General features: G+C 45.2%; 1 protein-coding gene across 1 annotated transcript; it reads left to right on the top strand.

The window, feature by feature from the left end:
• Window positions 1–29,513: 29,513 nt before the first annotated feature.
• LOC143806932 (PRKC apoptosis WT1 regulator protein-like) lies at window positions 29,514–114,606 on the top strand. The gene is made up of 7 exons (XM_077287996.1): window positions 29,514–29,625; window positions 65,874–66,260; window positions 73,329–73,397; window positions 89,866–89,900; window positions 98,535–98,625; window positions 101,743–101,847; window positions 112,705–114,606. The coding sequence occupies exons 2-7, from the start codon at window positions 65,883–65,885 to the stop codon at window positions 112,789–112,791; spliced, it is 765 nt and encodes a 254-aa protein (XP_077144111.1). The 5' UTR covers window positions 29,514–29,625; window positions 65,874–65,882; the 3' UTR covers window positions 112,792–114,606.
• Window positions 114,607–144,179: the final 29,573 nt, after the last annotated feature.

Here is a 144,179-nt window from a genome sequence, read left to right as displayed (position 1 = left end):
GGCAAATGCACTTATATGTTATAACTCCACCAGAAGCACTAAAAAAACGCTTTGACAGAATGCTAGCAGCAGGGCAGGCCAGGACCTCCAAGGCATGGAGAGCCAGTTCATGCCACGTGTCCAGCTTGGATACCCAATAATAGAAAGGCACAGAGGAATCCCGGAGGATGTTTGTACGATCTGCAAGGTACTCCCTCAGCATCTTCCCAAACATTGCACTTCTTGTGACAGCACCCTTTGCCTCTGGCCAGGGATGATAGGAGGGTCTGAGAAAACTGTCCCAGAACTTTGCCATTGTTCCCCTGCCTGAGCTGGATTGTACTTCTGTCTCTCTCGCTTGGACTCCTTGGTTGTACATCAAACTCCTGACGTCTGCTGCCAGCGTTCTCACATGGGAATTTTCTAAGTAATTCCGCTACAAGGGCCCTCTGGTACTGCAACATTTTAGTACACCTCTCTGCCTCAGGTAGAAGAGATTGAAAGTTCTCCTTGTAGTGTGGGTCTAGAAGTGTCACCAACCAGTATGAGTGTCACCTAAAATTTTTATAATGCGAGGGTCACGTGAAACACAGTGCAACATAAAGTCAGCCATGCATGCCAGACTGCTAACAGGCAAGACTTCCGTGTCCTCACCAACAGGATGACTAACCCTGCTGTCCTCCTCCTCATCCTTATCCTCCTTCTCCCTGTCCTCAGGCCATCCCCGCTGAACAGACAGTATGACAGCTGTGTTTGTAGTACTATCTATAGCTCATGAAAGTAGCTCCTGGTCATGACATGAGGCTGGGCTGAGTGTAATCCCCCTGTATGGTTCCTTGCTCCATGTCCTCGTGGTCTGCCTGCAATGCATCCTCTTTAATTGTGAGCAGAGAGGTTTTCAGAATGCTGAGAAGTGGGATGGTGACGCTAATTATGGCGTCATCGCCGCTCACCATCTTGGTGCAGTCCTCAAAGTTTTGGAGGATGTTACATATGTCGGACATCCATGTCCAACTCCTGAGGTATTATGTGTGGAGTCTGAACTGAATATCGACGGCCTTGTTGATGTTGGTAGTCAACAGCTGCCCTCTTCTGCTCACAAATCCTTTCCAACATATGCAGCGTAGAGTCCCAGCACGCGGGGACTTCACACACCAGCCGGTGAGCTGGAAGCTGCAAACGCTGCTGAAGCACGGCAAGGGTGGCTAAAGCTGTAGCTGACATTCTAAAATGGGCAGACAGACGGCGTATTTTCACTAGAAGATCCAGATTCTCCGGGTAGCTTTTCAGAAAACGTTGAACCACGAGGATAAGCACATGGGCCACGCAAGATACGTGTGTGAGCTCACCTTGCCTCAGAGCCACCACCAGGTTACGGCCATTGTCACACATGACCATGACTGGCTGTAGGTTCAGTGGTGTCATACAAACATCTGACTGCTCTTTCAGTGCCATCCACAACTCTTCTGCATTGTGCAGTTTGTCACCTATGCAGATTAGCTTCAGCACAGCCTGTTGCCGCTTGGCTGAGGCAGTGCTGCAGTGCTTCCAGCTTCTGACTGATGTGTTGATTTCAGAGATGGAGGATGAAGAGGAGGAGGAGGTGCAGGAGCTGTAGACTGTGGGGGCAACCCTGATTGACCTAGGGCCAGCAATCCTCGGCGTGGGGAGGATGTGTTCCATCCCAAGGTCCGACTTTGTCCTGGCTTCCACTATGTTAACCTAGTGTGCCATCAGTGAGATGTACCGTCCCTGCCCACAAGCACTTGTCCATGTGTCCGTGGTTAGGTGGACTTTCCCTGTAACAGCATTTTTGAGGGCATGGGTAATGTTGTGGGACACATGCTGGTGTAATGCTGGTACGGCACACCGGGAGAAATAGTGATGACTGGGGACTGAGTACTTTGGGACGGCAGCTGCCATCAGGTTGCGGAAAGCTTCCGTCTCAACGAGCCTAAAAGGCAGCAATTCTAGCACAAGTAGAAGAGAAATATTAGAATTTAGGGCTGTGGCCTGTGGGGCGTTGGCTGGGTATTTCCGCTTACGTTCCAAAGACTGGGTTATAGACAACTGAAGGCTGTGCTGGGACAAGGATGTGGACGGGCTTGATGATGGTGCTGCTTGACTGTAGGCCGCAACAGGTGTAGGGCTAGAGGCATCTTCACATGCATGATGTACTGGGGATCCCCTAGAAAGTGGGACAGGAAGGTCGAGCGAAAATATGTGGATCCTTGTTGTTTCCCACTTTCACCTTGGCCACGGCCTCGTCCTCAACATGCATCATCAGCATCACGTCCACTTCCCCATCCCTTGCCACTTGCCTTGCCCATTTTAAATGGACTACAGCACTATTTCAAATGCTCAGCACAAATGTATTTATTTGTAGCGAAATAATATCTGATCAGCATGCCTGCAAATTTACGATTTTTCAAACCACCAGGCAGGCCTCAGCCTGACATAACAGACTGTATTCAATTTGGGGGGGCTTTTTTGTGAAGTTAATTTATGCAAAATAGTGCTGTATATAAGTAGAGTAACAGACAGCAAAAAAAGTGATTCACTGGTCTACAATGCCCAAACTTGGAGCAGGCAGATATATGAGGGCTGTCACGGAAATACCACACTGGCAAATATGTGGCCTTTTTATATTTTTTATGCTATATAGTGCTGTATATAATTAGAGTAACAGACAGCAAAAAAAAGTGGTACACCGACCTACAATGCCCAAACTTGGAGCACGCAGATATATGAGGGCTGTCACGGAAATACCACACTGGCACATATGTGGCCTTTTTATATTTTTTATGCTAAATAGTGCTGTATAAAATTAGAGTATCAGACAGCAAAAACAGTGCTACAGCGGCCTACAATGCCCAAACTTGGAGCATGCAGATATATGAGGGCTGTAACGGAAATACCACACTGGCAAATATGAGGCCTTTTTATATTTTTTATGCTGTATATAATTAGAGTAACAGCAAAAAAAGTGACCAGCAGCCTACAATGCCCAAACTTGGAGCACACAGACATATGAGTGCTGTCATGGAAATACCACACTGGCAAACATGTGGCCTTTTTATATTTGTGTATGCTAAATAGTGCTGTATACAATTAGAGTAACAGACAGCAAAAACAGTGGTACACCGAACTACAATGCCCAAACTTGGAGCACGCAGATATATGAGGAATGTCACGGAAATACCACACTGGCAAATATGTGGCCTTCTTATATTTTTTTAATGCTAAATAGTGCTGTATATAATTAGAATATCAGACAGCAAAAGCAGTGGTACACCGACCTACAATGCCCAAACTTGGAGCACGCAGATATATGAGGGCTGTCACGGAAATACCACACTGGCACATATGTGGCCTTTTTATATTTTTTATGCTAAATAGTGCTGTATATAATTGGAGTAACACACTGCAAAAAAGTGGTACACTGGCCTACAATGCCCAAACTTAGAGCATGCAGATATATGAGGGCTGTCACGGAAATACCACACTGGCAAATATGTGGCCTTCTTATATTTTTTTATGCTAAATAGTGCTGTATATAATTAGAGTATCAGACAGCATAAGCAGTGGTACATCGACCTTCAATGCCCAAACTTGGAGCATGCAGATATATGAGGGCTGTCACGGAAATACCACCACACTAGCAAATATGTGGCCTTTTTATAATTTTTATGCTAAATAGTGCTGTATATAATTAGAGTATCAGACAGCAAAAGCAGTGGCACACCGGCCTACAATGCCCAAACTTGGAGCACGCAGTTATACAGTATGAGGGCTGTCACTTGGAGCACATAGATATATGTGGGCTGTTACAGAAATACCACACTGGCAAATATGTGGCCTTTTTATATTTTTTATGCTAAATAGTGCTGTATAAAATTAGAGTAGCAGACAGCAAAAAAAGTGGTACACCTGCCTACAATGCCCAAACTTGAAGCATGCAGATACAGTGGGGCAAAAAAGTATTTAGTCATTCAGCAATAGTGCAAGTTCCACCACTTAAAAAGATGAGAGGCGTCTGTAATTTACATCATAGGTAGACCTCAACTATGGGAGACAAACTGAGAATAAAAAATCCAGAAAATCACATTGTCTGTTTTTTTATCATTTTATTTGCATATTATGGTGGAAAATAAGTATTTGGTCAGAAACAAACAATCAAGATTTCTGGCTCTCACAGACCTGTAACTTGTTCTTTAAGAGTCTCCTCTTTCCTCCACTCATTACCTGTAGTAATGGCACCTGTTTAAACTTGTTATCAGTATAAAAAGACACCTGTGCACACCCTCAAACAGTCTGACTCCAAACTCCACTATGGTGAAGACCAAAGAGCTGTCAAAGGACACCAGAAACAAAATTGTAGCCCTGCACCAGGCTGGGAAGACTGAATCTGCAATAGCCAACCAGCTTGGAGTGAAGAAATCAACAGTGGGAGCAATAATTAGAAAATGGAAGACATTCAAGACCACTGATAATCTCCCTCGATCTGGGGCTCCACGCAAAATCCCACCCCGTGGGGTCAGAATGATCACAAGAACGGTGAGCAAAAATCCCAGAACCACGCGGGGGGACCTAGTGAATGAACTGCAGAGAGCTGGGACCAATGTAACAAGGCCTACCATAAGTAACACACTACGCCACCATGGACTCAGATCCTGCAGTGCCAGACGTGTCCCACTGCTTAAGCCAGTACATGTCCAGGCCCGTCTGAAGTTTGCTAGAGAGCATTTGGATGATCCAGAGGAGTTTTGGGAGAATGTCATATGGTCTGATGAAACCAAACTGGAACTGTTTGGTAGAAACACAACTTGTCGTGTTTGGAGGAAAAAGAATACTGAGTTGCATCCATCAAACACCATACCTACTGTAAAGCATGGTGGTGGAAACATCATGCTTTGGGGCTGTTTCTCTGCAAAGGGGCCAGGACGACTGATCCGGGTACATGAAAGAATGAATGGGGCCATGTATCGTGAGATTTTGAGTGCAAACCTCCTTCCATCAGCAAGGGCATTGAAGATGAAACGTGGCTGGGTCTTTCAACATGACAATGATCCAAAGCACACCGCCAGGGCAACGAAGGAGTGGCTTCGTAAGAAGCATTTCAAGGTCCTGGAGTGGCCTAGCCAGTCTCCAGATCTCAACCCTATAGAAAACCTTTGGAGGGAGTTGAAATTCCGTGTTGCCAAGCGAAAAGCCAAAAACATCACTGCTCTAGAGGAGATCTGCATGGAGGAATGGGCCAACATACCAACAACAGTGTGTGGCAACCTTGTGAAGACTTACAGAAAACGTTTGACCTCTGTCATTGCCAACAAAGGATATATTACAAAGTATTGAGATGAAATTTTGTTTCTGACCAAATACTTATTTTCCACCATAATATGCAAATAAAATGATAAAAAAACAGACAATGTGATTTTCTGGATTTTTTTTCTCAGTTTGTCTCCCATAGTTGAGGTCTACCTATGATGTAAATTACAGACGCCTCTCATCTTTTTAAGTGGTGGAACTTGCACTATTGCTGACTGACTAAATACTTTTTTGCCCCACTGTATATGAGGGCTGTCACGGAAATACCACATTGGCAAATATGTGGCCTTTTTATATTTTTGCATGCTAAGTAGTGCTGTATATAATTAGAGTAACAGACAGCAAAAACAGTGGTACACCGGCCTACAATGCCCAAAAGTGGAGATATATGAGGGTTGTCACGGAAATACCACACTGGCAAATATGTGGCCTTTTTATATTTTTTAATGCTAAATAGTGCTGTATATAATTAGAGTATCAGACAGCAAAAAAAGTGGTACACCGGCCTACAATGCCCAAACTTGGAGCACGCAGATATATGAGGGCTGTCACGGAAATATCACCTTGGCAAATATGTGGCCTGTTTTTTTGTTAAATGCCAAATAGTGCTGTATATAATTAGAGTAACAGACAGCAAAAACAGTGGCAAAATGGCATAAAATGCCCAAACTTGGAGCACGCAGATATATGAGGCCTTTTTTGGTGAATTTAAAACACAAAAAAATAAATACAGTAGTAGAACAAGGCTAGCACACACAACTATGCTATGTATGCCTGAAAAACTATGATTTTTAAACAGGCCTCTGTCTGACAGAACAGACTGTATATTTTTTTTGGGGGGATTAATTTTTGGGAAAAAAAATAGCAACTAGGTATATAATAAAGAAGCTGCAGCAGCAGGCAGTTATGGAGCTTTGGGAAGGATGCAGTGGGACCAATGGACACACATACAGTGCCTGCAGGCCTTGCACTGATGTGGATATGCTGTGCCCTGCCTACCTAGCGCTGCAATATCGGGACCCACGAATTAGCCCTAAAAAGGACTGTTGGTTTCTCAGGAGTTATAGACTTAAGAGTTGCAGACCTACACTATCTATAAAAACCACGATTCTGACCCTATCTCGGCAGCAGCTCTCTCTACTCTCACGGAATCCGGAGATGAATGCGACGAGCAGGGCAGCGCCAGGTCTCTTATACTCGGGATGATGCTGTACGGCCCAGCCAATCACTGCACAACCACAACAAAGATGGCTGCGGTGTTTCATGGCCTGGCAGACATTCCCTGCAGCGTGATTGGGTCTCTAAAGTCCGCCAAAAATGCTGGGTGGAGACACCAGTTACGAGTACACTGATACTCGGGCAAGTAACGAGTAGTGGCGAGCACGTTCGCTCATCACTAGTCATCACCCCCCTGTGAGGGAGGCAATGCCACTGTGGAAACCAGACTCCTGGGGTGCCACAAAAGCACACAGGCCCATGGTGTCCATGCCTCCGAGCCCCAGATAAGAATGTCTATCACTAATATAACCTGGGGGAAATCAAGATTCAAGACTAACATTTCTAATAATGCCAATAATATCGCTATATAAGACTGAATAATAATGCTGCACCTAGAGTGACTGCAGACTTTTACTTCATTCCTGGAGAGCCTCTTTCACCAAAACCACAGTACTAAGACTGATATTACCACCATACTGTGACCTTATAATGGTAATATCAGTTTCCTGAGGACACCAATATTGTTAACTGTGTAGCACACAATGCAGTCCACAGTTGGACAGGCCCTCTGGCATTTTCCAGAAGTGCCAGATGGCCAGTCCAGGCCTGATCGGGTGTTAGAAAAGCACTAACCATCAGATGATTGCTGCAGTCCTAGCTTTCCTAGAAGGAATTGTCCAAATGAGACAAGTCTTTGTACCTATCCAGAAAGGATGCTAAAGTTTTAGCCACAGACATGTGTCATGAATCCCAATGGCTAGGGATAGCAAGGGACAAGCAAAGTAATACAAAATATCGGACGAGCTCTAGGGTGATGGAACCTGGGCTGACCGCTGCCCTACGCCTGACAAACGCAACTAGAGATAGCCAGGGAGCGTGCCTACGTTGGTTCTAGACGCCACGCACCAGCCTAAGAGCTAACTAGTACTGCAGAGAAAATAAAGACCTCACTTGCCTCCAGAGGAATGAACCCCAAAAGGTATAGTTGCCCCCCACATGTATTGACGGTGAAATGAGAGGAAGGCACACACATAGAGATGATATATATAGGTTCAGCAAATTGAGGCCCGCTGTAAACTAGAAAGCAGAACGATACAAAAGGGGTCTGAGCGGTCAGCAAAAAACCCTAATCAAAAAACCATCCTGAGATTACAAGAACCCATGTGCCAACTCATGGCACATGGGGAGAACCTCAGTCCACTAGAGCTACCAGCTAGCATAGAGACATAATAAGCAAGCTGGACAAAAAAACCAACAACTGAAAATCAGCACTTAGCTTATCCTGAAAGATCTGGGAGCAGGTAGGCAGGAACCAAACAGAGCACATCTGAATACATTGATAGCCGGCAAGGGAATGACAGAAAGGCCAGGTAAAATAGGAAACACACAGCCTCTGATGGACAGGTGGAAACCAAAGGCCGCAACCCACCAAAGTCACCCAGTACCAGCAGTAACCACCAGAGGGAGCCCACAAACAGAATCCACAACAGTACCCCCCCCTTGAGGAGGGGTCACCGAACCCTCACGAGAACCCCCAGGGCGATCAGGGTGAGCTCTATGGAAGGCGCGGACCAAATCAGTCGCATGAACATCGGAGGCGACCACCCAGGAATTATCCTCCTGACCATAACCCTTCCACTTAACCAAATACTGGAGTTTGCGTCTGGAAACACGAGAATCCAAGATCTTCTCAACATCATACTCCAATTCTCCCTCCACCAGCACCGGAGCAGGAGGCTCAACCGAAGGAACAACGGGCACCTCATACCTCCGCAACAACGACCGATGGAACACATTATGAATAGCAAACGATGCTGGGAGATCCAAACGAAAAGATACAGGGTTAAGAATCTCCGAGATCCTATAAGGACCGATGAACCGAGGCTTGAACTTAGGAGAAGAGACCTTCATAGGGACAAAACGAGAAGACAACCACACCAAATCCCCAACAAGAAGTCGGGGACCCACGCGGCGACGGCGATTAGCAAACTGCTGAGTCTTCTCCTGAGACAACTTCAAATTGTCCACCACCTGGTTCCAAATCTGATGCAGCCTGTCCACCACCACGTCCACTCCAGGACAATCCGAAGACTCCACCTGACCAGAGGAAAAACGAGGATGAAACCCCGAATTACAAAAAAAAGGAGAGACCAACGTGGCAGAACTAGCCCGATTATTAAGAGCAAATTCGGCCAGTGGCAAAAAAGCAACCCAGTCATCTTGATCAGCAGAAACAAAACACCTCAAATAAGTTTCCAAGGTCTGATTAGTTCGCTCCGTCTGGCCATTCGTCTGAGGATGGAATGCAGACGAGAAAGACAAATCAATGCCCATCTTGGCACAAAACGTCCGCCAAAATCTAGACACAAACTGGGATCCCCTGTCAGAAACGATGTTCTCCGGAATCCCATGCAAACGAACCACGTTCTGAAAAAATAAAGGGACCAACTCAGAGGAGGAAGGCAACTTAGGCAAGGGCACCAAATGAACCATCTTAGAAAAGCGGTCACACACAACCCAGATAACGGACATTTTCTGTGAAACCGGGAGATCAGAAATAAAATCCATGGAAATGTGCGTCCAAGGCCTCTTCGGGATGGGCAAGGATAACAACAACCCACTGGCCCGAGAACAGCAAGGCTTAGCTCGAGCACACACTTCACAAGACTGCACAAAGGTACGCACATCCCTAGACAAGGAAGGCCACCAAAAAGACCTGGCCACCAAGTCTCTAGTACCAAATATTCCAGGATGACCAGCCAACACAGAAGAATGGACCTCGGAGATGACTCTACTGGTCCAATCATCCGGAACAAACAGTCTTTCTGGTGGACAACGATCCAGTTTATCCACCTGAAACTCCTGCAATGCACGTCGCAAGTCTGGGGATACGGCGGACAATATTACCCCATCCCTAAGGATACCAGTAGGCCCAGAGTCTCCAGGAGAGTCAGGCACAAAACTCCTGGAAAGAGCATCTGCCTTCACATTCTTTGAACCTGGCAGGTATGAAACCACGAAATTGAAACGAGAAAAAAACAACGACCAACGAGCCTGTCTAGGATTCAAACGCCTGGCAGACTCAAGGTAAATGAGATTCTTGTGATCAGTCAAGACCACCACACGATGTTTAGCACCCTCAAGCCAATGACGCCACTCCTCAAATGCCCACTTCATGGCCAAAAGCTCCCGATTACCCACATCATAATTGCGCTCGGCGGGCGAGAATTTTCTAGAGAAGAATGCACATGGCTTCATCACCGAGCCATTAGAACTTCTCTGTGACAAAACCGCCCCCGCTCCAATCTCGGAAGCATCAACCTCAACCTGAAAAGGAAGTGAAACATCTGGTTGACACAACACAGGAGCAGAAGAAAACCGGCGCTTAAGTTCCTGAAAGGCCTCCACGGCCGCAGGAGACCAATCAGCAACATCAGCACCCTTTTTAGTCAAATCAGTCAAAGGTTTAACAATACTGGAAAAATTAGCAATGAACCGACGATAAAAATTAGCAAACCCCAAGAACTTCTGAAGGCTCTTAACAGATGTAGGTTGTGTCCAGTCACAAATCGCCTGAACCTTGACGGGATCCATCTCAATAGTAGAAGGAGAAAAAATGTACCCCAAAAAAGAAATCTTCTGGACTCCGAAGAGACACTTTGAGCCCTTCACAAACAGAGAATTGGCCCGCAGAACCTGAAACACCTTCCTGACCTGTAGAACATGAGACTCCCAGTCATCAGAAAACACCAAAATATCATCCAAATACACAATCATAAACTTTTCCAGATATTCACGGAAAATATTGTGCATAAAGGACTGAAAGACTGAAGGAGCATTGGAGAGTCCAAAAGGCATTACCAAATACTCAAAATGGCCCTCAGGCGTATTAAATGCGGTTTTCCACTCATCACCCTGTTTTATCCGCACCAGATTATACGCACCGCGAAGATCTATCTTAGTGAACCACCTAGCCCCCTTAATGCGAGCAAACAAATCAGTCAATAATGGCAATGGATACTGATACTTGACTGTAATCTTATTCAGAAGGCGATAATCTATACAAGGCCTCAGGGAACCATCTTTTTTTGCCACGAAAAAAAACCCTGCTCCCAGAGGGGACGAAGATGGATGAATATGTCCCTTTTCCAAGGACTCCTTAACATAATTCCGCATAGCAGTATGCTCTGGCAGTGACAGATTAAATAAACGACCCTTAGGGAACTTACTGCCAGGAATCAATTCTATAGCACAGTCACAATCCCTATGCGGAGGGAGCGAATTGAGCTTAGGCTCCTCAAAAACATCCCTATAGTCAGACAAAAACGCAGGGATCTCAGAAGGAGTAGATGAAGCGATTGAAATCGGAGGTGCATAATCATGAACCCCCTGACATCCCCAGCTTAACACAGACATTGTTTTCCAGTCCAGGACAGGATTATGAGTTTGTAACCATGGCAGACCAAGCACTAGTATATCATGTAAATTATACAGTACAAGGAAGCGAATCACCTCCTGATGAACGGGAGTCATGCGCATGGTCACTTGTGTCCAATACTGCGGTTTATTCATAGCCAATGGTGTAGAGTCAATTCCCTTCAGAGGAATAGGAACTTCCAGAGGTTCCAGACTAAAACCGCAGCGTTTAGCAAATGACCAATCCATAAGACTCAGGGCAGCGCCCGAATCCACATAGGCATCGACGGAAATGGAAGACAGTGAAAAAATCAGAGTCACAGACAAAATGAACTTAGGCTGCAGAGTACCAATGGCAAAAGATTTATCAACCCTTTTTGTGCGTTTAGAGCATGCTGATATAACATGAGCTGAATCACCACAATAAAAACACAATCCATTTTTCCGCCTATAATTTTGCCGTTCACTTCTGGACTGAATTCTATCACATTGCATAGTCTCAGGTGCCTGTTCAAAAGACACCGCCAACTGGTGCACGGGTTTGCGCTCCCGTAAATCGCCGATCAATCTGAATGGCCATAGCCATCGACTCATTCAGACCTGTAGGCGTAGGGAACCCCACCATAATATCCTTAATGGCCTCGGAAAGACCATTTCTGAAGTTTGCAGCCAGGGCGCACTCATTGCACTGAGTAAGCACCGACCATTTCCGAAATTTTTGACAATATATTTCCGCTTCATCATACCCCTGAGAGAGGGCTAATAAAGCCTTTTCAGCCTGAATCTCCAGGTTGGATTCCTCATAGAGCAATCCCAATGCCAGAAAAAACGCATCCACATTGAGCAATGCAGGATCCCCTGGTGCCAATGCAAATGCCCAATTCTGAGGGTCGCCTCGCAGGAAAGATATTACAATCTTGACCTGTTGAGCAGGGTCTCCAGAAGAGCGAGATTTTAAAGAAAGAAACAATTTACAATTGTTCCTGAAATTCAGGAAGGTAGATCTATCTCCAGAAAAGAACTCTGGAATAGGAATTCTAGGTTCAGACATGGGAGTGTGAACAACAAAATCCTGTATGTTTTGAACTTTTGCCGCGAGATTACTCAGGCTGGAAGCCAAACTCTGGACATCCATGTTAAACAGCTAATATCAGAGCCATTCAAGGGTTAAGAGGAGGTAAGAAGCAGCTAGACAGCAATTAAGGGCTAGGCAGCAAAACTCTGAAGGAAAAAAAAAAAAAATAAATAAATTTCCCTTAAACACTTCTTTTTCTCCTGCTTCAGCCCAAACAATTAACACTTTGTGGGCCGGCTATACTGTCATGAATCCCAATGGCTAGGGATAGCAAGGGACAAGCAAAGTAATACAAAATATCGGACGAGCTCTAGGGTGATGGAACCTGGGCTGACCGCTGCCCTACGCCTGACAAACGCAACTAGAGATAGCCAGGGAGCGTGCCTACGTTGGTTCTAGACGCCACGCACCAGCCTAAGAGCTAACTAGTACTGCAGAGAAAATAAAGACCTCACTTGCCTCCAGAGGAATGAACCCCAAAAGGTATAGTTGCCCCCCACATGTATTGACGGTGAAATGAGAGGAAGGCACACACATAGAGATGATATATATAGGTTCAGCAAATTGAGGCCCGCTGTAAACTAGAAAGCAGAACGATACAAAAGGGGTCTGAGCGGTCAGCAAAAAACCCTAATCAAAAAACCATCCTGAGATTACAAGAACCCATGTGCCAACTCATGGCACATGGGGAGAACCTCAGTCCACTAGAGCTACCAGCTAGCATAGAGACATAATAAGCAAGCTGGACAAAAAAACCAACAACTGAAAATCAGCACTTAGCTTATCCTGAAAGATCTGGGAGCAGGTAGGCAGGAACCAAACAGAGCACATCTGAATACATTGATAGCCGGCAAGGGAATGACAGAAAGGCCAGGTAAAATAGGAAACTCCCAGCCTCTGATGGACAGGTGGAAACCAAAGGCCGCAACCCACCAAAGTCACCCAGTACCAGCAGTAACCACCAGAGGGAGCCCATAAACAGAATCCACAACAGACATGCAGCTTCTCCGGTAGCGGTTTTTTGTCTTAATCACTGAATTTACTGCTCCAAGTTCTCATCCCTTTAGTGTTATATGCCATGAAGAGTTATGACTTGAGCTCTATGACCATCACACATTATGGGTTAATTCAGATTATTTTTCCATGACGACCCTTTTTCGGTAAAGGGAGTTATTAAAGATTATATTAACCAGACCACAAGAATTTATTACAAACAGGATTACAGGGATAAGTAATGTAAATAAGAATTGTACCATAATATAACTGAAGATTCCTGCAAGTAAGAGGGATGGGGGAGAAGAGGGGGTGTTAAAGTAAAGGCAGCAAATTAAGGTCTCTGGTTTGGAGTAAGCTAGATGTAGAGATTGGAGAACCCTTTGCATTTCAGAGCTATGAGATGGAGGTTTTAAAGTATGAAAAGAAAATGTGCAGGCTCTTTGCTGTTGAAGCTAACACACTGCCACCGATATTCATGTGGCTGCATCTAGTACTGCAGTTTAGTCTTCAAACTCACTTTCATAACCTGTTTGAGTAGCAGCTTATGAAAGTTAAAATGAGATATTCTTTGTAAGTGTAAAGACCAGAAGATTTCTTCTTCTCTTCCTACTATTGATCCTATTATAGTAGATAGAGAGGGTTTGATTTTTGTAAGTCTGTACACATATTAAAAGGAAAACCATATAATGCTATAAATTGTCCAGTTCATAAACCAGAAAATCTGATAATATGTAATTTATTTTTCATTCTATGCTTTAGCTGTAGAAAATAATACATGGACAACACATCCAAAATGTATACATTGATCTACTGCGCTTAAGAAAATATGTACAAAACTGAACATGAGATTCTTCTGATTAGACTGGATGAAGCCCACTGCCACGTCACACCAATACTGCTAGTGAGCCCTTAACTTTAGAGGTGCGAAACCATGCACCAATCAACCATGGTTCACCTGCAGGTGGAATGACCAGGTTTCCCAAAGCTTCCATTCAGCAAAGAAGAGCCCCCAGAGTTCCAGGTCACACCACCCCAATAAGCACAGCACCCACAGCCACAGTGGCCACCACAATGCATCAACAACAAGTGACAGGAGATAAAAGTCTCACCTTCCACATGGTCTCAGACAGAAAGCAGAAAGTAAAATAGGAGGAACCCCTCTTCCAATATCTTGCTAATTAAAAACACCTTGGCCAAATGGGAGGAGTGCTGGTACCAAATGAAACAAGAACAGCGGACTGATCATACAATATACCAATATACAATATTACCTGGCCTCGATTCAACATTTGCGTTTTTTAAGTCACAATTTTTTTGTCTTGAGGTATTCACTGACATATATTTCATCAAATTCATCGTGATTGTTTGTAGAATAGGAGTGGTGATCTGCACCGCTAAGGAGATATTCCCAGTAAGGATCCAGAGGACGTGATGTACGAATAACAAAGCGGTAGATTCTCAATGCGTTTCAAAGTTGGATAAACTTCTTTATCAGGAAAGCTACAGTAATTCCTCCTGAAGAAGAAGTTAGTCAAACTTCGAAACGAGAATAAACTGCTTTGTTATTCCTATATCATGTGCTCTGGATCCTTACTAGGAATATTTCCTTGGCAGCACAGACCACCACTCCCATCCTCCAAACAAACACTAACATGGCAGGTTGTCCTGTCCTGAGGGTGCTGCAGCAGCTGTTTCTTGCTTCAGTTCCTCGGTGGTTGTGGGTTTCACAACCCCAAAAGGTGAGCAGTTATTGTAGTGTGCTTGCGCCGGCGCTCTTTGGCCATTCCCAGCGTATGCTCATTACAGTACTTTGCTCTTTGCCTGCGCAGGAGAAATGTGCCTGTGCAGGAGCGTGATGCCGAGGGCACTGTGTAGATTATGTAGAACGCGTCATCCACACTAAGCAACAAGAGAGGAGGCAACTGATCACGACCAGCGACGCCCATCGGACCGGACCGCCCCGTAGGTGGGTATAATAAAAACTATTTTTTTAGTTTTTGTAGAGTGTATTGTGGACATATGTACAGCATGGCCTCATAGAACCCATTCATACAATAAAAACACAAAACGCTTTAATTGTGGATAAAAATGGCCGTGTAGTTTATTTAGGGTTACATAAATTAATTAATCACCAATAAATAAACTCCATAAATTATAAAACCAAAGTACCAAACTTTTCCAATAAACCAATCCACCCAGACATGGGTGATTTTCCCACAATTAAACTACACGACAGTAAAATTACAAGAATTCAGGGGAGGGTGGGTGGGGTCTTCTTTATCTTCTTCCGCTGACAGAATGACCAGATACCACAAAACAGGTGTTTATATATTCACAAAAAGAGCGGCAAAGCTGCTAACAGCCAATAGAAAACCGTTACAATAGCTGCCAAACATACCAGAAAAAACTGGATAAAACCAGTGTCACACTTTCAGAGATGACTGACCTGACCTTTATTTGACCTTTCTTCTGACAGAAAGTCATATTAAATGACAGGGTCCATGAGGCCATGAGACCCCCGCTATATTTCTTTCAGGTTTACGCGGGGGGGCTAACATGGCCTCATAGAACCCATTCATACAATAAAAACACAAAACGCTTTAATTGTGGATAAAAATGGCCGTGTAGTTTATTTAGGGTTACATAAATTAATTAATCACCAATAAATAAACTCCATAAATTATAAAACCAAAGTACCAAACTTTTCCAATAAACCAATCCACCCAGACATGGGTGATTTTCCCACAAGGCCATGACTCAGCGAGACATGGCCCCCCCAAACCACACAGCCATTTTTCAATGATAGTTTGTAGGTCCAAATTAAAAATATTAAGGCCAATATCAGATAAATGAACCAAATCAGGCCTATAAAGGCCCGGTAAAAAACCCTCCAAATCCAAATGCCGGAATGAAAACCCTGAAATTAAAAGAAAAAAATTTTCCATGGATTTATTGACCCTTCTCCGGATTTTATCTAAAAAAGAAAATTGATTGTCGTGCCACAAAAGTCTGGGAATAATCTTGAAAAAACGAAGTTTGAATCAGGCAGAATTTGCTTAAGATAAATAATATCGGATCGAATGGCCGATAATAAGTCAAGAGTCCTGATTTTTCCGAGATCATTCCCAGCTACATGAAATATAATTAAATCAGGGGAAGGAAATTTAATTAGCCATTTCTTCACTTCAGCAACCAGGCAATGCCATTTCAAGCCGCGAACTCCATGCCACCAAACCTGAATATCAGAAGGATTAAAGGATACATTTTCAGCATAAGATCGTTGGCTGGCCCTCTTCCTGGCCCAGAAGATAAAAGAATGTCCGACTATCCAAATGACTAGCGGACCTGAAAGAAAACCAATAATTAATAGTCATAAAGATCATGTCGTACATATAATTTGAACCTTTTGGAGTTCCATCTTCCCAATTCCTTTATCCCTGAATCGGAAAGCCCGGCCCTAGAGGCCTCCGTAGCTGCTCCGATTCTAAACGAATGAGATGTGATTTTAAGGTGTTTTTTACCCAAAAAGCGTAAACATTTCTTTAGGACAAAATTAAATTGAAAGACAGTAACAGGAGAAAAATCTCTATGAATGAATAATGGGCCCTGTCCCATAGGTCTGACCTTAATCCAATTTGCCGTGTTATCAACAGGGCAAATGATAGAGACATCGATCGCGTTAATTTTCAACCTAGATCCCCTGCCTAATTAATCTGTCTTTAATTTTCTTATAAATAAAATTAAAAAAAAAAAAAAACTACTCCTGAATCTGGACATCCGAAATCATGAGTCCCGAAGGCTCCGATTTCTTAACAGAAACCACCTCACCAACGCGAAGTGCTCCAAAAAAGGACAGAGAAAAAAATAGAGCTAAATAATAAGGCTTCCTTAAAATTTACACAAACGTGGATGAGACAGGAGCACAATTCTTTCAATAAAGACAGGGAAATAGGTCGTCTCGAGTCAGGTATAAAATTGGTTTTCCTAAAGCCTTTTAAAAACTGCTTTACTGCAAAAAGATTAGTTAAAGCAATACTGCCAGAAAGTTTAAGGAAAAATGAAACTCCTGCTAGGCATTTCGCTATTGCATAGTAAGACAAACGGTTTTGTACTATAGATTCAGCAAACTTTAGTGCTGCTACCAGATTAGAAACTGTTGGGTCAAAATAATGTAGGTTGCAAAAATTGTTCCAATTCAGCCATGCAGCCGAATAGTCAGCCCATGATCTGTTAGATAACGATTTTTTTTTTTTTTTTTTATAACATACTGTATCAGAGTGCAATTATGTCCCAAATTGAAAGGGGTAAGAGGGTCCTTCCGAATCCACGTTGGGAACCTGCAGGAAAAAATTCGACCACTGACGATTTTGTAAAGAGTCAGTTATGAAAAGAAATTTGCTCTTTCCCAACTTTGCTTTCAGGCATTGTAAAACCAATTGTCTCAAAATTCTGGCAGCAAAAGTATTTTCAGAAGATAACGTGTTGATAGAAAAAAATAAATAAATAAATAAAAACAACTACTGCCTGGTTAGTGGAAAGGAGTAAAATCCTGGAATTCTTCATTAGTGATCTCCAAATTAATATTCCTGCAAAAATAGAAAAAAGTTCCAACACCATTACGTTTGAAGTTACTTTCTTAGACACCCAACTTATTGGCCACAGGATGGACATCCAATGGGAGTCAAATAAAATACTGAAGCCACGCTGGCTATCCGCTGTGAAAAGAAAGGAAAAAGAATCGCCAGAGACAAAAAATGACTGCCACAAAGATCTGCCGTTATGCTCTGGCAAAAAGGAGAGCCAAATTCTAGCGTCTTCCTTTAGGTCAGAACGGATACTAACATGCGAATGAGGTGAAGATACACCTTAAGTGGCATCCTATAAACTTCTGCAAAAAGCCCGACCTATAGGAATGACGCAAACCGCAAAATGCAATAGACCTAACAATGAATGAATTTCCTTAAGAGTGACCTTGTTCTTGGCTAAAAAATTTGATAACGCAATGCGCATTTTAAAAATTTTCTCATCAGGAAGTCAGATTCCATTTTTTGATAATCAAGAGTGATTCCCAGAAATTCGATAGATCTAGATGGACCAACTGTTTTTCTGTGAGCAATAGGAACACCGAAGTGCTCACACATTTGGATTAAAAAAAAAACAGTCATCAAAATAAAAACCTAAAGAATTAAAACCGCACGGGTGAACAGGAAGGAGTCTAAAAGCAGACTTAATATCTGACTTGGACATTAAAGCATTAAAACCAAATTTCTTGAGGATTTCTAATGCAGAATCAAAAGATGAATAGGACACGGAGCATAAAGCCTTGTCCACTTCATCGTTCATGGATGAGCCCAGCGGATATGATAAGTGGTGAATTAGCCGGAAAGAGCCCTCATCTTTTTTTTTTTTTTGGTACAATACCCAATGGTGATATATGGAAATTAACAAACTGCGGGGTTAAAAAAGGGCCTGAAACTCTGCCTAGCTGAATTTCATTAATAATTTTATCCCTAGCTGCCTCAGGGTGAGCCTTTAAAGAGGGTAAATTAGGAACAACAGAACAGCCCGCCCCTTTAAATTGTGGGATAAAAAATCATTCTGAAAAACCATTAAAAAGCAGCTCACTGGTCCCCTGGTCGGGATATTTGCTTAGGCATACTGACATGTTTGCCAGAATCACTGGCGTCTGTGCTTTTTGAATTAGGCTCCTTACCTGAGGACTGTTGACCTGCTTGTTACTTAAAACATTTAGACATAGGGTGTGAGTTACCACAGAACGAGCATTCATGGCGGAATCTACAGTTGTTCCACTTACAAAAGGAATCGTTGAAAGCGAAACAAACACCGCGTTTACTTGAACTAGAAGGGGGCTGAAATAACTTGTTGCAGAGATGGGGAGATTTTTCACCCAAAACTGCAGCAAAAATAGAAAAAGCTTGCACCCAGTTGTTGAAAGATTTAAAGTTGGTGCGGTTAAATTCATCTGAATCAGCTTTCTCATCATTCTTTTCGGATTTTGAAAGCTGGTCCTTTCTAGGCAGTAAAGAAAAAATATCGACTAAATGATTATTCCAAACAAGCTCTTTAACAGAAGGGCTTAAATGGAATCCTAAGGGAGACAGTTCGCATGTCAGAGCTTCTTTAAAAGAGTTAACAGGGGCGGTGTTAGCTGATGAAATGTCAGAAATTGCAGCACTGTGTACAGCTGATGTGTACAGCTGATGTGACAGCAAGGGGGGGGGGAATAGCTTCTCTTAAAGTTTCAGCTAACACTTTTCTTTATGATGTCTTTTAAATGTGAGTGTGGAACAGACAAAGGAACATTGAAAGTCTCACCCCTCGATGAATGCTGGTCGTTTCTCTGCTCCATACAGCAGCTGGAGCTCGAGCCCTCCATGTTGGGCAAGCTCATATGGGAAGCTGCTGTAAGCGGCGTTTCTTCATCCTCTTCTGAGTGTGACGACAGGGGGTCCTCCCGAACCGGTGGTCTGGACCGCAGCTGCAGAAGCCACCGCTGTTGTAGAATCCAATGACACCGCAGCGCTTTTACGGCTGCGGTGTGTTGAAGACATCCCGGCCACTTCAGATGAGGCGGTCGGCGCTCTGTCATGACGCTGGCGGTGGAAGTCTCGCGCTGGGCTGCGAGACTTCTGAGGAGGGCGGCGCCGTGACTTCCTTCTTCCTTCTTGGACACTGCGGCTGGAAGCAGGCGGCGACAGCGACTTTGGAGAGTATGGGGTCCTTTGCCTCCTGCGCCTCCCTGAAGCGGTGGGTGTCGGCAGGACCGGAGAGGTTTGACACGGCGACCGAAGGGTATCTTCTGGAGGATGAGGGACAGCATCGGCAGGCGCTAAGATAGGTTTCATAGCCAGGAACTGCCTCAGCCAGTCCGCTCCATCCTCGCCGTCGGCTCTAGTCAGGAGCTGTTGCAGGAGATTCTCCATCCTGGGGTATGTGTCTTCTTTTTCTTCTTCCGCTGACAGAATGACCAGATACCACAAAACAGGTGTTTATATATTCAAAAAAAGAGCGGCAAAGCTGCTAACAGCCAATAGAAAACCGTTACAATAGCTGCCAAACATACCAGAAAAAACTGGATAAAACCAGTGTCACACTTTCAGAGATGACTGACCTGACCTTTATTTGACCTTTCTTCTGACAGAAAGTCATATTAAATGACAGGGTCCATGAGGCCATGAGACCCCCGCTATATTTCTTTCAGGTTTACGCGGGGGGGGTAACATTCTAGGAGACTGTCACACGGGGCGTTCAGGTGCTGGCCCTACTATACATGGGAAAAACCTGGTGGCAGGTTCCCCTTAATGAATCGCCTCCCTTGTCTTCTTCTACAGGTATGGCATCTTTTTAATTTTATCACACAATAATGTCAGATCTTGTTACATAAACAAAATCACATAAGCCCTTAAATAAACTATCTCTCATGATGAGGAAGTAATCAGTAATCCCAGAGGAAGAGCAAGCAAATTAAGAATAAATAGAAAAGGGAAAAGGGCAAAATAACAATAATAGAAATTAAGACAGGTTTTCAAATCCCAGAAGATCTGTCTCGAGTCAGAATGCTTGGGAAGTATGTCCAAACCTACAAGCCCTCGTGCAGCCTCACAGGTCACATACAGTTAGGTCCATATATATTTGGACAGAGACAACCTTTTTCTAATTTTGGTTATAGACATTACCACAATGAATTGTAAGCAAAACAATTCAGCTGCAGTTGAAGTTCAGACTTTCAGCTTTCATTTGAGGGTATCCACATTAAAATTGGATGAAGGGTTTAGGAGCTTCCGCTCCTTAACATGTGCCACCCTGTTTTTAAAGGGACCAAAAGTAATTGGACAATTGACTCCAAGGCTATTTCATGGACAGTTGTGGGCAATCCCTTCATTATGTCATTCTGAATTAAGCAGATAAAAGGCCTGGAGTTGATTTGAGGTGTGGTGCTTGCATTTGGAAGGTTTTGCTGTGAAGTAAACATGCGGTCAAAGGAGCTCTCCATGCAGGTGAAACAAGCCATCCTTAAGCTGCGAAAACAGAAAAAACCCCATCTGAAAAATTGCTACAATATTAGGAGTGGCAAAATCTACAGTTTGGTACATCCTGAGAAAGAAAGAAAGCACTGGTGAACTCATCAATGCAAAAAGACCTGGGTGCCCACGGAAGACAACAGCGGTGGATGATCGCAGAATAATCTCCATGGTGAAGAGAAACCCCTTCACAACAGCCAACCAAGTGAACAACACTCTCCAGGAGGTCGGCGTATCAATATCCAAATCTACCATAAAGAGAAGACTGCATGAAAGTAAATACAGAGGGTTCACTGCACGGTGCAAGCCACTCATAAGCATCAAGAATAAAAAGGCTAGACTGGACTTTGCTAAAAAAACATCTAAAAAAGCCAGCACAGTTCTGGAAGAACATTCTTTGGACAGATGAAACCAAGATCAACCTCTACCAGAATGATGGAAAGAGAAAAGTATGGCGAAGGCGTGGTACAGCTCATGATCCAAAGCATACCACATCATCTGTAAAACACTGCGGAGGCAGTGTGATGGCTTGGGCATGCATGGCTGCCAGTGGTACTGGGTCACTAGTGTTTATTGATGATGTGACACAGGACAGAAGCAGCCGAATGAATTCTGAGGTATTCAGAGCCATACTGTGTGCTCAGATCCAGCCAAATGCAGCAAAACGGATTGGTCGTCGTTTCATACTACAGATGGACAATGACCCAAAACATAAAGCCAAAGCAACTCAGGAGTTTATTAAAGCAAAGAAGTGGAATATTCTTGAATGGCCAAGTCAGTCACCTGATCTGAACCCAATTGAGCATGCATTTCACTTGTTATAGACTAAACTTCAGACAGAAAGGCCCATAAACAAACAGCAACTGAAAACCACTGCAGTGAAGGCCTGGCAGAGCATCAGAAAGGAGGAAACACAGCGTCTGGTGATGTCCATGAGTTCAAGACTTCAGGCAGTCATTGCCAACAAAGGATTTTCAACCAAGTACTAGAAATGAACATTTTATTTACAATTATTTAATCTGTCCAATTACTTTTGGTCCCTTTAAAAACAGGGTGGCACATATTAAGGAGCTGAAACTCCTAAACCCTTCATCCAATTTTAATGTGGATACCCTCAAATGAAAGCTGAAAGTCTGAACTTCAACTGCATCTGAATCGTTTTGTTTAGAATTTATTGTGGTAATGTCTAGAACCAAAATTAGAATAATGTTGTCTCTGTCCAAATATATATGGACCTAACTGTATATGGTACGTCTGACCATGAATACTGTATAATAAATTTTAAAATCTTTACTTGATGCGCAGTTAGTCTCTTATTCTCTGTCATCAGCCATTTCAGACTGGAGAGGGACTGCTTTGTTTTTAAGTGGCATACTGTACATGATTCAGTGGCTTACATAGAAATCACATGGCTCCATAGCAAAAATTCTAATTGGAGGCCAACATGAAAAATTAAAAATAATAATAATAAAAAATATATATATATATATACAGCTCTGACAAAAATTAAGAGACCACTGCAAAATGTTCAGTTTGTCTGATTTTTCTCTTTATAGGTATATTTTTGAGTAAAATGTAAATTGTTTTTTTATTCTATCAACTACTAACAACATGTCTCCAAATTTCCAAGCAATTTATTTTTTTCTGAAAAGGAGAAATTGTCAAAATTTACAAAAAAAACAGTGCTTTCAGACCTCAAATAATGCAAAGAAAACAAGTTCATAATCATTTAGAAACAACAATACTAATGTTTTAACTCAGAAAGAGTTCAGAAATCAATATTTTGTGGAATAACCATGAGTTTTAATCACAGCTTTCATGCGTCTTGGCATGTGGGGCGCCCGCTAGGACCGTGGGATCGTTACCGGACCGGTTCTGTTCTTAAAGGGATGGTCACGGTGGCAGGGACCCGGTCCATGGCCCTGGACGTCCAAGTTAAAGGGAAGGTCTTTAAAGGGGATGGTTTGTAAGAAAATAAAGAATGTTCATGACGCCACCTGTGGTACTCAGCCAGGGATGGCCAATGCCGCTCAAAGGACTCCACTGGAGATGATGGTATTGCAGCTTAGATGGTACAGCTCCCCATAGGTAGAGCTTAGTCCCCAGGGCTCCCGTTGTAGTTAGAAAGGATGATAGATGGTGAAGTGTAGGAAATAATTGGAGAACACAAGGTTGCAGTCTCTTTACCTTTTACTGATGCAGTTCAGGTTACAGGTGGTCTTCGGAATCTGAGCAGCCTGGAAGCGATTCGGAATCCCCCTAGCTAGGTTGGGTTGGAAGCCTTCCTTACTGCGCTGTGTTCTAAGTCCCTTGCTGCCAGAGGCTTCGTACAAGGTCCTCTCTCTCTCTCTCTCTGTCCTTTTAGGTGGACATTACCCACATGGCAGGCAACTCGAGCCTTTTTACAGGGGGCTCTCTCTCGTGGTGACTCCGGGCTCTATCTGCTGCTGTGCCCTCGGGTGTAGTGGTCGCCAGGAGACTTGGAATCTCCTTCCTGCCGGTTTCTGCTGTGGGGCATACAGTTACCCCCACAACCTCGGAATTCTGGCCTCCGGTTTCTTGCGTTTGATCCTGGAGGGAGCCCACTCGCAGCTCCCATCCAGTTTCTCTCTCTTTTCTCCTTTGCTCCTTCTCCCCTCACTGTCTCCTACAGACTGTCTGACTCTCCTGTCAGGAGCTGCAGAACCTCGTGTCTGCACTGCTCCAGCTCTCCTTACAAACTGACTACTAACTCCTCCTCCAGCCAGAATATATAAGAAAGCTACCCTTAAACCGGGTCTAGAGCTCCCCCTTCTGGCCTGGAGTCAGAACAGCTTTGTGTGTACGAGTTACCTGTTAAAGGGATCCTTGTTGCTTCCAGGCATGGCATCACCCTCTGCGTGAGGAAGGCAATACCACTGTAACAACCAAATTCCTGGGGTGTTACACATGCTTTCCACCAGTCTTTCACACTGCTTTTTGGGTGACCGTATGCCACTCCTGGTACAAAAATTTAAGCAGTTCTTCTTTGTTTGATGGCTTGTGAATATCCATCATCCTCTTCAGTACATTCCAGTGGTTTTCAATGGGGTTCGGGTCTGGAGATTGGGCTGCCCATGACAGGGTTTTTGATGTGGTGGTCTCTTAATTTTTGCCAGAGTTGTGTGTATATTTATATTAAAAAAATGCCGAAACTATTGAAAATATGGATACATTTCAATTTCGTCTTCACCACATCTAATGAAGACCATGCTTTCATTAGAAAGATATTATTCAATATTGGTCCATTGTCCGTGGTGATCCAATTCTAAATACGTTAATTCTCAAGAAATTGAATATAAGATTTAGGAGAAATAAAACACTGAAATATTATATTGCACTGGGAGGAATTGAATCACAGCTGAATACTAAGGATAAATGTAGCCTAATGTTTTGTTCTAAAAAATGTTCTGTGATTCCTGAATTAAAAGTTTATTTGAAATGTGGCAGCTTGAAGTGCTTGTCTATCTGAATATTACCACATAAGAGCAATAGCTTCGATTTTCCAGTGACAGGTGAGATTTTTTATATGAGTCAATTTTTAAACTGCAGTAGTATTTTTATTATTTATTTGTTACACCGTAACTTACAATAAGTCAGAAGAACTATCCAGACCATTGATAAAGGGATGAATAAGTGCACACGCAGTATAAAAAATGGGATTTTAATTCATAGTTTCTCCAAACACTATTGTTCTACACACAATAAAAATCCCTCTCGTATAAGATTGAAAACAAATCCGGAATCTTATCAATATAGTTTTAGGCCTGTCCCACACGTCCAGATAATTCCGGTACTGGAAAAAAACGGTACCGGAATTATCCGTGTCCGTGTGCCCCTGCGTTTCTGTGGCACATCAGTGTGGCACACGTGTGCCTCCCGTGTGCCCACTGGGTACCACACGCACCGTGCAGGAGACAGCGCTAAAGTTTAGCGCTGTCCCCTGCATCGTGCTGAAGCCGCGATTCATATCTTCTGTGCAGCAGCGTTTGCTGTAAAGAAGATATGAATAATCCATTTTTTTAGTGGTATTTCGTGTTTAAAATAAAGCTCCATGTCCCCACCCCCTGTGCGTCCCCCCGCTGTTCTGAAAATACTCACCCACCTCCCTCGCAGTGTCCTGTGCTGGCCGCAGCTTCTACTGTATGCGGTCACGTGGGGCCGCTCATTTACAGTAATGAATATGCGGCTCCATCCCTATGGGAGGTGGAGCCGCATATTCATGACTGTAATCGGCGGCTCCACGTGACCGCATACAGTAGAAGGTGCGGCCAGGACAGGAAGCAGCGACAGCCAACGAGGGAGCCGGGTGAGTATTTTCAGAACAGCGGGGAGCCGCACAGGGGGTGGGGACATGGAGCTTTATTTTAAACACGAAATACCACTAAAAAATGGATTATTCATATCTTCTTTACAGCAAACGCTGCTGCACAGAAGATATGAATCGCGGCTTCAGCACCATGTGGGGGGGACAGCGCTTACTGGAGCGCTGTCTCCTGCACGGCACACGGAGAACGTCTGTGTGCGGTACGTGTTTTACACGGACCCATTGACTTTAATGGGTCCGTGTAATACGTGCGCTCCCACAAACACTGACATGTCTCCGTGTTTGGCACACGGAGACACGGTCCGCAAAAAATCAATGACATCTGCACAGATGCATTGATTTTAATGTGTCTACGTGTGTCAGTGGCTCCGGTACGTGAGGAAACTGTCACCTCACGTACCGGAGCCACTGACGTGTGAAACCGGCCTTAGGATGTTTGTTAATAGAGGATACTTTTGGATTTTAAAGCTAGGCACTTTGTACCCTGAGGGGCTAAATGAAATAGCTATGAGAACATGCCCATAAATAGGTCTTATGTGGGACTATTGTATTTTTATTTATATATTTATTTTTTTAATATTTTTTGTTTATATATATTTTATAATTAAAAAAATCACAATTATTTGCATTTACATCTAGACATTGTATATATAATTTTAATTTCTTTACTTGTATTATGATTCTAAACTATCCAGATGTTGTTCTTGTGTCTGTGTTTTTATATTCACCCGTGGATGGGACATGTCATTTTCTTTATAAGTTGTTTTATGTACTTCTTTGTATTATTGCCTGAGGAAGAAATCAGATCGATTTTAAAACGCATGGCTGTTTTTTTAATCAATGTTTGTTGTTTTTCTACACTTTCTCATCCTTGTCTTCATCGTGACAGCGCTCACTACAAATGAATTTTCTTTCCCTAACGCAGAAAGAGGGCTGCAACAGCCCCCACACAGAATGAGGGAACCCACAGCACCCCGTTCACTTAGGCTACTTTCACACTAGCGTTAACTGCATTCCGTCACAATGCGTCGTTTTGCCGAAAAAACGCATCCTGCAAAAGTGTTTGCAGGATGCGTTTTTTCACCATTGATTAACATTAAGCGACGCATTGTGACGGATTGCCACACGTCGCACCCGTCGTGCGACGGATGCGTCGTGCAGTGGCGGACCGTCGGGAGCAAAAAACGCTACATGTAACGTTTTTTGCTCACGACGGTCCGCTTTTTCCGACCGCACATGCGTGGCCGGAACTCCGCCCCCACCTCCCCGCACTTCCCCGCACCTCACAATGGGGCAGCGGATGCGCTGGAAAAATGCATCCGCTGCCCCCGTTGTGCGGCGGAGACAACGCTAGCGTCGGGAACGTCGGCCCGACGCACAGCGACGGGCCGAGCCCGACGCTAGTGTGAAAGAAGCCTTAGGTAGCACTAACTCAGTATGTAGGACCCCTCACAGCTCCATACTCAGTATGCTGGCCACCACAGCCAATTCCAGCTGAGTATAATGGCCCCCCACAGCCTCTAATACAATATAATGGCCACCACAACTCCTCATTCAGTGTGATAACCCCCACAGCCTCTAACACAGTATTGACGCTACCATAGCTCTCCCATGCAGAATAAGAACTCCTCACATAGAATGAGGACCCCTGCAGTACGCTACTAAGTATGAGGCAGCCCACTCGCTATGGAGGCCCTCACAGTCCCAAACTTAATATGGGGCCCTCACAGTTCCCTATAGCCACCCATTCAATAAAATGACCCCACAAGCATCTCACACAGTATAATTGCCCTTAACAATGTGAGGGGCAAAGCCAGGACCGCAGTCATGGCTGAGCTTATCGGGGCTGATGTGCCCTGGCCTCTCATCACATGAAAATAATGTCCCGCTGTCAGTTCACTTATCTCTCCATCCTCAGCACTGTTAGGACCTTCTCTTAGTTTCTTAAGATCACCTTCGGTCGCTTTTGCACAAACAGAGACACAGTCCAGTTGTAACTCAAAACGTAAAACTTTACTCTCTTGACTTTGCAGCACATCCATATTTGTTACAGCATTAACAACAGATTCCACATTGCACTTTGCCTCTTTCTCTTTCCCTGCAGTCATCTCCTTGTCACATGGCATGTGCCTGGGTCGGACCGTATCATACGGTTCCTCAGCATCCTCCCTGTCCAGATTCACTGTGCTAGGGAATTCCCTCAGCCGTTTTACGCTGGATCTAAGGGCATCAGCCCATGCGATGATCTGCCACATAGTGAGCGACCTGCCCGTTTATACTGCCGTGACTTCTTCTGCTGCTAACACTTCTCTCACTGTGGCCACTGCTGTCTTTCCTGCAGCACAGGCTTAAGGCCACTGGATGGCTGGGCTTCTTCCTAAAAAAAGTTGCGGGGTGCTGAGTAGCTTGGGCATTAAGCCCATCCGAGCACTTCGGGCTCCCTAACCACTTCTGCCTCTTTCCAGGAAGTGTTCCTCCCTAACCCCTCCTACAGTTAACTATATCATAGATTGTGTGCTATCCTATCTACATATACTAAAATGCTCCATCTAGTGGCTGAACTTAGCACTGCGCTTTCCCTACAAAATAACAAAATGCACAGTTCAGATAAAATACACAAACCTACAGTAAAACCATATACATGCAATAAAACATAGTGGGGTGAGTGTGAGGAGGGGGGGGGAATAGTATCGCCCTTGTACACCTTACACCAACCCCCCACTCAGTATAATGTCTTTCACCAGCCCCTACTCAGGAGTATGGTCCCCCAGCCCCCCACTCAGTATTATGGTCTCACCAGCCCCAAACTCTGCATTATGGTCCCCCAGCTCCCCACTCAGTATAATGGTCTCACCAGCCCCAAACTCAGTATTATGTCCTCCACCAGCACCCCACTCAGTATTATGGCCGCCACCAACCCGCACTCATTATTATGGCCGCCACCAAATTTCCTATTTAGTATTATTGCCCCCACCAGCCCCACACTCAGTATAATTGGCCCCCACCAGCCTCCCAATCAGTTTGATTGACTTTAACAGCCCCCTTTCAGTATTATAGCTCTCAGAATTACTGACATAAATTTAAAAAAACAACAACACACCCCAAAACACTACTCACCTCGCATTGTTACCCGGTGCTGCTCTGCTCTGTGCAGTGTGAGCACTGATGTTCCACACTACCGATGTGATGTAGTGACATCATCGCGCCTCAGACTCACAGGCACAGGCTGAATGGATCACGGAGCGTTTGGTCGATCCACCATTCTATTTGGCTCATGGGTCCTATAGTGACCACGTGTGCTGCCATTATGGACGGTACAACCCTGATGCGACTGATATTAATAGCTCATTTTATAAATTCCACTTTTCTCCATTTTATAAACGTTTATTGCAAAGAAGAATATTAGATATCAGAACATTAGAACTTAAGGAGCACAAGTAAATCATGATGGTATAAAATCACAAGTACAACTTTTTAAAGTGTAAAGATGACAGGTAATGAGGTGCTGCAGCAGCTGACATTTACATTATGAATTCTGTAGAAGCTAGAATGACTGTCTAATACACTTTACAACTGCTGAAGAACTTCTTTTAAAGCACGGGGGAACATTACATGCCAGAGAAACAGTGTTGGACACAGGAGAAGAAACTCTCTGAACTTTCTGAAAAAGTTACAGACTTGTTAGTGGAGATACATTGATGTGTATTAACAGATGATACATTACAGTTTCCATGTTAATGACATAGAACATCAGTGAGTGGTGTGTACCTCCTAGTGTCAGGCGGGGGAGCTCACAGATCATGTTTGGTGTAGCTTCCCGCACACTCCTCACATCACATTCCTCATTACCAATGCACTTGTTGGCTCCTGGTACCACAACAATTTATTTCCTTTATTTTTTCAAAAAAAATTTTAAAGTAAAAAATCTGATCTAAATTTAACCATCAATCCTGAGGAGCTTTCTCCCATTTTTGTTAAATGGAGGAAATGATTCACTGGCTCTTGAAGTAAAGTATGCCAAGTCCAAGGCACGTTCCTATATAAGGAGTCTGGGGTGGCGGAGGGGGGAGAGAGTTTGTGAGGCTCCTCCTGTTGGGATCAGAGGTTTCTGGTCCTTTGGGAAGCAGTGTCTGATCTGCACAGCTTCGGGCAGGGGGTCTCACTCCTCCCCCAGGGAGTTCCCACACTGCAGGCGGAAGCAGAGGCATCCTCTCTCCAGCAAGGAGGTATCAGGCATGGGTTTATCTCCCCCAATACTGGACTCATTGAAGCACTCCATCAGCTTGAACTCTTCTGCAATGTCCACTGGACAATTATTAACAATCATCCACCTTTATGCCTACGTCACCTGCGCACCGCTAACTGCTCGATTACATCACTGCATTGAGTTATAGCATCACTATACCTGTCTCATTGTATGCGTTATGACATCACCTTATATTACTGTACCTTATGACACATCATCTTATATTACTGTACCTGTGTCATTTCATTATCTTACTACAATGCTTTTTATGCGTCATAACATCAGTGCCCTAATACGTTACTGTACTTGTGTTATTACATAACTATACCTCTTATTGCAATACCACTCCATTGTTAATTATCAATTGCTATATTTGTGTTACCATGTCACGTGTCTCCTGCCGTCCTGTGCTGTGGTTCAGTGTACCTCCTATTACGGATCCTGTGTTAATACATATCTATTCCTGCTATGTTACTGTGTCACCGGACCTATTCTTTTACTATAATACTTGTGTTCTTACTCTCATAGTAAATGGTATTGCTTCTTTGCCTGCTATTATATTTCTGTTACTGTGTCACTATGGTTAATATATTACATGACTGTACCTATGTTACTACTTCACTGCACCTAATATTACATGACTGTACCTGTGTTACTGTATCTCTGCAACTAATATTACATGACTGTACCTGTGTCACTGTATCTCTGCAACTAATATTACATGACTGTACCTGTGTCACTGTATCTCTGTACCTAATATTACATCACTGCACCTGTGTTACTGTGTCACTATGGCTAATATTACCTGACTGTACCTATACTACTGTATTTCTGCACGTAATATTACATGACTGTACCTGTGTTACTGTATCTCTGCACCTAATGTTACATCAATGCACCTGTGCTATTTCATCACCGCACATATTACATCACTGTATCTGTATTACTACTTCACTGCACCTAACATTACATCACTGTACCTGTGTTACGTATCCCTGCAACTAAAGTTCCATCACTGTACCTGTGTTACTTCATCACTGCACCTAATAGGACACTACTGTACCTGTCTTATTTCATCACTGCACATAATATTCCATCACTGTACCTGTGTTATTTCATCACTGCACCTAATGTTACATCACTGTACCTGTGTTAGGTATCCCTGCAACTAAAGTTACATCATTGTACCTGTATTACTTCATCACTGCACCTAATATTCCATCACTGTACCTGTGTTACTTCATCACTGCACCTAATATTCCATCACTGTACCTGTGTTACATCATCACTGCACCTAATATGACACTACTGTACCTGTCTTATTTCATCACTGCACATAATATTACACGACTGTACCTGTGTTACTGTATCCCTGCACCTAATATTACATCACTGTAACTGTGTTATTTCATCACTGCACCTAATATGACACTACTGTACCTGTCTTATGTCATTACTGCACCTAATATTACATCACTGTACCTGTGTTATTTCATCACTGCACCTAATATTACATCACTGTACCTGTGTTATTTCATCACTGCGCATAATATTACATCACTATACCTGTGTTATTTCATCACTGCGCATAATATTACATCACTGTACCTGTGTTATTTCATCATTGCACCTAATATTACATCACTGTACCTGTCTTATTTCATCACTGCACCTAATATTACATCACTGTACCTGTGTTATTTCATCACTGCACCTAATATTACATCACTGTACTCATGTTATTTTATCACTGCACCTAATATTACATCACTGTACCTGTGTTATTTCATCACTGCGCATAATATTACATCACTATACCTGTGTTATTTCATCACTGCGCATAATATTACATCACTGTACCTGTGTTATTTCATCATTGCACCTAATATTACATCACTGTACCTGTCTTATTTCATCACTGCACCTAATATTACATCACTGTACCTGTGTTATTTCATCACTGCACCTAATATTACATCACTGTACTCATGTTATTTTATCACTGCACCTAATATTACATCACTGTACCTGTGTTATTTCATCACTGCACCTAATATTTCATCACTGTACCTGTGTTACTGTATCTCTGCACCTAATGTTACATCACTGTACCTGTGTTACTTCATCACTACGCCTATTGTTACATTACGCTACCTGTGTTATTGTATCACTGCAACTAATGTTAGAGTACTGCACCGATTCTACAGTATCCCTATGCCTAATTTTTATTTACTGTACCTGTATTACACTGTCTAATATTACATGACTGTACTTGTGCCATGGTATCACTGTGCTTAATATTACATTACCGTATCTGTGTTACAAAATTACTGTGCCTAAAATTACATAATCATACCTGTGTTACTGTATCACTGCACCTAATATTACATCACTGTACCTGCGTTACTGTAATATTTTCCCACACAGTATTATTTCCCCATAGCCCCCCACACACTATCATACCACTTCAGTACACCCCCCTCACGCACTGTGATTCCCCCTTAGTATGATGCCCTACAGTACATTCCCCAAAAACAGTATAATGCTCCAACAGTATATTCCTCCACACACAGTATAATAAACCACACAGACCCTCCCACACAGTATGATGCCCCTAGTCTTCCCACATAAAGTATGATTCCCCACAGCCCTCACCACATAGTATGATGCGCTTTCATAGATTATGATGCCACATTATGATCTACAGTCTTCCACGGTTTGATGCCCCGACAGTGCCCTGAACACATATAATGCCTTATAATGCCTCCACAGTACATCCCCTACACACACAGTATGATGCCCTCAATAAATGTTCTCACACACAGTATAATGCCCTCATAATACACCCCACACACAGTAGGATAACCCCACAGTCCTCCTCAAAGAGTATAATGTTCCCACAGTGCTTCCACACACAGTATGATGTCCCCACAGCCCCCACAGCACAGTATAATACTCTCACTTATATTGTGATACCCCACAACCCACCACATTGTGATTTCCCCACAGTGCCTCAACACATTGTAATGACCCCACAGTACATCCCCTAAACACACAGTGTGATGCCCTCCAATACATTTCCCGAAACACAGTATGATGCCCCCACAGTACATTCTCCCACACACAATATGATGCCCCCAACACACACAGTATGATATCCCACACAGTTCCACCCCACAGTATGATTCTTCTGCTGCACTCAACATGCTGGACGATGCCACACAATACCTTTCCCCACACAGTATGATTCCCCCATAGTACATTCACAACTCTCAGTATTAAATCCCCACAGTATAGTCCGCCACACATTATGATGTCCCCACAGCTCCCACACACAGTATGATGTGTCCATAGTTCCCCTAAACAGTATTATTCCTCTATAGTCCCTTTACGTAGTATGATTCCTTCACTGTCCCCAACATAGTATGGTGCCCACATAGTTTCCCCACACAGTTTAATATCCTTATTGTTGCCCACACTCAGTATGATACCCCAATAATGATGGTCCCACAGTCCCCACACATACTATGATGCCCACACAGTCCTCAAAACATAGTAAGACGTCCCACAGTCCTCACACACAGAATGATACTCCAAATTCCCACACACTATATGATTCCCCCAGCATCCTCAAACAAATTATGATGCCTGTCACATAGTGACTACGAACGGTGGGTGCCTTCCTGATTCTTTGAACTAGGGGGCACCCTAGTCTATCACTGTCTGCTGGATTACCCCGGAAGCAAGAGATGCTGGGGTCACGTACCTTGCTGTGCTCCTATCTTAAACCTTATCTGTTCCATCACCCACCCAGTGAGGTGTGAGGCTGAAGTCTATAAGATTACACTAACCAGACAGACAAGGGTAGACAGACAGGGATGAAAGAAAACTACAATCATGCAAATAGGCTCACAGAACAGCAGCGTGGAACACGTGATAGATAGGTAGGAGAAACCAATTAGGAAAGGATAAGGATCAGCATGCAAAAGGACTCCAAGCAGAAATTGCCTGAACAACACTCCAACTGCATAATCCAAACACTGAATTTCTCCTCCAAAACCTAACCAGGAAGTAAAACTTCCAAAGTTCCAGTGGCAAACCTGAGGAAAGTGGCCAACACAGTAACAGCTGAGGCAATTCAAGATGGAGAGCTCCAGGAGATCAACTGAACTGAATAACTCTTGCCATGACAGCAAAGAAACCTGCACTATTTAATAGGATGGGGAAGCAGTTCTAATCAGTACAGGATTTCATGTGATCAGACGCTGCAATCTTCTGGCCCCTCTTTGTCACTGTATCCCCGTGACAGTAACCACCTCCGGAAAGGGATCTTTGGAACCTCAGAACCAGGTTTATCTGGATCTGAAGCGTGAAAAGACTGGACCAACCTGATCGCATGAACGTCAGATGCTGGTACCCACATTCTCTCTTAATGACTGTAACCCTTCCAATGTGCAAAATTTTGAGGACACTGGTGTACAAAGCGAGAATTGATAACCTTTGCTATTTGGAATTCCAGATTCCCATCAACAATGACTGGGGAAGGTGATGGCGATGATTCAGAGGAAGCAATGTATTTTTTGAGAAGTGATTGGTGAAAAACATTACGAATCTTAAAAGTGGGTGGCAAAGCAAGGCAAAACACTACTAGATTGCAACTATCTTATAGAGGGAAAGGTGAACCTGGGTCCCAATTTCCTAGAAGGAACTGTCGTGCAATATGGGAACAACCACCAGGGGGAGCAGAAGGGAGGTAACAGGAGCTCACCTGAAGCGAAGATCTGAAGAGCAGGGCAAAACTCCGCTAGGGGGCAATAGGGAGGTCGGACAAGCTAAATCAGCAACAGCCGGGAACGCAGTAACAGAGGAGAAGACAGAAGCAAGGTCTGAACTAAGCCAGGGGTCAGAAGCCAGTTGGGAGCGCGGTACCAAGAGGACGAGACAAAAAAACAGCGAGAAACACACCAAAGATCAAAGCCAGAAGGACAATCCAAAACACGAACACAAGACAGAAGGGCAGGTCAGAACTCAAGCAAGGTCATACACAGCGGGGAACAGACACACAGGACGCACAAAGTCAGAGGTCAGGTACGGGCAAATCCGAACACAGGCAGACGGGTAGCAAAGGACACACTCAGGGTACACTAGGTCAGCTGCTCTAGCCGAAGACATGAACTATCACTGACATTAGCTGCCAGCAACAGAGCAGGGAAATAGCCAACCATACAGCAGAGAGAGGTAGGAGAGGTTAACCCGCGCATGACCAGGTCAGGAAAGAGATAACCTGAAGTAAAACCTGACCTGGATCATGACAGGAACCTTCAAATTGATATTCTTAGAGAACAACTGTGACACCCCAGGAGTTCGGTTGTCATAGTGGTGTTGCCCTCCTCATGGGGATGGTGATGCCATGCTTGGAAGCGACGAGGATCCCTTTAACAGGTAACCAGTACATGCAACACTGTTCTGACTCCAGGCCAGAAGGGGGAGCTCGAGACACGATTTCAGGGGAACTTCCCTAGATATATTCTGGCTGGAAGAGGAGTTAGTCAGTCTGTGAGAGAGAGTCTGACAGAAAGGAGTTGAGAGGAAAGCTGGGGCCGTGCAGACACGAGGTTCTGCAGCTCCTGGAAAGGGAAGAGAGACAGAGCAGATTGTGAGAGACTGAGAGGGGAGAAGAGGCAAAGGAGAGGAAAAATACTGGGAGTGGAGCTGCAAGAGGACTCACTCCAGATAAAGCGCAAGAATCCGGAAGCCAGAAATCCGAGTTTGTGGGGGTAACTGTATGCCCCACAGCAGAAACCGGCGGGCAGAAGAGTCCAAGTCTCCTGGCTAGCATTACATCCAAAGGCACAGCAGCATATAGAGCCCGAAGTCGCTGCAAGTAGGGACACCTGTAAAAAAGGCTCGAGTTGCCTGCCATACGGATATTGTCCTATTAATAGGACAGAGAGAAAGTGAAGACCTTGTGTGAAGCCTTAGGCAGCAAGGGACTACAACACAGCGCCAAAAGGAAGGCTTCCAACCCCACCTGGCTAAATGGAATCCGAATCGCTTCCAAGCTGGCCAGACCTCTCCATCACCTGTGATCCGTACCCTGGACTGTGGCTGCATACTACCAGTAAAGGTAAAGAGACTGCAAACTTGTGTCCTCTAATTCTTTCTGGCACTACACCATCTACCATCTTTACCCAGTACATCGGGAGCCCTGGGGATCAAGCTTCACCTGTGGGAAGCCATACTATCCCTGCAGCAGTACCATCATTCCCAGTGGACCCCTTTAAGCAGCGTTGGTCATCCCTGACCAAATACCACAGGTGGCGTCATGAGCATTCTTTATTCCACAACCCCTTTAAAATCCTTCCCTTTAACTTGGAAGCCCAGGGCAACAAACTGGGTCGCTGCCACCGTGTCTACCCCTTTAACGACCACCGGACCCGGCCTGAGTACCCCAGGGTCCTAGCGGGCGCTCCACAACCGTGCCAAATCACCAACACATAGGACCAGACCCACCAAGCATCTCCAATCAGCCACAGGACAGTGTGTCTTTCTTCTTTCAATTAGCAATTAAATTAATGGAGCAATCATAATGAGGAAGTTGTCATCCTCAAAATCAAACAGTTATTCTGGCAGATACTGGATATCAATCAAGGCTAAATGGGTGCCCAAGCAGTGTCTTTGACAGTACTTGCTCCACCTTACTACCTCTCAAGTCTGCCACTCCACCACGGGATGGTGCATTGTAAGCCAAGGTGATTCCAGAACCAGAGGAGAGGGCAAACCCTCTCGCATATTAGAATTGATTGATTCCAATTGCATGGCCCCTACCTGCAGATGTATCTCTCAAATGACCTGAGTAAAAAAAACTGGCTCAAGGGTGCAGAATCTATAGCTATTATAGGTATAGGTTGTAACAACTCCGCTGGCATCACGGCATGGCCTCTCATCTCTCACACTATCTTACCCACTGCTCCAGGTCATGTTGTGGTTTCTGTTTCTTGCCAGCTCCATATTCTGTGCCTCTGCTCTCTGCATGCTTCCTGGCTGTGTGCATAGGGGGGCGGCGCCTGAACTCTCTGGTTCTTATAGGAATCAAGTGCACCTGTCTAATCTGTTCCTGACCAATTACCAAGAGGCCTCCAGTATTTAGTGCAGCTCCACCCAGTGGACTGGGCCTGTGCAATGTGTTAATTCAGTTTGTGTTTTGCTTCTGAGCTGCCAGGCCTTGCTTTGTGTCTTGCCTTCTCTGTAGGTTGTTCGCCTTGCTTTGCCTTCTATCTTGTTTGTCTGCCCTCCAGGAAGCTGAATATCCTGGTCTCTGTGTCTTTGTTCTTGTACCTTGTCTTGTTCCATTACCTTGTCTGAACTTTGTCCTATATCTGTCTCCTTGTCTGTGGTTTCTTTCCCTGCAGTGCCTCTCTGCTCTTCTCTCAGCTCCGCACTCTGCAACCTTGCTTTGCTCTTGTCTCTGCACTCTGTGCCTTTGCTTTGCACTTGGCTCTGCACTCTGTGCCTTCACTCTGCTCTTGGCTCTGTACTCTGTGCCTTCACTCTGCTCTTGGCTCTGCACTCTGTGCCTTCACTCTGCTCTTGGCTCTGCACTCTGTGCCTTCACTCTGTTCTTGGCTCTGCACTTTGTGGTTCTACCCTTGTCTCTCTTGCAGCTGTACCTTTGCTCTGCACTCCTGCGGTTCTGCTCCGTTCTACTCTGCTACGCTCCTGTTGCTGCAGTAATCTCTTGCTGCAGCTCCTCTCTGCGTTCCTTGCAGTTCCGCTCTGCTTAGCTTCTGTTGCTGCGCTATCTCTTGCTGCTCTACCGCTCCTACCCGCAGCCTTGCGGTTCTCTTCCTGTGTGAACAGGTCCCAACCTGTTCCTTCATACTCTTTTCGTTCCGGCTTGTTTCCGTACCTGCATCTCCTGTGTGAACAGGTCCCAACCTGTTCCTTCATACTTCATTCCTTCCTGCTTGTTTCCTTACCTTCACCTCCTGTGTGAACAGGTCCCTACCTGTTCCTTCATACACCACACCAACCTGCCCTGTGTCTCAGCCGTACCTGCCAGCCCTGTGTCTCTGCCGTACCTGCCAGCCCTGTGTCTCTGCCGTACCTGCCAGCCCTGTGTCTCTGCCGTACCTGCCAGCCCTGTGTCTCTGCCGTACCTGCCAGCCCTGTGTATGTGCCGTACCTGCCAGCCCTGTGCCTCTGCCGTACCTTCCAGTCCTGTGTCTCTGCCGTGCCTGCCAGCCCTGTGTCTCTGCCATACCTGCTAGCCCTGTGTCTCTGCCGTGCCTGCCAGCCCTGTGTCTCTGCCGTTCCTGCCAGTCCTGTGTCTCTTCCAGCTCTGTGTCTCAGCCGTGCCAGCCTTCTTGTCTGAGTTTCATCCGTGCTCATCTGCTAGTCCTGCCTGATGCCCGCACCAATCCTGGTGTTCCTGCTTCCCAAGTGGGATCAGCAGCCCCAGCCAGACACCACCCTGGAGTAGCACCTATCCAGGAGAGCAATCTTGGGCTCCATCAGGGGTTGCCAGGGAGCTGCAGTCCCTAAGTCTGGAGTTAATGGGCTCTTCAAAGCCACAGAGTGTAAGTCCGCCACCTCTAGGCTGAGTTGATGTACCTGCCCTGCCAAAGCAGCCACAGGATCTATAATGGATGAAAAAAGATACGGCCAGAGATAATGTCACGTATACCTGTTTCTTTTAGCTAGGGAGCGCCAGATTACCCCAGAAGGTGGAGTTGCTGGGGTCAAGTACCTTGCTATTCTCCTTTCCTAAACCTTATCTGTTCCCTCCTCCACCTAGGGAGGTGTGAGGCTGAAGTCTATAGGATTACACTAACCAGACAGACAAGGGTAGACAGATAGGGATGAAAGAAACCTACAATCATTCAAATACACTCACAAAACAACAGATTGGACATAGGGGAGGGGTAGGTAGGAGAAACCAATTAGGAGAGGATCAGGATAAGCATGCAAACCAACTGCAAGCAGAAATCTCCTGAACAAATCTTCAACTGCCTACTACAAACACTGATTTTTTTTCCATCATCTAACCAGGAAGTAGTACTATCATTGGCAATTCCCAAGTGCTAGTGGAGAGCATGTATACTCGAGAGGAGTGACCAACACAGAACAGCTGAAGCAATTCAGGATGGAGAGCTCCAGGAGATCAACTGAACTGATAAATCCTTGCCATGACAGCAAGAAAATCTGCACTGTATAATAGGATGGAGAAGCAGTTCTTATCAGTGCAGGATTTAATGTGACTAGACAATACAATTTTCTGGCCCCTCTCTGTCGCTGTACCCTCATGACAATGCCCCTACAGTCCTCCCACACAGTAGGATGCTCTTAAAGTCCCCACACACAGTATGATGTTACCATAGTCACCACCTCACACATAGTACGATGACCCCTACTCTTACCCCATACAGAATGATGCTCACACACAAGCATTACACTTGCTTGTCACAAACAAGAAAATACAGCGGCCCTCTGTATGTGCTAAGATATATGCAAACTTTGAATATATGAAATTTGAACTGCATTACCTCTGTATAGTCTATACTTATAACAGTGAAGGTCCTTAGCATATAAATTGGCCAATTCATGATTTACCTGTCACATTCCTTTTTGATGCTCCTGTGATACTGGTATCTGCTACCAGTCTAGGTAGAGTATGAAAACAAGCTAATAACTTCAAGTCATGAGTGACATTCTAAAGTCACGTGACCTGAAGGTCCATGCAGGAGTCCGTTCAAGCTCACCTAGATGGAAGGGTCAAAAAATTATTTGATGGCTTCTTGCTCCAGCATTATATTCAATTCAATGAAATCTGTGTGCTGTGGACAAAGGTGTAATTCAGGTCAAGACATACCCCTGATCTTCCAGGACAGCTGGACAACTTTCCTGATTTGGAACAGTCTTGCTGGATCCAGGATGGTTGGAGGTATGCTTTGCCTTTGTTACTGTATCAATGCGCCTGATATTACATCAATGTACCAGTTACTATACCACAACATCTTAGTTTCACTGCTATTGCATTGATCAATGTTTTTTTTTTTCATTTTAATACATACTTTAATCAATACATCCTTTATAATATTTTTTTTTATATTTGTTGGATCCTATGAATATATTAGTACTGTATAAATAAAAGCTGCTATTAATTTTATTGTTGTTTCATCACTGAATATATATAATTACATCACACATATTGATAATTTGACATATTATATTGACAACATCAGTTAACAATGGTAATTACATCAATATGGATATAGCCATTCAGTGTGGATGGCTGAATGAGTCTGAAACTCCACTTACAGTGATAGCCAGTTGTCTCACAATTTACTTTTGGGTTGGCAAATCCTTGGCCATGCCGAGCCTTACCTGTTCAGCACTGACAATTACACTCTTTCCTTAATTCATGATTGATTGTGTACATGTCTGCTTGTATACACATCGTCAGAATTGTTGGTATCCCTCGTTTAATGACAGAAAAACCCACAATGGTCACAGAAATAACTTGATTCTAACAAAACTAATAATAAATAAAAAAATCTATGAAAATGAACAAATGAAAGTCAGACATTGCTTTTCAACCATGCTTCTACAGAGTTAAAAAAAATAAATAAAACTCATGAGATAGGCCTGGACAGAAATGATGATACCCTTAACTTAATATTTTGTTGCACAACCTTTTCAGGCAATCACTGCAATCAAATGTTTCCTGTAACTGTCAATGAGACTTCTGCACCTCTTGACAGGTATTTTGTCCCACTCCTCTAGAGCAAACTGCTCCAGTTGTCTCGTGTTTGAAGGTTTCCTTTTCCAGACGGCATGTTTCAGCTCTCTCCAAAGATGCTCAATAGGATTTAGATCAGGGCTCATAGAAGGCCACTTCAGAATAGTCCAATGTTTTCCTCTTAGCCATTCTTGGGTGTTTTTAGCTGTGTGTTTTGGGTCATTATCCTGTTGCAAGACCCATGACCTGCGACTGAGACCAAGCTTTCTGACACTGGTTGAAAAGCAATGATTTTCATTTGTTTATTTTCATAGATCTTTTATTTAGTATTACTTTTGTCAGATTCAAATTATTTCTGTGACCATTGTCGTTTTTTCTGTCATTAAACGAAGGGTACCAACAATTTTTGACCAAGTGTGTATATTGGCCTTTTCATGCTAACGTCAGTATGCCTGCATGATGATGTATTACACTGTTTTGCGCAAGCAGAGAACAGTTTTCATAATAAGGGGCATGGGCCACTTCCAAACCCACCTCCCAACCTATATTGGTCCAATATTTACTAACAAAATGAGTTAGCACTGTCCAAAGCCACTTCTTTGTACTCCAGAACAATTAGATATGCAGTAGCATTTGGTCCTTAGGGTACCGTCACACTCAGCAACTTTCCAACGATCACGACCAGCGATACGACCTGGCCGTGATCGTTGGAAAGTCCTTGTGTGGTCGCTGGAGAGCTGTCACACAGACAGCTCTCCAGCGACCAACGATGCCGAAGTCCCCGGGTAACCAGGGTAAACATCGGGTTACTAAGCGCAGGGCCGCGCTTAGTAACCCGATGTTTACCCTGGTTACCATTGTAAATGTAAAAAAACCCCACATACTCACATTCCGGTGCGTGTCACGTCCCCGGGCGTCCGCTTCCCTGCACTCCTCCTGCATCCTGTGTAAGCGCGGCTGTAAAGCAGAGCGGTGACGTCACCGCTGTGCTCTGATGTACGGCCGGCCGGCGCTGACACAGGAAAGCGGACGCCCAGGGACGTGACAGGCACCGGAATGTAAGTATGTAGTGTTTTGGTTTTTTTTACATTTACAATGGTAACCAGGGTAAACATCGGGTTACTAAGCGCGGCCCTGTGCTTAGTAACCCGATATTTACCCTGGTTACCAGTGAAGACATCGCTGCATCGGCGTCACACACGCCGATGCAGCGATGTCAGCGGGTGATCCAGCGACAAAATAAAGTTTCAAATGATCTGCTACAACATACGATTCTCAGCGGGGTCCCTGATCGCAGTAGCGTGTCAGACACAGCGAGATCGTAACTATATCGCTGGAACGTCACGGATCGTGCCGTCGTAGCGACCAAAGTGCCACTGTGAGACGGTACCCTTAGTATGTCACATCACTTGGTCACAGGACATTTCTTCCCTAAAAATCAAATGTCCTGTGAGCATTAGCACATCCCTAAGATATTGGTCTGTATTTTACAGACTATTGTTTCCTACTTATTAAAGGTTGGCAAGGTTTTTGGGGGGTTCTACATGATATATCTTCGTATGGATTAGGGCTCAACTCCTACTTACTGAGCTTCAGTACCTGTGAATAGCCACTACATAGTTAAAGGTGCAGTGTTTTTTGACTGAGTTCATTGTTTAAATCTGGCTGTCATTGGAGCTGAAAAATCTGATCGGTTTGGGTGTTAGACCTTGCTGATCTGATATTGATGCCCTATCTTATGGATACATCAATAACCCCTTTACAACCTATGATGTATAGGTACGTCATAGGTCTCCTCCCTTTTTTTGACGTGGGCTCTGTCACTGAGCCTGCATTTTTTCTGGCACATGAAAGCTGATTTGATCAATTGTCATGTGCCATTAACAGCCGCAGGTGGAGTCACAATCCACCCACGGCTGTTAACATGTTAAATGCCACTGTCCATCTTTGATCTCAGTATTTAACTGATGCTTACCGGAAGCGTGTCATAAGACCCACCCATCGGTGCCAATGTCACATGATCGCAGGGTGCTGATTGGTTGGCATAACAGCTGGGGGTCTGCAGAAGACCCCCGTGCCTGTCATTACAGATCTCCTATAGACGTCAGCCTGTGAAGCCCTGCTATGTGTAGCATAAGCCATCTGACGATTTCAGCTTCAAGTCAAGGAAACTATTGCAGCCAATGAAGAGCATAAAAAAGTTTTACAAAATATATTAAAACAAAATTAAATATAAAAGTTCAAATCATCCCCTTTTGCCCCATTCGAAATTAAACAATAAAATATACTCCTTTGGTATCGCTGGGTTCAGGAACGCTCGATCTATCAAAGTACGAAAAGAATTAATCCGATTGGTAAACGTCATAACAAGAAAAAAAAAATCAAAATGCCAGAATTACGTTTATTTCGTCGCCACAACATTGCAATAATATGTAATAACAGGCGATCAAAACATTGTATGTACCCCAAAATGGTATAAAAAAAATAAGATCTCCGAGCCCCAGAGCCAGAAAAATGGAGATGCTATGGGTCTCGGAAAATGGTACCATTTTTTTTTTTTTTTTTAACAAAAGTTGGAATTTTTTTTTCATCTTTTAAATAGAAAAAATCTATACATGTTTGATAAACACAAACTCATAATGACATGGAGAATTATAATGGAAGGTCAGTTTTAGAATTCAGTGAACATAGTACAAATATAAACCAAAAAACAATTGTTAAATTGAACTTTTTTTGCTATTTCACCACAAATGGTGTCATTCAAAAGTACAACTCGTCTTCCAAAAAACAAGCCATCACACAGCCATATTGACTGAAAAATAAAAAAAAGTTATAGATGCCCCCCTCAGTTGTAAATTTATGGCCTCCACCCCTGAGAGCTTCCACTGCCCACTCTTGGAAAAATTCCACTTCTGCACCACATCTTCACCAATCACACATTAGCATTTCCCATCGAACACCATATCACATATATAGCAATCAGCTTTTGTTTGGGCCTAAAGATTTTTTAAGCTGCCACCACGACAAGGTAGACTCTTTTGACCGTGCCCTTCTCTACTCTAACATATTAAAATTTTCTTAAAATATCCAATACTCTTTTTAGATATATTTTTATGTATTTTTCTTTAAGGGAATGTGTGGCATACATTTTAAAAAATGAACACTAGTACCACTTACAAGGAACAAATACCATCACCTCAAGGCGGGACCACATATTACCACCACACAGTGACCAAAGAGTACCACATAAAGAACAAATACCGCCACACAATGACCAGACTACATATTACCACCACACAGTGACCAAATAACACAACATACAAGGAACAAATACAGCCACACCATGACCAGACCACATATTACCACCACATACAGTGGGTACGGAAAGTATTCAGACCCCTTTAAATGTTTCACTGTTTGTTTCATTGCAGCCATTTGGTAAATTCAAAAAAGTTCATTTTTTCTCATTAATGTACACTCTGCACCCAATCTTGACTGAAAAAACAGAAATGTAGTGTTAGGGGTCGAGTTCCCGCCTCTGCACAGGGGGAATCTCGGGCCTTCTCCGCTGCGGTTTCCCATTCTTCTCCTGCCGCAGTGGAGCCTGCTCAGCAGAGACGTCAGTCCCAGCGTCTTGCTCAGTCCAGCGTCTTGCTCAGTCCCACTCTGTACAAAGAGTTACTGCTGCTTTTCCTGCTTCTGCCATTGAAGTCAGTGCTGGGCAGCGGCGAGCAGATGCTTCTGGGACTAAGTCCTGCTTTTCTCGTTCTGAGCATGCCCTGAGTAAGATCTCTCAGTGGAGTTCGAGGGTCACATGGTCAGATACTGCAGCTAAGTCCATTGGTCCTTTCAGGAAGATCCTGTAGGTGCTAGGACTAAGTCCTGCTTAGCACACACTAAGCATGCCCAAGGCAAGATCTCTCAGTGGAGATCTAGGGTCACATGCTCAGGTATGGCAGTCTCTGATTGGTCCTTCTAGGAAGGTCTTTTACTTGCTGCAGCTATATAAGGCTCGCATGGCCGCCCGGCGATGCACTAGTATCAAATCTGTTATGTGCATGCGCCAGTGTGGTCACATTTATGTGTGTGTTCAGGGACTCGGCTGAAATAAGCCCCTAGAATGCCGGCACCTCCGGCGAGGAGATTGTGTGTGTGGATTTAGGGCCCCGGCTGAAATAAGCCCCTAGAATACCGACTCCTCCGGTGAGGAGATTGTATGTTTGCGTGACCACAGACTGCCTTCAGCTCGGCAGTTAGCTGTGAACTCCTGTGGGGTTAACAGGGCACAGCGTCTTGTTTCGGTGCGACTCTGTGAAGTAACAGAGTTCGCTTAAACCGCCATATAGTGCCGTCATTTGCTAGCAGCAGGTTCCTCCTGCACGGTGGACCCCAGGCTGCGAACGCACCAATAATAACATCTATATTTAATCGGTGCGTTCCGCTAGCCTTAACATGTAGTCATTTTTGAAAATTTACTAAAAAAGAAAAACTGAAATATCACATGGTCATAAGTATTCAGACCCTTTGCTCAGTATTGAGTAGAAGCTCCCTTTTGATCTAATACAGCCATGCACCTTCTTGGGAATGATGCAACAAGTTTTTCACACCTGGATTTGGGGGATCCTCTGCCATTCTTCCTTGCAGATCCTCTCTAGGGATGGGCGAACCCAAACTGTAAAGTTTGGGACCGTACCGGACCCACTGTAGTGACCGAATACTACAAAACTGTTCATTAATAAAAATACAATACTAATATTACTATAAGTGCCATTGTACACAGGAGCTCTGTATATAGTGTCTGTGTACAGGTAATACAGTGTTCACCAGTGACATTATACACAGGAGCCCTGTATATAGTATATAGTGTACAGGTAATACAGTGATAACTAGTGATATTATACACAGGAGCTCTGTATCAAAACTGATACATATAAATTAGCAAAACACCACCAAAAACTCAATAAGCAAATAAATGTTAATAGAAAATCACATATAAAATCAGACTAAACACAATATATATAAACATAATAAGAGAACAAATGGAGGAGACATGAAGGTAGGCAAGGGAGAGACTATGGGTCAGTATAGGACCTGGGGAAGCAGAGTAGAAGAATAGCAGTAGGGATGCATACAAATAGCACCAAGTAGGAGACACTGTAGATGATTGTAGGATATACCTATGTACCAATATCATAAAATGCCATCAGAGAAAGCAACTGCTTACCCATGGTGGGTCCAGACTGCTACAGCCTTCCGCCCCTATATAGTGTATAATGTACAGGTAATACAGTGACTCACCAGTGACATTATACAGGAGCTCTGTATATAGTGTATAGTGTACAAGTAATGCAGTGATCACAGGTGACATTATCCGCAGGAGCTTTATATATAGTGTATAGTGTACAGGTAATACGGTGATCACCAGTGTCATTATACACAGAAGCTCAATTCATCATCATTTACCGTACTCTCCCCATCACCCAGTCTCAATTCATCATTTGCTCTCCCTCACCCTCAATTCATTATCATTTGCTCTTCCCCACACTCAATTGATTATCATTTGCTCTCCTACACCCTCGATTCATTAGAATTTGCTGTATCCTGCCCTCAGTTCATAATTATTTGCTCTCCCCACCCCTCACCTTCAAGTCATGATTTGCTGTCCCCACCCGTAATTCACCATTATTTGCTCTCCTCACTGTCAAGTCATCATTTGCTGTCCCCCATCCCCACCTCAAATCATCATTTGCTCTCCCCTCACCTCACCCTCAATTAATTGTCATTTGCTGTCTCCTCAACCTCAATTCATTATCTTTTGCTGTGCCCAACCCTCAATTCATAATTATTTGCTCTCCTCACCCTTGATTGATCATTTGCTGTCCCTCACCCTCAATTCATCATTATTTGCACTTACCCTCAATATCTTATCATTCACTGTACTCTATTTCATTAAAAAAAAAAAAAAAAAAAAGGTTTTCATACTTACCTCTCAAGATGCCCTACAGGTGTAGCTCCGCTTCTAGTGTCCTCCTGGAAAGTGGCGCGCTTATATGCCGTCGCGTTCGCGATGATGTCATCATGTACGCTCCGCCACTAACACGTCACAGAAGAGGTGGAGGGAGTCCCTTAGAGCTGCAAGGCTGATCTGTGGAGCTCCAAGGAATGCTCCCTGCACCAAGATGTGCACAGCAGATGACAGCGCACTGGCGCACACTACGTTATTATACCATGGCACTCGGTTGGCAGAAGTATAAGAGGGGGGACCAGACTTGGTCCAGGTCCCCCTCTTTACTTCTGCTCACTGGGTACCAAACAACATTAAGGGCAGTAATGCCCTAATGGCGGCCCTGTCCAGATGTGCTCGACGGGACACAAGTCCGGATATGCTGCATTCCATATGACTGGTTCTGCAACCAAATCAACACATCGTCGAGTTGTTAGTGTACTGGGAATGAAAACTAGAGGGGTTCAGCTACTGTACATCATGTCACCCTACACCGTAATCCCCGGAATATTGATTGGTGTGACATTCCTTCGTGAATGTATCTTCATGGCCTTGCCCATGTGCTTTCCAAACCTATCTCCAGTTATTATTACAATTAAGAATCAAGTGGGTCTCATCACTGAAGAGGATAAACATCCATTCCAGCCTCCATGTTTGCCTTGGTATGTCCAATTTCACTTTCAGTACAGATAATTAATTAATCGTTAATCATGCAACCGGAGGTTTGGCTTTTTCTCTAATTTGTCCCAGGAGTCATTTAAGAAAAACACAGGGCCACATGTTGTTATGCTACTGGAGCAGCTTAAAGGGAACCTATCACCCCGTTTTTTTCGGTATGAGATAAAAATACTGTTAAATAGGGCCTGAGCTGTGCATTACAATAGTGTAGTTTGTGGACCCCGATTCCCCACCTATGCTGCCGAAATACGTTACCAAAGTAGTCATTTTCGCCTGTCAATCAGGCTGGTCAGGTCGGATGGGCGTGGCTTCTTCCCCCAGATATTGCGTAGTTTTCCGTTGGTGGCGTAGTGGTGTGCGCATGTCCAAGGTCCCCAATCCTGCACGGGGGGGTGAAAATAGCAGCGATGTCCGTTATTCCATTGGTGGTCGGTGGGCGCGGCCATCTTCCTTTGGCCGCGCGTGCGCAGAAGCGGCGCTCTGCTGGCCGCGGCTTCAGGAAAATGGCCGCGGGATGCCGCGCGTGCGCAGATGGAGATCGCGGCGGCCATTTTCCTGAAGCCGCGGCCAGCAGAGCGCCGCTTCTGCGCACGCGCGGCCAAAGGAAGATGGCCGCGCCCACCGACCACCAATGGAATAACGGACATCGCTGCTATTTTCACCCCCCCGTGCAGGATTGGGGACGTTGGATATGCGCACACCACTACGCCACCAACGGAAAACTACGCAATATCTGGGGGAAGAAGCCACGCCCATCCGACCTGACCAGCCTGATTGACAGGCGAAAATGACTACTTTGGTAACGTATTTCGGCAGCATAGGTGGGGAATCGGGGTCCACAAACTACACTATTGTAATGCACAGCTCAGGCCATATTTAACAGTATTTTTATCTCATACCGAAAAAAACGGGGTGATAGGTTCCCTTTAAGCAGACTAAACATGTTATCAAGCTCTGCAGTGTCTCCAGAGATGTCTCTCATTGAGCATGTCTGGTACATTGTAGGTCAGCGATTGCAAAAACACTGCATTCCAAGAAAAACACTTGCTACCCACAGTAAAATTTGGTGGAGGTTCCATCATGCTTTGGGGCTGTGTGGCCAATGCCGGCACCGGGAATTTTGTTAAAGTTGAGGAACGCATGGATTCCTCTCAGTATCAGCAGATTCTTGACAATAATGTTCATGAATCAGTGACAAAGTTGAAGTTACGCAGGGGATGGATCTTTCAGCAATACAATAATCCAAAACACCGCTCCAAATCTACTCAGGCATTCATGCAGAGGAACAATTACACTGTTCTGGAATGGCCATCCCAGTCCCCAGACCTGAATATCATTGAACATCTGTGGGATCATTTGAAGAGGGCTGTCCATGCTCGGCGACCATCAAACTTAACTGAACTGGAATTGTTTTGTAAAGAGGAATGGTCAAAAATACCTTCATCCAGGATCCAGGAACTCATTAAAAGCTACAGGAAGCGAGTAGAGGCTGTTATTTTTGCAAAAGGAGAATCTACTAAATATTAATGTCACTTTTCTGGTGAGGTGCCCATACTTATGCACCTGTCAAATTTTGTTTGAATGCAGATTGCACATTTTCTGTTAGTACAATAAACCTCATTTCAAGGCAGAATCATTACTGTGTCCAACATTTATTAGCTATATGAAACTGAAATAGCTGTTGCAAAAAAAACTATTTTTATAAAACATGAAGCTTAAGATTAATAGGGGTGCCCAAACTTTTTCATATAACTGTAAGATAAAACCTCTTATTGCAGGAGAATGAGAGCAGATAGAAAAAGCAAGTTAACTGCAAACTTGATTATTTTCATGCTGTGTAACCAATTAAAGCAATTTAATAACTTGGGAATAGCTCTTATATAACCTCACTGACAGCAGCTAGTGCATGTATTTCTGTGCATGGCGCTTAAACGCAATAGTATATACTATATACAGGAGATTACATACAGGTATATCTAATATATAAAGCTGAATGTGTGTATGTATGTATGTGTGTATGTATGTATGTATGTGTGTGTGTATGTCCGGGATTGGCATCTGAACCGTCGCAGCTACAGCCACAAAATTTTGCACAGTCACACGTCTGGACCCCGAGAGCGTCATAGGCTATGTTGTGAGGCGAAATTTTAACCCCGCGCGTTCCAATTCACCAAACAATTTTGCCCCTATCTACATAATGGGGAAAAAATGAAAGGAAAAGTGTTGGAGGCAAATTAACAGCTGCCAGATGTGAACAAGGGGGACTTAAAGAATGAGAGCGATGGCGCCAAAGAGTATATACTGTACAGTTGCTAAGGTGGGGCCCCGACATGGGATAATCACCACACCACCACCGGGATATGAACACACACACAAAATGCGCCACACACTATCACGTGCTCGAACACATATATCACCCTCAGCACACATTTCACCACACATACACCAACCTCGCCACATAAAAGTCGAAACACAAAAGTCGCCGCTCAAAACTCGCCACGCGCAAAACTCTCCACATGGAGCTCCCGTGTTAAGGAGAAGAGACGATGTTCCTTCTTCGGTGCTGAAGATCTCCGGCGTCCTGTAGTTATGACTCCTAAGCCTGGTCACTTGCTTCCTCACAGTGTGTGCACCTTGCGGTGAATGGAGCAGGACCTAATATATATACTATATACAGGAGAGATGACACACAGGTATATACTATATAGAGGAGGAGATGACATACAGGTACATACTACATACAGGAGGAGATGACATACAGGTATATACTATATACAGGAGGAGATGACACACAGGTATATACTATATACAGGAGCAGATTACCTACAGGTATATAGTATATACAGGAGGAGATGACATACAGGTATATGCTATGTATAGGAGGAGATGACATACAGGTATATACTATATACAGGAGGAGATGACACACAGATATATACTATATATAGGTGAGATGACACACAGGTATATACTATATACAGGAGATTACATACAGGTATATCTAATATATAAAGCTGAATGTGTGTATGTATGTATGTGTGTATGTCCGGGATTGGCATCTGCACCGTCGCAGCTACAGCCACAAAATTTTGCACAGTCACACGTCTGGACCCCGAGAGCGTCATAGGCTATGTTGTGAGGTGAAATTTTAACCCCGCGCGTTCCAATTCACCAAACAATTTTGCCCCTATCTACATAATGGGGAAAAAGTGAAGGGAAAAGTGTTGGAGGAAAATTGACAGCTGCCAGATGTGAACAATGGGGACTTAAAGAATGAGAGCGATGGCGCCAAAGAGTATATACTGTACAGTTGCTAAGGTGGGGCCCCGACATGGGATACTCACCACACACGGGGATATGAACACAAACACAAAATGCGCCACACACTACCACGTGCTTGAACACATATACGACCCTCAGCACACATTTCACCACACACACACCAACCTCGCCACATAAAAGTCGAAACACAAAAGTCACCACTCAAAACTCGCCACGCGCAAAACTCGCTACATGCAAAACTCGCCATATGCAAAACTAGGCTCACGCAAAACTCGCCACACGTGCAAAACTCACCTCATGGAAAACTCGCCACACGCAAAACTTGCACACGTGGAAAAATTGCCACATGCACAAAAGTTGCAACACATGCAAAAGTTGCCTCACACAAAACTTGCACATACTCAAAAGGCACCACACATAAAACTCGCCACGCGCAAAACTCGCCATGCGCAAAACTTGCTGCACACAACTTGCTACGCTAACCTGTCACATGCAACTCGACACACAAAAAGTTGCTACACGCATGTCGCCACACAAAACTCATCTCACAAAAGTCGCTACATGCATGTCGCCACACGCAACTCAACACACACAACTTGACACATGAAACTCGCCCTAAAACACACACAAGTCTGGTATTATCCTTCAAAAATAAAAATCTGATTTAATAAGCTGACAAACTACAAGAGCAACAAATGTACCATATAGGAAATACGGCAGCTGTCAGTCACATGACCTGTCTATTATGTGTATGTGTGAGCTAATATATACTGCCAGGGGGTGGGCTTCCTGTTGGCTGGGGATTTATCAGGCTGCCAATAGCAACCAATCACAGCTCAGCTTCTATTTTGCTACAGTTAATTAATCTGAGCTCTGATTGGTTAATATAGGCAACAAAGACATTCTCAGTATAACAAAGCCAATATATGTTGTGAAATGCTTCTATTAGCTTAGTTTTTGCCTTTTAATAATTACATTTCTATCTATTTGTTTTGTGGTTTTTGCGTGCAGAATACATTTTTGTTAACACATTCTATTTTGCTAACAGCAGTCATTAACCCGGGCGAAGCCGGGTAGTACAGCTAGTCTAATATATAAAGCTGAATGTGTGTATGTGTGTGCGTGTATGTCCGGGATTGGCATCTGCACCGTCGCAGCTACAGCCACAAAATTTTGCACAGTCACACGTCTGGACCCCGAGAGCGTCATAGGCTATGTTGTGAGGCGAAATTTTAACCCCGCGCATTCCAATTCACCAAACAATTTTGCCCCTATCTACATAATGGGGAAAAAGTGAAAGGAAAACTGTTGGAGGCAAATTGACAGCTGCCAGATGTGAACAAGGGGGACTTAACCCCTTCCTGACATCTGACGTACTATCCCGTCGAGGTGGGGTGGGCCCGTATGACCACCGACGGGATAGTACGTCATACGCGATCGGACGCGCTCACGGGGGGAGCGCGGCTGATCGCGGCCGGGTATCGGCTGCATATCGCAGCTGACATCCGGCACTATGTGCCAGGAGCGGTCACGGACCGCCCCCGGCACATTAACCCCCGGCACACCGCGATCAAACATGATCGCAGTGTACCGGCGGTATAGGGAAGCATCGCGCAGGGAGGGGGCTCCCTGCGGGCTTCCCTGAGACCCCCGGAGCAACGCGATGTGATCGCGTTGCTCCGAGGGTCTCCTACCTCCTTCCTCGCTGCAGGTCCCGGATCCAAGATGGCCACGGCATCCGGGTCCTGCAGGGAGAAAGGTGGCTTACCGAGCGCCTGCTCAGAGCAGACGCTGGTAAGCCTGCACCGATGTAAGTGAGATCGGTGATCTGACAGAGTGCTGTGCACACTATCAGATCATCGATCTGTAATGTCCCCCCTGGGAAAAAGTAAAAAAGTAAAAAAAAAATTTTCCACATGTGTAAAAAAAAAATAAAAAAAAAATCCTAAATAAATAATAATAAAAAAAAAAATATTATTCCCATAAATACATTTCTTTATCTAAATAAAAAAAACAAAACAATAAAAGTACACATATTTAGTATCGCCGCGTCCGTAACGACCCAACCTATAAAACTGCCCCACTAGTTAACCCCTTCAGTAAACACCGTAAGAAAAAAAAAAAAAAAACGAGGCAAAAAACAACGCTTTATTACCATACCGCCGAACAAAAAGTGGAATAACACGCGATCAAAAAGACGGATATAAATAACCATGGTACCACTGAAAACGTCATCTTGTCCCGCAAAAAACAAGCTGCAATACAGCATCATCAGCAAAAAAATAAAAAAGTTATAGTCCTGAGAATAAAGCGATACCAAAATTATTTTTTCTATAAAATAGTTTTTATCGTATAAAAGCGCCAAAACATAAAAAAATGATATAAATGAGGTATCGCTGTAATCGTACTGACCCGAAGAATAAAACTGCTTTATCAATTTTACCAAACGCAGAACGGTATAAACGCCTCTCCCAAAAGAAATTCATGAATAGCTGGTTTTTGGTCATTCTGCCTCACAAAAATCGGAATAAAAAGTGATAAAAAACGGTCACGTGTCCGAAAATGTTACCAATAAAAACGTCAACTCGTCCTGCAAAAAACAAGACCTCACATGACTCTGTGGACCAAAATGTGGAAAAATTATAGGTCTCAAAATGTGGAGACGCAAAAACTTTTTTGCTATAAAAAGCGTCTTTTATTGTGTGACAGCTGCCAATCATAAAAATCCGATATAAAAAACGCTATAAAAGTAAATCAAACCCCCCTTCATCACCCCCTTAGTTAGGGAAAAATAATAAAATTAAAAAAATGTATTTATTTCCATTTTCCCATTAGGGCTAGGGTTAGGGTTAGGGCTAGGGTTAGGGTTGGAGGTAAAGTTAGGGTTAGGATTACATTTACGGTTGGGATTAGGGTTGGGATTAGAATTATGGGTGTGTCAGGGTTAGGGGTGTGGTTAGGGTTACCGTTGGGATTAGGGTTAGGGGTGTGTTTGGGTTAGGGTTTCAGGTAGAATTGGGGAGTTTCCACTGTTCAGGCACATCAGGGGCTCTCCAAACGCGACATGGCGTCCAATCTCAATTCCAGCCAATTCTGCATTGAAAAAGTAAAACAGTGCTCCCTCCCTTCCGAGCTCTCCCGTGCGTCCAAAAAGGGGTTTACCCCAACATATGGGGTATCAGCGTACTCGGGACAAATTGAACAACAATTTCTGGGGTCCAAGTTCTCTTGTTATCCTTGGGAAAATAAAAATTTGGGGGGCTAAAAATCATTTTTGTGGGAAAAAAATATGTTTTATTTTCACGGCTCTGCGTTGTAAACTCTAGTGAAACACTTGGGGGTTCAAAGTTCTCACAACACATCTAGATAAGTTCCTTGGGAGGTCTAGTTTCCAATATGGGGTCACTTGTGTGGGGTTTGTACTGTTTGGGTACATCAGGGGCTCTGCAAATGCAACGTGATGCCTGCAGACCAATCCATTTAAGTCTGCATTCCAAATGGCGCTCCTTCCCTTCCGAGCTCTGTCATGCGCCCAAACAGTGGTTCCCCCCCACATAGGGGGTATCAGCGTACTCAGGACAAATTGGACAACAACTTTTGGGGTCTATTTTATCCTGTTACCCTTGTGAAAATACAAAACTGGGGGCTAAAAAATCATTTTTGTGAAAAAAAAAAGAATTTTTATTTTCACGGTTTTGCGTTATAAACTGTAGTGAAACACTTGGGGGTTCAAAGTTCTCACAACACATCTAGATAAGTTCCTTGGGAGGTCTAGTTTCCAATATGGGGTCACTTGTGTGGGGTTTGTACTGTTTGGGTACATCAGGGGCTCTGCAAATGCAACGTGATGCCTGCAGACCAATCCATTTAAGTCTGCATTCCAAATGGCGCTCCTTCCCTTCCGAGCTCTGTCATGCGCCCAAACAGTGGTCCCCCCCCACATTGGGGGTATCAGCGTACTCAGGACAAATTGGACAACAACTTTTGGGGTCTATTTTATCCTGTTACCCTTGTGAAAATACAAAACTGGGGGCTAAAAAATCATTTTTGTGAAAAAAAAAAGAATTTTTATTTTCACAGCTTTGCATTATAAACTGTAGTGAAACACTTGGGGGTTCAAAGTTCTCACAACACATCTAGATAAGTTCCTTGGGAGGTCTAGTTTCCAATATGGGGTCACTTGTGGGGGGTTTGTACTGTTTGGGTACATCAGGGGCTCTGCAAATGCAATGTGACGCCTGCAGACCAATCCATTTAAGTCTGCATTCCAAATGGTGCTCCTTCCCTTCCGAGCTCTGTCATGCGCCCAAACAGTGGTTCCCCCCCATATATGGGGTATCAGCGTACTCAGGACAAATTGGAAAACAACTTTTGGGGTCCAGTTTATTCTGTTACCCTTATAAAAATACAAAAGCTGGGGGCTAAAAAATCATTTTTGTGAAAAAAAAAAGACTTTTTATTTTCACGGCTCTGCGTTATAATCTGTAGTGAAACACTTGGGGGTTCAAAGCTCTCAAAACACATCTAGATAAGTTCCTTAGGGGGTCTAATTTCCAAAATGGTGTCACTTGTAGGGGGTTTCAATGTTTAGGCACATCAGGGGCTCTCCAAACGCAACATGGCGTCCCATCTCAATTCCAGTCAATTTTGCATTGAAAAGTCAAATGGCGCTCCTTTCCTTCCGAGCTCTGCCATGCGCCCAAACAGTGGTTTACCCCCACATATTGGGTATCAGTGTACTCAGGACAAATTGTACAACAACTTTGGCAGTCCATTTTCTCCTGTTACCCTTGGTAAAATAAAACAAATTGGAGCTGAAATAAATTTTGTGTGAAAAAAAATTAAATGTTAATTTTTATTTAAACATTCCAAAAATTCCTGTGAAACACCTGAAGGGTTAATAAACTTCTTGAATGTGGTTTTGAGCACCTTGAGGGGTGCAGTTTTTAGAATGGTGTCACACTTGGGTATTTTCTATCATATAGACCCCTCAAAATGACTTCAAATGAGATGTGGTCCCTAAAAAAAAATGGTGTTGTAAAAATGAGAAATTTCTGGTCAAATTTTAACCCTTGTAACTCCCTAACAAAAAAAATGTTGGTTCCAAAATTGTGCTGATGTAAAGTAGACATGTGGGAAATGTTACTTATTAAGTATTTTGCATGACATATGTCTGTGATTTAAGGGCATAAAAATTCAAAGTTGAAAAATGGCGACATTTTCAAAATTTTCGCCAAATTTCCGTTTTGTTCACAAATAAACACAAGTTATATCGAATAAATTTTACCACTAACATGAAGTACAATATGTCAGGAGAAAACAATGTCAGAATCGCCAAGATCCGTTGAACCGTTCCAGAGTTATAACCTCATAAAGGGACAGTGGTCAGAATTGTAAAAATTGGCCCGGTCATTAACGTGCAAACCACCCTTGGGGGTGAAGGGGTTAAAGAGTGAGAGCGATGACGCCAAAGAGTATATACCGTACAGTTGCTAAGGTGGGGCCCCGACATGGGATACTCACCACACACGGGGATATGAACACACACAAAATGCGCCACACACTACCATGTGCTTGAACACATATACCACCCTCATCACACATTTCACCACACATACGCCAACCTCGCCACATAAAAGTCGAAACACAAAAGTCGCCACGCGCAAAACTCGCCACATGCAAAACTCGCCACATGTGCAAAACTCGCCACACGTGCAAAACTCACCTCATGGAAAACTCGCCACACGCAAAACTTGCACACGCGGAAAAATTGCCCAAAAGTTGCAACACATGCAAAAGTTGCCTCACACAAAACTTGCACATACTCAAAACGTACCACAAATGTACCATATAGGAAATACAGCAGCTGTCAGTCACATGACCTGTCTATTATATGAATGTGTGAGCTAATATATACTGCCAGGGGGAGGGCTTCCTGTTGGCTGGGGATTTATCAGGCTGCCAATTTAGCTTACAAATACTGTGGTAAAAATACTGACCAAATAACGTGTGAACAAGGTCTAATACAGGAGGAAATGACACACAGATATATGCTGTATACAGGAGGAGATGACATACAGGTACATACTATATACAGGAGGAGATGACACACAGGTATATACTATATACAGGGGAGATGACACACAAATACATACTATATACAGGAGGAGATGACACACAGATATATACTATATACAGGAGAGATGACACACAGGTATATACTATATACAGGAGCAGATGACATACAGGTATATACTATATACAGGAGGAAATGACACACAGGTATATACTATATACAGGAGGATATGACATACAGGTATATACTATATACAGGAGGAGATGACATGCAGATATATACTATATAAAGGAGCAGATGACATACAGGTATATACTATATATAGGAGGAGATGACATACAGGTACATACTATATACAAGAGCAGATGACACACAGGTATATACTATATACAGGAGATGATGACATACAGATATATACTATATACAGGAGGAGATGACACACAGGTACGTACTATATACAAGAGCAGTTTACACACAGGTACATACTATATACAAGAGCAGATGACACACAGGTATATACTATATACAGGAGATGACATACAGGTATATACTATATACAGGAGGAGATGACACACAGGTATATACTATATACAGGAGGATATGACATACAGGTATATACTATATACAGGAGGAGATGACATGCAGATATATACTATATAAAGGAGCAGATGACATACAGGTATATACTACATATAGGAGGAGATGACATACAGGTACATACTATATACAAGAGCAGATGACACACAGGTATATACTATATACAGGAGATGATGACATACAGATATATACTATATACAGGAGGAGATGACACACAGGTACGTACTATATACAAGAGCAGTTTACACACAGGTACATACTATATACAAGAGCAGATGACACACAGGTATATACTATATACAGGAGATGACATACAGGTATATACTATATACAGGAGGAGATGACACACAGGTATATACTATATACAGGAGGAGATGACATACAGATACATACTATATACAGGAGGAGATGACACACTGGTGTATACTATATACAGGGGAGATGACACACAGGTATATACTATACAGGAGGAGATGACATACAGGTATATACTATATAAAAGAGGAGATGACACATAAAGTATATACAGGAGGATATGACATACAGCAGGTATATACTATATACAGGGGAGATGACATACAGGCATATACTATATACAGGAGATGACATACAGGTATATACTATATACAGAAGAGATGACATACAGGTATATACTATATACAGGAGGAGATGACACATAGGTATATACAATATACAGGAGGAGATGACATACAGCAGGTATATACTATTTACAGGAGGAGATGACATACAGATACATACTATATACAGGAGGAGATGACATACAGGTATATACTATATAAAAGAGGAGATGACACATAAAGTATATACAGGAGGAGATGACATACAGCAGGTATATACTATATACAGGGGAGATGACATACAGGCATATACTATATACAGGAGATGACACATAGGTATATACAATATACAGGAGGAGATGACATACAGCAAGTATATACTATTCACAGGGGAGATGACATACTGGTATATACTACAGTATATACAGAGGAGATGACATACAGGTATATACTGTATACAGGAGATGACATACAGGTGTATACTATATATAAGGGACATGACAAACATGTATATACTGAGGGGAAAATGAGTGGTGCGAGGTGAAAATGAGAGGTGTGAGGTGAAAATGAGAGGTGTGAGGTGAAAATGGAAAGGTGTTAGTGCAAAATGAGAGGAGTGAGGGAAAATAGTGGAGTGATCGGAAAATTACAGATGTGAGGTCGAAATGACAAGTGTTAGGGGGAATGAGAGGAGTGAGAGGGAAAATTAGAGGTGTGAGGGAGAAAATGAGAGATGTCAGGGGGAAAATGAAAGATGTGAGGGGGAAAATGAGAGGCGTGATGGGAAAATGAGAGAAGTGAGGTGCTAAATGAGAGGCCTGATGGGAATATAAGAGCAGTGAGGTGCTATAACTAACCACAGATATTTACTATGCCCAGGCAACGCCGGGCTCTTCAGCTAGTACTGAATAAATTAAGATGTTTTGGAAAATTTGTTTACTTTTTTTATCATTTGTATATCATTAACATGTCTAACCATCTTATGATTTCTATAATTCCAAGGCTTTTCCTTTTTGGGGTTGCAATTTCAATGGTGAGGAGTATAGTTATTTTATAGCACTCTGGAATAATATCAACATACTATAGCAAAACACACTATACAAGTACCAATATTACCAAAATTTCCACCTCACAAGACTGACAATACCATAACTTGGTTACCACTACTATTACCATTACATAGGGAATAAATAACATTTCTGAACAACACAAACTAAGCAAAGAGCCATATTACCAATATTATTACTATACACCAGGGGTGGGCAATTAATTTTCTCAAGGGGCCACATGTGAGACCATGACTGTTGTGCAGGGCTGCACCAATAGGCTGAAATTAATTCTACTCAATATAAATATTTACATATTCATTATAATTATGTTTTATGAATATTAATTGTTTCACTTAATATTTTAAGTAAGTGAAAATCCCCCTATATACATTATGAGCCCGCACACAGCCTCCTATATACAGTAAGCACCCCCACACAGCCCCTATATACAGCATGAGCCCCACAGTCTCCTACATACAGCATGAGTTCCCACATAGCCTCTTATATACAGCATGAGCCCTACAGTCTCCTACATACAGCATGAGTTCCCACATAGCCTCTTATATACAGCATGAGCCCTACAGTCTCCTACATACAGCATGAGTTCCCACATAGCCTCCTATATACAGCATAAGCTCCACATAGTCTCCTAAATAGAGTATCAGCCCTACGTAGACTTTTAAATACAGTGTGAGCCCCTACATACTGTAGCTACATCCATATATGTACAAAATTCCCATAAGCATGAAAAAAAACACCACATACTCTCTCCCGTTCCCCCGGCGCTCTGCCTCTGCCCCTGCCCCTGTCTACAGTGCACAGCTGACGCAATGAAATGACATAATCACCTCAGCTGTCTCGCAGGCTGATTGGTGGAAAAAGAGGCCACCAGTGTATTTATCACTGTCTGTATTTAAGCATTATGGACAGTTGGCGGGGGGCACACTGCAGCCAACCCCTGCTAAACACCTACCACTACATAGTGACTGAATTATACCATTAAACTGTTGCTTCTTAAAAAATACTATAAAAAGACCAATACAATAAAGTGACTGTATAGTAGCAGACACTGATTTTAGTAATATATACTGACTTAGAGTGGACATTTTATTATTTAAATTGTTATCTTTTCTCATTTTTGCATCTTGTCAAACCGCTATGGCGACTTTTTTCCAACCTCAGCTTGTCTGCAGAGTTTACAACACAGATATACTTTACTTCTCAGATTTCCAGGCCCATCCCCACCTATTCTCTGACCACTCAAACTCCATACTGTATCTTGCTGCTACCCTCAATTTTGTGAATTGCTGCTTTATTTGTCCCATTACTGTACAATGCTGTGTGGTACAGTGACCATAATACTTAAAACATATTGTCTTTACTATATTTGTACCCTAAAATGTAGGGACTGTGCAGTATAATGCCCCCAGGAAAGTGGTAATGCTTCTACAACCCCTGGCAAAAATTATGGAATCACCAGCCTTGGAGGATGTTCATTCAGTTGTTTAATTTTGTAGAAAAAAAGCAGATCACAGACATGGCACAAAACTAACGTCATTTCAAATGACAACTTTTGGCTTTAAGAAACACTAAAAGAAATCAAGAACAAAAAATGTAGTAGTCAGTAATGGTTACTTTTTTTAACTAAGCATAGGGGGAAAATTATGGAATCACTCAATTCTGAGGAAAAAATTATGGAATCACCCTGTAAATTTTCATACCCAAAAATAACACCTTCATCAAATTAGATCTGCTCGTTAGTCTGCATCTAAAAAGGAGTGATCACACCTTGGAGAGCTGTTGCACCAAGTGGACTGACATGAATCATGGCTCCAACATGAGAGATGTCAATTGAAACAAAGGAGAGGATTATCAAACTCTTAAAAGGGGGTAAATCATCAAACAATGTTGCAAAAGATGTTGGTTGTTCACAGTCAGCTGTGTCTAAAATCTGGACCAAATACAAACAACATGGGAAGGTTGTTAAAGGCAAACATACTGGTAGACCAAGGAAGACATCAAAGCGTCAAGACCGGAAACTTAAAGCAATATGTCTCCAAAATAGGAAATGCACAACAAAACAAATGAGGAACGATTGGGTGGAAACAGGAATCAGCGTTTGTGACCGAACTGTAAGAAAACGCCTAAAGGAAATAGGATTTACATACAGAAAAGCTAAACGAAAGCCGTCATTAACACCTAAACAGAAAAAAACAAGGTTACAATTGGCTAAGGAAAAGCAATCGTGGACTGTGGATGACTGGATGAAAGTCATATTCAGTGATGAATCGCGAATCTGCATTGGGCAAGGTGATGATGCTGGAACTTTTGTTTGGTGCCGTTCCAATGAGATTTATAAAGATGACTGCCTGAAGAGAACATGCAAATTTCCACAGTCATTGATGATATGGGGCTGCATGTCAGGTAAAGGCACTGGGGAGATGGCTGTCATTACATCTTCAATAAATGCACAAGTTTATGTTAATATTTTGGACACTTTTCTTATCCCATCAATTGAAAGGATTTTTGGGGATGATGAAATAATTTTTCAAGATGATAATGCATTCTGCCATAGAGCAAAAACTGTGCAAACATTCCTTGAAAAAAGACATAAGGTCAATGTCATGGCCGGCAAATAGTCCGGTTCACAATCCAATTGAAAATCTTTGGTGGAAGTTGAAGAAAATGGTCCATGACAAGGCTCCAACCTGCAAAGCTGATCTGGCAACAGCAGTCAGAGAAAGTTGGAGCCAGATTAATGAAAAGTCCTGTTTGACACTCATTAAGTCCATGCCTCAGAGACTGCAAGCTGTTATAAAGGCCAGAGGTGGTGCAACAAAATACTAGTCATGTTTTGGAGTGTTTTTTTTTATTTGTTTGCTTTTCATGATTCCATAATTTGGAATTTGGAGTGTTTTTTTTTTATTTGTTTGCTTTTCATGATTCCATAATTTTTCCCCTATGCTTGGTTAAAAAAAAGTAACCATTACTGACTACCACATTTTTTGTTCTTGATTTCTTTTAGTGTTTCTTAAAGCCAGAAAGTTGCCATTTGAAATGACTTTAGTTTTGTGCCATGTCTGTGATCTGCTTTTTTTCTACAAAATGAATCAGCTGAACGAACATCCTCCAAGGCCAGTGATTCCATAATTTTTGCCAGGGGTTGTATTTACCTAAAGTCATCCTTTGACAACCACAGTCACCGAATCCTCTTATGTCCTCCATGCAAGAGTGGGTCACTGCAGATGGTGAAATGCCATGACATCATTGGAAGTTGTCATCTTGTAGAATGCAGGGCTGGTGATATATAACTCTTTTTATTATTATTTGGACACAGCATGGTGTTATTTATACACTTTAAATTGGTTTAATTTGGGTTTTGAAGAGTTAGATTTATACAGCACATAGCAGTAATATTTGGAAACTTTATGGCGGTCATTTCTTAGCTTAGTGAGCTGGATGTTGTTTTTTGCCAGACGAATACAAACAACCATACCTATTGTCATTGTGGTGTCACAACTCTTGGGTATAACTGCTGTGGGGAGAGCTGCGCGCCACAGCAAGGGAGCTGAGAGCAGAGCGGCGGGGAACTCACCAGGTAGCAAACAGGACCTGAACCACGTGACAGGTGAAGGAGGTGGTCGAAGGCAGCACCAGACACCGGAGTGCAGAGGAGACGATCTACACTGGAGAGTAGTTAAGCGTTCCAAGATCAAACCAGGAGATAGTGAGGTAACCAAGAGTGAGGCGGAGGGATAATCAGAAAGGGAGCCAAAGGTCAGAAAACCAGCAGAACAAACAAGAAGAGTAAAGGTACCGTCACATTAAGCGACGCTGCAGCGATATCGACAACGATGCCGATCGCTGCAGCGTCGCTGTGTGGTCGCTGGAGAGCTGTCACACAGACAGCTCTCCAGCGACCAACGATGCCGAAGTCCCCGGGCAACCAGGGTAAACATCGGGTTACTAAGCGCAGGGCCGCGCTTAGTAACCCGATGTTTACCCTGGTTACCATTGTAAATGTAAAAAAAAAACAGTACATACTCACCTTCTGATGTCCGTCAGGTCCCTGGCCGTCTGCTTCCCGCACTGACTGTAAGCGCCGGCCGTAAAGTAAAAGCAGAGCACAGCGGTGACGTCATCGCTGTGCTGTGCTTTACGGCCGGCCGGCGCTTACAGTCAGTGCGGGAAGCAGACGGCCAGGGACCTGACGGACATCAGAAGGTGAGTATGTACTGTTTTTTTTTTTACATTTACAATGGTAACCAGGGTAAACATCGGGTTACTAAGCGCGGCCCTGCGCTTAGTAACCCGATATTTACCCTGGTTACCATTGTAAAACATTGCTGGCATCGTTGCTTTTGCTGTCAAACACGACGATACACGCCGATCTGACGACCAAATAAAGTTCTGGACTTTCAGCAACGACCAGCGATATCACAGCAGGATCCAGATCGCTGCTGCGTGTCAAACACAACGATATCGCTATCCAGGACGCTGCAACGTCACGGATCGCTATCGTTATCGTTGCAAAGTCGTTTAGTGTGAAGGTACCTTAAGGCACGGAGCGCAAAGCAAACAAATACAACCGAGCACACCCTCAAGTGATTCACAGAATTGTATAACATTTGGCTAAATCAATGGAAAATTACTGCATTTTTTGGACTATGAGAGGCACCGGACCATAAGACGCACCTAGGTTTTAAAGGAGGAAAAAAGGAAAAAAATTGAAAGCAATTCTGTACTGTCATATCCCATATCCTGGTATATATGGTCCCCTCATCCCCATTCTGATACACATGACCCCCTCATCCCTATCCTGGTATGCATGGACCCCTCATCCCTATCCTGGTATGCATGGCCCCCTCATCCCTATCCTGGTATGCATGGCCTCCTCATCCCTATCCTGGTGTGCATGGCCCCATCCTTATCCTGGTATGATTGGCACCACCCTGGTCCTGGAATGCATGACCCCATCCCGGTCCTGGTATGATTGGCCCTATCACGGTCCTGGTTCAATTGGTTCCATCCTTATTCTGGTATAATTGTCCCCATCCCGGTCCTGGTTTGATTGGTCCCATCCTTATTCTGGTATAAATGGCCCCATCCTGTTACTGGTATGATTGGTCCCATCCTTTTTCTTTTATAATTGGCCCCAACCTGTTCCTGGTATGCATGGCTCCATCAGGAAAGATTAAAAAAAAAACCATTATACTCACCTACACAGCACTCCCTCGCAGTGTCCTGCTCCAGGGTCAGCAGCTACTTAATGCTTGTAAGCAGCGCATGGCAGAGACGTCATGCGCTGCTCACAAGCCAGAATACTCACTGGGACCGTTCATCGCAGAGAGCGGTGAGTATCCATTCCTCTTCAGCAGTGCGCATTGTCAGCCAGAGCCTTCCGGCTGGGGCCAGCGGTCACGTATGCCGATACTTAAGAGAAATGAATATTCAGAATATTTAAATATTTATTTCTCTTAAGTATCGGCACACGTGACCGCCAGCCGCAGCAGGAAGTCAATTGTAGGAGAAAATGGATCACAAAGTATGTTAAATAAATTCTCCTGAGTACACCAATGCCTTATATGTGGTCGAAAGCTACATTTGAGGAACAGTGCAAAGCTCAAAGGGTAACTTTCTAAGTTTTTACATCACTTCATAGATTTATTCCCATCTACACTGCTCAGTACTGCTGGGTCATACTGAAATTCTGAGAGCCCTGTGTATGGCAGCATGCATATGTAACTCTCATGTTAGCTTTTGACCACCAATGTCAAACTGCTTGCCTAGACACATACCAGTTTGAAATATCTCATTGGGTAAAATCAAACTGGAAAATGAGTGGAAATGAAAAGGAAAAAAACTTTCGGGCTCGGTTTGAAGAATTTCATCTGGAGCAAACATGTTCCTCATCATAGAGACAGACTATTGGCGCTTCGGGGTGGCCTGTGGGTAGGTCTCTCCTTGGTTTCTCTGGCTTAGAACAGGAAGATAAGACTCTGCCTACAGTCCCGCCCCAGAGCACGGGCATATCATTAACTGAAAACTTCGGATTACACAAGAACCACAAGACGGATTTCACACCCCAGGTATCATTTTTATTAGTGTAACAGCGCCAACCTGAGAGTGTTTTAAGTGCAATTGTTTTATATTCATTTTTTTCATAGAACATACATTTTATCCTGGTTTTGGGAGCTTTCTATTATAAAGTAGGAAATAAACACAATGAAGTATTTCTAAATGCTGGCTTTCAGATTAAATCTTTTTAAGGCTTCTTTCACATTTCCGTCGGTACTCGGCCGTTGCCAAGCGTCTGCGCAACGTACCGACGGAAGTTTGTGAATTTGTGAGTGACGTTTGCAGCGGATGCCTAAGGCTACTTTCACATTTCCGTCTTTTGCAGACCGTCACAATGCGTCGTTCTGTGGAAAAAAACGCATCCTGCAAAGTTGCCCGCAGGATGCGTTTTTTTCACATAGACTTGTATTACCGACGCATCGCGACGTATGGACACACGTTCCATACGTCGTGCACTGGATGCGTCGGTATTTGGCGGGCCGTCGTATTGAAAAAACGTTCACGGGAACGTTTTTTCGTATGTTGTGTCCTGCATTTTTTACTGCGCATGCCCGTCCGGAACTCCGCCACTCCTACCTGGGACTTTACAATGGGCAGCGGATGCGTTGAAACACTGCGTCCGCTGCTCACGTCACTCACAAATTCACAAACTTCTTTCGGTACGTTGCCCCGACGCTTGGCGACGGCCGAGTACCGACGGAAATGTGAAAGAAGCCTAACATATCCAGAAAAAATACCAGAAAGCTTTTTACTCTTCTTTATCTACAGTGTGCATTAAATGGTAAAACATTCATTTTAACAACCTGTATGTAATATTACATTTCCTCTACAGTGGGCAGCGATATAGCAATAATTACCTAATCATTATGGATTATAGAAGCTTTGATTTTACAATCTAGTATCATCAGAACCTGCTAATAATTGTTCAGTGATGGGAATCGACTTGCAGTGCCGCTAATGATCCAAAAAGCTGAAATGGCTTATGACCCTTTATTTTCAAGATCATTGGGGTCCCAGTGGCATATAGTAATGATATGCAATATAATTATATATTGGAAAGATCCCTTTTATAAAGTGTTTAGATTCTGAAAGCTGATATTGTTTTAAGATTCTGAGATTTATTCTGTATAACAATATTTTTTCAGAAACTAAAGATGTCCAAAGATAAGAAGGGTAATAGCACAGAGCAAGTCCCATTTATGGAAGAATGGAAAGCACGGAGAGAGAGAATGAGGCTACGCTCATCTTCTAGCCTTGCTGGGAGCAGGTCTGTAGATATCCAGGTTCAACAAGAAGTGGAGCTCCAAACACAAACCTGGTCCTCACATATAGGAAAAGCATCTGATACGGCTGTAGCTTCCAGAAAAGTCCAGTCTCCAGGTGCTTTAGATGTTGAAGCTCATGATCCAGTCACTTCAAAAACCAAGGAGAAAACAGGGAGTACACAGAAGAAGCATCGTACCCAAATTGAAAAAAGGAAACTTAGGGAGAAAAGACGACCAACAGGAATAGTTAATCTGATTCAAACAGTGGTAAGAGCTCATGTAAACTAGCTTTGCCTCCCCTTAGCTTAAAATATATTTTCTTATGTTTTCTATCTAAAAGGTATATACTGTATATATATTTATGAGCTTCTCAGGATTGCAATTGTAACTCCAAGATGGAAAAGATGTGGAATTTGGAAATCGCAGGATGGATAGACAGGTTAATGATGTGCAAATGATGAAAATGTGGAAACAAAACTTTCAAAATATCTAAATTTATTTAGCACCACCACAAATACACACTTTGGCTGCTATCAATGAAGTTCAGGGTCAGACTGAGGTGTCTGGGGCCCACCAGGGGAATGGACTCTAGGGGCCCACCCTACAGCTATATGCAAATATATCAGTCGTTATCCCCATTAAAGTGGAGCATCGACTGTAAAACACAGGCGGCTCCTGCACATCTCCTGTGCATCCCAATAACTGGGATGTATAATTATGGTAGTTTACATTAATGTGGTTCTTTCGTTAAAACAAGTTGTCTTGTCACCGATCCATGGGCTCCACAGGATAGATAATCACTTAGGTCCGACCATTAGGAACTGCACCGATCAGAAGAATGAGGAAGTTTTAGCATTGATAGGACACTTATCCCCATTTTAAAATGGAGCAGCAGGTGTGGATGTCTGACCGAGGCTCCATTCATTCTCTTTGGGGCTTCCATAAAAAAAACAAGAGCAGCCACTAAGGAAATTAATAAATCAGTGGTCAAGTCGGACATGCCACTCCAGTCTAATGGGGATAAAAAGTTCCACATTTTGCTGAATGAGTCCAAGCAGTCAGACCCCACCAATCAATATGTTACCACTAATCCTGTGGAGAGGTGATTACTTTTTTCACAGGACACCCCTGTAAGTGCATCTCCGCCACACAAAGCATTAAAGCTCTAATGGAAATAAAGAATCTTCTCCTAATTAATATCAGAGAGAACAAATGACCACCATACACAACACAATCCACTATACCAAGACCAATAATACCCCATGCGGGGAAGAAATACCACCACACCATGACCAGACCACATAGTGACCGAATAGTACTACATACAAGGGACAAATAGCGCCACACCATGACCAGATCATATTACCACCACATAGTGACTGAATAATATGACATATTAGGGCTGCATGGTTCAGTAGTTAGCACTGCAACCTTGCAGCGCTGGGGTCTTGAGTTCAAATCTCACCAAGGACAACATCTGCAAGTGGTTTTTATGTTTCCCCGTGTTTGCATGGGTTTCCTCCAGGTACTCTGGTTTCCTCCCACATTTAGACAGACATACTGATAGGGAATCTAGATTGTCAGCCCCATTGGAGACTGTGCCAATAATGTCTGTAAAACGCTGTGGAATTAATGGCGCTATATAAATTAATAAAAATAAATAAATATAAATATTACCAGCATATAGGGACCATATAATACCACATACAAGGAGAAATACTGCCACGCCGTGGCCAGACCACAAATTACCAACACATAGTGACCGAATACTACAATATTGACTATGAATACAAACCACAATACTAAGAACACTGTTATTACGACCAGTGACACTATACACAGTACCTCTGTATATAGTGTATAGTGCACAGGTAATACAGTGATAACCAGTGACATTATACACAGGAGCTCTGTATATAGCATCAATGTACAGGTAATACAGGAATCACCAGTGACATTATACACAAGAACTCTGTATATAGTGTCAGTGTACACATAATACATTGATCAATGGTGACATTATGCAAAGGAGCTCTGTACACAGTATACAGTATATAGTGTAAGTGTACAAACAACACACTGACTCACCGGTGACATTTGTAGTTGAAGTCTTTTATCTTCATCCAGTGCAGACCGCCATCACTTCTACCAGCAAGCACTCATCTCTGCAGAAAATAACACAATTAGCTAAAGCTGATCGCTTCCAGAGCACATTCCCCACTATTTTCCTCGACTTCTATACTATGTCAGATGAAGAAAAAAAAGACATAGTGCCACCCTACACTGTAGCAGGACCTCCTATTGTTCTCCCCATGGAAGACAGTAAGCTCAAAAGTAAATTACAGCAGTAATAATGTCCCCTGATTGGCCCGTACAGTAATTATGTCCCCACTTGCCACCATAAACCAATAATGTATGTTCCTCATCCTGACCTCAATACAGTAATTTTGTCACCCCTTTATTTAATAAGCTGCCAGATCCTTGGCCCCTTTATTTAATATCTCCATCCTGGACCCCATTGTCCACTTTAATAAGGTCCCTGTCCTGGGCCCCTTCCAATAATAATGTCCTCATCCTGGGCCTTATCCCTTTATTTAATGTACCCTCCCTGGGCCCTTATGTCCGCTCCTATGGCCACTACCTTGCCCAATCACAGAGGGGGGATTCTTCTCACCTTCTTGCGCCCCCCGGCATGCTCTTGTCGCTTCATATTAAGCGTGGTTGTTAAAATGGCTGCCGACTTCAGCTGTGACAGGGTGCTCTGCTCTGTGACAGGCCGCGCTCTGACGTCACATAGCAGTAACATTGAAAGGCCGCCGGCCTATCAAAGGCTGCAGGAGTCATTTAACAAAACTGCTATGTGACTTCAACACATGACTCGTCACAGAGCAGAGCACTCTGTCACAGCTGGCATTCAACTTGATGTGCGCTGTAGCCAGGATCATCTCCAGGTTTTCGTGGGCCTCGGGCGAAAGAGTATCAGTGGGCCCCTTTAACACATGCCAACATTTCTGATGCACAGATAAAAAATACAGGTATAGTACAATATATGGGCACGACATAGTCCTCCATACAGTATTATGGGCACCTCATAGTCCTCCATACAGTATTATGGGCAACCACATAGTGCTCCATACAGTATCATGGCCAACCACATACAGTAGAGACCAAAAGTTTGGACACACCTTCTCATTTAAAGATTTTTCTGTATTCTCATGAGTATGAAAATTGTACATTCACACTGAAGGCATCAAAACTAAGAATTAACACATGTGGAATTATATACTTAACAAAAAAGTGTGAAACAACTGAAAATATATGTTATATTCTAGGTTCTTCAAAGTAGCCACCTTTTGCTTTGATGACTGCTTTACACATTCTTGGCATTCTCTTGATGAACTTCAAGAGGTAGTCACCGGAAATGGTTTTCACTTCACAGGTGTGCCCTGTCAGGTTTAATAAGTGGGATTTCTTGCCTCATAAATGGGGTTGGGACCATCAGTTGTGTTGAGCAGAAGTCTGGTGGATATACAGCTAATAGTCCTACTGAATAGACTGTTAGCTGCTTTTTTCTTGCCATAATACAAATTCTAAGTAAAGAATAACGAGTGGCCATCATTACTTTAAGAAATGAAGGTCAGTCAGTCCATAAAATTGGGAAAACATTAAAAGTGTCCACAAGTGCAGTTGCAAAAACCATCAAGCGCTACAAAAAAACTGGCTCACATGAGGACCGCCCCAGGAAAGGAAGACCAAGAGTCACCTCTGCTTCTGAGGATAAGTTTATCTGAGTCACCAGCCTCAGAAATTGCAGGTTAGCAGCAGCTCAGATTAGAGACCAGGTCAATGCCACACAGAGTTCTAGCAGCAGACACATCTCTACAACAACTGTTAAGAGTAGACTTTGTGCAGCAGGCCTTCATGGTAAAATAGCTGCTAGGAAACCACTGCTAAGGACAGGCAACAAGCAGAAGAGACTTGTTTGGGCTAAAGAACACAAGGAATGGACTTTAGACCAGTGGAAATCTGTGCTTTGGTCTGATGAGTCCAAATTTGAGATCTTTGGTTCCAACCACCGTGTCTTTGTGCGAAGCAAAAAAGGTGAACGGATGGACTCTACATGCCTGGTTCCCACCGTGAAGCATGGAGGAGGAGGAGGTGTGATGGTGTGGGGGTGCTTTGCTGGTGACACTGTTGGGGATGTATTCAAAATTGAAGGCACACTGAACCAAGCATGGCTACCACAGCATCTTGCAGCGTCATGCTATTCAATCCGGTTTGCGTTTAGTTGGACCATCATTTATTTTTCAACAGGACAATGACCCCAAACACACCTCCAGGCTATGTAAGGGCTATTTGACCAAGAAGGAGAGTGATGGGGTGCTACGCCAGATGTCCTGGCCTCCACAGTCACCAGACCTGAACCCAATCGAGATGGTTTGGGGTGAGCTGGACCGCAGAGTGAAGGCAAAAGGGCCAACAAGTGCTAAGCATCTCTGGGAACTCCTTCAAGATTGTTGGAAGACCATTTCCGGTGACTACCTCTTGAAGCTCATCAAGAGAATGCCAAGAGTGTGCAAAGCAGTCATCAAAGCAAAAGGTGGCTACTTTGAAGAACCTAGAATATAAGACATATTCAAGTTGTTTCACACTTTTTTGTTAAGTATTTAATTCCACATGTTTTAATTCATAGTTTTGATGCCTTCAGTGTGAATTTTACAATTTTCATAGTCATGAAAATACAGAAAAATCTTTAAATGAGAAGGTGTGTCCAAACTTTTGGTCTGTACTGTAGTCCGCCATATAATATTATGGGCAACCACATAGTCCTCCATACAGTATTATGGCCAACCACATAGTCCTCCATACAGTATTATGGGCACCACATATTCCTCCATACAGTATTATGGGTCCCATATAATGCTCCTCCATACAGTATTATGGGCAACTCATAGTCCTCCATACAGTATTATGGCCAACCACATAGTGCTCCATACAGTATTAGGCCAACCACATAGTGCTCCATACAGTATTATGGCCAACCACATAGTCTCCATACAGTATTATGGGCCCCATATAATGCTCCTCCATACAGCACATCACGTGCCCCATGCAATGCTCCTCCATACAGCACATCACGGCCCCCTGCTCCACCATACAGCACATCACAGGCCCCCTGCTCCGCCATACAGCAGATCACAGGCCCACTGCACCTCCATACAGTATTGTGGGCTCCCTGCTTCTCCATACAGTATTGTGGGGCCCCTGCTCCCTCATACAGTATCCTTGGCCCCCTGCTCCTCCATACAGCACATCACTGGCCCCCTGTTCCACCATACAGCACATCACGGGCCCCCTGCTCCTCCATACAGTATTGTGGGGCCCCTGTTCCTTAATACAGTATTGTGGGCCCCGTGCTCCTCCATACAGTCTTATGGGCCCCCTGCTCCTCCATACTCCATACAGTGTTATGGGCCCTCGTTCCTCCACACAGTATTATGCCCCCCTGCTCCTCCATACAGTATCATGGGACGCCTCTCCTTAACGTAGTTTTATGCCCCCCCGCTCCTCCATATAGTCTTATGGGTCCCCTGCTCCTCCATACTCCATACAGTGTTATGGGCCCCCCACTAGTCCACACAGTATTATGCCCCCCTGCTCCTCCATACAGTATTATGGGACCCCACTCCTCCACACAGTATTATGCCCCCCCACTCCTCCACACACTATTATAGAGGCTGAGCGTGCTGTGATGATGTCATCGCACCCTCCGCCCTGAGACATCACAGAGTCAGAGGGCGCTGAAGACACTGCAGCTGCCGGAACGAGGAGAGGGGAGTATTAGAAGGGGGGCCCCGATACCAGCGCTGACGCGGGGGGGCCCCGATGTCAATTCTGGCAATGGGGGGACCACAAGTCACAGACCCCATACTCCGTGTCCCACCCCCCGCTCGCCCAGGGCCCCCAGCAATTACCTGGGTTCGCAGAGTGGTGCCGCCGGCCCGGGTCATGGCGACGGGTCAGGACTGTGTGCCTGCGCCTGCGCACACCTCTGCCACCTTCCGATTTAAAGGGCCCGTGTCCCTATTTTTTTTTTCTTCTTCCTCCTTCTCCTCTCTGGGGCCCACCGGGCATTTCACCGGTATCCCGGTGGGCCAGTCCGACCCTGATAAAGTTAATATTGTTCTGCCACACTGAAATAATTTGGGCATGGGAATCATCAAGTTTCCCTGCTGGCAGCTTCCTTTACAATTGCTGACCAATGATAGTGCATATCCAAACAATCAGAAGGAGTTTTCGAGACACTGGCAACAAGACAGACATCCAGTTACAGAAGATTCATTGACTTCATGCTACCTCTCTCAAAAGCTACTAAGGTGCAGAGCAAGACCGAAATGGAGGTCTTTCCTCTTCAGGAATGAGTCTCGCGTTTATCTTTGACACAGTGATAGCAGGAGATTGATCTGGAGACCATGTGAGCAATGTCATGAAGAAGCCTTAACAAGAGAATGTGAAAGGGTCCCAGGAGTTGTTTTGCAATTTGGCAATGCCAGGTGGCATGTTGCTTGGGCTACTGTGAGCAACCTGATTGGCCTGAACGTGCTACCATCTTCTGAAGCATCTCCAGTTTCCTCTACTATCGAACAATTTGGGACGTCATTAGTCGGCAATTGCAATGGGAGCTGCCAGCAGCGGAACTTGACGATTTCCTAAATGCATTCAGTGTGGCAGAACATTCCTTAGACAATCATTAACAACCTCATTGATAGCCAAGACGTGTACCTGTGTGTATTTCTTTCATTCTTTCAGCATGTCAATTCATTGTGCGGATTCTGCAGTGGTTTACACCTGCTCCATAATAGGAATCTGCAGGTGTAAAACCGCAGGTGGAATCTGCAAAAAAATTGCGATAAATCCGCGGTAATTCTGCAGGAAATCCGCAGTGTGGTTTACCTGCAGATTTACCAAAATCAGTCCTGAAAAATCTGCACCACTTTCTCAATGTGTGCACGTGGCCTTAATGAGAAATTTTAATCTTACATCTACTGATTCACTGACCTTCAAATTCCCGTAGCCACAGAATGTAAAAAAGGTTGTTTTTTGAAGGCAAAAATAGGTCTGCAAAACCAGCGCCATTCTTGTCCATAAGCAGTGTAAGGTTTTGCAGCTAATCCCTTTTCACCATTATTATACAAGAGTACCAGGCACAGCCCATGGCCAAGAGTGGTGTGGTTTTGGTAAAAGGAAACTACACCTGTTTCCAAAAAATCACATGCAATAGCCACATATAATGACTAAAGCTTAACATGAACATAACGTATTGTTGATTTGCAGGATCCTAATGAAAATGAGGAATATGCAAATGAAGAGAATAAAGAGCAGGAGCCTGTCATACAGACTCAGGTGAGGGAATATCATTACAACTGTTACCTGGAATCATCATCTCTTAGGCATCTGAGACAACTGGACCTATTATGCTAATCACGCTCTCATCAGATTTCAACCAGAGTGTGATCACAGTAAGATCCGATTTTCTCGGATGTAGAGAAGATGGAAAAAACTTCTCCCTCTTCTCCATCCTGTCAATCCTTGAAAATCAGCCCACATTCAGTTGTCATCTGAATGCAGACCAATTTTTTTGATGGACTTGTATGGCTCAGTGCAATTTGTATATGTGACTCAAATCACGCATGCTGCAATTTTTTTTCCCTAGACGGACTCAGTTTGAGGAAAAAAATGGACATTTGCAGGGCCCCATGCAATAGAATTGGTCCGAGTATGATCCAATGTTTTATTGGATCGCACTCGGATGATTAATGCAGTTGTCTACACTTACCCTTGCTATGGCTTCACATCCCCTGAGAATTACCACTTTCTGACAAAATATCTTGGCTTTTCTTTTCTCTCTCCATTGACTTGAGGAAGATAATCACTGACGTGCTTTCTAGACCACGGAGCATAACAAACATAGAATGTAAAAAAAAAATACTCCCATTACCACTCACCTATCCTTGAAGGAAATTATCCAGACCTTCAATGCCTTTTCACCTTCATCAGTCATGTGTATCCTCTTTAGCCTGCTTCACCTTAGGCTGCGACTTCCATCTGGACCAGGCCTCTGATGTGCAGCACCCCTGGGGACGCAGTCAGCGCCTCTGGGGATGCATGTTGATTACAGGAAGCTCCAGCCCAAAGTGAAGCAGGCCAAAGAAAAAATGAAGATGTATGGTGGACCAGACAGTAACCTTCTGGGGCAGCAGGACAGGTGAGCGGTCAGTATCATTATTTTCATTTTTTAACCTATTGTTGGCCCTCTACGGTTCAGCAAAATGGTGGTCACAGCTACAAGTGGCCTCCATATTGCTGAATTCATGAGGAGAACACACAATCTTTGTAAAATTTGAGGACAATTCAATTCTAGTCAAATAAATTAGATGAACTCTAATCGTAAACTATCCTTTGCATGATTTTATGTACATTTCTCATAATCATTCATCTACACCTGGCATTAAAATGTATGGCTTAAACAAAAGGTGAATAGAGTGTAACTCACTCAAGAGTTATTATAAATAGGGATGAGCGAATAGCTTTGGATAACTCCTTATCCAAATAGCTATAGTGCTTACCGAATAGCTGCATCGGGAAACCGGATACCTGGATCGCTCCCGATAATCAGCTGTATGGATCTGCAGCTGCATGTGTTGCGACTGTGTGATAGTCACAACACATGCATGGACATCCTGTTTGTTGGGCTCTCCATGCATGTGTTGTGACTGTCACACAGCCGCGACACATGCAGCAGCGGCACCGAACAGCAGATCAGCCGGAGCGCTCCAGGTATTCAAGTTTCCGATGCAGCTATTCGGTTAGTGCTATAGGTATTGGCATAAGGAATTATCCGAAGCTGTTCGCTCTTCCCTAATTATGAAGCATGTTCCAGTATCTCACCAGACCAGAGTATACTTTTAATATTTAATGGCCTTTTGCTTGATCTGGAGCCATGGCGACTTGATGGATGAATGATCTGTAGGAAGATCGATCTTGTGCAAGCCTAAATAAGTCGACCAGGGTATTCTCCACTGTTGTCTTGATTGTATCAAGCCATCCGGTTGCTGGTCTTCCTATTCACCTTGTTCCTTTTGTTCTTCCAACCATGATGTCTTCTCCAGTGATTGCTCTCCTTGTATGATGTTTCCAAAGTAGGCAAGTCGTAGATTGGTGATCCTTACTTTGAGTGACATGTCTGGCTTAATTTATTCCAAAATTGATTTGTTTGTTCTTCTTGCCATCCACGGTATTGATAACCTCCTTTTCCAGCACCACATGTCGAAGGCGTTGATTCTTCTGTCTTGTTTCTTTATCGTCCAGGTTTCACATTCATATGTTGCTACAGAAAAGACCAGACTATGTGCAAGGCATGTCTTCATTGCCAGTGAAATGTTCCTGGATTTGAAGAATTTGTCCAGTGACTTCACTGTTGATTTGCCCATAGCTATTCTCTTATTGACTTCTGGTGTCATCGCTGTATCTTGAGTGATCATTGATCTGAGTAGGTTGACGTCCTTTACAACTTCCAGTTTGTCACTGTCCATCTCAAATGTGTCCCAGTCGTACCTGGCAGTAGTCAATATCTTTTTTTTCTTTGTATTGAATAGGAGTCCCATGTTCGAGCTTTCCATCTTGACACTTCATAATCAGTCCTTCATTCCATCTCAGTTGGTTGCTATCAATGTTGTATCGTCTGCATATTTTAGATTGTTGATGTTTCATCCACCAATTTTGATTCCTTCTTTTTTGGCAAGTCCAGTTGTCCTGAAAATAGCTTCTGAATAGAAAAATTGAAGAGAAATGGTGACAAGATGCAGCTTTGTCTGACGCCTCGCTATACATTGGGTCGCCGTGTTCGGCTCGGACAGTTGCTTCTTGCTCGATGTAAAGGTTCCTAATGAGGCGAATCAGATGGCTCTGCAGAACCATATCTTTCATGGTATTACAAAGTTTCTGGTGATCAGCACAGTCGAAGGCTTTGCTGTAGTCAGTGAATCAAAAATAGATCTTCTTGTTGTATCCTTTGGCCTTTTCCATTATCCACTTAATGTCAGCAATCACATCTCTTGTTCATCTTCCTTTTCTGAATACTGCTTGTTCCTCTGGAAGCACTGTGTCAAAGTAGGACTGTAGCCACATTAGTCAGATGTTTCTATTTATTACTGAAGTACGATTGTTAACATTCCATACGTTTTTAACTAAAGTTTCTCTAAAAGATCTAAAAACACTAAAGTAGCAAACTATGTGAAAGCTAAAATTTGTTTCAGTCTCAAAACTTTTGGCCACGACTGTACAGCTACTGTTCTGGGAATTAGAAAGAAGATTCTCCACAGTAAAACTGAATGCCACATCCTCCAGGATATCTGCCTGGGAGCATGACCAGCAATACCACTCCATTGCGTAATATCCTATATATAGTTATACAGTACAATGTAAGCTGTGCAAAGCTGCACGCCAGGCTCTACCTAAATGCCTAACAATTGAACACAATAGTGGATCCAGTGCATGTGTTCCTTGAGTAGTACAATATAAAACACCCAAATAAAATTGTCCCCTGCATGCCTGTGCCACCATTACAATACAGTGACAGGTAGGGTTGAGCGACTTTCATTTTTTTAAGATCGAGTAGGGTTTTGGGAAACCCGATTTTGTCCAGAGTCGAGTCGAGTGCAGTCGGCCGATTATCGCTAAAAGTCGGGGATCGACCGAAACACGAAACCCAATGCAAGTCAATGGGGAAGCATAGTCGGCAGTGAGTGGAGGCCAGGAAAACACCTACAGTGCCCATTTTAATGCCAAAAACATCCATTCTTGTTTCTGAAGCTTGCCAATCTTAATTAACTGTATAATAATAGTTGGGCATAGGGAATTGGGGGAAAGTTGTGGGGGGAGTAGGGCTGGCTCAAGTTTTTCGTGGGCCCAGGAAATGCGGACTACGTCACGGCGGTGTTGCAGGGAAAGGTAAGTATTTAAAAGTTGCAAGTGCTGTGATCCTGAGCAAGCAGGGGGGGCCCACTCGTTCGCATTGCCACTGGCACAGGGCCCCTCAAAGTACGGCGGTGTGTTTGCATGGCGGGGGCGCCTCCCACCAGCAGCGACACTTTTGCGTACTCTGAGGGGCCCTGTGCCAGTGACGTCGCCAACGAGTATGCCCCCCCACCTGATGAAGGAACCTGCACTTTCATCTGCACCTTCCTCTTTGTCCCTGTGTAAGGTGGTATAACATGCGGGAAGGGGAACCTTACTTTCAGCAGGGTCAGATTCTGGCTGTGTAGAGTACAAGGGGAATGTAGTGGTCTAGGTCAATGTACCAGCAGACTCATTTAGCAGTGGCTGGGCAATGGGCAGGATGAGGAGGAAACAGATATAGGGCCAAAGAATAAAGTAGGCTACATGCAGTTCAAAATTGGTAACAGGACTAAACAGGCGGCATTGCTTTGTTCAGTGGAGTAGCAAACCCAAGAGCAGCAGACACTGTTTCAAGGGCCTAACCACACTAGTAGGCCAAATGCAGTTTAATATCTGATAGTATAGGGCGAAAGCCAGAATGTGGAAGCTCAGCTTTGTTCAGTTGAGGACAACACCAGGGAGGGGCAGACACCTTTAGTAGGCCGGAAAAGCCTATTGCATTTTTTAAAATGGTAATTTGGAGCAGAAGGTTGAAGCTCAGCTTTATTTAGTTGAGGGCAACACCAGGGAGGGGCAGAAGCCGTTAGTAGGCCCTAACCACCATTTTTTTTTTTTAAAACCACTTAATGAGAGCCGGAAGGTTGAAGCTCAGCTTTATTTAGTTGAGGACAACACCAGGCAGGGGCACACAGACAGACACCTTTAGTAGGCCGGAAAAGCCTATTGCATTTTTTAAAATGGTAATTTGGAGCAGAAGGTTGAAGCTCAGCTTTATTTAGTTGAGGGCAACACCAGGGAGGGGCAGAAGCCGCTAGTAGGCCCTAACCACCATTTTTTTTTTTTTAAAACCACTTAATGAGAGCCGGAAGGTTGAAGCTCAGCTTTTATTTAGTTGAGGACAACACCAGGCAGGGGCACACAGACAGACACCTTTAGTAGGCCGGAAAAGCCTATTGCATTTTTTAAAATGGTAATTTGGAGCAGAAGGTTGAAGCTCAGCTTTATTTAGTTGAGGACAACACCAGGCAGGGGCACACAGACAGACACCTTTAGTAGGCCGGAAAAGCCTATTGCATTTTTTAAAATGGTAATTTGGAGCAGAAGGTTGAAGCTCAGCTTTATTTAGTTGAGGGCAACACCAGGGAGGGGCAGAAGCCGTTAGTAGGCCCTAACCACCATTTTTTTTTTTTAAAACCACTTAATGAGAGCCGGAAGGTTGAAGCTCAGCTTTATTTAGTTGAGGACAACACCAGGCAGGGGCACACAGACAGACACCTTTAGTAGGCCGGAAAAGCCTATTGCATTTTTTAAAATGGTAATTTGGAGCAGAAGGTTGAAGCTCAGCTTTATTTAGTTTAGGGCAACACCAGGGAGGGGCAGAAGCCGTTAGTAGGCCCTAACCACCCTTTTTTTTTTTTAAAACCACTTAATGAGAGCCGGAAGGTTGAAGCTCAGCTTTATTTAGTTGAGGACAACACCAGGCAGGGGCACACAGACAGACACCTTTAGTAGGCCGGAAAAGCCTATTGCATTTTTTAAAATGGTAATTTGGAGCAGAAGGTTGAAGCTCAGCTTTATTTAGTTGAGGGCAACACCAGGGAGGGGCAGAAGCCGTTAGTAGGCCCTAACCACCCTTTTTTTTTTTTAAAACCACTTAATGAGAGCCGGAAGGTTGAAGCTCAGCTTTATTTAGTTGAGGACAACACCAGGCAGGGGCACACAGACAGACACCTTTAGTAGGCCGGAAAAGCCTATTGCATTTTTTAAAATGGTAATTTGGAGCAGAAGGTTGAAGCTCAGCTTTATTTAGTTGAGGACAACACCAGGCAGGGGCACACAGACAGACACCTTTAGTAGGCCGGAAAAGCCTATTGCATTTTTTAAAATGGTAATTTGGAGCAGAAGGTTGAAGCTCAGCTTTATTTAGTTGAGGGCAACACCAGGGAGGGGCAGAAGCCGTTAGTAGGCCCTAACCACCATTTTTTTTTTTTTAAAACCACTTAATGAGAGCCGGAAGGTTGAAGCTCAGCTTTATTTAGTTGAGGACAACACCAGGCAGGGGCACACAGACAGACACCTTTAGTAGGCCGGAAAAGCCTATTGCATTTTTTAAAATGGTAATTTGGAGCAGAAGGTTGAAGCTCAGCTTTATTTAGTTGAGGGCAACACCAGGGAGGGGCAGAAGCCGTTAGTAGGCCCTAACCACCCTTTTTTTTTTTTAAAACCACTTAATGAGAGCCGGAAGGTTGAAGCTCAGCTTTATTTAGTTGAGGACAACACCAGGCAGGGGCACACAGACAGACACCTTTAGTAGGCCGGAAAAGCCTATTGCATTTTTTAAAATGGTAATTTGGAGCAGAAGGTTGAAGCTCAGCTTTATTTAGTTGAGGGCAACACCAGGGAGGGGCAGAAGCCGTTAGTAGGCCCTAACCACCCTTTTTTTTTTTTAAAACCACTTAATGAGAGCCGGAAGGTTGAAGCTCAGCTTTATTTAGTTGAGGACAACACCAGGCAGGGGCACATAGACAGACACCTTTAGTAGGCCGGAAAAGCCTATTGCATTTTTTAAAATGGTAATTTGGAGCAGAAGGTTGAAGCTCAGCTTTATTTAGTTGAGGGCAACACCAGGCAGGGGCACACAGACAGACACCTTTAGTAGGCCGGAAAAGCCTATTGCATTTTTTAAAATGGTAATTTGGAGCAGAAGGTTGAAGCTCAGCTTTATTTAGTTGAGGGCAACACCAGGGAGGGGCAGAAGCCGTTAGTAGGCCCTAACCACCATTTTTTTTTTTTAAAACCACTTAATGAGAGCCGGAAGGTTGAAGCTCAGCTTTATTTAGTTGAGGACAACACCAGGCAGGGGCACACAGACAGACACCTTTAGTAGGCCGGAAAAGCCTATTGCATTTTTTAAAATGGTAATTTGGAGCAGAAGGTTGAAGCTCAGCTTTATTTAGTTGAGGGCAACACCAGGGAGGGGCAGAAGCCGTTAGTAGGCCCTAACCACCCTTTTTTTTTTTTAAAACCACTTAATGAGAGCCGGAAGGTTGAAGCTCAGCTTTATTTAGTTGAGGACAACACCAGGCAGGGGCACACAGACAGACACCTTTAGTAGGCCGGAAAAGCCTATTGCATTTTTTAAAATGGTAATTTGGAGCAGAAGGTTGAAGCTCAGCTTTATTTAGTTGAGGGCAACACCAGGGAGGGGCAGAAGCCGTTAGTAGGCCCTAACCACCCTTTTTTTTTTTTAAAACCACTTAATGAGAGCCGGAAGGTTGAAGCTCAGCTTTATTTAGTTGAGGACAACACCAGGCAGGGGCACACAGACAGACACCTTTAGTAGGCCGGAAAAGCCTATTGCATTTTTTAAAATGGTAATTTGGAGCAGAAGGTTGAAGCTCAGCTTTATTTAGTTGAGGGCAACACCAGGCAGGGGCACACAGACAGACACCTTTAGTAGGCCGGAAAAGCCTATTGCATTTTTTAAAATGGTAATTTGGAGCAGAAGGTTGAAGCTCAGCTTTATTTAGTTGAGGGCAACACCAGGGAGGGGCAGAAGCCGTTAGTAGGCCCTAACCACCATTTTTTTTTTTTTAAAACCACTTAATGAGAGCCGGAAGGTTGAAGCTCAGCTTTATTTAGTTGAGGACAACACCAGGCAGGGGCACACAGACAGACACCTTTAGTAGGCCGGAAAAGCCTATTGCATTTTTTAAAATGGTAATTTGGAGCAGAAGGTTGAAGCTCAGCTTTATTTAGTTGAGGGCAACACCAGGCAGGGGCACACAGACAGACACCTTTAGTAGGCCGGAAAAGCCTATTGCATTTTTTAAAATGGTAATTTGGAGCAGAAGGTTGAAGCTCAGCTTTATTTAGTTGAGGGCAACACCAGGGAGGGGCAGAAGCCGTTAGTAGGCCCTAACCAAAGTTGAAGGCCAAATGCAGTTTAATTTCTGATACTATAGGCCGAAAGCCAGAAGGTGGAAGCTCCGATTTAGACAGTGGAGGACAATTTGAATTAGGGACTGCAGACAGACTTAGTAGGCTGTCCCCTGTGGACCATGCATCCACCACATTAACCCATTGCGCCGTAATGGACACGTAATCTTCCGTGGCCATGCCTACAGGTCCATGCGTCTGTTGTCAGGTGCACCTTTGTACTCACAGATTGCCAGAGTGCATGGACAATGCGGTCTTCTACATGCTGGTGGAGGGTTGGGATGGCTTTTCTCGCAAAAGAAGTGTCGACTGGTTAGCTTGTAGCGTGGTACAGCGTAGTCCATCATGGCCTTATTAATAGTAAATAAAATATATAACTAGGCTCTATGAACTTTTAAATAGGTTCCAGGGGTACACGGGCAGCATTGGTGTGGTCAGTGGAGGAGTATTGCAAGTAGGGGCTGCAGACAGGCTATCAAAGGCCTAAAATAACAAACAGTAGGCAGTCATGGCAGTTTTACATCGGTTACATGGATACACAGGCAGGCACTCCAGGCAGCATTGTGGTCAGTGGAGGAGTATTGCAAGTAGGGGCCGCAGACAGGCTATCAAAGGCCTAAAATAACAAACAATAGGCTCATTGCAGTTTTACAGCGGTTACATGGATAGACGGGCAGGCAGCTTGGTGGTGAGTGGAGGAGTATTTAAAGTAGGGACCGCAGACAGGCTATCAAAGGCCTAACATAACAAACAATAGGCTCATGGCAGTTTTACAGCGGTTACATGGATACACGGGCAGGCAGCTTGGTGGTCAGTGGAGGAGTATTTAAAGTAGGGACCGCAGACAGGCTTCAAAGGCCTAACATAAGAAAATGGGCTGGCTGTAGGCACTTTATAATTGGTTCCAGGGGTACACGGGCAGCAGTGGTCTGGCCAGTGGAGGACTAGTGGAAGGAGGGACCGCAGACAGGCTTCAAAGGCCTAACATAAAAAAATGGGCTGGCTGTAGGCACTTTATAATTGGTTCCAGGGGTACACGGGCAGCAGTGGTCTGGTCAGTGGAGGACTAGTGGAAGGAGGGACCGCAGACAGGCTTCAAAGGCCTAAAATAACAAACAATAGGCTCATGGCAGTTTTACAGCGGTTACATGGATACACGGGCAGGCAGCTTGGTGGTCAGTGGAGGAGTATTTAAAGTAGGGACCGCAGACAGGCTTCAAAGGCCTAACATAAGAAAATGGGCTGGCTGTAGGCACTTTATAATTGGTTCCAGGGGTACACGGGCAGCAGTGGTCTGGCCAGTGGAGGACTAGTGGAAGGAGTGTCATGTTCTCAATGGCAAGAGAACATAGCATCAGCATATATAGGAACTAGCTCTTGGAAGATGGGAACTGAGCTGACCATGAACTAAACCTAACGCACAACTAGCAGTGGCCGGGTAGCATGCCTACGTTGATTCTAGATGCCCAGCACCAGCCGGAGGACTAAATAATGCTAGCAGAGGAAAATATTAGTCCTAGCTCACCTCTAGAGAAATACCCCGAAAGGAGACAGAGGCCCCCCACATGTATTGGCGGTGAATTAAGATGAAATAACAAACGTAGTATGAAAATAGGTTTAGCAAATTTGAGGTCCACTTACTACATAGCAGAAGACAGAAAGGACACTTTCATGGTCAGCTGAAAACCCTATCAAAACACCATCCAGGAATTACTTTAAAACTCTGGCATTAACTCATAACACCAGAGTGGCAATTCCTGTTCACAAGAGCTTTCCAGACACAGTAACGAAACTACAGCTGTGAACTGGAACAAAAATGCAAAAACAAACATGGACAAGAGTCCAACTTATCTAGTAGTTGTCTAGGAGCAGGAACAAGCACAGAGAGGCTTCTGATAACATTGTTGACCGGCAAGAAACTAACAGAGCAGCAAGGTTATATAGCGACTCCCACATCTTGATGGGAACAGGTGAACAGAGAAGATGAAAACACCAGTTCAATTCCACCAGTAGCCACCGGGGGAGCCCAGAATCCAAATTCACAACAAAGGAGGGACCGCAGACAGGCTTCAAAGGCCTAACATAAGAAAATGGGCTGGCTGTAGGCACTTTATAATTGGTTCCAGGGGTACACGGGCAGCAGTGGTCTGGTCAGTGGAGGACTAGTGGAAGGAGGGACCGCAGACAGGCTTCAAAGGCCTAACATAAAAAAATGGGCTGGCTGTAGGCACTTTATAATTGGTTCCAGGGGTACACGGGCAGCAGTGGTCTGGTCAGTGGAGGACTAGTGGAAGGAGGGACCGCAGACAGGCTTCAAAGGCCTAAAATAACAAACAATAGGCTCATGGCAGTTTTACAGCGGTTACATGGATACACGGGCAGGCAGCTTGGTGGTCAGTGGAGGAGTATTTAAAGTAGGGACCGCAGACAGGCTTCAAAGGCCTAACATAAGAAAATGGGCTGGCTGTAGGCACTTTATAATTGGTTCCAGGGGTACACGGGCAGCAGTGGTCTGGTCAGTGGAGGACTAGTGGAAGGAGGGACCGCAGACAGGCTTCAAAGGCCTAACATAAAAAAATGGGCTGGCTGTAGGCACTTTATAATTGGTTCCAGGGGTACACGGGCAGCAGTGGTCTGGCCAGTGGAGGACTAGTGGAAGGAGGGACCGCAGACAGGCTTCAAAGGCCTAACATAAAAAAATGGGCTGGCTGTAGGCACTTTATAATTGGTTCCAGGGGTACACGGGCAGCAGTGGTCTGGTCAGTGGAGGACTAGTGGAAGGAGGGACCGCAGACAGGCTTCAAAGGCCTAAAATAACAAACAATAGGCTCATGGCAGTTTTACAGCGGTTACATGGATACACGGGCAGCTTGGTGGTGAGTGGAGGAGTAGTGCAAGGAGTGTCTGTCCCAGTACTCCCAAAATATAAATAGATGTTAATGTCTCGCAAAACAACCAAAACAAAAAAAAAGGTGGCATACTTAGGTACAGGGGTGGGCTCATCTGCTGAGTTTCTGACATAGTAATTTGGCAGTAACTATTTAATGGTGCCAATATAGGACACAGACACAGACTACTTTAAGTTGCATCGTAGATGTCTACAAATTTGTATTGTCAGTGCCAGACATTGAATGATGTCAGCGAATAGACTAAAGATTGGTGGAGCTGTGCGACATAATTTTGCATGTGGTAGAGCACATTTTGAGCTGGGGTAGGGGGGAACTCTCTAGAGGCCGGCGGGACCGCCCCAGGGCCCCTCATGTTACAACGGTGTGTCTGACGTTGGGTGTGCACCACCACCGCCAGAGACACTACATTGTACTATGAGGGACCCAGTAGCAATGCCGTCAACCAAAAGCGAGCACACCCACCTCTTCAGACAAACAGCAGTCTCACGGGTGCTTGCGCCAAGTCGCGATACCACGGCCCCGTGTGGGGAGTTTGGCCATTTAGGGAGGTGTAAACATGTCGTATGCTGTACAATCAGCTGCAGCAAATTAGACATTAGAAAAGTAATTCACAGGCAAGAGCCTTTCATAGGAAAGCTAGGTGTCGGCCGGGCAAGGTGGGGCAAAAGATTTCGAAATCCAGTTGTGGTTCATTTTAATGAATGTTAGATCGTCAACATTTTGGGTAGCCAGACGAGTCCTTTTTTCGGTTAATATTGAACCTGCAGCACTGAATACTCTTTCTGATAGGACACTTGCTGCCGGGCAAGCAAGCTCCTGCAATGCATATTCTGCCAATTCTGGCCAGGTGTCTAATTTGGAGGCCCAGTAATCAAATGGGAATGACGGTTGAGGGAGAACATCGATAAGGGATGAAAAATAGTTAGTAACCATACTGGACAAATGTTGTCTCCTGTCACTTTCAATTGATGCAGCAGTACCTGTCCTGTCTGCGGTCATAGCAAAATCACTCCACAACCTGGTCAGAAAACCCCTCTGTCCAACGCCACTTCTGTTGTGTGCACCCCTAACACTCCTAGTCTGCTGCCCCCTGGAGCTCGTGTGAGAACGATCACGTGCGCTGTGTGCTGGGAATGCCTGAAGCAAACGGTCAACAAGAGTTGATTGTTTGGTTGCTAATATTAGTTCCAAGTTCTCATGTGGCATAATATTTTGCAATTTGCCTTTATAGCGTGGATCAAGGAGGCAGGCCAACCAGTAATCGTCATCGTTCATCATTTTCGTAATGCGTGTGTCCCTTTTTAGGATACGTAAGGCATAATCCGCCATGTGGGCCAAAGTTCCAGTTGTCAAATCTCCGGTTGTGATTGGTTGAGGGGCAGTTGCAGGCAAATCTACGTCACTTGTGTCCCTCAAAAAACCAGAACCCGGCCGTGACACGCAACCAATTTCCTGTGCCCCCGGGAAAGGTTCGGCATTAAAAATATACTCATCCCCATCATCCTCCTCGTCCTCCACCTCCTCTTCGCCCGCTACCTCGTCCTGTACACTGCCCTGACCAGACAATGGCTGACTGTCATCAAGGCTTTCCTCTTCCTCTGGTGCAGACGCCTGCTCCTTTATGTGCGTCAAACTTTGCATCAGCAGACGCATTAGGGGGATGCTCATGCTTATTACGGCGTTGTCTGCACTAACCAGCCGTGTGCATTCCTCAAAACACTGAAGGACTTGACACATGTCTTGTATCTTAGACCACTGCACACCTGACAACTCCATGTCTGCCATCCTACTGCCTGCCCGTGTATCCTCCCACAAATAAATAACAGCACGCCTCTGTTCGCACAGTCTCTGAAGCATGTGCAGTGTTGAGTTCCACCTTGTTGCAACGTCTATGATTAGGCGATGCTGGGGAAGGTTCAAAGACCGCTGATAGGTCTGCATACGGCTGGCGTGTACAGGCGAACGTCGGATATGTGAGCAAAGTGCACGCACTTTGAGGAGCAGGTCGGAGAACCCAGGATAAGTTTTCAATAAGCACTGCACCACCAGGTTTAAGGTGTGAGCCAGGCAAGGAATGTGTTTCAGTTGGGAAAGGGAGATGGCAGCCATGAAATTCCTTCCGTTATCACTCACTACCTTGCCTGCCTCAAGATCTACTGTGCCCAGCCACGACTGTGTTTCTTGTTGCAAGAACTCGGACAGAACTTCCGCGGTGTGTCTGTTGTCGCCCAAGCACTTCATAGCCAATACAGCCTGCTGACGCTTGGCAGTAGCTGGCCCATAATGGGACAACTGGTGTGCAACAGTGTCATCTGCCGATGGAGTGGTTGGCAGACTGCGTTCTGTGGAAGAGCTGTAGCTTCTGCAGGAGGACGAGGAGGAGGAGGAGGAGGGGGTGCGAACGCCTACAGCCAACTGTTTCCTAGACCGTGGGCTAGGCACAACTGTCCCTAAATTGATGTCGCCTGTGGACCCTGCATCCACCACATTCACCCAGTGTGCCGTGATGGACACATAATGTCCCTGGCCATGCCTACTGGTCCATGCATCTGTAGTCAGGTGCACCTTTGTACTCACAGATTGCCTGAGTGCATGGACGATGCGCTGTTTAACATGCTGGTGCAGGGCTGGGATGGCTTTTCTGGAAAAAAAGTGTCGACTGGGTAGCTCGTATCGTGGTTCAGCGTACTCCATCAGGGCTTTGAAAGCTTCGCTTTCAACTAACCGGTAGGGCATCATCTCTAACGAGATTAGTCTAGCTATGTGGGCGTTAAAACACTGTGTACGCGGATGCGAGGATAAGTACTTCCTTTTTCTAACCAGAGTCTCATGTAGGGTGAGCTGGACTGGAGAGCTGGAGATCGTGGAACTTTCGGGTGTGCCGGTGTACATGGCAGACTGAGAGACGGTTGGAGACGGTATTGTTTCCGCCGGTGCCCTAGATGCAATATTTCCTCCTACAAAACTGGTGATTCCCTGACCCTGACTGCTTTTGGCTGGCAAAGAAACCTGCACAGATACTGCCGGTGGTGCGGAAAATGGTGGCCTTACAGTGACGGAAGGGATGTTGCGTTGCTGACTAGCTTCATTGGCCGAGGGTGCTACAACCTTGAGGGACGTTTGGTAGTTAGTCCAGGCTTGAAAATGCATGGTGGTTAAGTGTCTATGCATGCAACTAGTATTTAGACTTTTCAGATTCTGACCTCTGCTTAAGCTAGTTGAACATTTTTGACAGATGACTTTGCGCTGATCAGTTGGATGTTGTTTAAAAAAATGCCAGACTGCACTCTTCCTAGACTCGGATCCCTTTTCAGGGATTGCAGACTGAGCTTTAACCGGATGGCAACGCTGTGCTCCAACAGGTTTTGGCTTTGACACGCGTTTTGGGCCAGATACGGGCCCGGCAGATGGAACCTGTTGCGATGTTGATGCCTGCTGCGGCCCCTCCTCCACCTCCGCTTCTGAACTACTGCCGCCTGCACCCTGTTCCCCCAATGGCTGCCAATCGGGGTCAATAACTGGGTCATCTATTACCTCCTCTTCGAGCTCGTGTGCAACTTCGTCTGTGTCACTGTGTCGGTCGGTGGTATAGCGTTCGTGGCGGGGCAACATAGTCTCATCAGGGTCTGATTGTGGATCTGTACCCTGAGAGGGCAATGTGGTGGTCTGAGTCAAAGGAGCAGCATAGTACTCTGGCTGTGGCTGTGCATCAGTGCACTCCATGTCAGAATATACTTGTAATGGGCATGGCCTGTTAAATGTTTCACTTTCTAAGCCAGGGACGGTATGTGTAAAGAGCTCCATGGAGTGACCCGTTGTGTCGCCTGCTGCATCCTTCTCTCTTGTTGTAGTTTTTGCTGAGGAGGACAAGGAAGCGACTTGTCCCTGACCGTGAACATCCACAAGCGACGCGCTGCTTTTACATTTACCAGTTTCGGAAGAGGAGGCAAAAGAGCTAGAGGCTGAGTCTGCAATGTAAGCCAAAACTTGCTGTTGCTGCTCCGCCTTTAAAAGCGGTTTTCCTACTCCCAGAAAAGAGAGCGTTCGAGGCCTTGTGTAGCCTGACGACGAAACTGGCTCCACAGCTCCAGACTTAGGTGGAATATTTTTATCCCCACGACCACCTGATGCTCCACTACCACTACCATCATTACCAGCTGACAATGAACGCCCACGACGACCTCTTGCACCAGACTTCCTCATTGTTTTAAAATCTTAACCAAAGTAACTTTATTTGTTGCTGTCAAACAACTTACACGGTGAGCTATAACTTCAGTATGATTTCAATATCCCTTAACAGGTTGGTGAGACCACAAGGAAAATCAAGCACAATGTTACACACTCTGTTTTCTGTGGCACAAAATCACAGAGATGACACACACGCAGGACTGTCACTCAAGCACTAATGTCAATATTAATCTCCCACCTAATTTATTTATTTTTTTTTCTCAGGGAGACTTTAGAAACCAAATAATATTAAAAAAAAAAAAAAAAATAGGCTTTCTATGGCCCACAATTAGAGAGAGAGAGGTGGCACACCCAGGAGTCAAGACTGGCGCACAAGCTGAAAGGGCAATATTACTCTCCCACTGTTTTTTTAAGTTTTTTTTTTATTTCAGGGAGACTTTAGAAACCAAATAATATTAAAAAAAAAAAAAAAAAAAAAATAGGCTTTCTATAGCCCACTGAATGAGAGAGAGAGGTGGCACACCCAGGAGTCAAGACTGGCACACAAGCTGAAAGGGCAATATTACTCTCCCACTGTTTTTTTATGTTTTTTTTTTTTTTTTCAGGGAGACTTTAGAAACCAAATAATAAGAAAAAAAATAAATAAATAAATAGGCTTTCTATAGCCCACTGAATGAGAGATAGCACACACAGCAGTGGCACACAAGCCCTGACTGAGGCCAATATTTTTCTCCCACTGATTGATGTAGTGTTTTTGTGTTGAGGTAGAATTTAGAACACAAATCACGGAAAAAATAAATAGGCTTTCTATGGCCCACTCAGTGAGAGATGGCACACACAGGGATGGCACTGTAGCAGAAATGCCAATCTTAATCTCCCACAAAAAAAACAAAAAAAAAACAGGGACTGTCCTACAATTACTATCTCCCTGCAGTAATCTAAGCCAGGTATGGCAGGCAGCAATAGGAGTGGACTGATGCACAAATTAAATAAAAAGTGTGGACAAACAAAAAAGATAGCTGTGCAGAAAGGAAGGAACAAGAGGATATGTGCTTTGAAAAAAGCAGTTGGTTTCCACAGTGGCGTACACACAGCAATACAGCTATCACGGAGCCTTCTAGGGCAGCCCAATGAGCTACAGCGCTGAGGGGAAAAAAAAAAAAAAATAGCTTCCACAGTCCCTGCACACCGAAGGTGGTGTTGGACAGTGGAAATCGCTGCAGCACAAGCGGTTTGGTGGTTAGTGGACCCTGCCTAACGCTCTCCCTGCTTCTGACGAAGCGGCAGCAACCTGTCCCTAAGCTCAGATCAGCAGCAGTAAGATGGCGGTCGGCGGGAACGCCCCTTTATAGCCCCTGTGACGCCGCAGACAGCAAGCCAATCACTGCAATGCCCTTCTCTAAGATGGTGGGGACCAGGATCTATGTCATCACGCTGCCCACACTCTGCGTTCACCTTCATTGGCTGAGAAATGGCGCTTTTCGCGTCATTGAAACGCGACTTTGGCGCGAAAGTCGCGTACCGCATGGCCGACAAGCACAGGGGTCGGATCGGGTTTCATGAGACGCCGACTTAGCCAAAAGTCGGCGACTTTTGAAAATGATCGACCCGTTTCGCTCAACCCTATTCTTAACGTTTTGGCTTCTGTTGCTTTGCAGGACCTGTGGACATCAGATGGGATTTGCACCAACAGGTTAGATTTCTATTTGATTCATCCCAATGCCTCTACTAATTGTTACAGTGCCTCAGTGAATTTCCTTGAGCCTCAAACTCCTTAGATTGCTTTGGTCTTTGCTTTAATTCTGTAAAATTATTTGTACTTTTTACATAAACTATTGTCTAAAAGCCAAGAATAGGATCTCACTGGTCACAAGATGTCCTACATGGCACCCCAATCTATAGGGATGTAAAAAAGTCAGAGGATTGAGAACAAATATGTTTTATCCATTAAATTTCATCATTATCTATTCAACAAAAGGGGCAGGTGTCCCATGTATATGAGTCTAAAAAAAGTTATATTGGTATTGTCTCAAAGACTCAAACATCTCTTCTCGCTGTTATCTGCTGTCTACCATCCTGCAACCTTGCCTTTAATGTACCTGCTGAATGTTTGTTAAATTCATTTTTTGCATTGTGTTACTTACTGCTGTACATCCATGCCGGGGTCACAGGAGATATTATCGTGTTCAAGGTGTTAGAGCATATGGTTGCAGCCAGGAAAAGTGCCTTTGATCATGTAACCTCCCCTGGGGTGTTGGCCAATTGCTAATTTATCCCAAATAAGGACCCACAATCCCTCTCACCTGATCCTTTACTCAGTCCTATAAATTTAGTAGCATCTTAAGGGGTGCACGCGTGTGGGGTCAGGCACGCGCATTTCTGCTGCAAAGCATTGCGCAGCTAAGCATATAGACGCCGCAGTTATTTCAACGGCAGTTAGTCACGGCAGGAGTCAGGACCCCACTCTATGATCTGTCTCTTTTGGGTATGTCTGCTGAGTAAGCACTTCTTATTACTTGGATCTACCTTTTCTATTAACCCATCTTAACCGTCACACTCAGCAACTTTGCAAAGAGAACGACAACAATCCATGACGTTGCAGCGTCCTGGATAGCGATCTCGTTGTGTTTGACACCCAGCAGCTATCTGGATCCCGCTGTGCCATCGCTGGTCGGAGCTAGAAGTCCAGAACTTTATTTCGTCGCCAGGTCGGCGTGCATCGTCATGTTTGACATCAAAAGCAACTACGCTAACAATGGATGTAATGGAGCTAACAACCAGCGAGAACGAGAAGTGAGTCGCCGTTACGTCATTGGATCGCTCCTGCATCGTTCTGGAGTTGCTTTGTTTGACGTCTCTACAGCGACCTAAACAGCGACGCTCCAGCGATCTAGTTTAGGTCGGCTCGTTGTCTATATCGCTGCAGCATCGCTGAGTGTGACGGTACCTTTACTCCTTCACCATGTTTACTGATGCCCTTACAGTGTTTACTCCACTAATCCTCTCTTTCCTTCGGGTACCGTCACACATTGAAATTTTCATCGCTGCGACGGCACGATTCGTGACGTCGCAGCGTCGTATAATCATCGCTCCAGCGTCGTAGACTGCGGTCACACGTTGCAATCACGGCGCTGGAGCGATGCCGAAGTCCCCGGGTAACCAGGGTAAACATTGGGTAACTAAGCGCAGGGCCGCGCTTAGTAACCCGATGTTTACCCTGGTTACCAGCGTAAACGTAAAAAAACAAACAGTACATACTCACCCGTCGGTGTCCTTCAGGTCCCTTGCCGTCTGCTTCCTGCTCTGAGTGCAGCCGTACAGTGAGAGCAGAGCGCAGCACCGCTGTGATCTGCTCTCACTTTCAGGCCGGCCCTGCGCTTAGTTACCCGATGTTTACCCTGGTTACAAGCGAAGACATCGCTGGATCGCTGTCACACACAACGATCCAGCGATGTCAGCGGGTGATCAAGCGACGAAAGAAAGTTCCAAACGATGTGCTACGACGTACGATTCTCAGCAGGGTGTCTGATCGCAGTAGCGTGTCAGACACAGCGATATCGTAACGATATCGCTAGAACGTCACGAATCGTAACGTCATAGCGATGGAAATTTCAATGTGTGACGGTACCCTTCCCTATCACAAACCCCAGCACCCTCTAAACAAATAATCATCTCTCCCTCCCTATTTCCTCCCCACCTGTCCTCCTCTGCTGAACTGCTCCTCAACCTCAAATCTGTCCTAAGAAAACATAAAAAAGTCAGCCACTCTTTTTCCCACCTGCTCTCCCTTTCTCTGCTTTTCCTCACTGCTGGAGACATATCTACCAACCCAGGACCCCCACAGCTCATACCTCCCACTACTACCCCCTCCTATCGCTCCCTATCTAATATGAACTACCGCAATCTTTCCAACATAAAACCCGTGCCCGTGACACCCACCCCCCTGCTCCCTCTCTCTGGAGCACTCTGGAATGCCCGCTTAATCTGCAATAAGCTTCACGTGATTCACGACCTTTTTCTCTCTTGCAATCTTGCCTTCCTCAGCCTCACATAAACATGGCTAACACCCTCTGACACCGCCTCCCCTGCTGCGCTGTGTTACGGAGGCCTCCACTTCACCCTCACCCCTCGACCCGGCAACAAACATGGTGGAGGAGTGGGTCTCCTCCTTTCTTCTAACTGCACCTTTAACCCAATCCCACCTCTACCCTCCTTTATCCTCCCCTCTTTTGAAGTCCATTCTGTCCACATCTACTCTCCCTCCAACCTCCAAGTGGCCGTCATATACCGACCTCCAGGCCCAGCCACTGCCTTTATTGACCAATTCTCCACCTGGCTTCTTCACTTTCTCTCTGCTGACATTCCCACCATCATCATGGGTGACTTCAACATCCCCATTGATACTCTTCAGTCAACAGCCTCCAAAATTCTGTCCTTTACCCCATCCTTTGGACTTACTCAGTGGTCCTCCGCAGCCACCCACACAGACAGACATACATTAGACCTGGTATTCACCCGTCTCTGCTCTCTATCTACGTAACTTCACCACCTCCCCTCTCCCTCTATCCGACCACCATCTGCTCACCTTCTCATCCCTGTCCTCCTCACCGGTCATCCATGTCTAGCAAAATGCGCAGAAACCTTGCACACCTAGACACCCACACACTCTCTGACTCTATCCTACCACTGGCATCCATATCCTCACTCCACGACACAGACACTGCCACTGCTTTCTACAATGCCACTCTTGCATCAGCTATTGACACAGTTGCCCCTCTCGTCCATGGCAGAGTGCGACGTATCAATAGACAACTTTGGCACAATAACACCACTAAAAAGCTTCGGCAAGTGTCCAGGGTTGCGGAGCGGCGTTGGAAGAAAACACACCTGCAAGACGACTTCACTGCATTCAAACAGGCAACACTCGCTTTTAAATCTGCACTCACCTCTGCTAAACAGGCCTACTTCACAACCCTCATATCTTCCCTATCCTACAACCCTGCACAGTTATTCAAAACCTTCAACTCCCTCCTCTGTCCCCCACTGCCCCCTCCAACCTCCCTCATCTCTGCTGAGGTCTTTTCCACACACTTTAAAAATAAGATCGACCAAAAAAGGCAAGTCTTCATTGTTCAACCACCACAACCCCTTTGTATACCAGACCAATACCCAAACCCCATAACCTCCCTATCCAACATCACTGAAGGGGGGCTTAATTGTCTCCACTCCAAATCGCACCTCACCACCTGTGCGCTAGACCCCATCCCATCCCACCTCCTCCCCAACCTCACCACCACACTTATCCCATCCCTAACCCACCTCTTCAACCTATCACTATCTTCTGGCACCTTCCCTTCTGCTTTCAAACATGCCACAATCACGCCTATCCTTAAAAAGCCAACCCTCGATCCAACTGCTATGTCCAGCTATCGCCCAATATCACTGCTCCCATTCGCTTCCAAACTCCTGGAGCAGCACGTCCAGTCTGAACTTTCCTCCCACCTCTCATCTAACTTGCTCTTTGACAATCTACAATCTGGTTTCCGCCCCCATCACTCAACTGAGACAGCCCTGACCAAATTCACTAATGACCCACTTACCGCCAAAGCTAATGGACAATACTCTGTACTCCTCCTTCTAGACCTGTCCTCTGCTTTCGACACAGTTGACCACTGCCTCCTACTACAGATCCTCTCCTCTTTTGGCATCAAAGACCTCGCCCTATCCTGGATCTCCTCGTACCTTTCCAACCGCACATTCAGCGTCTCCCATTTCCACACTACCTCCTCATCCCATCCTCTCTCTGTTGGAGTCCCCCAAGGCTCTGTTCTAGGACCCCTACTCTTCTCAATCTATACATTTGGCTTGGGACAACTCATAAAGTCCCATGGATTCCAGTACCACCTCTATGCTGATGACACTCAGATCTACCTCTCTGGCCCAGACGTCACCGCTCTGCTGTCCAGAATCCCAGATTGCCTATCAGCCATATCCTCCTTCTTCTCCTCTCGCTTCCTCAAACTCAACGTGGACAAATCTGAAGTCATCATCTTTCCTCCATCCCATAGATCTTCCTTACCTGACCTATCTATCGCAATCAATGACATCATGCTTTCCCCCGTACCGGAAGTCCGCTGCCTCAGAGTAACCTTTGACTCTGCCCTGTCCTTCAAATCGCACATCCAAGCTCTTTCCACCTCCTGTCGCCTCCAGCTCAAAAACATCTCCAGAATCCGTCCTTTCCTCAACCGTCAATCTACTAAAATGCTTGTGCATGCCCTCTTCATCTCCCGCCTTGACTACTGCAACATCCTTTTCTGCGGCCTCCCTGCTAATACCCTTGCACCTCTCCAGTCCATCCTTAACTCTGCTGCCCGACTAATTCATCTCTCTCCTCGCTACTCCTCTGCTTCCCCCCTCTGCAAATCTCTTCACTGGCTCCCATTCCCTCAGCGTATCCAGTTCAAATTACTAATATTGACCTACAAAGCCATCCATAACCTGTCTCCTCCATATATCTCTGAACTAATCTCCCGATATCTTCCCTCAAGTAATCTATGGTCCTCCCAAGACCTCATTCTCTCCTCCACGCTTATTCGCTCCTCATCCAATCGCCTCCAAGACTTCTCATGAATATCCCCCATCCTCTGGAATTCTTTGCCCCAACACGTCCGACTATCAACCACATTCGGATCCTTCAGACGGAACCTGAAAACCCATCTCTTCAGGAAAGTCTACAGCCTGCACTGACCTCGCTGCCTCCTCATCACTACTGAAGCTACCGCCTCACCAACGCCGGAGCTGCAGCAACCCTCAACCTATTGTCTCCTTCCCCATAATCCTGTAGAATGTAAGCCCGCAAGGGCAGGGTCCTCGCCCTTCTGTATCAGTCTGTCATTGTTAGTTTGTTTCCTGTAAGTGATATCTGTAATTTGTATATAACCCCTTCTCATGTACAGCACCATGGAATCAATGGTGCTATATAAATAAAAATAATAAATAGTACATTACACCCCCAGAATTCCCTACCCCATGCTAAAAACTAGCTGTACAATATGGGACCTGATGTACCCTCTACTAGAAAAGATCTGCCATCTGTATGCTTACAACTTCTATACAAGTGTACTTTTTTCAATGGCCTCTCGGAGACAGAAAGGGTGGCCTGTTGCACAATCAGGCAAAGCCTTTCCCTTATCGATTTAAAATTAAAGGCTGGTGAAAGTAGGGTTGTCCATAAGGGTGCATTGATGGAGGTGAAATACAAGGATAAAAAGATGTCCTAGTTTTAAAGGGAATGGACTATCATAAAAAACCCTGTAGTTTAAATCAGTTTTTTGAGTTAAATGTATTTTTCTCGGCTGTTTTTTTTCCATATCACAATATTTACTAAACACAAAAATGAAAAACTTCCCTTTGTTTCAGGAAATGCACATGTTTATTAGCAGCCATTAAATGATTCTGAGACTATCTTTGGTATTGAAGCATCTAACGAGCATGGTCAAATGTTGTTTTTATTAAAAAAAAAAATGAGAAGACAAATTTCGCACTGGCCAATGGGACTTTTTTAAGTTTTATTCTGCATGAATGGCACTAAAGAATGCACATTTATTACGGTGGCATGTAAAAGTTTGGGCACCCGTGGTCAAAATTACTGTTATTGTGAACAGTTAAGCAACTTGAATATGAAATGATCTCTAAAAGGCCTAAAGTTAAAGATGACACATTTTCTTTGTATTTTAGGCAAAAAATATATATATTGTATACATCCTTGGAGATTTGTATGCTCAGATCAGATATTTTTGACCAAGGTTACAGACCTTAATAAGCCTGTTAGGGTTATGGCTTGTTCACTATGATCGTTAGGAAAGGCCAGGTGATGCAAATTTCCCAGCTTTATAAAAAGCCAGCCTCCTCTAACCTTGTGCCAAAAAACAGCAGTCATGGGTTCTTCTAAGCAGCTGCCTAGCTCTCTGAAAATGAAAATGGTGGAGGTCCACAAAGCAGGAGAAGGCTATAATAACATAGCAAAGCATTTACAAGTTGGTCTTTCCTCAGTTCAAAATCTACCAGTAATTAAAAAATTGCCATTAAAAGGATAGTGGAGGTTGAGATAAGATCTGGAAGACCATGCAAAATTTCAGTAAAGGTACCGTCACATTTAGCGACGCTGCAGCGATCTAGACAACGATGCCGATCACTGCAGCGTCGCTGTGTGGTCGCTGGAGAAGCTGTCACACAGACAGCTCTCCAGCGACCAACGATGCCGAAGTCCCCGGGTAACCAGGGTAAACATCGGGTTACTAAGCGCAGGGCCGCGCTTAGTAACCCAATGTTTACCCTGGTTACCAGTGTAAATGTAAGAAAAACCAAACACTACATACTTACATTCCGGTGTCTGTCGGGTCCCCCGGCGTTCTGCTTCCCTGCTTCCTTAAGTTGTTCAGTGTGAAGGTACCTTTAGAGCAGCTCGTAGGATAGCTAGAGACATAAATCAGAACCCCCGCTTTACTGCAAAAGACCTTCTGAAGGATTTAGACTCTGGAGTTGTGGTACATTGTGCTACTGTTCAGAGACACCTGCACAAATCTGGCCTTCATGGAAGAGTCATCAGAAATAAGCATCTCCTTTGTCCTCACCATAGCAAAACAATGGGGAGACAAAAAGCGCAATAGGGTCTTATCCACGTTACATAGAGGAGAATATACACCAAATTTGCTCACCTGGTTAGGATGAGATTAGAGCATATAGATAGCGGCTGCTGCAGATCCACTGGTCTTCACCGACCAGAGAAATTATTGTCTTCAAAGGGAGATTTGTAGTTAAAATTCTGCGCTGCCGCTAAGATGAATTTCAGGAGAGTATAGTTGATTCACAGTGGTTTTATTCAACGTGTTTCAGGGGTCTTATGCCCCCTTCATCAGGAAATACCTGATGGTGGTATTTCCTGATGAAGGGGGCATGAGACCCCGGAAACGCGTTGAATAAAACCACTGTGAATCAACTATACTCTCCTGAAATTCATCTTAGCGGCAGCGCAGAATTTTAACTACAAATCTCCCTTTGAAGACATTAATTGTCCTCACCATAAAATTCAGCATCAGAAGTATGCAAAAGAACATCTAAACAATGATGCATTTTGGAAACAAGTCGTGTGGACCAATGAAGGTAAAATAGAACTCTTTGGCCAAAATAATCAAAGGTATGTGTGGAGAAAAAAGGGCCCAGAATTTCAGGAAAATAACATCTTGCCAACCTTTAAGCATGGGGGTGGATCAATCATGCTTTGGGGTTGTGCTGCAGTAAATGGCACGGGGAACATTTAAGAGGTAGAGGGAAGAATTGATTCAATGAAATTTCAACAAATTCATGATGCACACATGACACCATCTGTAAAAAACTGAAGTTGAAAAAAGCATGGCTTCTACAAAAGGATGATAATCCTAAATACACGTCAAAATCCATAATAGACGACCTCAATATGTGCAAGCTGGAGGTTTTGCAATGGTCCTCACAGTCCCCTGATCTACGTCACGAAAATCTGTGGCTAGACCTCAAAATAGCAGTGCATGCAAGACGACCCAGGAATCTCACAGAACTGGAAGAATTTTCCAAGGAAGAATGAATGAAAATCACAATGTACCGTCCAGTGTCAGAAAGCTGGGTTTGTGTCCTACTGTAGGTCATGGGTCTTCCAGCAAGACAATAACCCCAAAGAAGCACCCAGAAACAGATGGAAACAAAGTACTGGAGAGTTCTGAAGAGGCCGGCAATGAGTCTGGATCTAAATCCTATTGAACATCTGTGGAGAGATCTTTAAATTTCTGTTGGGAGGAGGCACCTTCAAGTATGAGAGACCTGAAGCAGTTTGCAAAAGAAGAGTGGTCTGCAATTCCAGTTGAGAGATGTAAGAATCTTGTTGATGGTTATAGGAAGTGATTTATCGCAGTAATTTATTCCAAAGGGTGGGCAACCAAATATTAAGTTGAGGGTGCCAGCAATTTTGTTGGGCTCATTTTGGGGGTTTTGTGTGAAATGATGTCTAATGTGTCTTGACTGTTCAAACTCCATGCCAGACAGTTATAGTGGACCAACTGGGTGATTCTCTGTTAACTCATTCTGCAATTAGTAATAGACAGTGCAACACAGAGGCTATAAAAAAATTTTTAAAGAAACCCAACTGCAAAAATGATTTAAATGCATTAATTTAAATTAAAACAAATGTCCCTAGATGGGCAACCCCCTAAGGCTCCACCAGGCAGTGTATTTTTGGGGTTAAAATGGTTACAAAATTGAATATAGCTCTAAATTCAGTTGTCCTTTATTTCAGAAATTTAGAGATTCCCTCAAATGCTTCTACCTCAGAGAACAGAGATGGAAGCTTAAAAGACAGACAATCACGGATGGAAGAACTTCAGAAGGTATGGCCGCTGCTAGACAGTTATCTGAGCTTGGATAATTCTAACTTAAGACTTGATTGTTGTCTTGAGTAGAGGAGCTTATGACTGCATCTCTACCTCTAGGCAAGTCCAATGCAGGCATATTTAGATCGAATGATAATCACGAAACAAGCATTGTTATGATTAACCCATTTCTGACATAGGCCATAATAGTACACCTATATCGGACTCCCTCTGTTTGGTGCCGGCCTACACCTTTCTGGGTACATGAGAGCTGATCTATACAGCTGACGTGCCCGCAACAGCCGCAGGTGGAATCTCGATCCACCCACGGCTGTTAACCAGTTAAATATCACTGTCAATCTCTGACAGCGGCATTTAACTCGCTCTTAACGGAAGCACGTCGCTAATCCTGCCCATTGGTGACCACGTCACATGATCGCAGTCAATGCCCCATGTCATTGTCAGATTGCTATGAGCACCGCCATGTGGTCGGCACTTATAGCAAATGAGCATTTCTGCTATGCGAAGGCAATCTGATCATCGCCTGTGTGTAGCACAAACGATAAGAGTACTGCTGCTTCTATTCTCCCATGGAGATTATTGAAGCATGCAAAAAGTAAAAAAAAAAGTTTTCAAAAATATTTTAAAAAAATATATACATAAAAGTTTAAATCACCCCCCTTTCGGCCCATTAAAAAAAACAATAAATAAAATTAAATATACATATATTTGGTATAGCTGTGTTTAGATCTATTGCCCAATCTATCAATATAAAAAAAGAATTAATCAGATCACTAAATGGCGTAAGGAAAAAAAAATCAAAAGCTATAATTACATTTTTTTGGTTGCCGCTACATTGCAATAAAATGCAATAACGGGCGATCAAAAGGGTTAGGTGTCCCATGCTTATAAAAGTTATACTGGTATTTATAGTAAATCAGAGTAATGACACTCAGATCAAAAGATTATATCTACACCAAAATGGTATCAATAAACACGTCAGCTCGGCACTCAAAAAATAAGCCCTCACCCAGCCCCAGATCATGAACAATGGACAGGTCTCGGAAAATGGCACATTTTTTTTATTTTTATTTTTTTTTAACAAATTTTGGACTTTTTTCACCACATAAGTAAAAATGAACCTAGACATGTTTGGTGTCTGAGAACTTGTAATGATCTGGAGAATCATAATGGCAGTTTTAGTATTTAGTGAACATGTTAAAAAACAAAACAAAAAAAGACTGTGGAATTGCACTTTTTTTTGCAATTTAACAGCCCTTGGAATTTTTTTCCCCTTTTTCAGTACAGGATATGTTAAAACCAATTGTGTTGATCAAAAGTACAACTTGTCCCGCAAAAAACAAGCCCTCATATGGCCATATTGACTGAAAAATAAAAAAGTTATGGCTTTGGGAAGAAGGGGAACAAAAAGCAGAAATTCAAAAACTGAAATATCCCTGGTCATTAAGGGCGTAACAGCTGGTCCAAAATACTTATTTGTTGGGTGATCAGATTTTTTATGATTGTTGTATGCAGCACGTCACCATGTGTACACAGTGGATGTGCTGCCGAAAAAATGATGCAAAAGAGACAGAATGATCATATTAATGATTGTTCTGCCCTGTACAGTTTTGCATGCCTGTGTAAATGGTCCCGTAAATGAGCGCTGACCGACTTGTATTTAGCCAATCAGCACTCGCTAATGAAGACCTGTCACTTGCTATAAATATGTATTGTCTAATCTGTTGTCAAGGCCGCTGTTCTCCTGACTCATTTATTTTTTGTTCTTGCACCTTGCCGTTCTTGAGATTTTCCCTCCTTTCTCCTTTGTATGAATTTAGCCTTTTATCAAGTGGGCGTGATCCTGAGGAGTTGAGGATCACAGCCATTTGGCTAAAAATATACTAGATTTATGTTTAGGGAAGAGGGGGCAATAACTCAGGAATGGAGAAGTGCAGGAACAAACAGAATGAGGAGAACCACTACATTTATTAATCCAGGTAAAAAAGTTACATATTTATGGCAAGTGACAGCTCCTCATTAATGAGCATGAAATCGGCCTCTCCAAATGGTCAGCAAATTCAGGCAAGGCCTTGCTAGATCTATGATTATGTAACTTGGAGAGGGGTGGTAGCTCTGTACGAGGTACTCATCTCTTGTGCCCTGGTGCATTACATGAAAAGGGCGGTCCTGGGTGGGTAAGTGTGATGTTGCTGGTTTGCCAGGACCAGATATTTGACATTTCCAGGAGGCAGACCACCAGATTTTTGAAAACGTAGTTTTACGGATCAAAAGTATGATGACAACTACATACATGAGGTAGTGGGTACAATTCTTCTCATATGTTTCAGCATCAGAAAGCATCTATATATATATTCTCTTCACTTCCTTCACTTCTCTTGCTCCGGTCTCCACTAGTCTCACTTGTTTCTGCAAAACCAAGTAATACCACATTACAGTCCATGAAAGTCATCTTTTCCTCCCACGGTTCCACATTTTTTCCCTTTGAAAGTGATAATACCAATTGACTGAAACTAGCTTGCCTCTTCTTGACACCTAAGGAACTCTCGAGGGGGACACTCACTTCGTTCCACTTTCTGTTCCGTCCAGTACCAGAATCCGCCTCACTCAGTCTCCTAGTCCTCCAGTCAGTCAGCTGACCCATCTAGCCTTGATCACTCTGTAACTCAGTCAAATCTTTCTCTCTCTCCCAGTATTCAGAATCTCAATATCCTCTGCTTTGATCTCCTCTCTTGTGTATGGGACACTCATGAACTGCGGCACTGAACAAACTGGTCCTTAGGTCCGTCTCTGTCACTCGCTGGGCCTTAACTGACTTTCCAACAGGAAACGGTGTCTGACCCTGGCAATAGCCTCTATCACTATGGGCTAGTCCCTACAGTTAGCTCTATCTTATCCTACTCATCATCTGTTGCTGGGCAGAACATTACAATGCATCACAACACAGTAGACATTACACATTACCCTCACAATAATGCATTACATTATACACATTACATTTTACATTGTACAAAACACTGATGTCTTCAAGGGGGAATAGGGCAATATGTCCATCTTCTTACAATTGTAGCATGAGATGATTGGTGCTGTGAACTATGTTTGTGTTTTTATTAGGCAGTTAGAGGAAAAAGACAAGATAATCAAAAACTGACAGCTCAGCTTAATGACAAAGAGGGGTCTCTGCTACTGCTCCAGAAAGAGATAACGACTCTCACTCAGGTAAGGTTTTATACAATGCTGTATGGTGGCTCATAGTAAGGCTGCATTCACACATCTCTGAGACATGGATCTGTTTCCAGCTTTTTTCAGATAGCACTTGGAGCCATAGAGTAGAATGGCTGCATTCACACATCTGTTAAAATTAAAGATCAAAGTTGGAGATGCATGAGGCTCAGTGCTAGTGATGAGCAAGTATACTCGTAACTCGAGATTTCCTGAGCACGCTCGGGTGGTCTCTGAGTATTTTTTAGTGCTCGGAGATTTAGTTTTCATCGTTGCAGCTGAATAATTTACATCTGTTACCCAGCTTGATTGTGCAGCGCCCCAGAGTCCTGGTCGTTGCAGTACTGTGGCTCCGCCACTATGGGGAGCCATGGTGCGTCCGATGGCACTGAAGGAGTTCATCTGATCAGGTATCACAGACACCAATACATTTCACAGCCGGGCCTCCGGGGGGAGCTAAGGGTGCTATTCATTAGGCCACTCCCCACCATAGTGGGTAAACTGGGGGTCAGGCAGGAAGTTAGATCAGAAAGCTGACTGGATTGGACGAAGCAACACCTAGTGGCAGAGGGTGTTGTGGAGGAAGAGACAGTAGGGTCTCTGTCAGGGGTGGGATCCTGACAGAGGCTTGGCATTGGAAAGAACGTAACGGGTCCGCGCCAGCTCCGGGAAGCGGCGGGACCCAAGAAAGGACTAGAAGCGAGATAGATTGTGCTGAGTGAGAAACGAGATCAAGCAATAGGAGAATTCCAGTAGGGGTCGTGCTGTAAGACCGGAGCAACACCCTACTGAGGCGCATTACCGGTGGCCGGAACGCCGAGGGAGTATTATAACATTCAGCTTCAAGCAATACTCTAAACAGCGGCAGGACAGTCAGTTTAAGGCGGGCTGTCTAACACATATCACCTATGAAGTCTTGGGAGGCAATTGCGGGAGAGGGGCGTCTCTAGGGTCCCGGAAGAACTCCAGGCCTATCCGACAAACGGGTGCCGTCCCAACTGTAACATCAGGAATGGACGGAAGATTAGAAGAACATCATTTAATCGAGTTGTGAGGGAACTTAAGAAACAGACACAACGGTTGTGGGGTACTTTCCGTAAGCACAGCAGGGAAGGACTACAACACATAGCGCTAAGAAGGAAGGCACCGATTTCCACCTGTGAAGTGAACTCTGGAGGTGCCATTGGACCGGCCGGACTTGCGCAGCCTGGTGAACCGTATTCTGGACTGAGGACTCAGAGATCTCCAGTAAAGAGGTAAAGAGACTGCAACCTGGTGTCCTCGTTATTTACCGCGACCTGCACCCCACAACTGCACCGTTACAACACGACTTATTGCACCGGACGTCCCCCACTGACAGACAGGGCCACGGACCGGGTCTAGCCACCGTGACAACCCCAGGACTGAGACCTAGAGGCCCGGCTCCGGGTACCCCTCGGCCCTGCGGCGGTGTGGGGGCGCTCCAATCTTGGCGTCACGAACAGGATCTACTTAAGCCTGAAGAATCAGGTCATGTGTGCCTTGGAACTGTGATTTATTGTGCTTGGACTGTGATTTATTGCAAAGACTGTGCTGCGCCATTTACCGCCAAAAGTTTGCGCCAAAACCGCCGCCATTACAGCGCTGAGGAGAGCGCAGGAGAAGAAGAAGGGCGTGGAAGTGGGCGTGAACAAGCTGAAGAGCGCGAAAGACAATGGCCGCCCAGTCTAAATATCTCGGCCCCTTGAGGACGTGTCCGTCAGCAGCCGAGATCCGCCTCCTGATCCTCAATGGTGGGCAGAGACAGAGAAAACGAAACCGCCCACGAAGGAGAGAGCGGGAAAAGGACCAGGAAGAAGAAGTGAGCGACATGGAGGACGCCATGGCGAGCCGCCCGGAGCCGGAGCGTGGGGTCGGAGCAGAGGACTCCCCCAGCCACCCGGAGGGGCACCGCAACCAGGCCTCCACCGCTGATGCTGAATTCCTGCAGGCCGGAGTGGACGAGCTCAGCGATCGACCCCGGCGGACGCAGCTGAGCACTGAGGCCGGGTGGAAGAAGGCCATCATCAGGAGCCTCACCAGACATCTGTCCGCAGCCTCATCTGGTCCGGAGCAGGAAAGAAGTCCCAGCGCTCCGAAGCTGGAAAGCAAGGCCCTGCCGGAAAGCGAGGTGCTGCAAGCAGAGATGACAGCGTCGCAGCACAAGGCCCCGCAGCCAGCGTTCCAGACCCCAGCGGAGACGGAGCAGACCGGCACCGGAGGAACCGCATCTGAAGCAGGTAGGAAGAGCCACCCTGCCCTGACGACCGACACCACTCCAGTGACTGCTAGTGCCACAGCTGCTGACTCCGTTCCAGTGACTGATCTTGCAGCAGCCGCTACCTTTGCTGCCGCAAATGCCCATACTCAAGCTGCGCAGACCTCCATCGCTGCGCATGATTTAACCATACATGAAAGACGGATTAACGGCGTGTGTCCAGCACTGGGTGTAGCCCTGGACCTCACTTTTCCCAGGCCAGGAAGGGTTAAGTGCCAGGTGCAGCCCTGGAAGCCGTCCAACTAAGCCTCGGAAACCTGAAACTGTAAATAGTTAACTGTTTATTTCCTTGCTATTTTGCTGCTAAAACCCGTCCTGGGTTAACTCTTAAAGGGATCCCTTTGTTTACCCGGGATCCCTATTGCTTTTTTATTTTTGCTTTCACTTTCATTTTTGCTTTTTTTTGTTCCACAATGTTATAAGAACTGCCGTAATCATGAACAGTGCATGATACAAACTTCCTGTATATAGTTTGCACCTTCTTAAAGGCGCTTCCGACTGGTCTTACTTGGAAAGAGACTCTTTGCGAAGATACCATACCGGAGCCTTTGCTGAGTAAGGACTGGTAGCCTGAGGAGATACGCTACCTCAGAAAGACTCGATCCTCTCTTAAAGGGGATGCTCAACTGTGTACTTATGAGTGATACTGTTTTAGAACAGTAATGTGATGATAATGCTTATATGTTGAAGTTACTTGTATTGAACTAGTTGGCTGTAAGACAAAGAAATGTTGATAATGTCCTTTAGAAGAAAGAATGAGAGCTAGAAGAAAGATGCAGTAGGCCCGTAGGGGTAGACATAGTGTCCTGCATAGTCGGTAGTAAGAAGAGTAAAGATGGAAGTTCGATATTTAATAATGTTGATAGAAAAGGGGGGATAGAAGGTAAACCCTGAGTCCTCCATAGTAAGTTAGTTATTGTAAAGAAAGAGTTAATAATGTGTTACAGAGGACAGAAAGTGAACCCGTAGGGGTTAGGTAGTGAGTCCTCCTAGGAGCCATACGTAGATGGCTCAGTGTTTCTAAAACTGAAAGTAATGTTATGATCTATACTGTGTATAGTAGTTGAAAAGGCAGTAGGCCCTGGCTGAACGGGGCGGTCCTGTAACAGAAAGGAGAGGCAGTAGGTCTGGTGCCGATAGGACAGGCGGTCCTGCAGATTCAAAGAAGGAGAATGAAAAAAGTTAATTTACCTTATAATGTGATTATAGGAAGGTCTTTGGTGGATACAGAGTGTATGTCCCTAAAGGCAATGTTAAAGTATTGTTCAGCAATTTTTGCACTTAGTAGAATACCCGGTTGGGTAGCGGGAGTTATTTATAGCCTGTAATTTATAATGTTTAATGTTTGACCATGTTTTGTAACGTTCAAGTATTCTCACCTCCCATAAAGGGAAGCTTGTTCAAGTATACGTATTGTTATTTGCACTCAACAAAAATTGTATGTCTTTTTGCTAACTTGTATTGTTGTTTTCTTCCCAGTCCCGGAGTACTGTGTTTAACCAGGGGGGAGTGCAGCGCCCCAGAGTCCTGGTCGTTGCAGTACTGTGGCTCCGCCACTATGGGGAGCCATGGTGCGTCCGATGGCACTGAAGGAGTTCATCTGATCAGGTATCACAGACACCAATACATTTCACAGCCGGGCCTCCGGGGGGAGCTAAGGGTGCTATTCATTAGGCCACTCCCCACCATAGTGGGTAAACTGGGGGTCAGGCAGGAAGTTAGATCAGAAAGCTGACTGGATTGGACGAAGCAACACCTAGTGGCAGAGGGTGTTGTGGAGGAAGAGACAGTAGGGTCTCTGTCAGGGGTGGGATCCTGACAGAGGCTTGGCATTGGAAAGAACGTAACGGGTCCGCGCCAGCTCCGGGAAGCGGCGGGACCCAAGAAAGGACTAGAAGCGAGATAGATTGTGCTGAGTGAGAAACGAGATCAAGCAATAGGAGAATTCCAGTAGGGGTCGTGCTGTAAGACCGGAGCAACACCCTACTGAGGCGCATTACCGGTGGCCGGAACGCCGAGGGAGTATTATAACATTCAGCTTCAAGCAATACTCTAAACAGCGGCAGGACAGTCAGTTTAAGGCGGGCTGTCTAACACATATCACCTATGAAGTCTTGGGAGGCAATTGCGGGAGAGGGGCGTCTCTAGGGTCCCGGAAGAACTCCAGGCCTATCCGACAAACGGGTGCCGTCCCAACTGTAACATCAGGAATGGACGGAAGATTAGAAGAACATCATTTAATCGAGTTGTGAGGGAACTTAAGAAACAGACACAACGGTTGTGGGGTACTTTCCGTAAGCACAGCAGGGAAGGACTACAACACATAGCGCTAAGAAGGAAGGCACCGATTTCCACCTGTGAAGTGAACTCTGGAGGTGCCATTGGACCGGCCGGACTTGCGCAGCCTGGTGAACCGTATTCTGGACTGAGGACTCAGAGATCTCCAGTAAAGAGGTAAAGAGACTGCAACCTGGTGTCCTCGTTATTTACCGCGACCTGCACCCCACAACTGCACCATTACAACACGACTTATTGCACCGGACGTCCCCCACTGACAGACAGGGCCACGGACCGGGTCTAGCCACCGTGACAACCCCAGGACTGAGACCTAGAGGCCCGGCTCCGGGTACCCCTCGGCCCTGCGGCGGTGTGGGGGCGCTCCAATTACATGTGGGGATTCCCTAGCAACCAGGCAACCCCCACATGTACTTATGCTGGCTAACAGATGTAAATCATGCAGCTGCATCAACAAAAACTAAATCTCCGAGCAGTTACAAATACTGGGAGACCCCCCGAGCGTGCTCGGGAAATCTCGAGCAACGAGTATACTCACTCATCACTACTCAGAGCGTATCATATTTTGATCCAATTTGGGAAACAGTCTCTGCCACTTATTGGGTACTTGTCATGTCAAAAAACGCTATTAAGTTGCAGATATGAAGTCACTCTGCAGATTAATAGCATTCTAAAGCTGTGCGGCTACTTCACTGAAAGCCAAACTACCGGAAAGAATAACGTTCATTTTATTTCAATAATAACAGAAGAAAAAATCAAAGCAGCACAGCCCCCCTGGATGTAGGGACGATATAGCGTGGAGTCTGTCAAGGTATATCAGAATCCAGCAAAGAACGGAGGTGCTAGCGTGGAACATAGACATCCATAATAGCAGCAGCAGAGGAAAGGAACGCCAAAGCACTCACCGGTCTTGCAGCTCAAAATTTCTTTATTGCTTCATATACAACATAAAATCTTCACGGCACAGAGAAGGGGAGGACAAAGTGCAAAAAGTGCGACGGACGAGACTGTCTCGTCCGTCGCACTTTTTGCACTTTGTCCTCCCCTTCTCTGTGCCGTGAAGATTTTATGTTGTATATGAAGCAATAAAGAAATTTTGAGCTGCAAGACCGGTGAGTGCTTTGGCGTTCATTTTATTTCAGCCTCCGGCTTTCAGTCACGGAGGCACTGTCGGCTCAGTACTTGGTAAGCGGTGGCTGTAGCTACTCCCCAGCACTGATTGACACGTTAATACAGTTTTTTTACATGACTTCCCTTTAACCCCCTCACCTTTCGGTCCAAGACAAATTTTACAATTCTGGCTATTGTGAATTTATGTGGTAATAACTCTGGAACATATCGCAATGATTCTCAGAGTGTTTTTTTTGTGACACATTTTACTTTATGCTAGTGGTAAATTTATGTCAATGTTTTTTGTGCTTATTTGTGAAAATATTGTAATTTGGTAAAAATTTTGAAAATGTTGTAATTTTCAAACTTTTAATTTTTAAAAACCTTACCCCTCAAAGTGCTCAAAATCACATTCAAGAAGTGTATTAACCCTTCAGGTGCTTCATAGGAATTAAAGCAATGTGGAAGAAAAAAATGTAAATTGTAAAACATGTTGCTTTAGCCCCAAATTTTGCATTTTCACAAGGGTAATAGGGGAAAATGGACCATAGAAAACTACTATTTATGTGCAATGCAGGGCTCAGAAAGGAAGGAACTCCATTTGACATTTTATAAACTACACCCTTGAAGAAATTTATCTAGGTCTTTGGTGAGCACCTTGAACCCGCAGGTGCTTCATCAAACTTTATCACGGTGAGTCATAAAAATAAAAAAATCACATTTTTCCCACAAAAACGTTGTTTTAGCCCCCATTTTTTGCATTTTCACAAGGCTAACAAGGAGAAAATGGACCATAGAAAATTAGTATTTGGGTGCAATTCAGGGCTCAGAAAGGAAGGAACTCCATTTGACATTTTGGAAACTACACTACTGAAGAGATGTATCTAGATCTATTGTGAGCACCATAAGTGACCCCATTTTGCAAACTACATCTCTTGAGGAATTCATCTAGGGGTGTAGAGAGCATTTTTAACCCTCAGGCGATTCACAGAATTGTATAACATTGAGCTGAGTCAATGGAAAATTACTATTTTTTCCACTAAAATGTGGCTTTGGCCCCAAATTTTTGATTTTCAAAATGAATAATAGGAGAAAATGAATGACACACTTTATTTTGCAATTTCTCTCCAGTTCACCAATATCGCATACATGGTTGAAAACTCCTTTTGAGGCACAGTGCGAAACTCAGAAGGGAAGGGGCGCCATATAGGAATTTAAATTTTTTACCATGGCTTGAGGGTGCCATTTCACATTGGCAGAGCCCCTGTGGTACCAGAACAGTGGAGCCCCCCCACAAGTAACCCCATTTTACAGACTACACCCCCAATGAATGAATCTACCGATGCAGTGAGCATATTGACACCACATGTGCTTCACGAATTTTAAACCATTGGGTGGTGAAGAAAGAATAATTAAATTTTTACCACTAAAATGTTGTTTAAGCCCCAAATAGGAAAAAGTGGACCTCACAGTTTGTTGTGCAATTTCTTCTGAGTGCACCAATACCCTACATGTAATCAGGAAATTATTTTCAATCACAGTGGAAAATCAGAAGGGAAGGAGCGTCAATTTGTATTTTTTTACATTAATATACATATTTATTGGTATCATATGTTTTTCATTTATTGTTCTTTATTTTGTGATTTTTTTTTTTTTTTTTTTAAATGCTGCTTGCATGCAGGGGTGAACCTAGCCTCTCTGCTGCCTGAGGTGAACTGCAAAATGTTGCCCCCCCCCCCCCGTAGTAAAATTAAAACAAATAAATCTGGTTTACTCTTTACTCGCCTAACCTGACGCACATGTAAAATATATTCCTATCTAAATGTGTGTATGTATTTGAAACATTGATCGTTACACTTGTTAAATTTTTGTTTAAGTAGTAGAAAATAAAGGATTTTAAGAATACTACTCACTGTATGGTTTCAGTTTCAGAAATCAACAGCTGGGCCTTAACAATGGAAATAGTTCAACAATCCCTCTTGCCAGGTAGAACTTCAAGGTCTTGGACAATAGAAAAACTATACAAAAGACACAAATGAATACACCAATAAGGGCTCATACTCACTTGCTTGAAATACGTCCGAGTCTCGCATGGTAACACCCGGCTCTGCCGCCGGCACTTGGGAGTGGAGCGTGCAGCTCCTTGTATTGCTGTGCAGCCGCACGCTCCGCTCTGGAGTGCCGGCGGCAGAGCCGGGTTTTAACCTGCGAGACTCAGCCGTATTTCACGCAAGTGAGTATGAGCCCTAAAAACCAGAGCTGCGCATATTATAAGTGCATACTGTACATCATTCCAAGTCTTAGAGACTCTAACGTCCACTCTTAAACAGCCTCCCCATTTTAGACAATTCATACTTGTGTTAGAAGGGTCCATTGACACGCAGTAAAACACTAGGTCGGCACATAGCCTATTTTATTTAGCTTAGCAGTATGAACACACAATCATAGAATAATATTGTTCCAAATTCAATCCGATTTTTTATCAGATTGAATTCGCCGATTTCATCGCAAGTGGGCATGAGCCCTAGGTAACTAATTTATATATATATATATATATATATATATATATATATATATATATATATGTGTGTATATATATATATATATATATATATATATATATATATATACATATATATACAGGTCCTTCTCAAAAAATTAGCATATAGTGTTAAATTTCATTATTTACCATAATGTAATGATTACAATTAAACTTTCATATATTATAGATTCATTATCCACCAACTGAAATTTGTCAGGTCTTTTATTGTTTTAATACTGATGATTTTGGCCTACAACTCCTGATAACCCAAAAAACCTGTCTCAATAAATTAGCATATCAAGAAAAGGTTCTCTAAATGACCTATTACCCTAATCTTCTGAATCAACTAATTAACTCTAAACACATGCAAAAGATACCTGAGGCTTTTAAAAACTCCCTGCCTGGTTCATTACTCAAAACCCCCATCATGGGTAAGACTAGCGACCTGACAGATGTCAAGAAGGCCATCATTGACACCCTCAAGCAAGAGGGTAAGACCCAGAAAGAAATTTCTCAACAAATAGGCTGTTCCCAGAGTGCTGTATCAAGGCACCTCAATGGTAAGTCTGTTGGAAGGCAAAAATGTGGCAGAAAACGCTGTACAACGAGAAGAGGTGACCGGACCCTGAGGAAGATTGTGGAGAAGGACCGATTCCAGACCTTGGGGAACCTGAGGAAGCAGTGGACTGAGTCTGGTGTGGAAAGGCGTGTGCAGGAAATGGGCTACAGGTGCCGCATTCCCCAGGTAAAGCCACTTTTGAACCATAAAGAGCGGCAGAAGCGCCTGACCTGGGCTACAGAGAAGCAGCACTGGACTGTTGCTAAGTGGTCCCAAGTACTTTTTTCTGATGAAAGCAAATTTTGCATGTCATTCGGAAATCAAGGTGCCAGAGTCTGGAGGAAGACTGGGGAGAAGGAAATGCCAAAATGCCTGAAGTCCAGTGTCAAGTACCCACAGTCAGTGATGGTGTGGGGTGCCATGTCAGCTTCTGGTGTTGGTCCACTGTGTTTCATCAAGGGCAGGGTCAATGCAGCTAGCTATCAGGAGATTTTGGAGCACTTCATGCTTCCATCGGCTGAAATGCTTTATGGAGATGAAGATTTCATTTTTCAGCACGACCTGGCACCTTCTCACAGTGCCAAAACCACTGGTAAATGGTTTACTGACCATGGTATTACTGTGCTCAATTGGCCAGCCAACTCTCCTGACCTGAACCCCATAGAGAATCTGTGGGATATTGTGAAGAGAAAGTTGAGAGACGCAAGACCCAACACTCTGGATGAGCTTAAGGTCGCTATTGAAGCATCCTGGGCCTCCATAACATCTCAGCAGTGTCACAGGCTGATTGCCTCCATGCCACGCCGCATTGAAGCAGTCATTTCTGCCAAAGGATTCCCGACAAAGTATTGAGTGCATAACTGAACATTATTATTTGATGGTTTTTTTGTTTGTTATTAAAAAACACTTTTATTTGATTGGACGGGTGAAATATGCTAATTTATTGAGACAGGTTTTTTGGGTTATCAGGAGTTGTAGGCCAAAATCATCAGTATTAAAACAATAAAAGACCTGACAAATTTCAGTTGGTGGATAATGAATCTATAATATATGAAAGTTTAATTGTAATCATTACATTATGGTAAATAATGAAATTTAACACTATATGCTAATTTTTTGAGAAGGACCTGTATATATATATATATATAGGTACATAATGAGTTAAATAAAAGACACACACACAGACACACGAAATCTGTGTGAAATGCAATATCTGTTCAATTTGCAAACATTTTTTTTTACAAAATTGCATGGGCTCCCGCATGATTTTCTTAACCAGCAGAGGGAAAGCCAACTGCTGAGGGCTGATGTTAATATTCTGGGAAGGAGCCAATAGCCATAAAGGTTCCCAGGCTATTAATATAAGCTCACAGATGTTTGCTTAGCCTTTACTGGGTAGTTTACAGGGGAATCCCAGAAAAAAATTGACATTGGGTCCCCCTATAAAATCGAAGGAGTAAAGGCTAATCAGACAACTGCGGGCTGATATTAATAGCCTGGGAATGAATGGGCCATGTATATTGGCACCCCCCAGGCTAAAGACATCAGCTCTCAGCCACCCCAGAAATGGCGCAGCTTATAGATGCACCAATTCTGACACTTAGTCTCGCTCTTCTCACTTGTCCTGTGGCGGTGGCAAGTGGGGTTCATATTTGTGGAGTTGATGTTACCTTTGTATTATCAGGTGACATCAAGCCCACGGCTTAGTAATGGAGAAGTGTCTATATAGTACACGCCTGCGCAAGGCAAGATTGCCTTGTGCAGGCATGTACTACGGAGGACAGAGAATGAACTTCAATCCAATATTGCAGCCAGCATGCAGCCAGCGGGTAAGGAAAGGGTGAATCAAACAGCCGAAAACCCCGCCTCTATGGCTGAAAATTGTTCCCTCCAAATTCAGGTGACAGAGTCCCTTTAATTTGACACTGTGTGGTGTTGTCATGGAAAATCATTTTTTATTATTAAGAACATCTACGGATCTACGATGATAAACTGGATTTTGGAGGGAAACCAAACTGTAACATTTTTTGATTACCATTATGTTTGTTGCAGAAAAAGCAGAGCGCTGAGGATGAAAATAAGAAGTTGAAGGACGAGAACCACATGCTGTTGAAGATGATGGGCCAGTTGAGCGGCTAAGACTCAAATTATCATTAGCTAGTCAGCTTTCTATTTATCATCAAGTGAGAAATAAACTAATTATTTTCTCACCAATTAGCTATATAAATGAACAATGAATGAGCTGTTCAACCACAAGTTACTTACCCGCAAAGCAATCAGAGACTGCAATGAGATAATGATGCTGGAAACTTGGGGTAAGAAGCAGGTTTTCGAATGTATTAAGGTGAAGACTTGAAAACTTCAGAAGTTTCTGGCTTAGGTCATGGGAAACAAGTAAACAGTGCAGTGAAAAGGTATACCCACAATTAGTGGCATATGGTTGCAGTATCATTCACTTACTAGTGTAGATTTCACTGCTGGAACCCCTACAATATTTAGGACATTGGAGCAGCAAAGTTGGGTGGGCACTGTTTCTCCTTCCCAGATTTTTCTTGCGCAGAGACTACAACGAACTACAACACAGCACCACCAGCTTGGGAAAACCTTTGGTCCAGTTCCCTGCACAGCGGTTGGCAAGGATCACCAATGATCAGGAAGTTAGCAGATGGAATCTAGGTCTCTACTCTTCATTCCTAGCCCCAGTCGATCCTAGTCTCTTCTCTTCGAAGTCTTCGTTCTCTTGATCGGCAATGGGTTTCGAGGTTGGTCCCCCACCAATTATAATACTATTTCATATCGTAGTGATATGTCAAAACATTACAATATGTGAATATCCCTTTAATATATATTTAGTTAACTACAAAGTGCTACTCAATTCACGTTGCTCATATTATGTATTTATTTAGGACACCTGAATTAATGTGTTTTGCCGCTTAAACATATAGAATGAGTTTTTCTTCATGTTGGGCTTAATGTTCATAGAATATACAAAGGCCAATTTTGCCTGTAATTGTAGGATAGGTTTTGAGCTGTAACAGGGTTGTTAAATACCTAAATTACTCCAACTTTCCATATGCATCTTATATAACAGGAGGGTCCCTCACCAGTTACCATCCATTAGACAGATTGTCAAGCCACCAAATAAAAGAGCAGCTTCTGCCCTACTACACTTTTGCCAGGCCGTGTCTAAACCGGTTACTTATGTAATGCTGTACTTTCCTTATGGCAGCTACCTTGTGAATGTCAGACGTTTACTCAAGAGCCGGTCTTGCTGTCATCAGTAGATCGGTGGACAATTATAATTTGAAAAAAGGTCATTATAGTGAGACCATCCCTAAATATTATTGTAGGTCCCCTTCACTCATGGCTGTCTGTGAGCACTTTGTGCGGAAAATCATATGGAGGCAAAAGTCTTATATCTAAAGATCGACAAATTTATCAAACATTGGGCAAAACTTTGATAAATTTGGAGCAAATAATGGCAAAACATTAACAACTCCCCTCATGATAAATTGCTGAGTTAAATTGTATTATTTCCTCATAACAGCATTTTTGCCTTCTATTGGACTTGCCTTTTTATTAGATCGATTTTACATTTTTGGACTATCATTAGGATGAAACATAAATGCATGATTGGTGGGTGTTCCATTCTTGGGAGTCCCATCAACCAGTAGAACAGAGGACGGTTGGCTCCTTCTCTGTCATTCTGGTCTAGGTCTCTTTCGTTGAGGTTCTCAAGGAGTAAACAAGCCCTCCAGTATTATTTAGCAGTGTATGTGGATTGTTTTTAGGAGCTGAATTGCAGTAATGTGTGGGCTCTTAGATGCAATATTCTTTACATGCTACATTATTTGAGCACTACGTGGTGCATTTATTGAAGACTGCCTAAAAATGGCAAATGACAAAGGCCTTTTCTTGCTTATTTCCAAGGGCCTATTCTTCTACAAAAGTCATCCATGCCTACACAGCGATGTCTATATGTACAGGTCCTTCTCAAAAAATTAGCATATAGTGTTAAATTTCATTATTTACCATAATGTAATGATTACAATTAAACTTTCATATATTATAGATTCATTATCCACCAACTGAAATTTGTCAGGTCTTTTATTGTTTTAATACTGATGATTTTGGCCTACAACTCCTGATAACCCAAAAAACCTGTCTCAATAAATTAGCATATTTCACCCGTCCAATCAAATAAAAGTGTTTTTTAATAACAAACAAAAAAACCATCAAATAATAATGTTCAGTTATGCACTCAATACTTGGTCGGGAATCCTTTGGCAGAAATGACTGCTTCAATGCGGCGTGGCATGGAGGCAATCAGCCTGTGACACTGCTGAGATGTTATGGAGGCCCAGGATGCTTCAATAGCGGCCTTAAGCTCATCCAGAGTGTTGGGTCTTGCGTCTCTCAACTTTCTCTTCACAATATCCCACAGATTCTCTATGGGGTTCAGGTCAGGAGAGTTGGCAGGCCAATTGAGCACAGTAATACCATGGTCAGTAAACCATTTACCAGTGGTTTTGGCACTGTGAGCAGGTGCCAGGTCGTGCTGAAAAATGAAATCTTCATCTCCATAAAGCATTTCAGCCGATGGAAGCATGAAGTGCTCCAAAATCTCCTGATAGCTAGCTGCATTGACCCTGCCCTTGATGAAACACAGTGGACCAACACCAGCAGCTGACATGGCACCCCACACCATCACTGACTGTGGGTACTTGACACTGGACTTCAGGCATTTTGGCATTTCCTTCTCCCCAGTCTTCCTCCAGACTCTGGCACCTTGATTTCCAAATGACATGCAAAATTTGCTTTCATCAGAAAAAAGTACTTGGGACCACTTAGCAACAGTCCAGTGCTGCTTCTCTGTAGCCCAGGTCAGGCGCTTCTGCCGCTGTTTATGGTTCAAAAGTGGCTTTACCTGGGGAATGCGGCACCTGTAGCCCATTTCCTGCACACGCCTGTGCACGGTGGCTCTGGATGTTTCCACACCAGACTCAGTCCACTGCTTCCTCAGGTTCCCCAAGGTCTGGAATCGGTCCTTCTCCACAATCTTCCTCAGGGTCCGGTCACCTCTTCTCGTTGTACAGCGTTTTCTGCCACATTGTTTCCTTCCAACAGACTTACCATTGAGGTGCCTTGATACAGCACTCTGGGAACAGCCTATTTGTTGAGAAATTTCTTTCTGGGTCTTACCCTCTTGCTTGAGGGTGTCAATGATGGCCTTCTTGACATCTGTCAGGTCGCTAGTCTTACCCATGATGGGGGTTTTGAGTAATGAACCAGGCAGGGAGTTTTTAAAAGCCTCAGGTATCTTTTGCATGTGTTTAGAGTTAATTAGTTGATTCAGAAGATTAGGGTAATAGGTCGTTTAGAGAACCTTTTCTTGATATGCTAATTTATTGAGACAGGTTTTTTGGGTTATCAGGAGTTGTATGCCAAAATCATCAGTATTAAAACAATAAAAGACCTGACAAATTTCAGTTGGTGGATAATGAATCTATAATATATGAAAGTTTAATTGTAATCATTACATTATGGTAAATAATGAAATTTAACACTATATGCTAATTTTTTGAGAAGGACCTGTATATGACCGCTCTGGTTTGGTTAATCTTATGGGAAACAGAAGGTGAGATTGTTAAAGGTTACTGTGTGAATTAAGAATGACATATAGCCATATTTATTATGGTACCTTGAAAGGATCTGAACGTAAGGTTGTACCTCAAATGACCAAAAGCTTATAGTATGATGGAAGGCATGTTAGTGGATTTGATGGACTTGTGCACATTTTTCTGCATAACATAAAAAATTGAGAGAGAAACTGTCTCAGATATTATAGGAGACCAGATATTCCACGTGGAAAACCAACTTCTACACCATGGTATATAACACTATAGCTTTACAAAGGGACCATAATGATTAGTGGAGTAACGTGAAACTCGTTATCCCCAGTACAAATTCTCGAATAAGACCCTAAACTAGCACAGGTCTTTAATAATATTCTTCTCATGTACTACAAAGGGACTTTTTGGCCCAAGTGTGAATACAACTTCTGCATCAGGTATAGTTACGCTTCTGATAGTGTCGCTATCAGAAAATATGGAACATTACAATTCTTGTAGATTGCGCCTAGAGATATAGTTTTGGGGTGGATGTCAATTGACTATTTCGTGTTCTCAAAAGAGCATTCACACTGAGCTCTAACAGACACAGTATATGTATATGAATCTTAATAAGAAGATGTTTCACTTAGATATTCTCCTACAGCAAAAATATGGGTAAAAACTTGTGGATACATAACAAAGCAGAAAAAAATGTGAATATGTCCTCATTGTCATTGATCAGACAATCCGAAGAAGGGAAACACCCCGAATCACGTTACTCTGTGATAGAAAAGATGAATTTAATTCTAGTTATCCATCTGTGATCATGCTTGATCCAGGAGCACGGCCCTGTTTATGGGTTTTTTCTTGTTCCAATTCCAATATGGCTTATTGACATGTATTGGCCATGAATCTTTGGAACTGTGTTCATTAAAGGCGCAGTACAAAAGAGATCACTTTACTAGATCACTAGGAAGAACCAACATTTTTTGAAAAGGCTGTAAAGTGTCTTGCTAAAATTGAACTTGAAACACCTGGGTGGAAAATCATGCATTACTAATTCTATGTTCAGTATTGTACAAAACATTTTCCTGCGAGTCAGAAAGCCATAAAAGTGTTAAAAAAAATTTTTTTTAAATCAATTAACAAGAGGCAAAGCGAATGAACAAAAGACAAAGGGCTGATGCAGATGACTGTATTTTCCGGGTGAGTGCGAGCTGACAAAACATTTCATCGCACTCGGACCAAGGTTATTGTATGGGGCCATGCACATATTCAATTTTTTTCTCGGACAGGGTCTGTCTGTGGAAAAAAAAATTGCACAATGAACTCGGTCATGGATGTCAGCGAGTCCATGAAAAAATCGGACTGCACCCAGATGTCATCCAATTGCGATACTATTTTCACGGACTGACAGAATGTAGAAGATGGAGACTTTTTTGGCATCTTCACCAAATCCGAGAAAATCAGATCCCACTATAATTCACACTGTGATCAGATTGTGATAAAAGTGTGATTACCATAATCTGACCAATTTTTCTAAATCAAATCAATAATTGGTGTGACGGCCCCTTCCCTTCCAAACAGCATCATGCATCTCTTTTTCTATGTACACTTGTCACTTGCACACAAGTTTTGAAGGAATTCAGCAGGGAGGTTGTTCCAAACATCTTGGAGAACCATCCACAGATCTTCTGTGGATGTCGCATGTGTAAATCCATCTGTCTCGTCATGAACAACAATTCCAGACAGACTCAATGATGTTAAGATCAGGGCTCCATGGGATCATAATATCACTTCCAGATCTCATTTATGACACTGGATGTATGTTTGGGGTCATTTTATTACTGAAGAATAAGCTTGGATGCAATCAGATGCTTCCATGATGATAGTACTAAGTTTCTCCTACCCATTACCCATGTATAAATATATTTGGATGAACTAGATTGCTAAAACAATATTATATATCGGTTACATAATATCTAACAAAAAACAATTGAAACAAAATATCTTAATTTCCCCACTCAACACTCTCAATGCTAATTTAATTCATATTCATCGATCTTGCAAGATTCAGGTCTTGACATTTGGGAGATCATTGATCTTCCACACATACTGATTTGTTACTAACAGTTCTTGTTAGAAAATTAATATGCAAATTGCCTCTTCAAAGAAAAAGAGGACTTGAACTCTATAGCGCCACCTGTTGGAAGTAGTGATCCTACAAGTCACAATCAACCCTTTAACGAGTCGTGCAATATGACTTAGGATAAAAGCCAAATCAGAATCTCAATTCACAGACAAGGTGTTTCAGGCTGTTAGCCCTCGTCAGTGCGAAGCATGAGAACTGATTTGGCTAGGTGAGAGGCTCTGGACTGAGGTCTAAGGGGTAAGGGGTCCTTGTGAAGATTGACATACCAGCTCTTGCTTGTCAAGGTAAGAAGGCTTATTTGCCGTGCAATGCTCCTCTGGGAAATTTAATATGCAAATTTCCTCTTTAAAGAAAAAGAGGACTTGAACTCTATAGCACCACCTGTTGGAAGTAGCGATCCTACAAGTCAAAATCAACTCCTTAGAAAATGAGCGCCTATGGAATCCTTCACAAGTTATCCATCTAAATATAATTGTTAATCTCAATGATTGAGTAATTTTAGGAACTACCATGAACTCTAAATTTGGGACTTTTGTGCAGAAAATTGGAAAGTCTACCGAGTAATGTTGGACTAGTTTTTTTATGGTCAGTTACAAAATGCCAATGTTTAGTAATTATTTGCCTCCCACTTGTTCATATTGAACACTGAATGGAAGTGCCCATTTTTAAGTCTGTAGTTTGTTTCCAGTTGGACTTTGTTTTTTCTTTATTTTTTTTCATATACTATTGCCATTTTACTTTTTCCATGTTCTAAGGTTTTAATGTATTGGCCAATATACTGGACAACTGACACACATTATGTCATCTTTATCATAAGCATCCATTTAAGAGGAAAATTTAATTAATGAATACATTTTTGTTATGTACAATATAATATTTGTGATTTGTGAAATGAAGAAAAAAAACATTAAAAATTAATTTAGAAGAAAGACCAACAAATATGTAAGTTATAATCTCATTAAAATTACATGTAATGTAGTGATAATTATATTATAGTACAAACACAACAAAAAATACATTTATGATAAGTAATATAGTAAGGGGACAAGTCCACACACCTATTAGCCAAAACTATACGAATATATATTGGCTAACAGGAATGATCACAGAATGCATTGGACACTTAGGAGCCAACTCAACAAACCCTCTTCTCCAGAAAACCGGTGCAGAAAATACATAGTTGCACAAAAATATTTAAAACTGGGTGGAGTTTGTCAGAAGAGAGCGTGGCCTTGTGTGTTTATTGAAATATCTTATGTAAAGCATTCAATAATGATTTATAATTGAGGTATATTTATGGTTATGGATGCCTATAAAGCTTTCCAGGTGATTCATGGGTTTAACGCTTGATTAAAGGGGCATCTCCACCCAAAAAGTCACGTTCTGTGAATTTCAAGTATACTCAGCATAGCAGCTCTTGATTTACGTTACTGCGTTTTGGCTCTTTCCTAATAAGTATCAGGACTATGTCTAATGAAGAACACAGAATGTGAGTAGCTCATTCATGACGCTGGCAGGAAGTTGCCTTTTACACCCTACTTATGTTTGATTTGCATCTAAAAGATCCACCAAATTCATTCAAATGCGTGCTCCTCTCAGTGAATTCGTCATACCGCACTCCAGGAGAACCTGGATCAAGACTGGCATACACAACACTACAGTAATCCTTATGATTTCCTCCATAGTCTAAGGGCCAGATTCATAAGTTGAGCCTAATTCATTAAGAGGCACGTGCTAGTTATTAGGTGCATCTTACAAGTACCGTGTGCAACTGACAGAATTTTTTTTGTAGTCAGGGACTAGTGTACATTTTGGACTACTTTGTACCACTAAAGGGGCATACATTTTGATAAATTTGTCATGTGGGTTCCGCCACACTCAGTCCCGCACAAGAGCCTTTCACTTTGGAGGAGCATTGCTGGGACTGACATAAAACCATGAAAAGTTGCTAAATTTTTGCACGCCTTGGAATTGTGTCAATTTTTTTGCCAAATTTTGAGGTGTTTTATACCAGAATTCTGGCACAAACTCCTTACTCTATTGCAGGGGGTTGGAAGGGTCGATGAAGACGTCGTGATAACAGGGAAGTTGACTTGATGCTATGTAAGAGTTGGGGTGAGCCAGTGAGGTAGCCATGGCCGACATCAGTCCCTGTATCACTCCCTGGACCCCTTCCCTTAAAGTACCTCGATGCTGCTTCTCTATGCCATCAGGGCTTTTACGGTATGGGTCAGTTACCTCTGCAGATGATTCCAAGAATAAAGAGTCATAGTCCGGTTTCACTTCAACTTGAACATCTTCACTCAGCAACTTGTCATCCAGGGCACTAATTGTTACAGCATCGGGCATCGGTGTCTCTGACCCTTGCCTGTCGCTTAGCCTGTGTTCGGGGCGGTCCATACTATACGGTCCAACAGTGTCCTCAATGTCCGGTATTTCTGCCTTTCATGGGGGCATTCCCTGCCGTTTTGCCCCGGTTCTTAGAATGGCGGCCCACGGAAAAATCTGCCACATCTTGGTGCACTTTCTCCCAAATGGCTCAGTCTTCTTCTGTTCAGTAGCTGCAGTCCCACTAATGCTGCACTGCTGTTGCTGTATTCTTTTTCTCTCTATACTTAGTCCTGGCCCCCTGGATACCTTTGCCGGGCCTATTTCTTCCCATAGAATTTTATGGGGCATGAAGTACCCTGGGCTAGCCAGCCCCAGTCTGAGCTTCACGGACGCCCAGGCTCCATCTGACTAAACCAGGAATCTGCATTATACTTATTCCCACTTGTGCCCCTCCTACTCTAACTATACCTAACACTATATCTGTTATCTATAGTGTTGAGCGATACTTTCCGATATCGGAAAGTATCGGTATCGGAAAGTATCGGCCGATACCGTCAAAATATCGGATCCAATCCGATACCGATACCCGATCCCAATGCAAGTCAATGGGACGAAAATATCGGAATTAAAATAAACCCTTAATAAACTTGTAGGTTCATTCTACATGAAGGAAAACAACTAAGAATAATGTAGGATGTATTGGGGGACGTGGCGGAGATATTAAAGGGACAGAGGTTTAGCCCAATGTAATAGAATAGCATGATTTTTAATTTTTTTTTATGAAGTTCGGCGTTAGAAAGAATTTGACTATGTTATTTTTTTTTTTTTTTATGTCAGATATTGATGTTTCACTACTTCCACGCCCTTCACCTTCTTTTTTACTTCTCCCACGCTTTCTTCTTAATTATCCTCATCATCAGCTTCTTTGACATCAACTTCTTCACCTTATTCATCTTCTTCTTCATCTTCTACCTATTATTTTTTGGGTTACATTGTTCATATTCTTTTTATTTTACTATTATCTTCATCATATTCAACTTCTTCATCATATTCTTATTTGTGACAGGCATTCCCGTAGTTGTTATCTATAAAAGTTTGAAGATTACACCTTCCGTTCTGCCTGTCACAAACCAGTTACATTTGTCCGCGTTCAGTTTGGCCTGCAGCATCAGGCTTTATCCAGGGGCACCACGAGGAGGAACGGACTCACCCCCATACACTGCTTAGTCTTCTTCTGCTTATAATTTACATAATATTTTTTTGCTCTGATATTTTGTGTTATGCTTAATGTCCTTCTGCTCTTTGTTCTGCAGCCTCTTGTTCTTCTGCTTCTCGGTCTTCCAGGTCGTCGTCGTCTCCAGGGTCGTCGTCTCCGGGGTCGTCGTCATCGGGGTGGTCTCCGGGGTCGTCGTCATCGGGGTGGTCTTCAGGGTCATCGTCTCCAGGGTCGTCGTCATCACGGTGGTTGTCGTCTCTGGTGTCGTCGTCATCTTAGGGGTGTTCTTCCGGGTCATCGTGTTTAGTCTCTTGAACTTGGAAATGTAGCAGAAGGTACAAGAAGGCTGAGAAAATGCCGAGAACCAGCTGATGGAACTGGAACTCGGATGGCTACCCGAAGGTCCAAGAGCCAATGGAACTACCGAGGACCAGCTGACGTTACTGGAACCCGGTTACTAAGCAGGAGGTACCCGTGCCTGAAAGCACTACCAAGGACCACCTGACGTTGGTGGAACTCGGATACCCAGAGGGAGGCACCTAAGCCAAAGGCTCTGCCCGGAACCAGCTGACGGTACTGGAACCAGGATGGGGAGCAGAAGGTACAAGAGCAAAAGACACTGCCGAGAACCAGCTGACGATGCTGGAACCCGGATGGGTAGCCGAAGGTCCAAGAGCCAATGGAACTACCGAGGACCAGCTGACGTTACTGGAACCCGGTTACTAAGCAGGAGGTACCCGTGCCTGAAAGCACTACCAAGGACCACCTGACGTTGGTGGAACTCGGATACCCAGAGGGAGGCACCTAAGCCAAAGGCTCTGCCCGGAACCAGCTGACGGTACTGGAACCAGGATGTGGAGCAGAAGGTACAAGAGCAAGTGTCTGCGTGGCTTTTGCAGGACACGTTGCCGGCTGCACAGCAGGGGAACAGCTGGCGGTGCTGGACCCCACTGACACATTGGCGAGGTGTTTGGCTCTGTGCAGCCAGCACTTCCGGACAGCAACGAGCGGTGTTGTAGCCCGGGCTCTGCAGGGGGAGCAGAGTGTAGGCCGAAGCCTACTTGAACCAATTTCAAAGGTAACCTTTAACCCCCCCTCAGGGGTTAGAAAGTAGAAGAGCCACAGCTTATGCAGCAGTAGTGCTGCACAAGTCAAAGGTTGCTCTTTTAATTTCGCTCCTTGCACACGCTGAATGAAACACGTATAACATTTAGCCCTTTATACAGTCAAACTGTGTTGGAGGCGCGAGTTCCCTTTGTAATGAGACGCAGCACAGGTGTCAAGAATCCCACCTTGGTGCTGGGTGCAGCCTCCTGAGCGTTGTTATTTGCTGTACAGGAGTCTGCGCTGTCGTGTTATCCCCTGGCCTAGCGCCGTTAGCGCTGCCCATCTTCTGGCATCATGTAATGTCGGCCGGTGCGGTTCGCGATGCCCATGAATCCCAGCCCCGCAGTGTCTTAACATTGTTAAAACACTGCGGGGCTGGGATTCAGGGCCTGGCGCAGCACATATGTTCGCCTCTCACACTCGGGTCCTTACACCCGCTTCAGACTGTGCGGCGTCATCTGATCCCTTATCGCATGCCACGGCCATGAAGCCGCACAGTCCGAAGAAGGCGGAAGGAGAGGAGGGACAGGCGAACTGATGCACTGATCCTGCCCATCAATCACACCCTCGCAGTCCCAATAAATAAGACACCGAGGGGCGTTGTGTGGGTCAGGGCGGCCGCAGAGGCGCAGGCAGCCAAACCATGATGCCAGAAGACGGGCAGCGCTACCAAGGGGGTTGCAGCGTGTCATTACAAAGGAAAGTCACACCACCGGGACGGTTAAATGGTCACACAGAGGACACATTGCAGACGTGTTTTCAGTTCCACATGTGCGAGGAGAATACGTTTCTGAGCCACCTTGCACACATGCAGCATTACCGCTGTACAAGGTGGCTGGATAACGTAAAAACGCCTGGGGGAGGGGGGACAGGTTCCCTTCAATTTCAGTTCTTGTGTCTGCGTGGCTTTTGCAGGACACGTTGCCGGCTGCACAGCAGGGGAACAGCTGGCGGTGCTGGACCCCACTGACACATTGGCTGGTGTTTTTCTCTGTGCAGCTAGCACATCTGGGCAAAAACTGGCGGTGTGTTAGAGCCCAGGGACAGCAGGAGGAGGAGCAGGAGGAGGAGGAGCAGGGGGAGGGGAGTGTAGGCCGAAGCCTGCACAGGCGGCAGCTTTGGGTGTGTTGTGTCTGCGTGACTTTTGCAGGACACGTTGCCGGCTACACAGCAGGGGAACAGCTGGCGGTGCTGGACCCCACTGACACATTGGCGAGGTGTTTGGCTCTGTGCAGCCAGCACTTCCGGACAGCAACTAGCGTTGTTGGAGCCCGGGCTCTGCAGGTGGAGCAGAGTGTAGGCCGAAGCCTAATTGAACCGATTTCAAAAGTCACCTTTAACCCCCCCTCAGGGGTTACAAAGTAGAAGAGCCACAGCTTATGCAGCAGCAGTGCTGCGCAAGTCAAAGGTTGCTCTTGTAATTTTTCTCCTTGCACACGCTGAATGGAACACGTATAACATTCAGCCCTTTAGACAGTCAAACTGTGTAATGGAGGCGAGAGTTCCCTTTGTAATGAGACGCAGCACAGGTGTCAAGAATCCCACCTTGGTGCTGGGTGCAGCCTCCCGAGCGTTGTTATTTGCTGTACAGGAGTCTGCGCTGTCGTGTTATCCCCTGGCCTAGCGCCGTTAGCGCTGCCCATCTTCTGGCATCATGTAATGTCGGCCGGTGCGGTTCGCGATGCCCATGAATCCCAGCCCCGCAGTGTCTTAACATTGTTAAAACACTGCGGGGCTGGGATTCAGGGCCTGGCGCAGCACATATGTTCGCCTCTCACACTCGGGTCCTTACACCCGCTTCAGACTGTGCGGCGTCATCTGATCCCTTATCGCATGCCACGGCCATGAAGCCGCACAGTCCGAAGAAGGCGGAAGGAGAGGAGGGACAGGCGAACTGATGCACTGATCCTGCCCATCAATCACACCCTCGCAGTCCCAATAAATAAGACACCGAGGGGCGTTGTGTGGGTCAGGGCGGCCGCAGAGGCGCAGGCAGCCAAACCATGATGCCAGAAGACGGGCAGCGCTACCAAGGGGGTTGCAGCGTGTCATTACAAAGGAAAGTCACACCACCGGGACGGTTAAATGGTCACACAGAGGACACATTGCAGACGTGTTTTCAGTTCCACATGTGCGAGGAGAATACGTTTCTGAGCCACCTTGCACACATGCAGCATTACCGCTGTACAAGGTGGCTGGATAACGTAAAAACGCCTGGGGGAGGGGGGACAGGTTCCCTTCAATTTCAGTTCTTGTGTCTGCGTGGCTTTTGCAGGACACGTTGCCGGCTGCACAGCAGGGGAACAGCTGGCGGTGCTGGACCCCACTGACACATTGGCTGGTGTTTTTCTCTGTGCAGCTAGCACATCTGGGCAAAAACTGGCGGTGTGTTAGAGCCCAGGGACAGCAGGAGGAGGAGCAGGAGGAGGAGGAGCAGGGGGAGGGGAGTGTAGGCCGAAGCCTGCACAGGCGGCAGCTTTGGGTGTGTTGTGTCTGCGTGACTTTTGCAGGACACGTTGCCGGCTACACAGCAGGGGAACAGCTGGCGGTGCTGGACCCCACTGACACATTGGCGAGGTGTTTGGCTCTGTGCAGCCAGCACTTCCGGACAGCAACTAGCGTTGTTGGAGCCCGGGCTCTGCAGGTGGAGCAGAGTGTAGGCCGAAGCCTAATTGAACCGATTTCAAAAGTCACCTTTAACCCCCCCTCAGGGGTTACAAAGTAGAAGAGCCACAGCTTATGCAGCAGCAGTGCTGCGCAAGTCAAAGGTTGCTCTTGTAATTTTTCTCCTTGCACACGCTGAATGGAACACGTATAACATTCAGCCCTTTAGACAGTCAAACTGTGTAATGGAGGCGAGAGTTCCCTTTGTAATGAGACGCAGCACAGGTGTCAAGAATCCCACCTTGGTGCTGGGTGCAGCCTCCCGAGCGTTGTTATTTGCTGTACAGGAGTCTGCGCTGTCGTGTTATCCCCTGGCCTAGTGCCGTTAGCGCTGCCCATCTTCTGGCATCATGTAATGTCGGCCGGTGCGGTTCGCGATGCCCATGAATCCCAGCCCCGCAGTGTCTTAACATTGTTAAAACACTGCGGGGCTGGGATTCAGGGCCTGGCGCAGCACATATGTTCGCCTCTCACACTCGGGTCCTTACACCCGCTTCAGACTGTGCGGCGTCATCTGATCCCTTATCGCATGCCACGGCCATGAAGCCGCACAGTCCGAAGAAGGCGGAAGGAGAGGAGGGACAGGCGAACTGATGCACTGATCCTGCCCATCAATCACACCCTCGCAGTCCCAATAAATAAGACACCGAGGGGCGTTGTGTGGGTCAGGGCGGCCGCAGAGGCGCAGGCAGCCAAACCATGATGCCAGAAGACGGGCAGCGCTACCAAGGGGGTTGCAGCGTGTCATTACAAAGGAAAGTCACACCACCGGGACGGTTAAATGGTCACACAGAGGACACATTGCAGACGTGTTTTCAGTTCCACATGTGCGAGGAGAATACGTTTCTGAGCCACCTTGCACACATGCAGCATTACCGCTGTACAAGGTGGCTGGATAACGTAAAAACGCCTGGGGGAGGGGGGACAGGTTCCCTTCAATTTCAGTTCTTGTGTCTGCGTGGCTTTTGCAGGACACGTTGCCGGCTGCACAGCAGGGGAACAGCTGGCGGTGCTGGACCCCACTGACACATTGGCTGGTGTTTTTCTCTGTGCAGCTAGCACATCTGGGCAAAAACTGGCGGTGTGTTAGAGCCCAGGGACAGCAGGAGGAGGAGCAGGAGGAGGAGGAGCAGGGGGAGGGGAGTGTAGGCCGAAGCCTGCACAGGCGGCAGCTTTGGGTGTGTTGTGTCTGCGTGACTTTTGCAGGACACGTTGCCGGCTACACAGCAGGGGAACAGCTGGCGGTGCTGGACCCCACTGACACATTGGCGAGGTGTTTGGCTCTGTGCAGCCAGCACTTCCGGACAGCAACTAGCGTTGTTGGAGCCCGGGCTCTGCAGGTGGAGCAGAGTGTAGGCCGAAGCCTAATTGAACCGATTTCAAAAGTCACCTTTAACCCCCCCTCAGGGGTTACAAAGTAGAAGAGCCACAGCTTATGCAGCAGCAGTGCTGCGCAAGTCAAAGGTTGCTCTTGTAATTTTTCTCCTTGCACACGCTGAATGGAACACGTATAACATTCAGCCCTTTAGACAGTCAAACTGTGTAATGGAGGCGAGAGTTCCCTTTGTAATGAGACGCAGCACAGGTGTCAAGAATCCCACCTTGGTGCTGGGTGCAGCCTCCCGAGCGTTGTTATTTGCTGTACAGGAGTCTGCGCTGTCGTGTTATCCCCTGGCCTAGCGCCGTTAGCGCTGCCCATCTTCTGGCATCATGTAATGTCGGCCGGTGCGGTTCGCGATGCCCATGAATCCCAGCCCCGCAGTGTCTTAACATTGTTAAAACACTGCGGGGCTGGGATTCAGGGCCTGGCGCAGCACATATGTTCGCCTCTCACACTCGGGTCCTTACACCCGCTTCAGACTGTGCGGCGTCATCTGATCCCTTATCGCATGCCACGGCCATGAAGCCGCACAGTCCGAAGAAGGCGGAAGGAGAGGAGGGACAGGCGAACTGATGCACTGATCCTGCCCATCAATCACACCCTCGCAGTCCCAATAAATAAGACACCGAGGGGCGTTGTGTGGGTCAGGGCGGCCGCAGAGGCGCAGGCAGCCAAACCATGATGCCAGAAGACGGGCAGCGCTACCAAGGGGGTTGCAGCGTGTCATTACAAAGGAAAGTCACACCACCGGGACGGTTAAATGGTCACACAGAGGACACATTGCAGACGTGTTTTCAGTTCCACATGTGCGAGGAGAATACGTTTCTGAGCCACCTTGCACACATGCAGCATTACCGCTGTACAAGGTGGCTGGATAACGTAAAAACGCCTGGGGGAGGGGGGACAGGTTCCCTTCAATTTCAGTTCTTGTGTCTGCGTGGCTTTTGCAGGACACGTTGCCGGCTGCACAGCAGGGGAACAGCTGGCGGTGCTGGACCCCACTGACACATTGGCTGGTGTTTTTCTCTGTGCAGCTAGCACATCTGGGCAAAAACTGGCGGTGTGTTAGAGCCCAGGGACAGCAGGAGGAGGAGCAGGAGGAGGAGGAGCAGGGGGAGGGGAGTGTAGGCCGAAGCCTGCACAGGCGGCAGCTTTGGGTGTGTTGTGTCTGCGTGACTTTTGCAGGACACGTTGCCGGCTACACAGCAGGGGAACAGCTGGCGGTGCTGGACCCCACTGACACATTGGCGAGGTGTTTGGCTCTGTGCAGCCAGCACTTCCGGACAGCAACTAGCGTTGTTGGAGCCCGGGCTCTGCAGGTGGAGCAGAGTGTAGGCCGAAGCCTAATTGAACCGATTTCAAAAGTCACCTTTAACCCCCCCTCAGGGGTTACAAAGTAGAAGAGCCACAGCTTATGCAGCAGCAGTGCTGCGCAAGTCAAAGGTTGCTCTTGTAATTTTTCTCCTTGCACACGCTGAATGGAACACGTATAACATTCAGCCCTTTAGACAGTCAAACTGTGTAATGGAGGCGAGAGTTCCCTTTGTAATGAGACGCAGCACAGGTGTCAAGAATCCCACCTTGGTGCTGGGTGCAGCCTCCCGAGCGTTGTTATTTGCTGTACAGGAGTCTGCGCTGTCGTGTTATCCCCTGGCCTAGCGCCGTTAGCGCTGCCCATCTTCTGGCATCATGTAATGTCGGCCGGTGCGGTTCGCGATGCCCATGAATCCCAGCCCCGCAGTGTCTTAACATTGTTAAAACACTGCGGGGCTGGGATTCAGGGCCTGGCGCAGCACATATGTTCGCCTCTCACACTCGGGTCCTTACACCCGCTTCAGACTGTGCGGCGTCATCTGATCCCTTATCGCATGCCACGGCCATGAAGCCGCACAGTCCGAAGAAGGCGGAAGGAGAGGAGGGACAGGCGAACTGATGCACTGATCCTGCCCATCAATCACACCCTCGCAGTCCCAATAAATAAGACACCGAGGGGCGTTGTGTGGGTCAGGGCGGCCGCAGAGGCGCAGGCAGCCAAACCATGATGCCAGAAGACGGGCAGCGCTACCAAGGGGGTTGCAGCGTGTCATTACAAAGGAAAGTCACACCACCGGGACGGTTAAATGGTCACACAGAGGACACATTGCAGACGTGTTTTCAGTTCCACATGTGCGAGGAGAATACGTTTCTGAGCCACCTTGCACACATGCAGCATTACCGCTGTACAAGGTGGCTGGATAACGTAAAAACGCCTGGGGGAGGGGGGACAGGTTCCCTTCAATTTCAGTTCTTGTGTCTGCGTGGCTTTTGCAGGACACGTTGCCGGCTGCACAGCAGGGGAACAGCTGGCGGTGCTGGACCCCACTGACACATTGGCTGGTGTTTTTCTCTGTGCAGCTAGCACATCTGGGCAAAAACTGGCGGTGTGTTAGAGCCCAGGGACAGCAGGAGGAGGAGCAGGAGGAGGAGGAGCAGGGGGAGGGGAGTGTAGGCCGAAGCCTGCACAGGCGGCAGCTTTGGGTGTGTTGTGTCTGCGTGACTTTTGCAGGACACGTTGCCGGCTACACAGCAGGGGAACAGCTGGCGGTGCTGGACCCCACTGACACATTGGCGAGGTGTTTTTCTCTGTGCAGCTAGCAGTACCGGGCCCCAACTGGCGGTGTTGGAGCCCAGGGTCAGCAGGAGGAGCAGGGGGAGCGGAGTGTAGGCCGAAGCCTGCACTCGAGCAAGTTGAAAGGAAACCTTTAACCCCCCCCCCCCCAGGCGTTTGTAGCTGAAAGAGCCATTGTGTACAGCACTAATGCTGGAAAAGGTAAACTTAGCTCTTTTAATTATGGTCCTTGCACATGCGGAACCTAACAGTTATGAAATGTGTCCCCTCACAGCGTTAAACCGTCCGGTAGGTGGAACTTTCCTTTGTCGTGTGACGCAGCACAGCCATCATTTTTACCCCCTTGGCGCCGTGCGCCGCCTCCTCAGCGTTGTTTTAATCTGTCCCGGAGCCTGGGCTGTTAGGTTAGCCCTTGGCCATGCACACATTTTGCGCTGCCCGTCTTCTGACATCATTTGGTGTCAGGCTGGCTGCGCCTGTGCGGGTGCGCTGGCCGAGATCCCGCCTCGCAGTGTCGTCTAATGTAATCCCACCGCGGGCCTGTGATCCGTGCCCGTGCGCAGTGCATATCCTCTCCTCTCACTCCCCTCCCTACGGCTTTTTCAGACTGTGCGGTGTCACGGCCGTGGCATGCTATTAGGGACCAGCTGACATCGCACAGTCTGAAGAAGCCGTAGGGAGGGGAGTGAGAGGAGAGGATATGCACTGCGCACGGGCACGGATCACAGGCCCGCGGTGGGATTACATTAGACGACACTGCGAGGCGGGATCTCGACCAGCGCACCCGCACAGGCGCAGCCAGCCTGACACCAAATGAGGTCAGAAGACGGGCAGCGCAACATGTGTGCATGGCCAAGGGCTAACCTAACAGCGCAGGCTCCGGGACAGATTAAAACAACGCTGAGGAGGCGGCGCACGGCGCCAAGGGGGTAAAAATGATGGCTGTGCTGCGTCACACGACAAAGGAAAGTTCCACCTACCGGACGGTTTAACGCTGTGTGGGGACACATTTCATAAGTGTTTGGTTCAGCATGTGCAAGGAGCATCACGAAAAGAGGCACTTTTTCCCTTTGCATCATTACTGCTGCACAAGGTGGCTCCTTCAGTAACAAACGCCTGGGGGGGGGGGGGGGTCAGGTTCCCTTACATTTAACTTGTTGTGCCTGCGTGGCGGTCGCAGTACACGTTGCCGTATACACAGCAGGGGAACAGCTGGCGGTGCTGAACCCCACTAACACATTGGCGAGGTGTTTGGCTCTGTGCGTACAGCACTTCTGGACGGCAACTGGCGGTGTTGGAGCCCAGGGGCAGGTGGAGGAGGAGGAGGTTGGAGGAGGTTGGAGGAGGTAGGAGGGATTGCCACACACACAGCAGGGGAACAGCTGACGTTACTGAACCCCAATAACAGAGGAGGGACTGTTGACTGTGCGTACAGCACTTCTGGACGGCAACTGGCGGTGTTGGAGCCCAGGGGCAGGTGGAGGAGGAGGAGGTTGGAGGAGGTAGGAGGAGGTAGGAGGGATTGCCACACACACAGCAGGGGAACAGCTGACGTTACTGAACCCCAATAACAGAGGAGGGACTGTTGACTGTGCGTACAGCACTTCTGGACGGCAACTGGCGGTGTTGGAGCCCAGGGACGGGTGGAGGAGGAGGAGGTTGGAGGAGGTAGGAGGGATTGCCACACACACAGCAGGGGAACAGCTGACGTTACTGAACCCCAATAACAGAGGAGGGACTGTTGACTGTGCGTACAGCACTTCTGGACGGCAACTGGCGGTGTTGGAGCCCAGGGACGGGTGGAGGAGGAGGAGGCTGGAGGAGGTAGGAGGGATTGCCACACACACAGCAGGGGAACAGCTGACGTTACTGAACCCCAATAACAGAGGAGGGACTGTTGACTGTGCGTACAGCACTTCTGGACGGCAACTGGCGGTGTTGGAGCCCAGGGACGGTTGGAGGAGGAGGAGGTTGGAGGAGGTAGGAGGGATTGCCACACACACAGCAGGGGAACAGCTGACGTTACTGAACCCCAATAACAGAGGAGGGACTGTTGACTGTGCGTACAGCACTTCTGGACGGCAACTGGCGGTGTTGGAGCCCAGGGGCAGGTGGAGGAGGAGGAGGTTGGAGGAGGTAGGAGGAGGTAGGAGGGATTGCCACACACACAGCAGGGGAACAGCTGACGTTACTGAACCCCAATAACAGAGGAGGGACTGTTGACTGTGCGTACAGCACTTCTGGACGGCAACTGGCGGTGTTGGAGCCCAGGGACGGGTGGAGGAGGAGGAGGTTGGAGGAGGTAGGAGGGATTGCCACACACACAGCAGGGGAACAGCTGATGTTACTGAACCCCAATAACAGAGGAGGGACTGTTGACTGTGCGTACAGCACTTCTGGACGGCAACTGGCGGTGTTGGAGCCCAGGGACGGGTGGAGGAGGAGGAGGTTGGAGGAGGTAGGAGGGATTGCCACACACACAGCAGGGGAACAGCTGACGTTACTGAACCCCAATAACAGAGGAGGGACTGTTGACTGTGCGTACAGCACTTCTGGACGGCAACTGGCGGTGTTGGAGCCCAGGGGCAGGTGGAGGAGGAGGAGGTTGGAGGAGGTAGGAGGAGGTAGGAGGGATTGCCACACACACAGCAGGGGAACAGCTGACGTTACTGAACCCCAATAACAGAGGAGGGACTGTTGACTGTGCGTACAGCACTTCTGGACGGCAACTGGCGGTGTTGGAGCCCAGGGACGGGTGGAGGAGGAGGAGGTTGGAGGAGGTAGGAGGGATTGCCACACACACAGCAGGGGAACAGCTGACGTTACTGAACCCCAATAACAGAGGAGGGACTGTTGACTGTGCGTACAGCACTTCTGGACGGCAACTGGCGGTGTTGGAGCCCAGGGACGGGTGGAGGAGGAGGAGGTTGGAGGAGGTAGGAGGGATTGCCACACACACAGCAGGGGAACAGCTGACGTTACTGAACCCCAATAACAGAGGAGGGACTGTTGACTGTGCGTACAGCACTTCTGGACGGCAACTGGCGGTGTTGGAGCCCAGGGGCAGGTGGAGGAGGAGGAGGTTGGAGGAGGTAGGAGGAGGTAGGAGGGATTGCCACACACACAGCAGGGGAACAGCTGACGTTACTGAACCCCAATAACAGAGGAGGGACTGTTGACTGTGCGTACAGCACTTCTGGACGGCAACTGGCGGTGTTGGAGCCCAGGGACGGGTGGAGGAGGAGGAGGTTGGAGGAGGTAGGAGGGATTGCCACACACACAGCAGGGGAACAGCTGACGTTACTGAACCCCAATAACAGAGGAGGGACTGTTGACTGTGCGTACAGCACTTCTGGACGGCAACTGGCGGTGTTGGAGCCCAGGGACAGGTGGAAAAGCAGAGGAACACAATGTAGGCCGAAGCCTGAGAAAGTCGAAAGGGAACCTTTAACCCCCCCCCAAGGCGTTTGTAGCTGAAAGAGCCAGCTTGTGCAGCACAAAAGATGCAAAAGGAAAAGGTGGCTCTTTTCATCATGCTCCTTGCAAACACAGAACTAAACACTTATAAAATGTGTCCCCTGCAACCGTAAAACCGTCCCGGAGGTGGGACTTTCCTTCGTAATGTGACGCAGCCCAGCCGTCATTCCTACCCCCCCGGCGCCGCGCACCGGCTCCTCAGCGTTGTTTTATTCCGTCAAGGAGCCTGCGCTGTTATGTTATCCCGTGGCCAGGCACACTTAGCGCTGCCCGTCTTCTGGCATCATTTGGTGTCTGGATGGCTGCGCCTGTGCGGCCGCGCTGGCAGAGAGCCCGCCTCGCAGTGTCTTCTGATTTAATCCCACTGGGGGCCTGGGATCCATGGACATGCGCACTGCATATCTGAACCTCCACCTCTCACTCATCTCCCTATGGCTTCTTCAGACTGTGCGGTGTCACGGCCGTGGCATGCTGTTAGGGACCAGCTGACACCGAACAGTCTGAAGAAGCCATAGGGAAATGAGTGAGAGGTGGAGGTTCAGATATGCACTGCGCATGTCCATGGATCCCAGGCCCCCAGTGGGATTAAATCAGAAGACACTGCGAGGCGGGCTCTCTGCCAGCGCGGCCGCACAGGCGCAGCCATCCAGACACCAAATGATGCCAGAAGACGGGCAGCGCTAAGTGTGCCTGGCCACGGGATAACATAACAGCGCAGGCTCCTGGACGGAATAAAACAACGCTGAGGAGCCGGTGCGCGGCGCCGGGGGGGTAGGAATGACGGCTGGGCTGCGTCACATTACGAAGGAAAGTCCCACCTCCGGGACGGTTTTACGGTATCAGTGGACACATTTTATAAGTGTTAAGTTCTGCGTGTGCAAGGAGCTAAACAAAAATAGCTACCTTTTCCTTGGGCAGCATTACTGCTGCACAAGGTGGCTCTTTCAGTAACAAACGCCTTGGGGGGGGGGGACAGATTCCCTTACATTTCAGTTGTTGTGTCAGCGTGGCGGTCGCATGACACATTGCCGGCTACACAGCTGGGGATCAGCTGACGTTACTGAAACCCAATAACACTGGGTCGTATGTTTTGACTGTGCAGACGGCACGTCTGAGCCTCAACTGGCGGTGTTGGAGCCCAGGAATTTAAGTTCAGGTGGTAGAAAGATGAACACAACAGGAGACCTGGATAACGTATACAGTGACCTAATTATTCAATCAGGAGGAGGAGTGGCAAATTCCGGCGAGATCCAGGCCTTGTTCATTTTCAGGAAAGTAAGCCGGTCAACGTTATCGGAGGATAGTCGCATGCGACGGTCAGTTAGTACACCACCTGCAGCACTAAAGACACGTTCCGATAATACACTGGCCGCAGGGCAAGACAGCACCTCCAATGCATACTGGCTTAGCTCTGGCCATGTATCCAGCTTTGAGACCCAAAACTTGAAAGGGGAAGAGCCGTCTGGGAGTACAGCAAGAGGGCAAGACATGTAGTCTGTCACCATCTGACGGAACCGTTGCCTCCTGCTGACTGGAGCCGTCTGTGATGGTGTAGACTTTTGTGGCGGGCACAGAAAACTGTGCCACAGTTCGGCCATACTGGTCTTGCCTTGGGCAGAGGCACTGCTTCTGCTCCCTCTTTGTGCAGAGCCTCCACCACGGCCTGGACGCACTGAGCTGCTTTGGAATGCACTAGCAGCACTTCTCTCAGTTGGAATGGAGAAGATGATGGAATTGACCAGTGTGTCTTGGTACTCCCGCATTTTTCGCTCCCGGTTCAACGGTGTGATGAGGCTTTCTACGTTGTCCCGGTAGCGAGGATCGAGGAGGGTGAACACCCAATAATCAGACATGTTGAGAATGTGGGCGATGCGGCGGTCGTTTCTCAGGCACTGCAGCATGTAATCCACCATGTGCTGCAGACTGCCAACTGCCCAAGAAACGCTGTCCCCTGCTGGAGGCGTGATCTCTGCCCGCTCGTCATCACCCCACCCTCGCTGTACACACTGAGTACTGGACAATTGTGTAACTCCCTCCTCTGGACGGATGTCTTCCTCCTCCATTGACTCCTCCTCATCCTCCTCACAAACGGTCCCCTGCCTACGCGTTTGTGAGGAACCACGTGGCGCTGACTGTCCAGAAGATGATGGAAATGGTGAATCCTCATCCTCCACCTCTTCCACAACATCATCCCTTAGCGCTTGCAGTGATTTTTCAAGCAGGCAGATAAGGGGGACAGTCATGCTGACTAGTGCATCATCTGCACTCGCCATCCGCGTGGAATAATCAAAGGGACGCAAAACCTGGCAGACGTCATTCATAGTGGCCCACTCTGTGGTTGTGAAGTCTGTACGGCGCTGACTGCGACTTTTTTGCGCCTGAAGCAGCTGGTACTCCATTACAGCTTGCTGCTGCTCACACAACCGCTCCAACATATGTAACGTGGAATTCCACCTGGTAGGTAGGTCACATATGATGCGATGTTCCGGCAGGCGGTGTCGGCGCTGCAGAGCCGCAATGCGCGCTTTTGCCGTGCTGGAACGCCGCAAGTGAGCACACTCTAGGCGGACCTTGTGCAGCAGTGCATCAAGATCCGGATAGTCCCTCAAAAAGCTCTGCACGACCAAATTGAGCACATGTGCCAGACATGGGATGTGAGTGAGGTTGCCGAGGCCCAGAGCTGCCACCAGATTTCGGCCATTATCACACACTACCATGCCTGGCTGGAGATTCGCTGGCACAAACCACACATCACTCTCCTGCTTGATGGCATTCCAGAGCTCCTGCGCTGTGTGGCTACGATTCCCCAAGAAAATTAATTTCAAGACGGCCTGTTGACGTTTGGCCACGGCTGTGCTCATGTCGGTCGTAACAGGTACACGTTCATCACGGGTCCATGTGGAGGTGGACTGTGACGGCTCCTGCAGCGATGATTCTGAGGAACTGGTGTAAGAGGAGGAGTCAATGCGTACAGAATGGATTCCTGCAATCCTTGGAGTGGGCAGGACACGTCCTGCGCCACTCGCACGGTCTGTACCCGGCTCAACGACATTAACCCAATGGGCAGTGAGGGAAAGGTATCGCCCCTGTCCATGTTGACTGGTCCACGCATCGGTGGTGAGGTGGACCTTGCTACTGACGGCGTTCAGTAGCGCGTGTTTTATGTGTCCCTCCACATGCTTCTGCAGGGCAGGGACGGCTTGCCTGCTGAAGTAAAAGCGGCTGGGCACTTTGTACTGTGGGACTGCCAATGACATGAAGTCACGGAAGCTGTCAGTCTCCACCAGCCTGAATGACAGCATTTCCAGTGACAGAAGTTTGGCAATGCCTGCAGTCAGAGCCTGTGCTCGTGGGTGGTTTGACGAGAAAGGCCGCCTTTTCTCCCATGCCTGTACTACCGATGGCTGTAGACTGGGCTGGGAGTGTGTGGATGACTGGGAAAGTGGCGCTGCGGGTGGAATTACAGCGGGTCTCTGGACAACAGGGGCAGAGGTTCTTCCACGGCGATCCTGGGAGGACGCCGAACCAGCTGCGTGTGAGGTAGAGGAAGAGGCAACACGAGCTGAAGAGGTGGTAGCTGCCGCTGTTGGTTGGCCTACCTCTTCAGTGTGTTTTTCTAACTCCGCCGGGTGCCTGTTGCGCACATGTTTCCACATGTTGGAGGTATTGAGGTTGCTGACATTTCGACCTCTTTTGACTTTTTGATGACACACGTTGCATCTGACATAGCAAATGTCATCTGCAACTGTGTCAAAAAAGGACCAGGCACTGCAAGTCTTGGGAGCGCCCTTTTTGGCTTTTGGAAGAGACATGCTCCTAACGGGTGCCAAAGCGGAGGCTGCAGGATCCGCAGTCTTCCCCCTCCCTCTCCCTCTTTGGGCCGTACGGGGAATCTCTTCCTCAGAGCTGCTCCCACCACCTTCCTGTCCCTCACGCCAAGATGGGTCGAGGACCTCATCATCTACACTACCCTCTGCCCCCAACTGCTCCTCCTGGGTAGTCTCAGCAGCAGAGCACGCACCAGTAAGTGGCACCTGAGTGTCATCATCAGCTGATGCGGCCTGCGATGTGGTGACCGGAGCCACTGGCCCACCCGCCTCTTCAGAGGAAGACAGAAAAAGCTGTTGGGCATCACTGCACCCTGCCTCTTCTTCCATTTCTCCAATGCTGCTTGGCTGGCCCCCTGTTTCCAAGCCAAGAGATTCAGAGAACAGAAGTAGAGACGGCTCCTGTCCTGGGCTCTCTGTCTGCCTGGGCAATTTGGCAGGTGGTGAAGAGACAGATGGCTGCTCTCCAGTGCTCTGTGTCTGAGAGGATGTGGCACTAATGGAAGTTGATGCATTAGCTGCCATCCATCCGACAACAGCTTCAATTTGTTCTTCACGCAGCAGCGGTGTACGGCGCTCGGACACAAAGCTTCGCATGAACGACTGTTGCCTGGTGAAAGTGGGTGCTGATGAGTCACCGGTGCCCGCAGCAGGCACAGAATCCCCACGTCCCCTCCCTGCTCCGCGACGGCTCCCACGCCCCCGTGCCTTACTCACTGCCTTCTTCATCTTGGTTGACTGATAAAGATAAGCAGAAAAGTACTAACGGATTTGTGTGCTTATTCCTGAGCAACTCCTCCTAACAGGTATAAGAAGCACTAATTATCTAAAGTGTGGACTAGACACAAATATGAGCTAATGTGGCCTACAGAAATGTAAAGTGGTGTAACTGGTGTGTTTGGTGAACTTTATTATTTATTTATTTTTTGGGGGCTGAACTGACAACAGATAGAGCTGCAGTCACACGGAGACCGTGCAGACAGACGTAAACGGCGCTACAAGGCCCAAAAACCCTCCTCTACTTTATCCTATGTAGTGTTTTTCCACAAATTAGCTGGAGACGGGTGGAAAGACACTAATAGGATTTTTTTGAATAAATTAGCAGCAGACTACACTATTTTGAAAAAAAAGAAAATTGATTTGGCGGTATGACGCAGTGAAAAACCCTGAGCTGGAGACAACCAGGCTATAGCTGCTCACAGATTACAGGGCGAGCTGCAGTCACACGGAGACCGTGCAGACAGCCGTAAACGGCGCTGCAAGGCCCAAAAACCCTCCTCTACTTTATCCTATGTAGTGTTTTTCCACAAATTAGCTGGAGACGGGTGGAAAGACACTAATAGGATTTTTTTAAATTAATTAGCAGCAGACTACACTACTTTGAAAAAAAAGAAAATTGATTTGGCGGTATGACGCAGTGAAAAACCCTGAGCTGGAGACAACCAGGCTATAGCTGCTCACAGATTACAGGGCGAGCTGCAGTCACACGGAGACCGTGCAGACAGCCGTAAACGGCGCTGCAAGGCCCAAAAACCCTCCTCTACTTTATCCTATGTAGTGTTTTTCCACAAATTAGCTGGAGACGGGTGGAAAGACACTAATAGGATTTTTTTAAATTAATTAGCAGCAGACTACACTACTTTGAAAAAAAAGAAAATTGATTTGGCGGTATGACGCAGTGAAAAACCCTGAGCTGGAGACAACCAGGCTACAGCTGCTCACAGATTACAGGGCGAGCTGCAGTCACACGGAGACCGTGCAGACAGCCGTAAACGGCGCTGCAAGGCCCAAAAACCCTCCTCTACTTTATCCTATGTAGTGTTTTTCCACAAATTAGCTGGAGACGGGTGGAAAGACACTAATAGGATTTTTTTAAATTAATTAGCAGCAGACTACACTACTTTGAAAAAAAAGAAAATTGATTTGGCGGTATGACGCAGTGAAAAACCCTGAGCTGGAGACAACCAGGCTACAGCTGCTCACAGATTACAGGGCGAGCTGCAGTCACACGGAGACCGTGCAGACAGCCGTAAACGGCGCTGCAAGGCCCAAAAACCCTCCTCTACTTTATCCTATGTAGTGTTTTTCCACAAATTAGCTGGAGACGGGTGGAAAGACACTAATAGGATTTTTTTGAATAAATTAGCAGCAGACTACACTACTTGGGAAAAAAAAAAAAAAAAGGAACAGTATGAGGCAATGAACCACCCTCCCTGAACTGAATACAACCAACTATGGATGGCCTATGTGGCTGCACTCAGACTGGAGACTGGGCTGCACTCACACACACACACACACAGACCCTGCAGATCGCTGTGAAAACAGCGCTACAAGGCAAAAGCAAGGTGAATAGTAGGTGAACACAGCGGTTGCTAAATTAGCCTTTGGAAAGCACAAAGAAGCAAATCGCTATCTCTAAACTGTCCCTCAGTCAGCAAACAGCGTCCTGTCACTAACTGAATTCACAGCAGAGTGATCGCAAAATGGCGCCAGCGACTTTTAAACTGCATCATGACATCATTACACCAGCCAATCACAGCCTTGCCAGTAGTTTCATGCCCTCCATGCTAAACAGGATGTGCCCACACTTGGAATCAATCTCATTGGCTGAATTTCTGCTTTTTGAATCTTAGAACTTCCGATTCCGGTATCCGATACGCGGCAAGTATCGGAATCCCGGTATCGGAATTCCGATACCGCAAGTATCGGCCGATACCCGATACTTGCGGTATCGGAATGCTCAACACTAGTTATCTATGATGCCCCCTTCTAGTGGCCAACTTGGGGTACTACTCCCTCTAACACTATACGGGCCCAGGGCACTTGCTTTCCCTAACCAACATGTCTGTGCAATACATGTGAACATTTAAACAATCAGACTTATAGAGTAGTACGCATTAAGGTGTAGCTCTTAATACTCTTGTACACGGTGACAATACACTTTATGTGTAGCAGTGCCACCATGTATGAACACAATAATAAACACTGTACACATATATTTACATCCTCTACAGCTATTTGAAGTTTGATATGTTTATGTGTGTTAAAATGTTTTATTACATTCCTATGGCCGGTGTTGTGTTAGGTTCTCCTCTGGGCTTTGGCTGATGGCTGTCCCTGGGAATGCGGAAGGTCTGTCCACTAGGGGCACCACACTACAGTAGGTATAGGAACATAGCTTGCACTACACAGGGCATTAGGTAGGTAATAGTGCAGGAGTCTGTGCAATTAAATAAAACTAGGCACCAAAATCCCATGCTGTATAGAATGAATACTGACATTTCAACTTCTTAAGGATATAGTAATGTGGTGCAAAAATCTAGACTTGCATATTCCATAAAACAAAAAAAAAATAGATTTGATCCGTAGATGCAACGGATAGATGCAAAATGGTGGTCGTCCATCCTCCTTCCCCCCATCTAGCTGCCCTGCAAACCTGCATGTCAGCAAACTGATGATCAAACCAGTTGAAATAAAGGAGTTTTGCCTAAAGGATTTGGTAAGTGCTATTTTTCTGTTTTCAATTTAATGGAGTTAATAGTGTTGGGATTAGCCCATACTCTGGAAGGGGTAAGTTAAAAGAAAAGGTTTCCGGGTAACAGAGAGTTTGGAGAAGTGGAGAGAGGGAGAGTCAAGTGAGGTGTCAGGAAGTAGAAGCAAAGCTAGACAAGTCAGTTTCAACAGGTGCAAGAAAAGACAGATGGAGCAGAGCAAAATGGGTGCTGTCAGTCCAGGTTTCCCCATAGCATGAGGGCACATCCAAAGTTTTGTCTGAACGCCAGGGCAGTCGGGCTTGAGGACCGAAAGGGGTATTGAGTGCCATACTGCTGTCCACCCTGTGAGGAAGATGTCGGCTGCATTGCAGAGAAAGAGAAGGATGGTGGTCCTCATGGAAGCTGTTATGCCAGAAGGAGGGTCCCTAGGGCCAATTAGGACAGTTGGTCTAGGGCCAAGTCGGGCAGTAAGGAGGCGAAGACTGACAGGCCAGGAAACAAAGGTAACATCACTAAAATTGGACCATGTCGTATTCTGTATGCTGCAGTCGTGTGTAACCGAATTGCACAGTAAAGCTGAACCTGTCAAGGTGTCCTGTCTTGTCTGTAGCTACAGGCAGACCGGATCCCATGGGTGGGGAGGTAGGAAAACTTCTGAATGAAAAGTGAGTAAGGAACAAACTCCACAGCACAACACCCTACACCTATCAGACTCCTGTTTAGAAGAGGGGTTTCAGGGCAACCAGAACTCAGTTCTGGCCCACAGCAAACCGGTCCTGTTTTGCCCCTTCACTATCAGACCCTAAGTCTTCATGGAGAGCATGTTCTGTCTGGTCTCCTCACAGTGAATGACAGCCTGCTATGTATGCAGCAAGGAGATGTGAAGTGGCAGATGGAGCGCTTCCTCATGAATACCCCTGACTCATAAACTAAGTGTCTGGTGGGGTTGGAATGGAGGGCTTGTTCATTTAAATTAACTCAGCTGCATCTGCATCTTTACAATTTGCCCATAGGAAAAAGATAACTATCAGCCAGGATGTATGATTCAGGCTATTTCTGATTATTGTGTAATAATGGGTCATTTACTAATGTTCAATCGGCTAATCCTCCTCCTAACAGCAATAAAGCAACCAGTTTATATATGAATTAACTCACGATAAAGAAACCCCAGTAATCAGTGGTTGATTCCATAGTCACCGCCAAATGGGGCTATCTTTTGCTGAATCTTTAGGATCCTTTTGTAATCCAAACCTATTATTGTGTCAGAGATTGGGCCCACCAGAGGATCCTCAAGGACTCGTTTGGACCAGTTTGGCCCTCCAGATAATAAATCAGTGCTGGTAATCATTATCTTTGTAGACACTAGTCCTGGTGGTCACACAGTTTTATGCATCGATCTTGCAGCTCAGAATTAAACGGCCAATTCCATTGCATTTCCGCCCACACTGAGCTGCTCAGTAGCGGTGACAATATTCATCCACCACTACAGGTGACATGATAGGGTTCTCATCTACAACTAGAGATCTCTGACTTGTTATGCTCATTTGTTACATTGTTATTTGTTCCTTCCCCTTGGTTAATGGGAGAAATCTCTCAGCTTTATCTGTGCAAACAAATTAAAAGGATCTGTGTAAATATTTTCCTCTGCGATGCCACAAACACATTTGCTTCTAATGTGGTCAGTGATATGTAATTATACTCCGACAGGCAAATTCCCCAAATAAGCAGTAATAGAAAAATTGGAGAATGCCTACAAGATATTTCTTCATGCGTAGTTTCACTAGTCACGGATTAGTTACACTCACGTACAGTCTCTGAATGAAGCCCATTATGCATCTGAATATCTATATTCTTATACTGTAGAAATCAACTGCCCGTACTAGATAAGGGCATAAGACGATGGCTGCTAGTTCCCACAACTGAAGCCGAGATTTATCTTTATATATTTGTTCCATTGTATAAGGATATGTTTTAGTGAGGAGGAGCCTTTTCAGAACATGTTAAAAAAATAGTACTGAGTCTGAGATTAAATGTTGGCATTTTATAGAATTTAATTGGAAAATATCAGGTCCGATAACATTATAAACCTGTAGATTAACCCTATAACTTACAACACAATAGTGTTGTAAATGTGTCCAGCCGCTCTGCTTAAAGTGCGGCACCCCGGAGAAAATTAACTTTATTTCTGCTGGGAGCCACCGGCTTTCAGTCATGCAGGTGTGCTAGCATGGCTGCAATCATCGCATGAAGTACTGAGAGCTGTGCCTGTAAGCACGCCCCAGCACTGACTGACAGCCGGCTCTGTACTGATGCACTGCAGACGCGGCTGTCAGAGGTGACTATACTTTCTCTGGGCTCGCCTACATGACTGAAAGCCAATTGCACATTGCTAACCTATGTCCTTAGCATGCCTCACCTCGGAGGAAGTTACAAGTTAGCACTAGCAACTCCATATTGTTTTGTTCAGTACCTTTGAAGGTCTTTGTGACTGCAAACCCATTACCTAAGGGCTCTTTAAAATGTCCGTGATCATGGATCCAATCTTGGATTGCAATGCACGAACTGACCGAGCATCTCTCAACACGAGCGTGACAGCTTCATATATTTCTATGAGGATGACACGCTCTGTTCAGATGCATGATCAGTCCATGCATTGTGACCCGGGATCGGACCGATGATCATGGACATCTGAAAGAGCTCTACTACAGAAATATTTCCAACTACCCTAGGTAGCAAAGCTAAAAGCTTGCAAGTTGCCAAATCTGAAACCACCATGTGATCACAAAGTCACAGCTCATGTCACTGCTGTTGTGGAAACCCCTCTTCACTGGGAGCTTTAGGGGAGACACAAGTTGTCTCACACGTTTGCCAATTTTGACCAAATCAGGACATTGATCGATCGGAGACAAGAACATACATACAGCAACAGTTGGTGTACAAGACTTGTCTGTTCTTAGGTATCAAGACAGAGATTTTTATAACACTCACGGGAAAAATGGGAATGACTGAGTACATTACCAGGAAAGCATATGTAAATGTAAGAACAAAGCTCGAGAATCATTTTTTATGCTAGATCCTCCCAAGAACTAGCTGAAATCAGCTCTCAATGTAATAAATACTTTAAGCAAAGCTTGCAAACACCCGGTCTCATTGCCTTTATGAGCAAGACATGTAAAGCTAATACAAACACAAAGTTATTAAAGCTAGAAATATATATACCGTATATACTCGTGTATAAGCCGAGTTTTTCAGCACATTTTTTGTGCTGAAAACACCCCCCTCGTCTTATACACGTGTCATTGTCCCAGAAAGCCGGTGGGGGAGGGGGAGCAGCTGAGCAGGGGGTCACAGAGGCAGGAGTCGGCGGCTGTGGCTAAAGCCTGTGCCGATGCTAAAGAGAAATGAATATTAAATTAATTTCTCTTATAGCGTGCACAGTGACAGCTGCAGCCTCCGGCTTACATCACAGTGGCACACATCCTATATTCCTTCCTGCGCACCCTCGCTGCATCTCCTTCATCCGGGTGCCAACAACACATTCTGCAGAGCAATCAGGTAATGAAGGAAATTAATATGCACGCCTATCCACTCCCAAAAGCGTGGAATGAATATTCATTGAGTAAAAGCTCACAGACACAAAAAGAGGACTTAAAAATCC

Source organism: Ranitomeya variabilis, chromosome 2, assembly GCF_051348905.1.
Source record: "Ranitomeya variabilis isolate aRanVar5 chromosome 2, aRanVar5.hap1, whole genome shotgun sequence".
Lineage (NCBI taxonomy): Eukaryota > Metazoa > Chordata > Amphibia > Anura > Dendrobatidae > Ranitomeya > Ranitomeya variabilis.
This window is presented reverse-complemented; position numbering and strand designations above follow the sequence as displayed.

What these genes read in the sequence shown, in the direction of transcription:
- LOC143806932 (XM_077287996.1), top strand. Translation starts at nt 65,883, where the DNA reads ATGTCCAAAGATAAGAAGGGTAATAGCACAGAGCAAGTCCCATTTATG. An exon ending in TTAATCTGATTCAAACAGTG is followed by an intron (nt 66,261 to 73,328) that starts GTAAGAGCTCAT and finishes GTTGATTTGCAG; the next exon opens with GATCCTAATGAAAATGAGGA. An exon ending in GATGGGATTTGCACCAACAG is followed by an intron (nt 89,901 to 98,534) that starts GTTAGATTTCTA and finishes CCTTTATTTCAG; the next exon opens with AAATTTAGAGATTCCCTCAA.